The 144,179-nt window shown below is 39.1% G+C and overlaps 1 protein-coding gene across 2 annotated transcripts; it reads left to right on the forward strand.

Annotated features, from left to right (window-relative positions):
- Positions 1 to 28,990: 28,990 nt before the first annotated feature.
- On the forward strand, positions 28,991 to 116,393 carry cntnap3 (contactin associated protein family member 3). 2 transcript variants are annotated; one of them, XM_049018824.1, is made up of 24 exons: positions 28,991 to 29,317; positions 59,732 to 59,842; positions 72,264 to 72,457; positions 74,945 to 75,092; positions 75,431 to 75,634; positions 78,355 to 78,539; positions 80,451 to 80,591; positions 82,027 to 82,288; positions 82,612 to 82,761; positions 84,466 to 84,637; positions 90,903 to 91,009; positions 92,146 to 92,265; positions 96,495 to 96,692; positions 97,594 to 97,750; positions 98,046 to 98,173; positions 98,496 to 98,666; positions 99,333 to 99,551; positions 102,495 to 102,734; positions 108,152 to 108,376; positions 109,120 to 109,253; positions 109,647 to 109,734; positions 112,492 to 112,707; positions 113,632 to 113,703; positions 115,862 to 116,393. In XM_049018824.1, the coding sequence occupies exons 1-24, from the start codon at positions 29,233 to 29,235 to the stop codon at positions 116,056 to 116,058; spliced, it is 3,924 nt and encodes a 1,307-aa protein (XP_048874781.1). In that variant the 5' UTR covers positions 28,991 to 29,232; the 3' UTR covers positions 116,059 to 116,393. The 2 variants fall into 2 exon arrangements, with proteins under 2 accessions (XP_048874781.1, XP_048874782.1); XM_049018825.1 differs by lacking the exon at positions 113,632 to 113,703.
- The last annotated feature ends 27,786 nt before the right edge of the window (positions 116,394 to 144,179 follow it).

The following is a 144,179-nucleotide window of genomic DNA, read 5'->3' on the forward strand; positions in this document are numbered from 1 at the left end:
AAATCCTTGCTATTAGGCCTATTTTGCCTTCAATGGCAACTATTGGTTGTAATTTGGCTGTTTATTTTCAGCTACAATTGTTTAAAAAAATAGGCCTCACAAGACCATAAGGGATGCCAATCAAAATGCATCATGCTCTGAATCATTCATGAACGTCCTTTTCACAAGAACATTAGTTCACAATTAGCAGGTATTTACATGAGCTGTAGCCAAAGCCTACCTCTACGTGGATACGAACTAGCCTGGCAAGCCAGATCCATGCATGATGTTCCGAAAAATGCTCAATCAATGTTTCAAACACTATCCCTTTAGACATATATCTAGTCACGCAGTAATGAAAGCTTGAAAGTTTAGATCGCCAGGATTCAAGATAACTGAGCTGTAGTTCTCAGTTTGCTACTTAGCTTTAGCTTGCTAAAATGAACAGAGTGAATCACTGATGTGAAATGTCCAAGTTTGGTTATATTCTAACAACACCACTCACTGAACACCTCTTGTCCAATCAGATTTCTTGGTTGGAACTAATTAGAGTAAAATCCAGTAATAATGGACTTCAGGGGACCTGGCAAACCAATCCGTTATATCCAAAGTCCGTTATATTCAGATTCGCTGTATGCCCAGAACACAGAACTCCATTTACTCATGCCACATCCCAGCAGACACACTTGTGGTATAGATTATTATATTGTACATGTAGTAATCCAACTGTATCTGACTATTAATAATCCGAATCGGAAACTTGGTTTACGAATGTTTTGTAAGATAAGCAAAAATAATTAATAAATTTTAACTTGATAAATGAGCGTGGTCTTGCAATTCGAGTATTGTGTATATACACTTTGTCTGTCTAGCATCACATAATTACAACTGAGCTGATGGTTCTCGCTCTCTCTCTCGCTGTGGGATTGTGGGTAATCATCTCCCATGCTTGGTCTCAGTCGGCATGCCTCACTCGTATAGTCAAAATTAGTAGAAAAGCACCATCTGAATAAGGGCATAGCAGTGCGAGCAATGAATATGTCTAACGACAATGCAATGTCCACATTTCTGCTAAATTAAAAAGGAGGCAAAAGCGCCTGTCATTGGATACGTTCCTTGTTAAAGCTGTGCAAAAAGAAAAAGATTCCAGTGAGCCAACAGATACTGTAGCAGTGATTCCATTAGTTATAGTGAAAGTCGTCTTACAAAATAACCTTCCTGTTCTCCTCTGTAATGGCGAGAATGCAGGATACGAAGTTTTATTAAGGGAAAAACAGGGTAGACGGCAACGAACTAACATCATTGACAGACCTGGGGAAACAGACTTGAATGCGGACTAAATACAGGACATGACATCAGAACAAACGCAAGACAGCTGATATGATGGGAATTCACACGCAGGTAATGGGGTGGACATGGCACACATGAGGACCAGAGAAGCAGGTCATGACAGAAACCCCCCCTAACCAGGGCAACACCTGACAAAGAACGGGAAATGCAGACAGTCAGACGAGGAAGGGAGACACAGGAGAAACACCAACAGGTGGAACAAAAGGCCAGGTATGAACAAAGGAGACACAGAGGGTTGAGGAACAGAGACAGGAGGGACAAAGGAACGAGGAGCAGACAAAGACGGCCAGACAGGAAAAGTTCGGGGGTAAAGGGGAGTCCGAGGGAGCCACAACGGGCGATGGGTGGCAGTTACCAAATTGCCTGTAGGTGAATGTGTGAGTGAATAGTGTGTGAGTGTGCCCTGTGAGGGGTTGCCGCCCCATCCTGGGTTGTTCCCCAGATCCCAGTTTTATGCCCGTAGCCTCTGGGATAGGCTCCAGACTGTCGTGACTGACGCAGTGCGGAGTGGGGAAGCAGGCAATGGAAACAGGACTGGGGTAAATAAAAGGGTTTTAATAGGAAAATGGGCATGGAAGACATACAGACTTCAATGACGGAACTGAGGATACATACTCTGACGTGGACTTAAATACACAGGACTTAATGAAACAACAAGAAACAGCTGGTAACATCTGGATTTCACAATAGGTTAATGAGGGGGGCGTGGCACATGAGAGGATTGGACGAGCAGGTCATGACACAGAACTCCTGCAACTCTGAACAGAATGGGAGGTTTCAGAAAAAAGATGGATGGATGGATGGATGGATGGATGGATTTATATTGGCCTCAGCTGGGACCTCAAATAAGTTGGCCTGCCCTGGGCCCCACTGACTATGAGCATGAGTTCTTCCTCATCTTAGCAGTGTAAGCATGTGGAGCTCAGTGCCAGTGTTTAGCCTACTCCTGTGCTGGAGTGTAATATGTTGTAGCATAAATCACCACTGCTGTATTGCTCAGAATTGTACAATTGTCATGTTACAATTATACTGTATACTGCATGCCTAACAGTGTAAACCAGAAATTTTACAACCAAATGTTGTTAGTATTCATAAAAATTGTTTTGACTTTGAGATCCTCTTATTTGCATTTAAAACATCAAAAACTGATAAATGAATTAAAAAATAATCCATTGTTGTCCTAAGTCTATTTCCCACACCAGGTGTTGTACATGCCAATTTGACATGTGTTAGATTATAGTTGAGCCAGCCATTTGGACAGCACCACGACCAATGGAAATCCTCTAGGGGCTTCTTCAACAATGGCAACTGTCCTGATGAAACGAAGCTGGAAATAAAGCAGTTGAAATATTTATCTGTTTGACTCCTTGTGTAAACCAGGGGCCTGCGGGCTTTTTCCACAACCTAGGGGGGGCTACGCATCTGGTGAGGTATGACAGTGCAGGTTGTCAATTTAGTAACTAATCCGCTAATCTGAATTTCTCCAGGTTTTAATAAGGGTTATGTGAGCTACTTGTTGGCTCCTGTAGGCTACTAGTAACTCATAGTGAACACATTGGCAACCACTGGTGTAAATGTTTCTATGTTCTGATGTAGTTTGCTGTCATCTGACTTTCTTAAAGTATCTTTAACCCATATTAGCATTAAGCTAGTCTTTACCTTGTTATTGTGTCTCAGCTGCCTTTTTTAAACCTTTCTTTGATACTTTTGTATGCAAAGGGTGACTTAGTTGGTACATGTATGACCTCACACCTCCAGCTTTGTGGGATCCAATCTCACCCCCATTTTGTGTATGTGGGGTTTCGCCATTTTCCTTCTGTGTTGCACTCTGGCTTCTTGTTATGCTCCAGTGACATGCAGTTAGGTGAGCTGTTGTCTCCAATTTATTCATATTGTGTGACTGTGTGTATGTGCCCTAGGATGGACTGGCATACCGAACAGGGTGATAGATTTCTTCAGTGAAACTTCAGGTCCTTTTCGAGTTGAATGATGAGGCTGGTTCCTTAAGCTTAAGCGGTTTATTAAGACAGAATGAAGATGCTACAGAAATATGTTTCACACGGCTGGTTCAGTGTCTTTCTCCGTCTGTCTCTGTCTGTCTGTCCCCCCCCCCCCCCCCCCCCCACTGAGGGAAGTAGGCCCTTTATCTATGGTCTTCCTACAGACTCCTGGAGCCAGGGGGTCTGACAGTCTTGGTGGGTGTAAGTTGTATGAGAAGCAAAGAACATGATGATCAAGTAGTAAGGACAGAAAGAAATATAAAAGCTATAAATGAGTGAAGTAAATGAACATACTTAAATTTTAGTCCTCTTTTCGACTGTTTCTTCACAGTGCTGTGATCAGCAAACAAGTAATAGCAAAACAATTAATGCATCTTTAACATAGACAGGGCGAGCTTTATCTTTTTCATAATTACGATCTCTCTAATTGCAATCATGCCAAAAATGCAAAGCAAATTATATTACATATAAAAATGATAGTGATTGCTTAATTATATCACACATGGCTAAAAAATGACCAAGAAAACACCAACTGGACATCTTCCCTATTTGAAAGTAAGTCAACAAACCTGATGCAAGAATATTGACACCTGAGCTGACCATTTCATCTTTCTTTCGAGATACCGGGCACAGCGTAGAATGTGCTGCACTATTTATGAAAAAGCAGCTCAGGTCTGCAAGGTAGATGGACAACCTTAGGTTGCCTAAGGCAAACTGTCACATCCAACAAGGCCCATGTTGCAAAATAAAACCTCGCTACTGAAATTTTTATAATGAGGGTCACTGATTAAAGGATCTGGTCATTTGATGTTAATATTTAAAAAATAAATAAATAAGCAAGATGTGAATGTAAGTCGGTTAAAAGTCAATATTAAAAAGTTGAGGAGATAATATATTTCCAGAACGGAATAATCAGTCTGCTCAGTCACACATTCCCCTGATGTTTGCATATTGCGATTATAATGATGTTTCACTTAAGGAAAACATGGGCTTTACACATTAAACTTGTGTTTACATAGAAAGATTGCTGCTTAGAAGTTTTTGCTAAATCTCATACATTTCTAAAAAGAAATGCAAAGTTAACATAGATAGATAGATAGGGCATTGTAAGTCTTCAGAGGTCCCAGTGCAAAGGACACATTTAAAATATTATATTACAACCCAAGATGTTTATAGCCATTTCAAAATGGCTGTAATATAAATAACTTTGCAGAGCCCAAGGCAAAAACTAGGTCAGCAAATGAATTGGACTGTAAGCATGACTCATGAGGTACAGCCTTTTCTATTAATAATAGTGATATAATGAAAATGATTGTAGAAGGAAAACTAACCGCTCTTGATCAATTTCCATTCAATAAAAAATTTATGTTTTGTTTTTGGTTTTGTACTTTATATAGAGTCTCAGCATGTCTGTGCCTTACAGCCAATGATATGGACCTCAACCTTACATCTGCAGACACATCAGTAGAAAGCATACAGTCAGAGTGTCTTATAAGATAGACTTATAAATTCATAAATCAGTCCCTGCTCTGGTTCTTTGTGTGTAGCTGACTTGTTTGAACTGGTTTACTCTCTATTCCTATTTTCACATAAGGACATGAGGTTTGATGTAAACTGGTGTCTCCGAATTGCTCTGCATGTATCACTTTCTCAATGAAGATCAAGTACAAAACACCTGTGGAAGTAGCTCCCACTACAACGGCCTAACTAATGGCTTTAAAGATACATTTACCTATGACATTTAACCTTGAGCATTTTTAAATATGAGCATAATATGTATAAATTATTCATAATTTCAAGATTTTTGAAAATTAGAATGATTAGTTCAGTCTCTTGTTCTTGGCTGAATTTCATCACTGTATTCCGAATGTTTGTTCAGTTTAATTATGTGAATTCACCTTTTTAAATACGATGACAACACATTTTCCCTGCACCTTATAACATCATAGTATTACAGTAAGAGAAAATAGTGACAATTTAGTTTTCTTCTCACTGTTTATATCAACTTTATGCAAAATGTAATTAAATGTTTTATTTTAGAACAATTGAAGTAATCACCTAATTAAAACTGAAAAGCATTTTCAAGTATTCTGTACAGTATCTAAGATTATCAGAACATCAGCAACTCATAGCTTTTTTCTAGTTTTTAACTGAGGCAAAAAATTCTGTAGGTCAATTGTTGCCATTAAGATATTTTTAATGTGACTGTTTTGAGTGGGGGTGGGTGTGTGCACAGGTTTTTTTTATTTGCGAGAACAAATTTTAATTAAAACTTCTTCTTTGGCAAACTGTTTTGCTTGTCATTTGTTGAAATGAGGTAAGGAATCATTAAAGTCATCAAAGAGTCCTCGCAAAGATACAACTCATAATGTGTGAGAGATTATGGACTTGTTGAGCTATCTGGTGAGAATGAGATAAAGGTGGATTAGATATGAATGGAGAAATGATAAGTGGGGAACAAGATTTACCACGCTCTAAATTAGGTCATAAAAAAGCTGCTTGGAATTCTGCTCCTGGAGTAAAACTCACCATTTAAGGATAGCAACAACCGAACAAAGCTAATGGTACCAGATCCATGTAGCTGATAAATAAGTGGGTCACTGCTTTGTTTAACTCTTTTCAAGGCAGCTAAACATTGCTGGCAAAGCGCTAGCACCAATGTCAAAATGTTTTGAAATTTCTAGAACAGACAAAGTCTTCTCAACATCTGTAATGTGGGTTCAGCTGGGAATCGGTCTCACGGAGTGTTTACACTTTTACACGAAAACTGTGACAAAAACTAATAATATTTGGATTTTTTTTTTGTAGCAAAATGTACTCTTTGTACATATTATATTCACATTATCACAGAATAATAATAATAGATTTTATTTATAGGTGTCTTTCAGGTCACACAATGTCACTGTACAAAATGCTAATAAGCAAAAAAAATAACAATAGAAAATAGTAGACATAAATTAACAGCAACAAATACAATTGCCTGTATAATGTTATTATTGGATAAAAAGTTGTATTTGATTTGAATGCAGCCTGAAATCATGTGGAATTTTGCAGTTCTGAAAAAGTGAATCTTTAGGCGGGATTTGAATACAAGTAAAGAGTCAATATTATTGGTGTTTTCTGGTAGAGAGTTCCAGAGATGGGCAGCAGTTTGACTAAAATCTCCGGAGCCCATGATAGTAAAGCAGGTAGGTGGTATAAAGAAAAGCCCCAATGCAGAGGACCTAAGAGCAGAAGTGGGGATGCAGAATTGTTTGATATCTGAAAGGTAAGGTGGCTTTGAAAGTGAGAAGTGGCTTTGAGGAGAATTTTGAAATCAATTTAGAGTTTGATAGGGAGCTGGTGGAGTTGTTGAAGGGAAGGAGTGACGTTGCATTAATTTGTATCATGTTGTTTTCTGATTCAGTTGGAGTTTAGGGAGAAGGCTATTTGGGAAATGATTATAGTTACAATAATCAACGCAAGAGGTGACCAAAGCATGAATGAGAATGGCGGTGCATTGTGGGGTCAGGGATAGGCAGAGATGAGCAATGCAGACGGATGTTAGCTGTTTAACGTGGGATTCGAAAGATAGAGTACTGACAAAGGTAACCCTCAGGTTCCTCACCTGAGGAGTGAGAGCAATTGTGGAACCACTGATGGAAAGAGTGGATCTTATTGCTGTTTAGGTTGACAAAGATGGTAGATAATCAAGATTTTATTTCATGTAGGCAATGTACCACAACAGGATGGAAGGGCCGAGTGAGATTTGGTGGACATGTCGTCTAGACAACAGTGGAAATGGATTCCAAATTTCCTAAAAAAAATATGACCCAGGGGGAGAAGACTATGAACGGAATGGGAACAGAACCTTGTGGAACACCACTGGTGACAGGGAAGGACTGGGAATGAATATTTTCAGGTTGAAAAAATGAAGTACAGTCAGAGAGGTATGAGGTAAACCAGGAAAAGGGGGATACCAGTGATGGCAATTGTAGCTAAAGCAGTTCAGCGAGATATTGAATGAGACAGAATCAAAACCTAGACTCAAATCCATCAGAGCACAGATAATTAAAAAGTCAGCATCAGCTATCATTTACAGTATACTGTTGGTTGATTGGTGACCTTTACTGGAACTGTTTCCATGCTATGTGTTGGAAGAAACCCAGAATGAAATGACTTAAACAGATTGTACATAATATACACGTAGTATATGGCCAAAATTACAGTAAATGGACACCCCTATTAATTAAAGGATTTGTCTAATTAAGAAACATACTTTGCTGACACATGTGTGGTATTAAGTCACACAGTTTCTTACAAAAAACCCTTAGTAGCAGAATGGGTGCCTGTACAGAAGAGGTTACTGATTTTCCACTTGGCATCATCATAGGATGCCACCTTTGCAACAAGTAGCAGTTCATTAAATGTCTGCCCTGCTAGGGCTGCCAAATGCAAGTGAGCTGAGTGTGAAGCGGAAAAGTCTGGGAACAAGTTCAGGTCTGAAGTGATGGGTCATACCAGCTCACAGAAAGGGACCTACTGTAATAACCCAGCAGCAGTACCAAACGTGAGTGGCAGCAACTTCGACCAGCAATGTTTCAGCATCAAATGGAAAGCCTTCCCAGAAGAGTAGAGGCTATTACAGCAACAATCTCTGACCAGCTTCATATTAATACCCTTGGATTTTGAATGACATGTTTGACACACTAGTGTCCACATACTGACCATATTGTGTTTTTACTAAATTTTACTTTCCACTACTGCTGGAATTATAAACACAGTTATCAATTCACGCAACACAATTATTACCAATTTGTATACAATGGCTGCAGTAACACATTGGAATTTCAATGAGAAGAGGGGGACATTGCCATCTCTGTGTATGCTACTGTATAAGACAATACTCCAATCAGCCATAATATTAAAACTACTGAAAGGTGAAGTGAATAACATTGATTATCTCATGACAATGGCACTTATCACTGGTGCCTTTATATATTAGGCAAGTAAACAGTCAGATCTTAAAGATGATGTGTTGGAAACAGATGATTAGATGACTGAGTCAATGTATCTTAAAAACACCAGCTCTTGTGGATTGTTCCATGTATGCAGTGCGATCCATCCATCCACCTCCTACCACATTTCTTGGTCAGGTCGCGGGGGCAGCAGTCTAAGCAGGAAAGCCCGGACTTCCCACTCTCCAGCCACTTCATCCACCTCCTCTGGGGGAATCCCGAGGTGTTCCCAGGCCAACTGAGAGACATAGTCTCTCCAGTGTGTCCTGGGTCTTCCCCAGGGTCTCCTCCATCTGGGACATGCCCGAAATACCTCACCAGGGAGGCGTCCAGAAGGCATCCTGCCCAGATGCCCGAGCCACCTCACCTGGCTCCTTTCAATGCGGAGGAGCAGCGGCTCTACCGACTTGATTTGACTCTACCGTACAGCCCGAACGACCGAGCTCCTCACCCTATCTCTAAGGGAGAGACCAGTCACCCTGTGGAGGAAACCCATTTGCGTGTTCGTTCTTTCGGTCACTACCCACAGCTCATGACCACAGGTGAGGGTTGGAACGTAGATCGACTGGTAAATCGAGAGCTTCGCCTTTTGGCTCAGCTCTCTCTTCACCATGACAAACCAATGCAGTGCCCGCATCACTGCTGATGCCGCACCGATCCGCCTGTCGATCTCCTGCTCCATCCTTCCCTCACTCGTGAACAAGACCCCGAGATACTTAAACTCCTCCACTTGGGGAAGGACTCCCTCCCCGACCCGGAGAGAGCATTCCACTCTTTTCCAGCTGAGGACCATGGTCTTCGAGGTGCTGATTTTCATCCCAGCCGCTTCACACTCAGCAGCGAACTGCCCCAGTGAGACCCGAAGGTCACGGTCTGATAAGGCCAACAGAACCACATCATCTGCAAAAAGCAGAGACCCAATCCTGAGGTCACCAAACCGGACTCCCTCAACGCCCTGGCTGCACTGAGAAATTCTATCTATAAAAGTTATACGTATGCAGTGAACCTATCAAAAGTGATACAAGGAAGGCCAACTGGTAAACGAGTGATGGGGTCATGGGTACCCAGATGGTACATGTCAAAGTAACATCTACATGAACACCAGGATGCTGGCTTTGATAGAAAGCTGTCAGAAGACCACTGTCCACTTGCAAAAGCACCTACCATGGACAAAGGAGCATCAGAACTGGACCATGGAGCAATGGAAGGAGGCCATCTGATAAGTCACGTTTTCTGTTACATCATGTGGACGGCCAGAAGCGTGTAGGACATTTACATCGGGAAGAGATGACACCAGGATGCACTATTGGAAGGCAAGCAGGCAGAGTCATGCTCAGAGCGAATTCCACAGATCTTATTCCGATCAAGCGTCTGGGATGTGCAACAAGCTCTATCCATGGAGGCCCCACCTCACAACTTACAGGACTTAAAAGATTTCTTTCTAATTTCTTAGTGCCAGATACCACAGGACACTTTCAGAAGTCATGTGGTGTCCATGCCTCAATGGGTCAAACTGCTTAAGTGGCACAAGGGGGGCCTACACAATATTAGGCAAATGATTTTAATGTTACTGGCTGAGTGTTAAATTATTTGAGTACAACCTGTCCCCCAGTAAATGAATCCAGACTATGATACCTTTTCTGACTCGTATTACTATCTATTTTGTTTCATCAAATCTCTTATTATTGATTTATTTTTCCTATTTATATTGTGTTGGTCACATGAAACCCAGAAAAAGGAAGGAAGCCCCATCTCTAATAGCACAATTATTCTGGGCTCTGTACCACATGCTCCAGTTTATCATTCCAACCAGAATGACTTCAGTGATCTCAAATTTACATGTGATAAGAAACTGGTCAGAGCTATTATCTGCTGTGCTAGTAATAACCTCCTAATCACTGCAACCAAAACCTTAGGGATCATTGTTAACTTCAGAAATGCACAACCTCCCATCTACAGTATATCAGAGGCCAACAAATAGCCATTACGGGCTCCCTGAAATTCATGGAACACCGGCACGGACAGTATTTTCAGGGAAGCAAAGTAGAGGTTGTACTTCCTCAGATAGTTAAAGAATTTTATGGTTAGCCATCCTTGAAAGCATCTTAACCTCCTCCATTACAGTTTGGTATGATAGCTCTGACAACAAGACTAGTTGAAGACTTCAATGCATTAATTCCAAAGCCTTTAAACTACCTGGCACTCACTTCCCCTTCCTCAAGTTCTACACTGAACGAGCCACTAAATCTGTCAATAAGATTATCTTGGATTCTTCATACTCCACACATAGCCACTCAGACCCCCACTGACAAAAACCTCCCACTAAAGAATAGCGTCGTCCCAATCGCTATCAGGATACTGAGGCTTTAAGATGCTACTGCACCTCCATGCCTGCCTTTGCACACTTACCTTAATTGACTTGATAAGAGACTATTTCAATTATCACCCACTTGGTTCGGATTAAGCGAGAGATGATGGATGGATGGATGGATGGATGGATGGATGGTTGTGTGGCAGTTAAGTTCTCCTTTCTATTCTTGTATATTATAGTTCTAGCACTTGTAACCGGGGTTAAGTCATAGAGGTGGAGGAGATGTGGTATATTTATCGTCATCTTGTTTTACCACTTTAAAACAATACAAAATGAACAAAAAAAATTTAATCAAAATATTATTTAATTTGATATGGACATGGTACGTATCACATGGTTAAACAATGCTTGAATAAAAAAAAAACATAACATTTGAATTAAACTTAAAAATCCATCAAAATGGCTTATCCCTACAAATAAAATTCTTGCTTATTCATTCATAAACCCTGTGAAAATGCACTGAAATATTACTTATTAGATGTTATTATATGTTTCTTACACGTCTTACTGTACGTCTAGCAGTATCTAGCTAATTTGTTTTGGCAGTAGTACTAAAAAGTTAAATAAATCAAAACATAAATACATAGGACAGAACTCAACGTGTCATGCAGGAATTCCTCATCTACCCAAGAAATTGTCTGGTCAAAGTTACTAATGAAAATTTTGTTTAAAAATGAGATTTTTAGCACAAAGGTAAGATTTTATTAAAGTGTTCATTTTGAATCTTTTACTAAATTTTGGAAAGGTAACGTTGAAGGAGGTGGAATTGCACTCCAGCAAGGTGCGATTTGGATATAAGAAGGCGGAGCTGGGCTCTGTACACTCAGCTTATAGTATACAGTAGCTATATAAACGTCCATTGATGTTAGAACTTTTGATTGTGGACAGGCTTGAGGAGTAGCTAATTAAACATATCTGACATACTATTATTCTGCCAAGATATTTAATCCACAGTACTTTGGAGTAAATTGTAGTAAAATAGGTGTTTGTAGCTTTACTACCAAATATTTTGTTGCAAAGTTGAAGAGAATCGTTTAAAGTAGATTTTTGATGTAGATTATGAAGAGAGGGTCCACAGAAGGATGTGTATTGCACATTCATAATAACATTTTCATATATTTTTATATTTTCTCTGTTTTTGCACCGTTGGTAATATGATGTATAAAAGACTGTGTTCTCTGCATCAAATTTGACTATTCTTATTACTGAGATGCAGCTGAGGTAAGTCATCTTACCTTTCAAATGCAAATTACCCCCATAAATAAGCTCTGAACATTTTACATTCCTTTGGTTTTGCACCATGAATTGGGGACGATGAATAAATTTAAATCTAAAAGAGCAAATTTGTTTCCAACCAAATAATAACTGTGCATTGAGCGCCAAAAGCCTCTACTGTGATACTTTGCAGTGACCTTTTTGGTATAAGACATACAGTTAATTTATAGTACATTTCAAATGTCTCTTTTGATATGGATGACTTTCATGCTCTATGTGAAATGGGAGCCTTTATCTTTTTTATCTTTAGAAGAGAACAGGGAAGATATTTGTCAGGACAGCAAACAAAATGCCAAGTATCTACACAGATAGATGTATCGTAATGCAACTATTAAGAACTTTGTACCTAACAAGTAAGCAAAATGGTCAATATCTGTGGATATGCTTGTGAAGTATGAAATAACTGCAAAGGGGAGTTAGCTGAACAACCTATAAATATAGCATTTGGGCTAAAATAAAATGCTGCACAAGGCACAAGTAAAACAAATTTCCCAGAACAAATATTTCAAATTAAATGATCATGTTTTTATTGTAAAGGAGATATACCAATGGAAATGTGTTAAAGAAGCTTATTTCATAATGAAAAGAAATATAAAAGTAAATGAATGATGATCTCTGATGATGGTGGAAATTTTACAGTATGCAAGGGAAAACAGGAGAGACATTTTTCACCCAATCTATTTTGTTCCTTCAGAGATTGAATCTGTTGATGTGAAACGGATGATATCTACTCGCTATGAGAATATGAATGGAAATAGCAGATTGGTTGATTTGATGCACTGGGGTGTGTCTGGCTTAGGTTACTAAACTGAGCACAAGTTTTGAGTTTCTACTACAGGAACATGAAATAACACACAAAAAGTACATAATGGAAGCAAAACTGAAGGTTTCTGATATATAAAAATTTTGCTACCCAGTCTCTCAAACAAAGGCAGCCTTTTCAAGCAGCACTATACACATTTATTTCTAACTCAAACCCTAAAGCCTAGCAGGAATGTCTTTTAAAGTGTTGTCGATCTTGAATTGATTGATGGGCTTGCTTTCTATCTGGGATGTATCGCAGCCTTGTGCCCCGTGCTGTCTGGACCGTACTGCCCCATGAACCTGACTAGAATAGGCAGTTGGTTTGATAGATCTGACACTTACCACTGACCAGTTGAGCATCACTCCACTGGAAAATTTTCATATAAACAGCAAAACACCATGCTTCCACATGTCTTTTCCCATATATTTGCTTAGAGTTTACGGTAAATATGTTGCTTGAGGAAAAGCTGATACATAAAGTGTTGGTGGATTGCTGTGTAACCCTACTAATTAAGGCACTATAATGCTATGCTAGAAGCAGACTGTCTTAAATGTTTTGAGTTGTGTGCAAGCCGGTAAAATGCAAGCTGCATGCGGTATCTGTGCAGAAGAGGCATGTAAGGCAAACTGAACACAGCTGTGATAAAGAAAATATCGAATAAAAATAGCAAAATGAAAACTGAGAAGTACAAAGTTATCCTTCACAGAAATGAGCCTGTAGCGAGATGGTTCAAATTCTGAACCTTTAATAAAGAAAGTCTGACGAATAGTGAAGCCAAGTCGAAAACCTTAAGATGGGGAAGAGAGCCGAACAGAAATCAATACGCTGAAGACAAGGCAAAAGTTTGGAGAACTGAGCCACGGCACAAAGAAGAGCCTTTAAAGTGTAACAGAACTTATAAAACACAGCTATACAGAAAAGAAGAAATATGTGCAAAACATATACGGATTTAACTTATTGACAAATGGGACATACTTTAAAGTATGTGTGGGGGGGGGGGGGTATGGAACTGGAGACTGATTGACGGTCAATTGGAAAGGAGTCAGTTAGAAGGGAATACGATGTCTGCTGATTCTGTTTGGAAATATATGACGATGCCTGCAATTATAAGTGGTGCTGGGGCTGCTATGCATATTTGGACCAAAGTGGACAAAAGGACCAAAAGCAATCTGGGCCACAATAAAAGGAGATCAAGGGAAAAACAGGCAACAGATGGCAAAGTCAGCAGGATGCCTTCACAAGGTAACATCATGAGGCACTAACAATGGAAAATGGCCACACACATCTTTGGCAATACGGCTGTATTAGTAATTCACGTGTACATTTTAATTACCCCTTTTTTGATGTTCTGTAACAGCTGTTGATGCCTCTGTAACAAGAAGTTAAAGAAATCCTGTTTTCACTGATGGGCTGCTACGATTAAGACTATATAAGCACATAAAAGTTTTCAAAAATCACTTCTAGTAAATGACAAGCCAATTGAAGATTTTCATTTAACTGTTATAATCCATGAGCAAACATCATATTGGGGTTTGATTGCTTCACTTTATTCCATAATACAGAAACCAGTCCATCCATCCACCAATCATTCGTCCTCGTTAGGGTGGCAGGAGGCTCGCAGCCTATCCCATGCTGATACAAATGAGTTATTCGACAAGTTAAATGTTTTTCGCAGGTTAAAATATTAAACCTTTTTTAATGGAGAGAAGGTATCAAATGCTGAAATCAGACTCGAGTGTATAATCTGCTGATGGGGGGATTAATGATGTCTTCACAATCAAAGTGTTTGACTGTCAGAATGGCTAGAAACATCATATAAAATAATCAGACCTCAGATGCAAGACTGTCAATAGTGTTTGATTCCCAAGATAAACTAAACACTAAAGAGTGACGCGAGGATTGAAACAGAAACCCAATCTTCCTGGTTGTATTTCCGGTTGGCAAGAGAAATGTTGTTGTCATAGTACTTGAGTGGATGTCTGGTATGATAATGAACAACTAAGTATTCTTGCTCACATCCTACAATCATTTAACATAATCTTCAGAGGAAATAACTGGTTTACTACTTCTCAATAGTTACATTTACATCTTATAAATGATTTTGTGCAATGGATATATTGGACGAGATGAAGACAACATCTTCTGGGAATCCTTATCGTGTTTAAGCATGTCTTTGAAGTTTGTTGTTATATCACTTCAAGGCTTTTTCAGTTTTTGTGCTGATTTGAGTCTTCTGTCAGCTATTGTATAAAAATTGTTTTTCCATTCAAATATCCATCTTCCAATTCTTTAACCAGGACAGGGTCAAATGGGAGCCCATCCCAGGAAATACAGTGCAAATGGCCAGGGAACAGTCCCTCTCAGGTGACACAATCAGGGACAACACATATGTATAGCCAATGTCGAAGCACCAGGTGCGGAATATTAATTCTTTCTCGAACCAAATTTGAAAAAAATCAAAAGCAAAATTCTGGCTCAGTTGCACATCATTCATTCTTACAGAATCTCTATGTCCTTGTTAAACTGCTTTGGTAGTCTTGAGGAATTGACATTGTGTAGGTTTAATATTATAAAAATTCGATTGTAATATTCTTTTTTGTAAACTTCTTTTGAGATAACACTGAATCTCTTTTTGCTTTACGTATTTGATTTTTATGCAATAATAAACAGGGTCCATAGAAGTAACAAGAACTATTTCTCCACCTATTTCTCGTGTGACTATTACATAAAATATGTACAACTTACTGTGTGTGAGCAGTTTTTCTTGCATTTGGAAGTTTCCATTTACAACTCGTGACTTTAAGCTAAATTTAGTTAATAACATAATATACAACGCATAATATTTAATGGCTAATTTGAATGGCTTCTACCATATTTAAAATGTCAATGTTTGACATACTGTACTACTTAACACTTCCCAGAATTATGCTAAAGAAGCTCTATGTGGGGCAGAATTATTTCCTAGGCTGCTTTGTAGTGGGAAATAGCAGACGTACATACAGTGAAAATCTGTGCATGGTATCTTGCACTCTTGGAGAGATTGACAACTTCTGGCAAGCAAGTATGACAATGCATGATGCAACTTAGGTACAGGCTAAATGCCACTATAGTAGGAAACTATGTTTCTTCATGTAAAATGGCAGCTGATAGACTAGATATGTCTGAACATGTATGTATAAAATGTCACCATGCACACACCTAATGACTACTGATTTACCCAACCATGTTGACACAGGCTTCAGGTTATGAAAGTTCCACATTCCAAACCCAACAAAGCCTGAAATGCACCTGTAATTTGATAGATTTTTGTTGGGTAGGTAAAGCACGACTGTACTGCTCCAGGGCCACCTGTGCTGCATGATGTTTCCTGGGAAGCAGGTCTCTAGCCACTACTGAGCGGGAGTATGAGCTTAAGAAAGCATGGTTGTTATACCAGCACAGCTCCAAGATTCTGACCACTGGCAAGGGATGGATAAATTAGGCTCGGTGTTGTGGCTATAAAAGCATGTTACCAACATTAAACTGAGACTTCAGATTTGTCCCTGTGGTTCGGGATGGAAACCAAAAATCTGAACACATGACTTATCCAAAAATGAAGGACAGGTGACATAAACCAGTCAGCTGGTCCACCCTCCTGGGATGATCAGGGACTACGCTCCCCACCCCCCACACCCACTCAAAAATGCACATATTACATATGTAGATATTAGCAGAGGTGGACATTTCAGGTCCAGAAAGTAAAAATCCAGACCAGGATTTTGTTTCAACCAAGCATTTGAGCATAAAGAGTTATAGTCACATATTACTCAACTGGTTGGTTGAAACTAAATCTTTTTACTTTCTGGACCTGAAATGTCCGTTTCTGGCATACGTGATATGTAGAATTGACAGAAATATGTTTTTTTTTTTTGTTTTAATAATACAGTACTTTCCTTAAAATACAGACATTTTAGGCTTGACCCGTAGAACAAGTTGTCTGTCTGTATTTTATTTCTGCTGCATATTGGCCTTTCTTGAGCGTGACAATGCAAACATCAGGCTCACATCAGTCTGCGGCTCTGCGGCCAGAGGAATGCTGCCACTCTCAGGCCCCTGAGCACGACCCTTAACCCCAATTTCTCTAAGGGTGCAGGCCGACCCCGTGCGGTGACCTCTGAATCACAGTCACCTGTACGTCTCATACAAGGTAAGACGGGAAAGATGGAAACAGAATTCCTTCTAGGGGATGAATAAAGTGTCGCCATTCCATAGAGATCTCACAACAACACAAATACATCGTTTTACATTTGATTCCCCTCATAAGATCAGAGATATGTAAATGAACAATCTAACCAAGGAGGCCTTGTCTGGGGGGAACAGCTGTAAATCATTATGTGATATGCTTTGGGTTGTAAGCTGGAATCTTCTTACACTATCCTTCGGTACCTCCAGAAGGGAAAGATTAATTTTTTATTAAAACTTTTTCTTCTTCTTTTAGAAAAAAAGGAGAAATGATTATTTTAAGCAGTATCTTCAGTGTCAGCACTAGCAAAACTATGTTTTTTATAATGTCTTTGGAATTTTTGTAACGAAAAAGAAAATGATATACCCATCTTGAATAACCACTTACCTAGTACAGAGGGTCAGGGGTGGACTAACTTCTGTGGAGGCCCTTGGCTGACTTGGGTGGGGGCCCCCCCTAAGGGGGGCATTGCAGATGTAAAACATGCTATGAAACAGTGGAGCATCAATAACATTCAAAGTGTGGGATGCCAGTGATAAAACTTAGCGATTAGGGTGGGGGCAGGAATGCTGTCAGTGAAATTTTGTGATGGAGAGACAGGGGTTATCACGCCAGAGAACAGATCCGTTAAATTTAAGAGGTTTAATCATTCCCTCTTTCGCTAAAGTTAATCTTGAATTTTTGCATACATTCATTTCATTCAGTTCCCTCCACATCTGTTCACAAGTTGTCTATCACTCTAGCGAGACGGTATCAGACAATGGAGTAATGTTAGTCTTGCATCGCTGTGCCATTTTGGTTATTTGTTAGGTTATTTCGTGCCAGTTTGCTTAATGGTGAACAACCAATAGACTCCGGTGGTAAAAGAAAACTGGGTAGCATGAAGTCTCAGAGTAGGAATAATCTGTTATAGCCGGGCCAGGGGGCAACTGAAACTGTCGCTATAAATGCAAATAACAGACATGTTACTATCATTTAAATAATCATTTATGTTATATCCATAAACATAACTTCTGGAAATTCTGTCTTATTGGGGCCCTAGGTTGCTGCCTACAGTAGCCTTGCTTTATGGTAAATCTGCCCATGGTCACAGCGAACCTTAAGCACATCCAGGAAACATGGGGGGGTGCAGCAGGGGGCACTCTGGATGGGATGCTAGTCCATCACAGTGTAAGCATGCTAGAGACAGAGCTGAAGGCAGGATTCAAACACGAAACCTTGTACATATAAGGCTACTGTGTTTTCCACATTATCACATATACAGTATGTATATGGCAATTAATATGTAAAACATGAACGTGGACCTATGAACAGAAGAAATGAACACTGCACATATTTTCGTAATATAAGCCAGTGGTAATACGGCTTCCTGTTTCACTGATCCTAGGATGCCGCTGTTCATGCATCTCAGCAGGATAAGTCTCCCTGCCCGTGATCAGGAGGTTGCCAGTTAGAGCCTTGGCTGAATACTTACAGTACATGTCCGTGGGCCCTTGAGGAAAGGACCTTAACCATCAGCTCCCTGGGCACTGCAAGGTTGCTGCCTCCTCACTGTAACCCCCTAAGCTTGCTCTCGCCTGTATGGAGGGCAAAGAAATTTTCCCCACAGGGATAAAGGATCACTATTGTATCCCAGTAAGAGAGCTTCCAGATTGTCAGTGCTGTTATCCATACGGCGACATGTGGCTGTGAAGGGGCATAGGGATCAAGTGACTTGGGTATGGTGATCCTCACAAATGTCAGGTTATACAGCTGAGGACTGTGTGCAGGCACTGTATTGATGCTGGTTTTCACATCCTTAATGCCATGCTGAATGCATGCCATCCTAAGTGCCCTAACAGACCAGCCACTGACATTTTTGTAAAATACCAGACTAATCCTACTAAGACAATTAAAACTGAAACCTTCAAGAAATTCCTTTTGTGGTGGAGAAAGTGCTATATCCAGGGCCAGATTAAGAAGGGTGGGGGGGCTGTGAGCTAGAGGCATTTTTGGGGTCTTACATGAACAAAATATTTTGGAGAATACAAACTACTATGAGTGCTATGCAGTCATCCCTGCAAATTTGCTAATTTCACATTTGTGGTTTTGGTTATTGTGGGCTGGCCGTGAACATTTAAATCAAAAACTCACAATATGTAAGCCAAAAACAATACAAAAGATCATTAGGATCACAAACAAACATCATACAATATTTAAATATTAGTAATGCATGGGGGCGGCATGGTGATGCAGTGGTTAGCACTGTTGCCTCACACCTCTGGGACCCACGGTTAGAGTCTCCACCTGAGTCACGTGTGTTTGGAGTTTGCATGTTCTCCCCATGTCATCGTGGGGTTTCCTCTGGGTACTCCGGTTTCCCCCCACAGTCCAAAAACATGCTGAGGCTAATTAGAGTTGCTAAATAGCCTGTAGGTGTGCCTGTGTGAGTGACTGGTGTGTGAGTGTGCCCTGCGATGGGCTGGCCCCCCATCCTGGGTTGTTCCCTGCCTCGTGCCCATTGCTTCCGGGATGGGCTCCGGACCCCCCGCGACCCAATAGGATAAGCGGTTTGGAAAATGGATGGATGGATGTGCCTGTGTGAGTGAATGGTGTGTGAGTGTGCCCTGTGATGGGCTGGCCCCCCATCCTGGGTTGTTCCCTGCCTCGTGCCCTTTGCTTCCGGGATAGGCTCCGGTCCCCCGTGACTAAATAGGATAAGCGTTTTGGAAAATGGATGGATGAATAGTAATGCATGGTAATGGTTAGTGTAATGCACTTTAATATTAAAAGCACTAGTTTGGGTTCGCCGTGCCTCTTTGTCTCGCCTACCAGCCTCACTCTCGTGTTAGCTGTCTTTGTGATCCTCCAGTCTTGCGTTTCTCTGAGTAACTTTTAAACTTTACAGTGCCATTAATCTCGCATATTTAATAATAGGTTTAAAACATAGTGCTCCCAGTGCGTACAGTAGTAATTTGACATGCAATGTGTACAGTACAGTGCTGTTTGCTTAGAAACTGGTAATAAATAGACGTTTTATGTTATTCTTTAGGCTGGCAGACTGTTATGGGTTGAAAGGTACAGTAAGAGGTACCCAAGTTCTATTCACAAATTTTCAAATTCACTGGGATCTTCTGACCCTATGTGTTGCTAATATGCAGGGAGCACTATAGACATCAACTTCACGGTTTCAGAGTCAACCAGAGTGAAGTAAATGACTACTACTGAGTTCTTAAGAATTTATTTAGTGGTTAATTGTCATTGTTGACACAGTAGACAATGCACAACAACCCATATATGACATAGCGGGGAGCAGCTAATTCAGCGCCCGGGGAGCAGTACCTTGCTCAGGGTACCTCAGTGATGCCTTGCTGGTCGGGGAGCAGGACCTCACTCAGGGTACCTCAGTGATGCCTTGCTGGTCGGGGAGCAGTACCTCGCTCAGGGTACCTCAGTGATGCCTTGCTGGTCGGGGAGCAGTACCTCGCTCAGGGTACCTCAGTGATGCCTTGCTGGACGGGGAGCAGTACCTCGCTCAGGGTACCTCAGTGATGCCTTGCTGGTCGGGGAGCAGCACCTCGCTCAGGGTACCTCAGTGATGCCTTGCTGGTCGGGGAGCAGCACCTCACTCAGGGTACCTCAGTGATGCCTTGCTGGTCGGGGAGCAGTACCTCGCTCAGGGTACCTCAGTGATGCCTTGCTGGTCGGGGAGCAGTACCTCGCTCAGGGTACCTCAGTGATGCCTTGCTGGTCGGGGAGCAGCACCTCGCTCAGGGTACCTCAGTGATGCCTTGCTGGTCGGGGAGCAGCACCTCGCTCAGGGTACCTCAGTGATGCCTTGCTGGTCGGGGAGCAGCACCTCGCTCAGGGTACCTCAGTGATGCCTTGCTGGTCGGGGAGCAGCACCTCGCTCAGGGTACCTCAGTGATGCCTTGCTGGTCGGGGAGCAGCACCTCACTCAGGGTACCTCAGTGATGCCTTGCTGGTCGGGGAGCAGCACCTCGCTCAGGGTACCTCAGTGATGCCTTGCTGGTCGGGGAGCAGCACCTCGCTCAGGGTACCTCAGTGATGCCTTGCTGGTCGGGGAGCAGTACCTCGCTCAGGGTACCTCAGTGATGCCTTGCTGGTCGGGGAGCAGTACCTCGCTCAGGGTACCTCAGTGATGCCTTGCTGGTCGGGGAGCAGTACCTCGCTCAGGGTACCTCAGTGATGCCTTGCTGGACGGGGAGCAGTACCTCGCTCAGGGTACCTCAGTGATGCCTTGCTGGTCGGGGAGCAGCACCTCGCTCAGGGTACCTCAGTGATGCCTTGCTGGTCGGGGAGCAGCACCTCACTCAGGGTACCTCAGTGATGCCTTGCTGGTCGGGGAGCAGCACCTCGCTCAGGGTACCTCAGTGATGCCTTGCTGGTCGGGGAGCAGCACCTCGCTCAGGGTACCTCAGTGATGCCTTGCTGGTCGGGGAGCAGCACCTCGCTCAGGGTACCTCAGTGATGCCTTGCTGGTCGGGGAGCAGCACCTCGCTCAGGGTACCTCAGTGATGCCTTGCTGGTCGGGGAGCAGCACCTCGCTCAGGGTACCTCAGTGATGCCTTGCTGGTCGGGGAGCAGCACCTCGCTCAGGGTACCTCAGTGATGCCTTGCTGGTCGGGGAGCAGCACCTCACTCAGGGTACCTCAGTGATGCCTTGCTGGTCGGGGAGCAGCACCTCGCTCAGGGTACCTCAGTGATGCCTTGCTGGTCGGGGAGCAGCACCTCGCTCAGGGTACCTCAGTGATGCCTTGCTGGTCGGGGAGCAGTACCTCGCTCAGGGTACCTCAGTGATGCCTTGCTGGTCGGGGAGCAGTACCTCGCTCAGGGTACCTCAGTGATGCCTTGCTGGTCGGGGAGCAGCACCTCACTCAGGGTACCTCAGTGATGCCTTGCTGGTCGGGGAGCAGTACCTCGCTCAGGGTACCTCAGTGATGCCTTGCTGGTCGGGGAGCAGTACCTCGCTCAGGGTACCTCAGTGATGCCTTGCTGGTCGGGGAGCAGTACCTCGCTCAGGGTACCTCAGTGATGCCTTGCTGGTCGGGGAGCAGCACCTCGCTCAGGGTACCTCAGTGATGCCTTGCTGGTCGGGGAGCAGCACCTCACTCAGGGTACCTCAGTGATGCCTTGTTGGTCAGGGATTGGAATCTGCAATCTTTCAAATACAAGAGCACCTCCCTAACCATTAAGCCACCACTGCCCACCACGCTCAGCTTTAAAATTAATGCCTAAAAAGGCAAGTACAAGAAAATAATATAAGTATACTATCTGAAAATATGAGGGTCAAAGGATGCTGTATCAAAGCTTATATCTTTAATTAGCCATTGCTGCACAGATTACAGGTGGATCTGAGGATCTGAGCTTTATCATTAGCCATGTATCTTGGGAGTGAAATTATAATGAGAGACAAAGGTGAAAAGACAGCATAACTTCAAGCCAGGAGACAGCAACAGTCTTTTTAAATGCAGTATGAAAGATGCCATTCATCATACACCATTTCAGTTTCATGTGACTTACAGAAAGACCAAGTTCAAGTACCATCCTTAACCGAGTTTTGAAAACAATGAGCTATATTATCTTATTGTAAAAGTCTACAAAACAGAAATATCAAACACTGCATATGCCATCCTGTATATTGAAACAGACAGACACTTGGTTTTCAAAATTTTACTTTTCTGGATTTCATTGCAGCAAAGTCTATGATCACTAAACTGTCAGACCTGTGCATTCAGCTTTAGCTGTTAAACACACCTCAGTTTCAGGCTGGCGGGGATGATGCTCTTATACTAACGTTATAACCAGCAGTAATGCTAACTGCTAAATTTGCCTCAATTTTAATCAACTAAGCTGCTTGCAGTGCTGTGAAATGTACATAAAATTTAAATACAAAAACTTGCTGATTAAAATTATTTTGGGGGCCCCAGTACCATGCTAACATGCATGCATCCATCCATCCATCCATCCATCTTCTAAGCAATTATCCTCATACATTAATGCATAAATAAAAGCTACAGGAAAGCCTGTAGAATTCCCTCTTGCTGTCACATCCAATTAAAATTCCACTTCCCAGACTAACTGCTGCTGGCATGATTATTCTTTAAAGCCTGATCACTACAATGCATGTCCAGTATTGTTATAAAAACTCTATATTATAAAAAGCTATATTACAGTGAAATTATGTTTCCTGTGAATGTGAATGTATCAGATTTTTTTAAAAAGCTGTCCTAGCTCTAGCAGATAATCTAGCCATCTAGTATAATCTGCTCTAGTTCATCTATTAAACGCTACGATTACGCCAAAGCTGGCAAAAAGGAAAAGCCTGACCTAATGACCCAAAGCAGCTTGGCATGTATCTGTTTGTTGGTGCCTTGTTGTGCCTTTTGTTTACAAAAATTTATTAGTATCATTATTATTCCATCCCTTGGCAGGTGGTTTTAGTCATAATTCCATATGAAGTACACCTGACTTGAAAAGGAAAAATATTTTCCTGATATATTCCAGAAAGACCTTCTTCTCTGTATATGGCCCATTTGAAGCCCCTTGGTGATCAGGAACTGTCTGAAGAGAAAACGACGACAATTCAAACAAGCAGGAAATGTGCTGGGCAAGTGGCTTTGCTGGGATAGTAAGACTCTACGTGTGTATGGTGTATGGATGTATATTCTGCAGTTTATACTTTAATATATGAGAGGATTGGCTATGGCCTGTATTGTACATATTTACCTGGTCATTTCAAGGTGATGTTTGTTCTCTTCCTGGAACAGAGGACTTTCCCCAGCCTTTGGCTTTGTTGTCCACAGACATACTGTAAAAAGGCCCTTCTGTTATCACTGTATTGCCTCTTTTGATTTAAGGATCATTTTAGTTCTGGCTTGTCTTTATAAGGAATGTTTTGCTTTTTCAGCCCATTGTTATTTTTGGTTTTTTTACGGTTATGATTTTTGCAAGGATTCCAATCCATCACCTGGGACCTAGAAAGAGGCGATCTAGAGATACCTCTTAGTCTGACTGCATGTGTTTGGAATGAGGATGGACACCCATCCCAATATGGGAGACAACCCACAAAAAACAGAAGCAAGACTTCAAGCCTGCACATCTTACTAAATATATCTCATAGCGGTAGAAATTGTACTTATATTGCTCAGATCAGAAGAAAATGTAATTTTTCATATACTGTGCAAGCTGTATATAATGGGTAATGGGGCTTTGTTAAAGATTTTCACTTGAACTCTTCTTTCAAGTGGCACCATGCTCTGACAATATCAGATGTATTCTGTAATTGCCACTGGAATCGAATGGCCATCTCATGTTGAGGGGGTGTTGTGGTTGTAGTGGGAGTGGAGGCTCGCTCAGGGGCCTAATGGTAATGCAGGTATTCTGTTGACCAAGGGATTTGAAACGATGGCATTCCGATTAGCAGTACAGAGGCCTAACTCAACCAGGCATACCCCCTCACCTTGTCCCCATGACACTACTGTCACAAGCTTCTGCTAAACCTTAGATCTGATGAAATACAATAAAGTCAAAGAAAAATTAACGGACCTTGCAAGAAAAGCAAGGGAAAGGAAAAAAAATTCCAATTGTGGAATTTAATGGAACAAGCAAAGCGGCGATTAGCATGTAATAACACAATAAGAAACAAGTACAAAATAGCACCATATTAGCAGAGTTTGTTAGGGAGATGGGTATTATATTAGGTCAATGATTCCAAATTTAGGACATTATCGGTGTAGGTAAATCACCATGGATAATGCAGTGGCTTCATGGATCTGGGTGGCTCTAAGTTTGTTGTTCATAGAAGATATAGAAAGGTAAGTAACAGAAAAATGTTAGAATAGCTAGAAGTAATTCAAATACATCATCAGAAGCAAATGAGGAATGATAAGAAAGGATAGAAAATGACCTTGTTCCAGCTCGTTAAGCATAAAATTGGTTCCAAACAGAAAATAGTAGCAAAATGCTAGTTTTCTGCATTGAGGAATTTGCTAATTTCTTGGAGTTACAATATTTGTTCATCTCTTGATGCTTTTCTGTGTATTCAAAGGAAATTATGTTACAGATGATTAAACAGAAACTTACTATGTAGTTCTTCTTAAAAACAAAAAAATCAAAATAAAAACTGCCTTACATCACCAGGATTGGGAGTGCAACGCGAATAAAGTTAGGGTGCTTTGAAAAATGTCAAAATCTTTCCAATTTAAACGTCAAAATATTTTGTATTCCAAATTCTCGGCTATCAAACAATGAGTTGAACTTTCCAAAATATCATTATATGGATATTTACATCCATAAAATAACTACAAATGAAGTAATGGTTATCACAATGTAAATTGTACTAACTTCATTTGGTGGTCTCATTCTTCTTCTAGATCATCAGCAAACAATACTCATTAATAACTGATTATGCTGCTACATAAATACGCTTTTTTCAGTTTGTTTACTGATTGCATAGCTAATCCCTGTAAAATGAATAATGTATTTCGCTGCAGTGTGGAATGGAATATTAACATAATTAAAAATACAGGACATGTATAACTGCAGTAAACACTCTATTCTTGTTCTTCTTGAATGTATCATTATTATATTTTAATTCAGCATTCTGGAGGAGGCAATGGAAAAACCCAATAGGAACAGAGAGAGAGGGGGCAGATGAAGTCTTTTACAGTCGACCATTTTATTAACAGTAATGGACAAGAAACATCTTCTGGTCTAAATAAAGAAACAATATCCAGGCAGTAGGGAGATGAATGTTGCGCTAGTTCAGCACCCAGCACAGGCCATAGGTAGGTACCATCAAACAGAGATTAACAATCACAGCTGAGCTTGGAGCTGAAGTGCTCTTTGCAGAGCCTCCGCTGTCCGTCAGATCATCCGCTGCTGAGTGACTGCTCAATTTTCCATAGGCACAAAGGTATGATTGAAATGGGGTGCGGTCTGTGCTGCTGAATCTCTTGTTGCCACAAATGATCCGTAATGGGCAGTCACACCCCTTCCCACCACTATGTCAATGGTTAATGCTTTTCCCACACAACTGGAGAGGGGGGGGTTGTCTGTGTTCTGAGTGTGTGTGAATTAGGTTTATATTACTTTGTGGGGACCATTTTTCGAGTTACTTATGGTTAAGGTTAGGGCTGGGTAGGGGTTAAGGTCATCATGCTCGGGTTAGTGTTTCCCCATAGAAATGAATAGAGTGCCCACAAACATACAATTACAAACCTGTGTGTGTGTGTGTGTGTGTGTGTGTGTGTGTGTGTGTGCCTGTCGGCCTGCAGAGGGGTGGCGGGGGGTTAGTTTTCCTCTTCTTTTAAAGGAACCTAAAAATGTAATCCATTCTGTTAAAAATGAATCATAAAGGAGCAAGTTCTTCATTGTAAACCACTTTAATGGTATGACTGAAATATCTTAATTTAAGAAAATACATAGAAATATTACATAATAAACACTGACCAAAAGAAAGCCTTCTGATAAAATATTTGTAAATTTAAAAAAACAATGCTACTCTTACTTCATATATATATATATAACTCAAGCATATTTAGCTGATTAATGAGTATGATTATCACTCTGCTCCTGGAAATTGGCATGAAGGTAAATGTGTATGCGGTTCATACAGTGCTCTGAAAGAAAACATGCTCTCAGTCTCAGAACAGAAGGCGGCCTCCTGTGAATGTCAGATCACCAACAGGGGCAGTTTAGAATCTCAAATCAGTACCTGGGGAGTATGTGAGAATGAAAATGTGCATGCTAGTGGAACACTGAAATTAGAGGCGAGGAAGTCAGGACCCAGCCCAGGTTCCTGGCAGCAAACTGCGGCAGTGCTATATGTAAGACTGCTTTATTGTAGGCAGCATGAGCACAAACCCTTTTGGGAGAAAGTTTGTGAGACTGAGGAAGATGCTGTGCTTCAATTGCTTGTTCAGCAATTTTACCAGCAGCACAGCATGGGGCCATGAATACAATGAAGTCATACTTCAGGCCTAATATGTTAAGAGTGAGCATATGGTCACCATTGGCAGCGCTATGCAGAATAGCCCTTGCTTGAAATGGACTGGATAAAACTGACAGTGTAGAAACCAGAAGGTCTTACTGGTGCGGTTTCTTTTGCCATACCACACCATCTAGTGTGATCACTCTGTTACTTCTGATTTTGGTGCACTGGCATCCCATCCAGGGCGTGTCCCGTGGTACCTGGGGCAGACTCCAGGCCCCTTGTAATCCTGTCCAAGGTATAAGCATGGATGGATGGATAGATGGATGGGTGACGTTGATGTATTATATTTCCATTGTTCAAGATTCCTTTCACATTGACATGAAAAAATAATCCAGTGGAACACAACAGGATCCAATACCTCAGCGTGCAGACATTGTTATTGATAACCTAAATGAAACCCTTCCAAACGATGTCTGTCACAGAAAGTCAAGACTGACTGGTACTTTACAAAAAAAAAGTCTAGATTTCTTTATGTTTTTATGGGTATGTATCACACGGGTTCCCAAAACAGTATCCTCTTTCATCTGCAGGCTGATAGGGTCACATCGACTGCTTGTCACCCACAGATGCTTGCTTTAAAATCTCCCTGTGTGAGCCTACACCCTGTTGCCCTGTTTGCCTTGCCAGAGACAATCTGCTTTGATGCATCTCCTACTAATTTGCTCAGCTGTGATATGTTGTATGGCATAAGCAATACTTGCATCTGGTTTTGATCAATACAAAAAAACCCTCTTCTACAAATTATTAATGTATTTGTTAGCAAACTGGTTTACTTATCCATATCCACATCTGGTCTTAAGCCCAGAATGCATTGTGCTTTAGCACACAATAATTATTTTACAAATTACTAATGCAATCTAATACAACTTCCCCTGGAAGAATGAAAAAATATGTTAGACATTTAGGCTAAGTAAGGTGATAACAAACATCATGACATATGGACTTTGATTGCTTGTATTGTGATCTGCCATGGCCAACACAGTTGTTTAGTAGCTAGGACTGAGCGTTCATACCTCCAGGGTTGGAGTTCGATTTCCGGCTGTGTTTGTGTGTGTGTGTGCGACTGGAGTTTGCCTGTTCTTCCTGTTTGTGCGGCTTTCCTCTGGGTTTCTCAGTTTCCTTCCACATTCCAAAAACATACAGTTAGATGAATTGCTGTCTCTAAATTACTTTTTGTGTGTGTGCCCTGCGATAGATTGGCATTTCACCGAGAGCAGTGCCCCGCACTCCGTTTGCTGAGGGTTTAGATTGGTAGATTTGTTTCTAAAGGCTTGGAGCTTCACCAACCCGAAACGCACCGCTTACAGCAGAAATGAAATATTATGGGATGCAAATGGTTGTGAGAATATTGTGTTGTCTAGCAATAACTTTTCACACTAATAGAATAAGCAGCCTGTGAAGTAGGTTATAAAGAAAAAAAATGCATCAAACCATTATTGAATCAGCTCAACTTTTTACAGCTGAACTATTACATTGAGAATGTCGAATTCATTGGGCTGTCGGCAAACAACCACATAATCATTTGTTTCAGGTAATATTGTGGGATGATATCACACATTGTTCAGGAGTTCATTGCTTGTGCTCCTGGGACCAAGGAGCCCTTCAGTGGCATATGTGTCTTATTATCAGTATCTGAACAGTTATCTTCTGTCGGATTTTGGATAAATACATAAAATATAGTACCACATACGCAGCATTGTCTATGTACTTTTACTGGCTTAAAGAACTATGACACAAACCTAGTAAACATGAGGTGTGCATTCACCAAGTACTCCAAACAATTTTGACTGGATATCGTGGTTGGCATGGCATCAGCTACGCTGTGAACCCTATAGAAATGCCTTTCTGATAAACCAGCCTGGTTAAATACTGCGATTAATTTTACTTTGTCCCAAAAAAATTAAGAAAAAAATAGGTGACGAGCGAGCCGTGAGCACATTGAGGCTATAAGGAGAAAGGTCCCGCTTGCAGTGATGTTTCTTTCTGATATTTCCAGAGCGTCTCTTGCCGAATCGTGCTCTGGAAAAGCTGCTCCCGTTTTCCTGCACGGAGGCTGTTTATATTTGAGGCAGGACCGTAGGTGTGTCTGAGGATAACATGCAGAATATATTCAAATATGCTCGGCAGCCGGATGGCGTGAAAGAGCCGCACTGAGGAGAAGACAGAAGTGAGGCGCGCATGTTCCGTAAGGAAGAGTGAAAAGGCGAACGCACGCTTCTCACGGCATTTTCACAACATGGATTTCGCTTACAAAACCACCACAGGGATGTTTGCGCTATTGTTTATGCTTCTTTGCTGCTACCGCGGGATACTTTGTAAAGGTAAGTAAAAGGGATAAACGTGGGGGGAAAGATTTTTCCGCAAGTGTTACCCGCTTTTCGTGCAATATTTAAATTGTATTTCGATATGCGGAGTCAGTGGGATTCAGAAACAAGTTTGGGTTTTGGTAACTTTGTTTTACGTGTAATGCAAATAACCACTGCATTGACTATATACGCACGTTTAACTCTTCATATCTTACACGCTAGTGCTTTTCTTTTACTTTGACTTATTTTTCGACTATTATGGCAGGTTGTTTTTTACGTACTTTAAAATGTACGTAAAAGTCCAATCGTATCTTCTTGTAGCGAATTTGTATGTTTTTGCTTAATTTGCTTTCAACTTTAAATAAATTGTAATTTTTACGAGATTTTACCATAGGCTAGAGACTTGAACGGGGTATATTACAGAATGTGAAGTCTATTGTAGAGGTATTTTGCGTATTTTTGTAGACATCAGGAAGTGTTTATTGAGATAACTTTGTAAATGAGTTATTCTAATAAGCATCAGTGCCTGGTATATACGTAAGTTATATGTGCGTTTATGTATATATGTATACACATAATATAGAATTAAAGATTTAATGCGGAGCAAAATTGCATCATGCATAAAACAGAAATGTACAATCATGTTTTATTTTATGTTCTGATTATCGCAAGATCAATGCATACGCCGAGTAATGGTTACTTTTGTCACATAAATACATTTGCTTTATTTAAAATATAGTAATGACTCATTGTCCTGTTCGGAAGGTTGATTTACCTGCCAGTTTTGTATTTCACTGTCGCTAAAGATTATTGGTGAGACACTCGGGGGAAATTCAGCATTTAAATGTACACTCTTAATGTCGATTAAGTGGAGAAAATGTCCGATCCCAAGAAAATCAGTTAGTAAAAGATGAGCTGATATCGCTGTTTAGCATTTACAAAGCTAACAACGTTCAATTTTCCGTATTACAACAACAAAGTCCAAAGTACAAAATAAATGACAAAAACATCGTTCTCTTACGTTCACCTCTGCAATCCGAAAATAATTATTGCATTCTATAGTTTTCGCCATTTAGGTACGAGCGGGTTCATCTTAACAGTTTTGTTTAGTAGTTAGTCACTGTTGTTTCCGAGAATGCAGTTTATAATTATGTATGTATTTTTGCTTAATCCGTTATTGTCAACATGATCTTTGTGTAATCGGCAACATCACGCTAATTGCTGTGACTTATGTCCCTTGAGCAAGAGCGGCGTTTCAGAATGGCACTAAATCTTCACCCTAACAGCCTCTTTGCAGTAACACGTCGCCCCCGGTAACACGAGTAAACGCTTGTCCTTGTGTGCCGGGAAGGAGGGGTGTCGATTATGAGATGCGCCTGTGTCGTAATTGGAGCAGATGGTGCTGAACTTTGTAAGCCCCCTGTTTTCTTCAGCTCTCGCCGCGTTTCGAGCACAGTGGGCGCACTGCGGGACGGCTGTCAGATTCGTTTGCCTCAACCTTTGTGTCTTGCCACCACTGCCCCGTGCGTCTCTCTGGGTAATAGTGTGTTTTGCCTCATCCATGCATGCATCCAAGCATTAAAAAAAATAAATGTTTGTTTCAAAATAGAAGATTTCTTTGGCTCTTCCTCATTTCAGGATTATGCATAACTGATATTATTATTATTATTATTATTATTATTATTATTGTTATTATTATTAATGTGTTTAAAGTGGATTTCCGCTCAGAAATAGGGAAAATTGTGTCATTCGCCAGATGTGAAGATTTGCCGGATGTCCTAAGTTTTCCAGTGAAATTGTAGCGCGTGCGCCGTATGCCATGTATTGTTCGCATTGTTATTGTTTTTTTGTTTTGTTTTTTTTGTTAATGTTCTGCTTTTTTTCCTCACCCTTTGACATCACCTGGAGAATATCCTGTTCTGATGGAATTGTCAGGGGATAACGATATACGCAGTTTAATTACCCTATCAATGTTTTCAGTGACATATTTTTCATTGTCCTCTGTCAAAAGTGCTTTATTGAAATAAATTTTAATAAATTGTACTTACGTTTCTTTATGTTTGGATTTTTTTTCATAAGGAAATGTTAGTCTTTTTATGGTTTTTATTTTTCTATAAGTTCTTGATGCTGTAAAATATGAATTTTTGTCTGCAGCAGAGGATGGCATCTTGCGCTGCTCCCCCCACTTCTGATCCCAAATACTTATGACATATTCAGTGAAAACAGCTTTTCTGATTAGGGCATGAAAAACTGGCCTGCATTACAGTACTGTATTTAGACAGTCATTTGGTACAATGTCAACAGAAGCCTAACTGAATTTGGTCTTTACTGAAATGATGTCATGCCTTGAGCAGATCCAGAAACTCTACAGTTCCTTTTTGCCCCACATGCACAAAACAACACCATACCCTTTAATGAATGTCTACCATGTCCAGAGAAAAAAATAAAAGTATTCACCAAATCCATTAGAACACTCTAACAAGTAGATTTGGCGATACATTGCGGTTGGAACAGTATCAATGGAATCATGAAAACCATGAAAATACCTCGCTAGTGAACAATCCAAGCTTAACGCTTTAATAGATTTCACTATGCCACAAAGCATAATCTAAATGGACAAGTGAGTGGTGAGCATTCAGGTTCTGAGTACAAATGTTCTGTTTTCTGTGAAGTCTTTTTTTTTTCCCCACTTATTTCTCCTGACCTTCCATCCTGAAAAGCTTTTCCCATGATTCCAATGAACACGTTCAGCCAATCACTGAATGCAACGTCAACAGCAGCCTCATTGAGGTTGTTTTCTGCTGAAGTGGTTCCAGGTATTAAAGCAGAGCCAAAAAAGTTCATGGTTCATTCCGGCTCCACATGCAGAGGATGGTATCAGGAACGATCACTGCTTTTCAGTGTCAGCCTTGAAGTGGAAATGCGGCACTAACAAACGACATGGTGCACACATTTTGTGGATGATCTGTTTGTTTATTTTATTTAATTGAATTGAATTAATAATTGAACGTATTGTGAAATCAAAATCACAAGTTGAGTCTACTACTACTTCTCAGTTGTGTATCATATCCCTTTTAATAGTAATATTGTGGGGGTAATCTATAAGGCTAAATATACTATCAACATTAAACTTTTGGACACTTGTAGATGAAATCTAGAAATATATTAATTTATATTGTTAGTCTAATGTCTTATCCAAATATGCTTGGAATGGCTTACAGAAAAAGCACAGCTGCATGTAAAGTGGGTACATCACAGACCGTTTGCACATACACCAATTGCGCTTTTTCCCTGGTATACAAGGACCGACCCGTTCCCAAGCCAGACCATGAAGAGGGGCTAGTTTTAGCACGGTTCCAGCTTGCTTTAGTTTTGGTTTTCCATTGCAGAAATGCCGGTTCGGTAAAGGCGTTGCTGAGTTTGGTGAACAACGGTGGCAAAATCCGAAGAGATGCTTATTTACTGTTCATATGGTATACATCATGATTTACTATGTGCAGTTATTAAACTAGCACATCTGTGAGAATCACCATGTTATTCAAGTACCAAACGCTACTGCAATTAGCATTCACTTGTACAGTATTACAGTATTCTGTATATTCAAAAACCTTTATCTTAAGCTTTGTCATCTGAATGAATGTCTTCACTATATATTAAAAACATTTATCAATAGCTGGGCTACCATTTTGCATAAAATGTACACATCTGATGTGATTGTGCCTTAAGAGGTCATGACAGCAAGAATGAGTTTGTGCTGACTTATGAAATGAGTTTTGCTAGAAAAAATAGTGTCGAATTGTTTTTAAAGAGAGGTACAAATAGGTATGATTTTTAGTTAAGGTGCAGATCTATGTGTGCTTCACAGTATCTAGGGGGAATTTTGCCACACAGTTGGATTTTACAGTCCACTGCTCTTATTTGTTTCATGTGACCTGTTTTGTTTTTGTTGGCCAGCTGAGAGCTATCGGCGATGTATGATGTTTTTCCTCAAGTAAGTAGACGGAATGTGCAATAAAGGGGAAGGCTTTACACATTTTGGGCTTAAAACTACAAGATACTTCAGTTCATTAAATTAATTGCTGTTTTTTTTTTGTTGCAGAAACACAACACTACATCATGTTATGTTCTTTGACTACATGTTCTTATATGTGAGAATGTAATATAATAAATGGGCTATCAGTTATTACTAGAGTAAATTAGCATGCCCCCCTCAATACATTAAGGTGTATTATGTGGTAACTTGTTTCTTAGAACTAGAGAGTATGAACACTCTTTATTAAGGTAAAAGCACAGCATTAAGTATGTGGGCCTCTCAAGATATGTTTATTATAATATAATAATTATATTATTTTATATAATTTGGTTAAAAATCTTAATTTGAATTCTACCTCTGGAAAAACAACTGCTTTTGACAAAATATTTGTCAAATTTCCCTTTAGCTACATTCATTCCAGTGATAACAGCACACCTGTGAATATCGCATTTGTTTAACAGGTGGTTTATAATAGGCCCTTGTTTTTAGTCATGTCTTTGTTTGGTCTGCAGTGTTTTCACCGTACTGAGTGCTTGTTCCCGTATACAACCTCTTTGTCTTGTGTTTTAGATTTTGTCATTTTCTCTGCATCACACTGTTTTGGCCCAGCAATATTTTTCTTTGTGTACTAGTACTGGCTCTTCGATCTAAACCCTATACATCGGATAATGAATATTTGCTTGCAGTTTGGAAATAAACATGGTGCCACTGCATTTGGATCCTCTCACTTCTGATCCTTACAGTGTTAAATGCAATGCATGTTTGCTACAGTAAATGCATCTACAGTACATATGCAGATCTTGTACTTATATTTTTACTGTGACTTGGGAAGGGTATTTGAGTGCATCATAGTAAAATTCTGCTGAGAAAGTATAAGGTATAAACTGTTCTGGCAAACCCTATAGTTTGTATGTGGTAGACCTTTGTCCCATCCAAATTTATTACTTTTCCATGAGCTGGTTGTTTGTATTGCATAGAACATAAAACCACTGCATAAAATCAATTTGCCATAAATGCGCCATATATTTCCAGCACCCCCCCATCTATTATGATTCAGTAGAGTCTCAAAGAAGTGAAGTGAAGCAAGGGGAAAATGAGAAATAAATCTCTCTTATATTTCTTCTTTACTGTCATTTATACACTTTCGTGTCAGGAAAGTCAAGCTGTAAATGGGAGTCTTCCAAAGTCAAGGTTATACCAAGGAATGGTTTGAGATTTTCCTTGAACCCGAAGCAGGATATTGTGAATCAAGATTTATTGATACACAGCGTAGTATTTAAGCATATTTTTAAAGAAAATTAAACTCTGATAGCAAGTGACTCACACAACCTTGTGTTTCAGGGTCACATTCTTCATTAGACTTGAGCCCATTCAGTTGGACACATTTATCTTGCAGAAAGTCACATCACATAAGCCTCTGTCATTTAGTTTGAGACATTATTTTCAGGTAGCCATAGACTGCATGTAATCTCCTTTCCTAAATGGTCAGATTTTTGTAGTAAAGCGTTATACACAATTTTAAATGTGTTACAGTGGATGTTCTTAGTACAAAATACACTATTTATAGCCACAAATCATACAATTACTTACTGTTTAAAATCTAAAATGTATCACATTTTCAACCAAAACTAAATAAGGAAACAGGACTGAATAAATGTTGTGCACAACATCCAGTGCTCCATTGAGAAGAAAGTTATTCCCCATTCTAATATTGATTATAGCAACATCAGACAAATGCTTCCCTTAATTAGTGCCCACAGTACAGCTTTGGTGCACTTCTGGTGCATAGTTACTTTAATGATAACTTGGATTGTGTAAATTGGAGTGGAGTGATATGTTTTCTCCAGATGTAAAGGGATCTAAGGTAATAGGGAAAAAAAACATAATATTCCAAACACCCTACCTTTGTGTGGACTGCATTCTGTTCTTGTTAGTGCACAGTGGATTCATCCTTGACGTTCTGCTGTCTGTCCCGTTTTTGTCATTCTGATGGTGCAGATATGACCCATGACCTCGATAATTACAGAGATTTGTTGATCTCAGATTTTTGATCCAGGGGTCTGGGTGACTTTACTTGTTCTCCTTGGGAAATTTTGCCAGAGCAGCAGCTCCTGAGATCATTCATTACCATAAAACTTTCATTATTTGAACAACATGGAACTGACTGTGCTTCAATGGAGCACCAGAAAATTTGTAATAACCTTCTTCTTATGGTCTTCAGAAATTTCATGGCCTGATGTGCCTGTAGATGATGTGTGCTGATACAGTACGAGTGAAAGTTCATATTTATCACCGGACAGGACTGACCTATTTCAGCCCTTATTGTTTACCAAGGTGCTCACACAGCTGACCCTCATGATCCCTTTATGTCTCTTGGGATTGATTTCTCACACCTAAAGGTTGCTTGTTTCATTACCTTATACAACAAAGAAATTTAAAAAAGCACGGAACTCTGGTGCTATATATTTTTCATTAGGTCAAAAACCTCCCATTGGCCCTCTATATGTTTCAGATTTCAACCAAACTGGTTTCAATCGTATGTGCCACGTTTGTGCCGGATTGTGCCGTTAAAATTTTTTGCTTTATCACGGATCATGTAAAGGCGTAAACTAAGAGGTATAATTCTTAAAATAAAAGTACAAACAATTTTTAAACGGCACAAACTATCAACACTGGTACGGAGGCTAACTTAACGGCAGAGTCACATGACCACAAATAAGCAATATCTTTGCACTGAAGCAGCACAAAGGACAATTTTAACGGCACAAATGCCGGACAAATGATTGGTTTGGTTGAAATCAGACACAAATGGGGGTTTAACTACACACTGACCATGTAAACAAACATATCTCAAAAAGTAAAGTAGCACAAAGGATATAGTAGTTTTAACGGCACAAACCAGCACAAACACAGCACACACGATTACGATGGGTCTGGTGATAATCAGACGCAAATGGGGGGCCAACTTCACGCTGTACATCACCATGTAAACAAACATTTATATCTCAGAAACTAAAACGGCACAAACAAAGGTTTTAACGGCACAATCCGGCACAAACGCGGCACATACAATGGAGACCAGTTTGGTTGAAATCTGAAACATGGGGGGCCAACTTCACGCAGGTCAAACACAAGGCAAATGTTTTTTGATGCTGTTTACTTTCTGCACTCTTGATAGAATATATTTTATTTCCACAAAAAATGCTCCATTTTGAAAAGCAGCATCTAAAAGCAGCATCATATAATGGTATTGAAAATTTATCTGTGAATGCTGTGTGCATTTATCTGTGAATGATGTGTGCATTTATTTGCTTGCTCATTTGTTTGTTTATTATGTGCAACATGCATATTGCATGTATTGTCCCTTTTTTATGGGAATTGAATAATTCACTTGTCCATTGTCAGGTCATTCTAAATGAGGCCGAATAATATCCCCGAATAAGAGATACCGGCGTACTGATAGACATTGGTCTGCATGCTAATGTTTATTTGGAATTTATGGCACAGCCTCTGCATTTTAAGTCTGAGTTCATTGTTGCAGATTGAGTCCTCGGAAATCACAGGTATAGAATCAGCCAATACTGAAATCTCTCTGCTACCAAGAAAACTTGCATGCTGTAACTGTAATAAAACCTTGCAGTAAAGACTGCCAGTCCAAAAATCACATGTTCCATTAGCATCAGGGTAGCAGGTGGGGGAAGGTTAAAAGTAACTATTTTCTGGCCTTAAGCAAGATTTGCTAGAATTAAATTATAATAATTTTTGCTCTGTAAATTTATGTAATACTATAATTAATTGCCCATAAATTGCATATTGTCAAGTTGTTTTTACTGTTAGAAATAAATTAATGGCAATATAAATATCAATACACTAAATAGCACTCCAGGTCGGAGCAGTGAACCATTAGAAATTTGATTAATTTGATATGCTTCATTAAGCCTGCTCTGTTCTTAGGTCCTTTCGGTATCAGTTTGCTTGCAGGTATTATGTTAACAATTGCAGACCCTTGATCATCTACAGGTTTCTGTCAAGACATCAAAATTAGACCCAATGTTTGTCAGAATTATGCGAGCCAATATAAAAACAGAACTTTCTAAAGATATCAGTATCATGAACATACTGGCTGAGTGGTTAAGGGAGTGGAATATTGTATTGAGATTATGAAACAATATTGTTCTATAATATGGCTTTTACGCTAAATGTCCATTTTAGGTTTTCTTTAATCAATTTTTTTTTAATCGAAAAATTATCTTCCATGTTTTAAATCTCTATTTCAAACTGTTAGAAATTATTCTCTAAAAAGTGTGCTATGACGATGTTTAATGCTGTGCAAAATATATTTTGATGTCAGCCATGGCTTAGAAAAGTAATCTGAAAGCACGTATAAAAATGTCTTGTGTACCTCAAGCAGATATGCCTGTTATGTTACTTAGATTGGGTTTACAAATCATTGAGAAACTATTTCAAGAAAAATGCTCTGGTTATCTTTGAAATCACACAATAGACTGCCAATTACATGTCTAGATTACAGGTGGACTCTAGAGTTAAAACTAGCCATATATACTTTTAATAATAAATGAGCCAGGAATCAGGTTACTGAAATACAAATTCTAAAAGTGTGAAAACTGCTTGATAATCTTCCATGAGATACTACTTGTTTTTTCTGTATGTTTCTGTATGTTTATTTATGTGCCTGTGTTGCTCGTCTATGTTGCGTGTTGCTTTGCTGAGACATGCCCAGCACACAGTATTGCTATGCAAGCAGTGTTGGATGTTTAGTACTTTTGGTTTCCTGGAGATGGATGAATTGGGTTCCTGTCGCTGGAGACCTTTTAAAGCAGAGATTCATTTGAAGATTGTAAATGGTGTGGCATTTTGAAACAGAATGTTATTTATAGAAGTGTTATATGCTGTTCACATTTTTGAGCAAGAAAATGAGTCCGTATCGCAGTATATATCACCTTCCTTTATAACTGGTACTTTGTGGAAATTATTGTTCCTATGGCTCTTCTTTCTTGCAAGAAGTGATTGTGATAACAATGACCTACAGCTGACTTGTCAAGTGCTCTTAGCAGGTTCTTCTGGTCTTTCAGTATAAAACCGCAAAACAGCCATACAGTGTATAAGCAGTGGGAACTGAATATCACAGATATATAAAACATACTTGCATATAAAATATGCAATTTTGTAGTTGTTAATGAGTATTTGGAGAGATCATGCGTGTTGTGAGAAATTGTCCGAAGTGTGATAAATTATAAGTTGGGGAGAGTACAAAAACAATACTATGTAGAACCCATGGCAATACTAAATACCATATGTAAATCCAGATAGAGGCCCATTATTGGAATGGTGCAAAGAGGAACATACAGTACAACAGTGGGTTCTTACTCTATAGTATAAATTTGAATTTAATTGAAATTAATGTCCTTGGTAGTACAGGTTCCGAATTTACATGTTAGAAATGAAGATATTGTGCTGGCTCTGTGGGCAACTGATATCACACCTCTAGAGAAGTTTTATAATTATTACGTTGTGTGCACTGGATTTCCCCACAATGTGATAAAAACCTGTAACTTGTTACCTTGTGGTGACATTTATTCGGTCCCCACAAAGATAACCTCAGTTTTATAAAATAAAAAAAAATTAAAATGTGAATGCATTCAGTAAACCAAAAATGCCTTGTAAAGTCTTGTATTTTCTGTTATTTCTGTATATTTATGGTTAAGGGTCAGGTTGGGTTAGGGGTTAGGGTTGTCATAGTTGGGATTACAGTTATGCCATAGAATTGAATGGTGAATCCCCATAAAGATATGAATACTAGGATTGATTGTGTGTGTGTGTGTGCGTGCGTGCGTGTGTATGTGTGTGTGTGTTGGCTTTTTTAAAAAGACTGGGTGTTTGACTATCCAGTAATTAAACTTCTGTATGACTCTTTTTATACAGTATGTACAGTATGCTAACCACTGTTTGATGATCGAGGTTGAACCGCCTCTTACGTTCCCATTTTTGGTGAGAATTCTGGAGTTCCCAATCTTTGCCTGCTTATCAGAATTTTTGGTTTTATGAGTACTAGATCCCAGATTGTTTCTTGCCACTTCTCATGCTCCAGTGCTTTATGTTCACAGTGTGCGCTCAGGTCCTGCTCTGTTCTCTGACTTGCATTCCACTGGCCAGTCATGAATAAAATGTTGATGCTAGAGGCTAAGCTGAAAGTGACTATCTACTAACACAAGGCAGAAGACAAACACTTACGACCAGACAAGGTGTCTGAAGGACCACAGCCTTTACAGGCACGGCAGGACTGTTAGCAGTGTAACGTAGGTAAAACTGACTGGGATGTTTTATATGGAAAGTATACTTGTGCATATGTTTATGTATGTTTTAGATAAGAAAGCATGTGCTGCAATGTCATTTTCACTGCCCAGAAATGTGGTAGTTTGAAGGATAATAATTGGAGAACAATGCACAGTACTACAAATTCTGTGATAATGCCTATGAAAGGAAACCTGGGAAACCCACTGCAGTTATGAGGAAAGGGTGTTTGCCAGCGGCTGTTTTAGTTGTTAATCATAATTCAGAACCTGATTTGAACTGTTGTTGTATTTGGACAGCAGATGCATTGCAAAGTAAATGTGAGCAGGAACATCGTCTGTCAGCTTTATTCCGGATTGTAATTGGATTTCTACTGGTGTTAGTGAGGAACATTAAAAATTAAAGTGAAAAGAATTAAGGTTTTGATACCAGGTGGTTGCTAGCAGTGTCACCCAGAGCAAGTGAACTAAATTGGGTTCAAATAGGGCACAGTAGTAGGAAAAACCAGTACAGTAGATTGAGCAGTAAGAACTATAGAGAAACAATGTGGGTAAAAAAATAGTGAGGTTGAAGAGCTTCTCAGCTTAGAATGTACAGAATTTGGCCCTCTACAAGTGCTTAAATGATAAAAGAGAATTCTGCAATAGCATTGAAAGGTAAAGCCTGAGTGTTCCACACTATCAATTATCTTTTTTAAGTCTTCTACAGATTGCAAAATAGAAATGAATGGTTCACTAAGGATCAGTACATAAATATTGTGGAAAAATGTGTCATATCTGGTTGTGGTTATTTGAGAAGCCCCAGCTGACTCATGCGCATTCTTTCCCTTTGTTTCTTTGCTATTGTTTGATCTATGTCATGGAGGGAGCGTGCCGTCTTTCACCAGACCGACAGCTCATGTGAGGTCTGCTCTCAGCTGACCCAGTGCAGCTACAATGTGTTCAGAAATATCATCCAGGGTTGTGTCTGTCTGTAATATTAATTCAGGAAGTTGCTGTAAATATTGAATTATATCTAAAGAATATATACTGCCAGCTAAGTTACAACTGTAAAATGATTTGAAAAAAATTTTAAAAGCCCCAAAAACACAATGCAGTTAATTATTGACTGAATGTATCAGTAGATAGCTTACATGAATTACCAGCTTGCTTTAGCTTTGTATGTACTTACTAATTACGTAGACTGACGCTTACTGTTTGAATTACTTTCTCTCTCTCTTATAATATATTTCAATTTCAGAAACAGCTAAATGTTTCCAAAAGGGAAAAGGTAGTATTGATGCTCTATCAGGAAACATTTTTTAAGTTATTAAATTATCAGCTTATACTGTGCGACACATCTCGTTTAGATCATAAAATCAGCTGTACCAACAAGATGGCGTTTAGAAGTTTATGATTATTCACTTTTATGATGTTTTTTGTTTATTTGTTTGCTTTATTTCCTTAAACACTTTTTGTCTCTAGATTAGGTTATTTCCTTGAACTACCATTCTGTTTTCGGTATGCATTTTGTAAACAAACTTGAATATTAAGCCCTATTACAAGTACAGTAACTTAAAATTGATTTAATTAAGCCATCTTTCTAAAGATAGGGAGACTGCAGAACCGTTGTTTTCATGGACCTACCATCTTATCGGATTTCATTTTATTTAATCTGATTAAATAATGCAAAAATGTGTCTTTATTATTACCTGTATATTTTAGCTATAATTTATTTTGAGGTCAGAAAGCTTTTCAGCGCCATTAGTCATCAGCTGTTGACCATCAGCAGCACATGTACCAGATGACTTTACACCAGATGTACCAGGTGAAGTTGCAGATTGGATCATTTCCTTTGGATATGCCAGAAATGATGCTGATGACAGTACTAAACAACATCTAATACCCATGAGTATCATTATTACTGGCGTCTTGTTTTTAAGTGTTCAAATCTTTCTCTTTGGGGAATACTGTGATGAATTGTCTGATTTGATGAAATAATTATTTTTTACTAATTTGGTCACTAGAGTATTTGTTCATTTTATTTATATATTTTTTGTGTATTTTAAATTGGAATTCTGAGGTATGGTCTTTTTTATTACTTAACAGTAATACCCAAATGCAAAGACCTTTTATAAAAATATTGAAGAAATTAAAATGGAGAAATGCAAGTTATTTGATTAAAATTATTTATCTGGAAAAAAATTTGCTTTTTTGGAGAGGAAGATATGTACAAGATGAAACTGAGTATATAATATATTATAATATATATAATAAATATAATAATATAATATAATAATAAATTATCAATTGTTATTAATTGTCGCATCACATTTGAAATAGTTATTGACTAGCTCAATTCTAATTCACATTTCACAGTTGTAAGAATCTGTTACTTTTATAACTAACTTCACTTTAGTTTTGTTATATTTAGTTGAGCTGCATTACTAATAAAATTAACAGAAAATACTTTAGTGACATTACATTTAGTATTCAGCAAGTTTTCAGAAAATATTGGTATAGCTATTGTGTTCCTGTTTGCTGACTTGGGGTATAAGACGTTACACTACATGACGTAGAAATGGTATTCTGTTTTAGCGTAGTGAACCTGCGTACTTTACCTTTAAGACAAATGACACCTGCATGTGAGGCATGGGTATTTGGGGGGGGGGGGGAGGGTGGGGGTTACTGGATATGCAAGAGACCAAGCACATTTTTCACCTAATGTGGCTTTCTGTTTTTATTTATAAATCTTCGAAGAGCTCTTCTCTCCGGTAATTGAAAACCAGTGTCTGGTGATCGAAGTCTGTGCCCCACATGAAACGATGTAAATAAAGCCACACCTTGGCCGAGTGCTTTCTGCTTCAGCGAACCTCCCAAACAGCCTGACTGCAAGTGCTGAATGAGACCATGTAGGATGAGGACAAAGCCGGGTAAAGAATCCAGATGTGTAGAAGATGAAGCCCTATTAATGGATGTGACTAATGCCCTTGTCTTTCAGAAACAAGAAAACTGAGAACGCTGTTGTAATGAGAAATATTGTCCTGTTTCTACCAAAAAGGGTAGAAGTGTATTGCAGCTTCATATACAAATTTGAAATGTTATAGCAATTAGGGAGGAAATCTTCAGTGATCATATAGTATTCAGCTTACTAAATCTTCAGTCGATGTTAGGTTTAAGGTTATTGAAAATAGTACAGATAGTGCACAGTTATTGTTCCACGTAGGTTCATACATGGAATTAACGAGGCATCGTCATGTTGCTGGAATTGGTTTCCAAAGCAAGGGGCCAAAGGGCTTGAAATAACTTAAGTTTTATTTTGAAAGTGCGGGAAAACAGGGTGATCGGGGTCACTACCAGCAGATGTGACACACTGAAGTAATAATCGCAGTCATTTCTCAAGTTGAGGGTGAGTACAAAGAACACTACCAGTAAAATTTGAAATCGACACTGGTGCAGGTGCCGCTGTACTGAATGAAGTGAACAATCAGAATTCTGAAAATTGAAAATGATACCATAACAATCTACCCTTTCATTGTGTGTCCAGCTAACCAGTGAATACTGCATAGTATTACACGGCACAGGCAGGGAAAGGGGAGACAATGAGTGAAGAGGAGAGGATCCTCTGCCGATAAGATGGGACTGGCTACATGCATCAATATCATTTGGACGGCCTGACACACACTGAGAATAGTTCTCATTGGAGGAGCTTGACCATACGGCTGATACAGTACAATCCCAATACTGGCAAAAGCAAAAAAACGTCTTGAAACATTAAAAGGCAATGTACCCAAAACACTAAGAAGAATGGTGTCATGTTAACTGTGCACCCTGAAGAGACATAACAAGGTAATGAAGATTGAAAAGCACATTGTTACTACAACAGTTTTAAGCCTGAGACATGGAAATGTCTTTTCTTCTATATAATGGAGCCTGGATTCAAGCTATGCACTCTGATAGCAGTAGGAACTTTAAAAACTCTTTAGCAAACACTTCCTCTGCCACCTGTCCTTTGGAAGCTCCAGCTCTCCTGTGATCTTTTGCTGCAGGGCGGCTGCTGTGAAGCTTGGAAGAGGTAGCAGTGCATATGAAAGCTAAACACAATGAATGCTTAGACTGGCTTTTTAAAGTAAGGACTCAAACAACTAGGGGCTGGACAAAATTAAAAGTATGACTTCTTGGGCTATGCCAGAGAGTAAGTGCTAGGGCATGAGATCCGACTCATCCATAATAGAGACTAATACCCACCTGTATTCATTTGATTATATGCAGGGAATAAAGAGTTTTATGAATGGTGTGTGACTGTGCCCTGCAATGGGTTGGTGCCCCATCCTGGGTTGTTCCTTGCGGAGACTCATCAGCTTCAGCCAGTGTCAACAGCAATGAACTGTCGCTTCTTGCTGCTGTTCCGCAGCAATAGAATGGAATATGACAAACCTCAGTTCCATAAGACCAGGGGCTCCCAAAGTCCTGGTTCCTGAACTGGTACCAGTTGACAAGTGCACTGGGCCGCGGAATGCTGGGCATTAAGGGGAGGGGTTGGTGAATTTCCAAAAATCGATATGTTCTTAAGCTTTACCTTTTTTTAATGAAGTAGTTAAATATGGGGCGGCATGGTGGTGCAGTGGTTAGCACTGTTGCCTCACACCTCTGGGGCCCGGGTTCGAGACTCCACCTGGGTCACATGTGTGTGGAGTTTGCATGTTCTCCCCATGTCGTCGTGGGGTTTCCTCCGGGTACTCCGGTTTCCCCCCACAGTCCAAAAACATGCTGAGGCTAATTGGAGTTGCTAAATTGCCTGTAGGTATGCATGTGTGAGTGAATGGTGTGTGAGTGTGCCCTGCAATGGGCTGGCCCCCCATCCTGGGTTGTTCCCTGCCTTGTGCCCATTGCTTCTGGGATAGGCTCCGGACCCCCCGCGACCCAGTAGGATAAGTGGTTTGGAAAATGGATGGATAGTTAAACATATTAAATCTATCCCACTGATCAATCTCTCATTAGCACCCCTGGAGTTATCACCCATCCCATACATTACAGGTTCATCCAGTATATTATGGGTATTTTCCATAGTGAAAAATAAAACGTTTCCCCCTGACCCTCAGCAAACACTGTTGAGGTCAAAAAGTTTTACTGGTTCATGAAATTTTTGTTTAACATGCTATGTACAGAATGTCAAGGAGGCTAGTGGAATTACATTTTTTTGTGCAAATCATATTCAATTTAGCGACAACTACAAATCACAGGTCCCTCTGATCACCAGTAGGTCGGGCCATTTTTCCCAAATAAACAAAATATTTTTATTTGTACAGTAGCTATACACCAATCAGCCATAACATTAAACCACTGGCAGGTCAATAACATTGATTATCTTGTTACAATGGCAGCTGTAAAGGGTGCTATTATATATTAGGCAAATGAACAGTCAATTCTTTAAGCTTATGTGTTGGAAGCAGGAAAAATGGACAAGCATAAGAATCTGAGCGATTCTGACAAGGGCAAAATTGTGATGGGTAGACGACTGGGTTAGAACATCTCTAAAACGACAGGCCTTGTGGAGTGTTACCGGTATGTCATGCTCAGTACCTACCAAAAATGGTGCAAGGAAGGCCAAAAGGCAAACTAGCAACAGGATAATGGGCCCCCAAGGCTCACTGATGTGTGTGGGGAGTGAAGGTTAGCCCATCTGGTCTGATCCTTCATGAGAGCTACTGTAGCACAAATTGCTGAAAAAGTTTATGTTGGCTATAATAGAAAAATGTCAGAAGACACAGTGCATTACAGCTTGCTGCGTGTGGGGCTGCATAGCCACAAACTGGTCAGAGTGCCCATGCTGACCTCTGCCTACCATCAAAAGTGCCTACAATGGGCATGTGAGCTTCAGAATTGGACCATGGAGCAATGGAAGAAAGTGGCCTAGTCTGATTAGTCCCATTTTCTGTTTCATCATGTGGACAGCCGAGTGCGTGTGCACCATTTACTTGGGGAAGAGATGGAAGCAGGATGCACTATGGAAGAAGTGTGATGCTTTGGGCAATGTCCTGCTGGGAAGTCTTGAGTTCTGGCATTCACGTGGATGAGACTAAGTGCACCCCATATTGGTAACTGTACTGTATTCCCATGGTAATGGCCTCTTTCAGCAGAATAATGCACCCTGTCACACTGCAAAAATGGATCAGGAATGGTTTGAGGAACATGAAAAATAGTTCAAGGTGCTGACTTGCCTCCAATTTACAGTCCAGTTGAGCATCTATAAGATGTGTTGTACAAATAAGTTTGATCCATGGAAGCTTTACCTCCCACCTCCCAACTTACACTACCTACAGTAGCCAGAAAAAAAGTCTGCATTTAATTTGGACCACCTTTAGCTTTGATTACGGTGCACATTTGTCATGCCATTATTTCCACAGGTTTATGCAACATCTCGCCCTTTATTTTCATCCCGATTTGCCTTCATTTCTCGCCAAGATCCTGTATTGACAAGTGAGTTGAACCTCCATGAAGCCTCCTTTATCACGTCCCAAAGACCTTCAATGAGGTTAAGGTCGCAATTCTGTGGTGACCAAGTCATACGTGAAAATGATTCCTCATGCTCCCTGAACCACTCATTGACAATCCGAACCCACTGAATCTTACATTCTTGTCCTGGAATATGTCCATGCCAGCAGGGAAGAAAAAATCCATTGATGATGGATGAAGGCGGAACCTGGCCAGTAGGTTCAGGTACTCAGCTGACTTCACTTTATCGCTGCATAGCTGTAATAATGATCCAGTCATTGGCTCTTAAGTATTTGCTGATATAAATTCAAATGGCGACTTTTTTTTTTCGCCAGGCACTGTATGATTTGCTGATAACATCTTGGTACCAGATACCACACCTTCAGAGGTCTTGTGGAGTCCATGTATTGATGGGTCAGAGCTGTTTTGGTGGCTGTACATGCACCATGTTTCGGAACCTGCTACGGCCATCGGCCAACTGAGAAACACCCAAACAGGTGTGAAATTCCACAAGGTGATTAGCAGCAATCTTGTATCACAACAGCAAGATGGAGAGCATCTTCACAGCTTCTGATAGTGAGAAGAAGCTAGTGAGTCAGAACTAAGTGATATAGCAAAAAAAAATCTCAGACCAGTGCATGTGAGTAGTGGTCCAGAGAGGATCTAAAAGTTTGACCAGTGCGCAGACTCATTGTCAATGTTAAAAGGCCTATTCACAAGGTTCCATTGTATTGGTTTCCCAAGAGTAAGAGAAACAGATCCTGGACATTAACAGTAGTAGTGATATAACAATTCTCCAAATCCATGGTTCGGTTCAGACGTTGATTTTTGAGTTGTGGTTCGGTTTATACCTCTTTTTTTTAGGAGGAGGAGGTGAATGAAAAAAAGAAGGGGGACAAAATTCTAGGTTTTATTAACCACCAAAAATTGGCAACACAAAGAGGGTTATTATCCATCTTGAGCTAATGAAACTAGCCTAACCTTTACCACGAACATGATCACTTGATCACGATTGGACTGAAACAGTCACATGATCCATGCAAGTCAATGAAATAAGTGTTATGTGTAATATTTCCAAAATATACAGTTTGCCCTTACTTTGAACAGAATAATAACTATGTGATTTACATGTGTTATAGTGTTAACTGTGAAATCGAATAGGAGTTTTGTCACATTTGCAACGTAATGAGAGCTCAACAGGCTGCACTTGCACCTGCAGCAGCAGGTTGGGATTGGGGTTGGGGGGGCGGCTATTGCGGTTCTGTCTTTCGGAACCGCAACGCAAGATTGTGAACGTTTCTATCTTGGTTTGAGTGTCAGTTTCAAAATCATTACACCATTAGTCCTTAGGGATTGACCAGCTCAGCTAGGTCAGTTAAAATGTAGTCTGACATGCAGTTCTTTTGCTTGCCAGGCTAGTGCTCAGTTATTTGTATTCACCCTTTGTCTACGTGACTTGCTTCAGGCGAGTGGGCAAGCTTAATCTCCAGCCCCGCACATTATGCTTCAGGTATTGCATATTCAGGGTAGCCTGTAAATATTGCAATAAACATCATAGAATGAATGGGCCTAATCGTCTGACATCATAATATTGATGTATTATTGGTCCAGCAGGCTGAACTCGTAATAGGACAAAAACCAGGACAAACCATTTCCACTCATCCTCAAAAAAATCTTACCCAGATGGCCTGGCAGAAGGGAAGCCAAGATTAGAGCCAGACAACATGACTAAAAGCAGAACGTCTTGCAACACAAGACACGGGGTACATAACGACCCACCTCTGCAGCCAGGAGACATGCTTTGCAGAATGTAATACCAATACAAAATGATGGGCTCTGGTGATCATTCAGCTACAGTTCAAGCCATCCATCACTCACCCGCACATCCTGTCATTCAAACAGAAAGACTCCACACTCTAGCAGAAACACTGCATGCCAGGGAGCCGTGGGAGGGGCCTCCACCCACAACAATGTTTCTGATTTGATAGTTACCAATCATGTGATAATACACATGTGATCAGGTGGTATATGTGGAAGCAAAACATAAATGGTGGAGTCTGGGGGATGTGATAGCATAGCACTTCAATTATTCAACTGGCATTGAAGGAAATGTAAGTGTAATCCATACATTTTCCAACGTATACTAACCACTCCAAGGTCCTGGTGGGGCCTGTAACTTATTTCAGGCAGCATGGAATACAAGGCAAGGATAAATGCTGGATGGGATGCTAGTCCTTCACAGGATGCACATATAGATACAGTCAAACAATAGGAGTAATTCACAGACACTAAATCACATACAGTACTTCCATCTCTTTGAACAATGGGAGATAACCAGTGCACTTGGGGGAAACACTGGGAGAACAGGCAGATTCCTCACACACAGGGTAGGGAGGGGCAAGGATTGAACCCCCAATGCCAGAGTTATGAGTTCTACCCCCTGAGTTATGATGGAATTAAAATTTTAAGTCATTCAGTTTTAACTAAGGAATGTTTATACCTAATTCTATTGACCAGTACTGTTCAAAAGTCTTATGCAGTACAAAGAAATGTTTATAACTAGGGCAGTAAGTGCACTTTTGCTCAGAACAAAAAACACAATTTAGCATTAGAACATATGCAAATTAAGAGTTGCACAATAAAAACTAGCAAGAATTTCTTCAGAGGCACCTCAGCCATTCCATGTATTAATTAAATTTCACCACCAGCTCACTTAGTTAATAAATTTAATTGGTTAAAAAAAAGTCAATGAGATATTGACGAAGTGTGCCGACATGATTATCGCTTAAACATTATTTTCTCCGTCTGCTTAAGACCTTTGAACAGTACTGTAGGTAAACAATATTTTAAGTTATTAAAAAATGTGTTGCTTACTTTTTATGGAAATAATAAGTACCTGTGCTATTCAGTGAACTTTTAGTATTCCTCAAATGAAATGCACCTTTGCATACCAAGTATTGTTAAAATAGAATCCAATGGTTTTAATTCTCTGATTTATCCAGTCAGTGTATGTGTTTAATTACCTCTGCATGAGGTAATTGTGATGATGTGTTGGAACTAAAATAATATCTCATGGCACCTACTGTTCTTTACAACACACTCCAAATGCGAGTTGTCAGCTTGCCACAAAGACTTACCTCTAGGGAGGGTTTCAAACAGTCAACCTTGTAGTTAGTCAATGCAAAGCAACTTCAAGGGGAAAGCGAGAGCAGGAAATAAAAAACAATGAGCAATCAGACAATGTGTTGTCACTTCAAACTGTGCACCTAAGATGAAATGCTGCATGGAAATAAATGCTATCAATTTAATCTCCTATTCGCATTCATCAGCATCCATACTGCAGCATGAGGCTCAATGTAGAAAGTAACAAATTCATCCGTCAGATTTCAAAGCTCTCCATCTGTTCCTATATTTTTCTAGCCTGTGGGTGATGTCCTGTATAAGACAGGGTGTCCTCTAGATCTGCGTGTTTTCAAAGAGATTCCAGTAATTTATTTATTTTTTTGTCGTGTTTTTTAAGTGCATCAGCCTTGGAATCCTGAAAGCTATTTAGCACTTTAGGATTCAGGTAACTAGGCTGCACCTTGGTTTTTAGTGAGTTCAGAAAAAATGCATTAAATGGCTTGATAATAAGGAATAAATCCACTATCACATTTTGCTTAACACCATAAAGACATTGGTTATAGCAGAAAGTGTCAGGTCAATTCAGTCCTAAAACCAAAAATTCATATTCTGGTCCTAGACTTTTAATGTTGCTCTATCCTCATTTGAATTGTTTACCTCTATACAGTATGAAAATGACTGAATTATGAATTGGATAATTTTAGTGGATGGCAATCCAGTCAGAAGACACTTTCAAAAAGTGGTATAAATCATCTGTAATGCAAATGGTGCCTTTTTGTTGCAGTGAATGTAAAGGCTTTTTAAAAGATTTTTCATCTTGCCTTTGTAAAGACACTAAGACATTTCATCCAGCTTGTGTAAAAGTAATTTGATGTGAAGGAAAGGTTGTGACAATTTAATCACCTTACTTCAAAAATGGCAATGTAAACATTAAAATGACAAACGCCATTACTAATCCCCTAAGACCACAATGTGTCATGCTGTTCAGGCTGTTGGAATGGCAGATCGTGTAAATTCTCTCATCAAAGTAAACTACACTGCTTATCGGTGTCTTCCTTAAAATGCATCCTGGATGGCAAAATAAGGGTGCTGATATAAATGGGTCCATCTCTGTGATCTAATTTTAGACCAGATGAAATTCATTTAGTAATCATAATCTATTTTTATTAGTACTAAGAGGGAATTTTAAATAACAAATGACCTAGGGCTTGATTCTCTCATGTGCATAAGCTAAAAATAGCGAGTAGCTCAGCGTATACTCGCATTGACGTTTACGTGCTGATAAACGAGATATACTTTGGCCAAACAACCTCAGGGTTGAGAACCTGAATGCAGCCATGCAGTAGGTAATACCCCATCACCGCACTACTGCAAATGAACCAGCGTGAGTTTTATTTTCCACTGGCTGGAGTGCCAATCTTGCCATCAACCCCCAAATTTCCCCTGTAAGTAGGACAGTCTCGTAGGGCCGGATGTACATTAACATCATACCCAGGATGTAGCAATTACAGTTAAGGGCTTTGCTACAGGAACCTTCAAACTAGCTTTAAAAATGAGAAAAAAAATTTATGTTACGGAGGTGAGGTCCTGAGAATGACCTATATGGTGTTTAAAATCCAGTCCATATACTTTAGTTATTTTTCTCTTTATTCAAAACAATTCTGTATACAAGCAAATATGCCAAACCAATAGATGGTGTAAAAGTTTGTATTGTTAGCAGCATGGACTGATAGTTTAGAATGGGAGCAGAAATATAAAGTACAGGTATTTTATGGGTCCCACTGAAATAAAGGTAGCTGATCATGAAAAAGACCTTGGTGTGTATGTTGATGCTTCCATGTCCCATTCTCGCCAGTGTGGGGAAGCAATAAAAAAGGCCAATAGGATGCTGGGGTATATCTCCAGGTGTGTGGAGTATAAGTCAAGGGAGGTAATGCTAAGATTATACAATTCCTTGGTGAGACCTCACCTAGAATATCGTGTGCAGGTTTGGTCACCATATCTTAAAAAGGACATTGTGGCCTTAGAAAAGGTGCAGCATAGGGCCACAAAAATGATTCCTGGTCTTAGAGGAATGTCATACGAGGAAAGCTTACTTGAGCTAAATCTGTTCAGTCTCAAGCAAAGGAGACTGAGGGGGGACATGATCCAGGTATATAAGATTCAAACAGGTTTGGATGCTGTTCAACCAAATAGTTACTTCAGCATTAGTTGAAATACACGAACTCGTGGCCATAGGTGGAAATTAGCGGGAGAAGATTTCAAACTGGATTTAAGGAAGCACTTCTTTACACAGCGTGTAGTCAGAGTATGGAATAGTCTTCCTGATAACGTAGTGCAAGCTGAATCCTTGGGTTCCTTTAAATCAGAGCTAGATAAGATTTTAACAACTCTGAGCTATTAGTTAAGTTCTCCCCAAGCGAGCTTGATGGCCCGAATGGCTTCCTCTCGTTTGTATAATTCTTATGTTCTTATTACTAATTAAAAAAAAAAAAACAGTAATGCAATCAACTGCATAGTCCAAACAAGCTTATATGTTACAGCATAACCTATGATGTATTATTCCAAACCAATTGCTAGTCACTGTGACTAAAAACCAACACGCAACCCCATTAAAAGCATAGAATGGTTACCAATTAGGTGAGTGTCCTGGTCAAGTACTTCCATTGGGGATCACTGACCAAGACTGTGTATTGTGTGAAATAATGGGTGCTTCCAAAATTGTACATTTATGCAGTAGGCACTGAATTTCATTAGAAGGCTAATACTCGACTTAATTCAGAATGTATTGTATGTAAACAGAAGAACAGTATGTATACCACGGGACATACTACAGTCACCATCTTATATGTAGCCTTACCTGGATGTTTACCAGTGACATAACTTGACCCCCATAAAAATTAAAAACTTCTGAACACTATATATAGTAGTGTTGACAAGCTGCCTTCTGATATTGGAGGTGATTAGCAACCCCCAATATGCTCTCAGCGAGTTGTAAATAATCCTTGTCTGTTGCCATTGTACATACTGTAGCTGTGCTGTACACCAGATTATCGCGTGAGCCATACCTGTGTTTTTTTATGATCCTTGCCTTATTTTTGCATTTCTCTTTGCAATGCATAACACTTGACTTGTAGTTTGTAATGGATCCTCCCCACGTTTCTCTCTCCCGCAAGAATTGCGGGTGTTTGTGTGTAGTGCAGCGTAATTATTGTCATCGTGAGAGTCCTTCTAAGGTTGCTTGCCTCTCTGGAGCCTAGCATAGTATTTCAGGTTCACACCTATACTGTATTTGCACGGCCTGGTTGCCAGTCTTCATTGGTTGTACATAACATCAGAGTAGAGTGTGAAGGTTGAATCAGTAGAGCAATAGCTATAACTGTAATTTAAGAAGATGCAATTTGAGCAAGCAACGTTCTTTCATTTTTGGTTGCAGCTTCAATGGCCTTATGGCATAGTGTAGCTTCCATTGGTTGCATACTTCAGAATTTCAAAGAATGTAGTATGTCATCCAGGCACCATTTGCCTACTGTGTCATCCATACTGAGGATTCAGACATACTGCTCATGTCACATACTGTATTCTGCCCACTACACAGCAAAAGAAGTAAATAATTTTGGACACAGCCAATGTGTACGAAAATACAGGACAAATAGCATCTCAAATTGGATCGAAATGCAGTTGGCACAGAAAGAGTAGCGTTTCATAATCCATCCAGATACATGTGACGCATTCAGCGTCCATCATTCGAAGTACGTCAAGGTGAGAGGGTAATATTTTTAGGCATCTCTGTCTTTGCCCCCATCTCCACGTGTCCTGTTCTTGCAGGGGTGCAAGTGGACCTTCGTACACTGTGGCTTAGGACAAACGAATTCCTTTGAACCTCTATTCCTATATTGAACGTTTTTGAATATTTTTAATTCACAAGATTTTGTTGCTTAATTGATTCAATTACTAGGCGTGTTGACAAAGCAGATGTGACCTTAATCCAACCTAATATACCTCTATATGTTATAGTTATATAATTCCTAGGATTCTTAGGATTGCAAGGACACCTAGGATAGGATAACTAATCTATTTTCTCATTTTAATTAAAACAGCTATTTGGAAGTGTGGAATTGTAGTCCATCACAGGGAATGCACTCAGACACACACGCATACACAGCCATAACCCAGGGCAATTTAGAGATATCAGTTCGGCAAATCATGTCTTTGAAGTGCAGAAGGAAACTATAACTGGATGGAATATGCAAACTGCATTTTGTGTATTAATGTAACAATATATGTTCCGTAATTTATGTTCTAGAAAGTGCACAGGGTGTCAAATAATCTTTTATCTGTTTGCCGTTAAAATTTGTTAGATCACTGCTAAAATGATCAAGGTTTTATAATTATGGCAGAAAGTTAGTAAGCCAGAAATTCTGTTATTGAATACATTTAGTTTGGCTTATAATTGGGTTAAGGAAACTGATATTTAAAGTGCTATAATGTAGCATACTTTGGAAAAAGCAGTACAATTTTAGAAAATAATGAATACACTCCATGTAAGTGGTCTTGTAAATGGAGTATTACCATAATGCTTCTTGGCTGGGATGTTATTCTCAAACCTGTTCAGAGTTCTCATCCATCTGAAGCTATGTACATGCAAATGCAAAGCTTATTTATTTGCTTGGTGGTTTGCTTGTCTGTTTATTTATTTCTTTGTTTTTGCCATAGTCCAAAGTTTGTGACTCTGGAAATTAAGTGACTTAATGTGCATAAGTGTTGTGCAGTGGAAACTTTATAGAGGGAAACTGTACAGGGGTGTGCAGCCTATTCCCTTAGTGGACTAGTTCTGGCCCCAGGTGGAATGGTGGGAGGACAACATGTTGGACCTTTTGCCTCCAGAGTTTGAGACTCGGGAGATGACAAGGACTGCCATTCCTCTGCCCCCCTCTTCCCCCAGAGAAGGCTCATAACCAACACCATGGTAGAAGGAAGACTAAACCGCAGAGCTGTTTAGCTTTTGACCCGTCTGCCGCAAAGCCCACTGCTTTTCCCGCTGCCGTCTTGTAAGGTGAAGCCACTTACCCTGCCACTTCATCACAACAAAAAGCTACCCTTCACTCCTGCTTTCCATAGTTTGGGGTGGCACAGCAAGCCACTCCTGGCCAGCATGTCCTGCCGACAGCTTACTTCACCCTCCTCGAAGTGCATCGGGACCTTTTTGAGGATGCCGCTGTGCAGGCTTCTCCAGTTAGGGCATGAGATGGTGACTGTGATCCCAGGAGGTGGAGAGGATCCTGGAGAACCTCAAAATGGTGCTGGTGTCTGGGGAAGGGAACAATATTCCACAGTTGCCAATATCAGCCTCATTCTCCGCCATCCAGCCTTGCTCAAGCCTGCTTCTTGAACAAGCTCACTGCTCTTCCCACCAGCTATCCATAGCTCAAGCCTACTTCTCAAAAAGCCTGTTCCCTGCCACTCGAGGTCGCTGATCTTCCCGCCAACTTCCCTCAGCTTGTGTCCACTGCTCCGCCCGCCATCTTCCCGCAGCTTGTGTCCACTGTTCCGCCCACCATCTTCCCGCAGCTTGTGTCCACTGCTCCGCCCACGATCTTCCCACAGCTTGTGTCGACTGCTGTGCCCGCCATCTTCCCGCAGCTTGTGTCCACTGCTCCGCCCACGATCTTCCCACAGCTTGTGTCGACTGCTCCGCCCACCATCTTCCCGCAGCTTGTGTCGACTGCTCTGCCCACGATCTTCCCACAGCTTGTGTCGACTGCTGTGCCCGCCATCTTCCCGCAGCTTGTGTCCACTGTTCCGCCCACCATCTTCCCGCAGCTTGTGTCGACTGCTGTGCCCGCCATCTTCCCGCAGCTTGTGTCCACTGTTCCGCCCACCATCTTCCCGCAGCTTGTGTCGACTGCTCTGCCCGCCATCTTCCCGCAGCTTGTGTCCACTGCTCCGCCCACCATCTTCCCGCAGCTTGTGTCGACTGCTACACCCACCATTTTCCCACAGCTTGTGTCCACTGCTCCGCCCGCCATCTTCCCACAGCTTGTGTCGACTGCTCCGCCCACCATCTTCCCGCAGCTTGTGTCCACTGCTCCGCCCGCCATCTTCCCACAGCTTGTGTCGACTGCTCCGCCCACCATCTTCCCGCAGCTTGTGTCGACTGCTCCGCCCACCATCTTCCCGCAGCTTGTGTCCACTGCTCCGCCCGCCATCTTCCCACAGCTTGTGTCGACTGCTCTGCCCACGATCTTCCCACAGCTTGTGTCGACTGCTGTGCCCGCCATCTTCCCACAGCTTGTGTCGACTGCTGTGCCCGCCATCTTCCCACAGCTTGTGTCGACTGCTCCGCCCACCATCTTCCCGCAGCTTGTGTCGACTGCTCCGCCCACCATCTTCCCGCAGCTTGTGTCCACTGCTCCGCCCGCCATCTTCCCACAGCTTGTGTCGACTGCTCTGCCCACGATCTTCCCGCAGCTTGTGTCCACTGCTCCGCCCGCCATCTTCCCACAGCTTGTGTCGACTGCTCCGCCCACCATCTTCCCGCAGCTTGTGTCCACTGCTCCGCCCGCCATCTTCCCACAGCTTGTGTCGACTGCTCTGCCCACGATCTTCCCACAGCTTGTGTCGACTGCTGTGCCCGCCATCTTCCCGCAGCTTGTGTCCACTGTTCCGCCCACCATCTTCCCGCAGCTTGTGTCGACTGCTCTGCCCGCCATCTTCCCGCAGCTTGTGTCCACTGCTCCGCCCACCATCTTCCCGCAGCTTGTGTCGACTGCTACACCCACCATTTTCCCACAGCTTGTGTCCACTGCTCCGCCCGCCATCTTCCCACAGCTTGTGTCGACTGCTCCGCCCACCATCTTCCCGCAGCTTGTGTCCACTGCTCCGCCCGCCATCTTCCCACAGCTTGAGCATACCGTTACGTCTGCTGCCAGCCTGCAACACAGAGCTGTTCATCCCGCCAGCTCCCCAGAGCCTCCCAAGCCCTGCCTAGGGGAAGCCGCTGCTGCGGTTTCAGAACCTTGCCCAGAAGGAGCCACCACTCGTCCCGAGGCTCTAGGGTCTGGCCTGGAAGGGGCTGCTCATCTAGATTCCAGCCCAGCACTGGCAGTCCTCACCTCTGCAGCACCCCCAGAGACCTTCCATGCCTCTGAGGCGAATCCAGAAGCCATTCAGAGGTCCTACTCACCCGTGCTACACCTCCAGAGCCCATCCGAGAGGGCTGCTCCACCAGTGCTCTATACTCCCAGCCCATACAGAGCTGCTCCCCCCGAATCAGAACCTGTGGTAGCCATGCCACTGAACCTGTCCCAGGTGAGACCACACCTCCGTTCTGGACACTCTTTTGGGCTACTCGGCTTCATCTAGTGTCTCGCAGGGAACACCAGTGGTCACTCCAGGTGCCCCGGCTTCACCCCGCTCTCCTGCAGGTGTTGTCACACCTGTCGTCCCATCTGCTCCCGCTTTGTCTGCTGGACTCATTGGCTGTCCCACTGGTCCCTGAAGCCCTGGACCCCTCACCAGTCCCTTAAGTCTTGGACCCGTCGCTGGTCCCTGAAGCCCCGGACCCATCGGATGTCACACCGGCCTCTGCCCTCTTGTGGTCGTCCAGCCGGGGTCTGACCTTCCGTCTGTTCCTCCAGCCTTTGCACTCCTGACCACTTCAATGGCTGCTAAACTTTCTTCTCCTCAACACCTCCTGGTTCCCTGTTGCCGACCTCCTTGATACCTCCTGGTTACCCATTGGTAGCTTCCTTGATGCCTCCTGGTTCCTCGTTGGCAACTTCCTCTACGCCTCTTGGTTCCCCTGTAGATGTTGGCCCTCCAGAACAATCCGGAACCCTCTTAATTCTTCCTAGCTGTGTTTTTCTCCTTACCTCTGATCTTACCATACATACCAGCATTGTGTCATTCATTCGTTAGTCCTGTATTTAAGTGCTTACCAGTCCTGTGTTCCTCAGTCCAGTCATTGTTGCAGAATCTGACCTCCCATTGAAATAACCCCCTATGAGGGTTCTTCCTGAACTTGAGCTGCATCGGGGTCTTTCCCTATAGATCATCATTAAGCATTTAGATTAATAAATAATGTAATTAACTTAAATATCAATGTTTATTATTTTTGCAATTAGAAATCCTGTCCTTTTTGTGTTGCATGGAGAAAATATATTTTGGATGGCATTTGATTGATGCATTGAGATTCTTTAGTACATGGATAAATATACTTTGTGAATGGGTAATGCTGTAACAGTGACTATGGTTACTTCATTTTTGAACTCTTTTTACAGTCCTATTAACAATCCTCACATCAGATTTTATGAATAGTAATTCCTGTGGAAAAACCTTGATAAAAGGAGAAACGCTTTGGATTTAATTAAAACAACTTCCAACCAAATCTTACCCGAAGAAACATAAACAATAAAACATTAATGGCGTCTTGTTTCTATAAGCATGCATTTCATTGTATTTAGGTGCATTCAGCAAAAGCTTAGCTACATAAAATCTGTTACTGTTTGATTAACAAATGCCAATTAAATTCTGCAAATTACTTGTGTGATTCGCAGCTAATGTACCTGCATATGTTTTCATAAAAGGAACAAAACAAGTGGGATGGTATTACAAAGAAAACCATTTTATTGATTGTTAGAATTACTTGTAGTCCCAGCTATCTCGTTATACTCTTGTATTCATGGTATCTCTAAATACATATATGAATGCAATGCAGAATCAATTATTCAATAAATACATCTTTCTTCTCCTCAACACCTCCTGGTTCCCTGTTGCCGACCTCCTTGATGGATTAATCACTAAATATATAGATAAACCTTAATCATAATAACTTGAGTCTCTCATTATTTTTCTTGTTACGCTAATATGTTTTCTGAAAGACTAGCAAATTTTTCTTTTTACAAATTGTATGTATTTCGGTGGTATTCTGCGTGCATGACAGCATGACTTATGTTTCTTCATATTTAAATTTTGCATGAGAACGATATGCAGGGGCAAATGAAATGTGCCATCTGAGATGTTCATTCAGTAGGTATTTGTTTTAAAAGTGTGACTTTGTACAGAGTTTATCTTCTAGTAGGAGTGGCCGTGGAACTACAGTATACTGCAGCTACATATAGTATAATAAAATGTTTCTGAACATGTTCTGACATAGAAGGAGCTTTACTGAGCTAAATGAGAACAGTAGGTGGCATAAGTATGTAGGCTTGTAACCTGAATGCTGACAGTTCAAGTCACAAGAGTAGAGCCGGTGTAATTCTTCTGAGGAAGGTACTTAACCTGAACTGCACTAGTGGGATATCTAACTTCATAAATGCGTGGAAGCTGTCACTAGTCAAATAAAAAGCAAATTTAAATACAATACAAAAGGCTCAATTGTACAGACAGCCTTCTTTATATCAAAACCTTGGGGTGTGTGTGCGTGTGTGTCTGCATGTAAAATATTATATAAGTCCCAAGAATTAATTCATGGGGTAAATTTATTCCCTGCGTTCATTTCATTTGAATACTTGCGGCATTTGGTGTTCTGTCTGCTCCCAGCCTTCTGGTTTTCACATGGCTGATTTTGTGCAGAAACAAATGTGAAATTCCTCAAAGAAAATTACTTTTTTTTTTAAGCAACTGTTTTAGCTCGATAATTTGAAAAATTGTAGACATTCTCTCCAGGATTTTTTCCACTAAACATATTGTTCTCCTCTATTTTTTCTCAAAACCGTCTGGTTACTTCATCTGTTGTGCAGTTTTTTTAGATACATTCGTTTTTGGAGCCAGTCTTGTTTTCTTTTTCTTATTCTTATTCATGTTGTTAATGTACCTTGTATTGATGCATCTCGACATTAATAATGTCACAAAAATTTTATATTCACTATTTAAAAAAAAAAAAAAGATCTGATGGAGGTCAAACGTGGGTCAGGGAAATCAGAGGCATTAAAGAAAGCAATAAATGTCATGTGTAGGTTATTTTTTTTAAATGTATCGTGTTCCAGCCAGATTGTTGTAATGTCCTGCTGTAAAATGACGGTTGCCATGCATTTATATGTTTATTTCAAAGACTGTGTCTTAAATGGTGGACCAGCCTGTTAGAAAAAGAATGTTTATTGATGAAATTACACTTCATTCCTTTAAAAATTATATGCAATTTGCTGTTAATGGAAGTAAATTGTATCAATTTATCTGACATGTTTATCATTCTGAAGGCCTTATGGGATGTAACAGACCCGCGGGCCATGTTATTGTTGTCAATAACACAAGTGAAATTATGGGTTAGCTTAAGCTTGAAATGGGGTCAAAAAAGTTAAAAACCACAGAATTGCACAGTTATTTTGTAGCTCTCCCGAGTCCTTAAGACAATGCTGAAAGATAAGGTAATGATATTATTATTGTATTTTCTTACTCGGTCACATACGGAAGGACTTAATGAACATGTTGTAAAAGTCGCAGTGGCTGTACGGAAGGGCTAATGGTGCTGCTTGTTTTTCTCCACAGAAAACTGTGACAGCCCCCTTGTCGTTGCTCTGCCTCAGACGTCATTCTACAGCTCCTCCCACTTTTCCAGCACGCACAGTCCTGGTTTTGCAAAGCTCAACAGAAGAGATGGTGAGTATGACATTAACATCAGTAAATGCCTCAGGCTCCATAAACATCACATACAGTTTGTAAAAACCTGGGGCTCTGTTTTGATGATATAATGCAAAGCATAAAGCCCAAAGCAGAAATGACAGCAATGGGCGTGTCCAAATCCATTGTGCTATTTTGACGATGGAAAAAAATGACTTTGTACCAGCACAAGGTACAAAAAGATTGTCCTAACTCGTAATTATTCAGAGGCATGTTTTGGGAATAACATGCAATGAACCAATCGGAATGACACATCACCTTACCTTTAAAAGGCTGTGGCACATAATCTACTGTGGATTGAAATTACAACGGCTCGCTTGCCCGGTAAGCCAGTTTGCTTTTTGCCCGAGGAAGCGGATGTTCTCATGGGAAAAGTGAAAATGCGCAAGTATATCATCTATGGGAGCAGCAAGAGGCATCTGGGTGCAGGAGGGGTCTGCGAACACGTGCCTTCTGTCAGCCCCCAGGCCATTCTCAAGCCCCAAAACATCATTCTGTAAGATGCCATTTGACAGAATGTTGAAAGGGTCAAATTGTATCTCTTTATTCGCGATAACAAGCTGAACATTGTTCACAAGTACAAAATGTACATGTTAACACGTCCATTTTGAGCTCTTTTGATAAAGTACCGTGTTTCTGTATAAAAGAGACATTAGACTTCCTGAAGGTTGCGCCAGACCCTGTGTAACACTTATTTATTAGTCAGTTAATTCTGATTTTAGGCTTACTTTTAGTTGGTTAGTTTAGAAAAGTGTGCTCATTTCAACTTTGTGAAATAATAAATAAAAGGAGTATTCTGCAGATAGACAGTATTGTTTAATATGAGACCTCTTTATGTGACCTACAGCTACAGTACTCACACACATACTTTACGACAAAGATGTTTTGTCAGTAGTTAGGAAAGCTGTTCGACACATATACATTATGATGTAATACTTAATTTATAAATTATTAAGCCAGACCTCATATAAGAATGACTGGCACAATAGCGAAATGTAAACAGTGGATCATTACATCTTTGTGAACATGTTGGTGCTTGAGAGTGGAACACGTGCTCTCAGGTCCCTCCTGCATCCTGATACTCATGCACTGTTCCACCGAAGCCTTTAGAGGTGAAGCAGGTGTGGGTTGAGGTCTTGTATGTCCTTGTTTCTGGCATCACCAGACCATCCGCAGTGACGAAAGCAGTATAATGATGTCAGAAGACGGGAAAGCTCACTGCTAAATGAGCACAGCAGCTGGGAAGTTTGCAAAATACAACTGCAATGTTTGTTCAAACAAAACACAACCTACAGTTTTTAAGGTGCTATAAAATGTTCAAATAAAAGGCAGTAGGTTATTTTTCTAATCTCAGTTTAGATTCCTTACCAGGCTACAGACGATTCAGATCTTCTGCCGGCTGGTCCCTCCTTGCCCGTTCTGCTGCCAGCGTACACTCCTTTGTTGGCATCAGCACATGCAGTTCAGCATCATGCCTTCTAAGGTCCTCTAATGTGTCCAGCAGACGTCCATCATGCATAGCAATGTTACACAACATACAGCATGCCACACAGAATGCGGAGACCTTCTGAGGGCTGTATTGTAATGTTCTACCTGACTTATCTAAATCTCTGAAATGCATTTTCGGCAATCCAAATGTCCTTTCAGTTACAGTATGTGCGTAATTCTGATAATGAACTCAAAAGATTTTTTAATGATATATATATTGTTTTTGTCATGTCACGAACCGGGGAAACAGGATTGGGGAATAAAGGATTTAATAGGCAACCGCCGGAGCAGGAACAGCGGATGAGGTGCGATACTTCAGACAGGGATATCATCTCCAGGGTGTCCCTTGTCCATGATGCAAGGGCATGAGCCGTGGGGTCGCTCCGAACCTCAGGCTGCCCAGGTCAATAAATCACCTCATTGAGAAGACCGAGGTATTCAGTCTCGGTCAGACAAGGCATCTTCTCTTGGAGTTCTGTCATTCTGTCATGACATGGGGAGCATGAACCGGGGAAGCAGGAGAAGGAGACAAAGGATCGGGGAATGAGGGATTTAATAGGCAAACGAAGAGGCATACGGGGCAAAACAGGTAGCGATTTCACAGCAATTTTGGTTTCAGCACGATTGGGACGTGGCAGTTTTTCTTTTGGTGATTCATTCAACAGTATGTGAAAGGACCAGATGCACTCTATAATAAAATGCATATAAATGAAGTAAAATTAAGTAACAAAAAACCATTAGTGCACCTTTTACCGTTTAACAATGCACCACTCACTTTAGACATGGTTTTTGTTGGTCAGAAGTGCAATGACAAGGAGGGTGCAAATGAGCAATGCGCTGGTACGAAACTAGTAAAACCACTTTTACGTCGCAATTTGTGCAGATGGAAAACAGACATTACAGTCATCAACACCAACCTAAGATAACTTGAGTGATAAAATGAGTCAGGGGGCACGTCTCTCAGCGGAAACAAGGGGTAGCGCTTCAGTCTCAGCCTCGCACTCGCTGTGACAGCATCATTTGTTGGTGATAGTGCTTTTTTATTGAAAATATCAGGTAATACACTTTAGTAGCCATTGCTCACCAAAAATTTACGTAATAGTTGTACAAATGTTACAACCTAAAAGTTTGCGATTTACGAACAAATTAACGAATACAGAGTAATAATAAAAATGAACAATGGACCGCATGGCATAGTCTAGTGTTGGCACAGTGTTGGGGCATGGCTTGGGGTTGTCACGATCTGTCAAGCCAGGACTGGGGAAGCACTGGGCTTAATTGAGAACAGGCAGAACAACACAATAACGTTACAATGACCGGACTGGAGAAACAAACTGAAACGCGGACTAAATACAGAGCACTACTGACAACAACCAGAAACAGCTGATCACACGGGGACTCCACACGAGGTTAACGAGGGGGCGTGGAACACGGAAGGAGTGGACGATCGGGGCAGGACAGGGGTAGTGTTGAGGTACATTCTTTATCGTTTTAGAAGCCATTCAGAAAAAATACCCTTCTTGTTTTATCCTGTTCATTTTGTGTTTAAATGCTAAAAAACATATTTAGGTGTAATTTTTTGGGGCCGGGAACCAATTAATTGGTTTTCCATTATTTCTTATGGGGAAAATTCTATCAGAACTCAAACTTTTTAGGATGTGAACCCGAGTTCTGAATGGATTAAGTTCGAGTTCTGAGGTACCACTGTATAATGGAAAAAAGTATCAATGGCAAATATTTATATTTATAAGTGGGAAATATCATTCCGAGATTTCTGAGGCTTTTTATTTAGATATTTTAGTATAAAAGAACTCACGTATTCAATCGTTTTTTGCACTTTATTACAGAAGTTAAAGTACATACCTAGGGAAGGCCAGCCAATGTATGATTAAATGTTGTAAAACAGCTCTCCAATTACTGCAAGGTGCCCAGGAGGAAGTTACACATAGTAATTAAAACACTCATGATACAAATCTTGTCATGCAGGAGCTAAGTTTACAGAGTGTCATTTGAAGTGACTTTGTAAAGGAATCTATCATTTTAATTAATAGGACAGATCTGAAGCTTTTTAGTTAAGATAGGGTTTTAAATGTTAAAAAACACAAATGTGTATTAAAGGTTTGAACAAGATTTGCAGTATTAGCAGTAGAACATTGGTATATATAGTTTTCTCTGATGTCAGTTTTCTCTGGACTATTTGGCTACTGAATTTTTCATAGGTTCAAAGACAAAAGAAGGCGTTTCATGTGCCCATGGTTTCCGTCTCTCGTGCTTCCTCCCTCTCAGTTAAAGCTGCGCTCATGGGTACTGAGCCAGCAAACATGGGAAGTAGGGTGTCAGTCCCCTTTAACGAGGGCCAAGGCTCTCTGGCAGCCTCCTTTATCCTTAGCTTGCCAAATGTGACATATGCAAAAAATACCGCATGTGTCGAAAGTATTCTATGTGCACTGATTTTGGTATTATTGATCATACATCTTGCAGAGACTGAAATTATCATGCATTTCCATTTTGATGTGTAAGTGCAGTGGAGGCAATTATACTCAAAGGGCATGGCATTTATGCCAGTCTTGTTTTTCTTTCATTTTCAACTTTAAAAGATCATTCTTTAATAATAATAATAATAATTATAATTATTATTATTATGGTTATTGTTATTATTTTAAAGGAAACTCTGGATAGTAGGCAGACAATCATACCTTACCCACATTTTAGCACTCTGTCATTGGCTAGAGGGCTAGACGATTTTTGGCATGCTTCCTGTTGGCATACTGCTTCCAGTCACCTATTCATCCGTCTTCCAGCCTCGGGGTCGCCGGGGGATCACAAGGCCGGGGAAGACTGACGATGGAAGGCATTTTCATTCATAAAACCCTAAAGATGAAAATGCTACAATTCTACAGTCAGATGACTATTAATAGTCCTGACAGCGATACATAAATATGAAAATGTGAGGTCTTGATTTTATCACAGGATTACAGTATCATCAATTTCATATACAATGGCAATTTTTGTCAGATTACACAAACTTAGATTTCCCTAGAAGTTGTATGAAATATACAGATATTTCCCAAAAAATACGAACACATAAATATAGCTAGGTAACCAAAATTTTGACACTCCGTTGGAACAAAATAAGGGAAAGAAACGTCTCACATGAACACCTGCTCTGTTCTATCCTACATTCTAAATTTCCCTTATACTGTGTACTATACTCTCTAGAGAAGTGCGAATATAAAAAGTAGGAGGTTATGGAGTATGCGCTATATCTTTAGACTGTGATTGTTGTTTTAATACCTGGGTGTATTTAGCACCCCACTGAAATAATGTTGCAAAAATATGCTTTAATTTACATGTACAGTTTTGCTGCATGCACAGCACACCACCCACTGTCTTACCAGAGTGACATTATGAATGTCTATTAATGTCACATTAGTCAAATGTGCTTCCTTTCAAGTATTTTCCTTCCAAAGATGCACCTTAGTTCATATTTTTCTTATAACCTTGTGCCATTACCTAGTGCAGAAAGGCTGTCTTACATCACTTTGATGTCTGCGGTGTCACTACATTAATTGGCAGCTAAGGCAGGGGTAATATCATGGACCTCATAAAGTTTTCATACTCTAATTATGATCATTATGATATTTCAGGCTTTTTCTAGAGAACATCATATGTCATCTATATCTTTACTTGTGGCTCTTTTTGTCACTTGGATCATTTTGGCCTAAATATTTCTCTTCCTACAATCTGGCCTGTGGAAAAACTGTGAATTATTGATGAGGAATCACCAGTTCATTAGACATGCATCTGTTCTCTCCAGCAATTTAGTTATTATTGCCAAAGACACGTCAGAGGCAATTTCCCAGCCATTTAATAGAGGGGGAAGTTGCAGGCTGAAGTGGGGAAGTGGTTAAGGAATTACACACAAGACAACTGTCACTTTAAATCCCCAGCAGAAGCACCCTGCTTTTGTTACGAACATAAGCTGTTAGCTTTAATAGCCTCAGTAAACACACTGCCATGTAGGCCTATATGTGTCAAGACCTACACTTGCCTAGACCTCCAGATGAATGGACACATTCTGACCATGAAACGACATTCCAAAGGATTAATTAATATATGTAAACTCTATGTACGGAGGTCCTGTCTGCAGAAAAATTTTTGACATCAGAAATCCAAATAAAAAAAAAAAACATGCTGAAATAGAGAGATGTTTGCATTTGTACTGTAGCATCACATCTCCAGGACTGAAAGTTTCATTTCTGCCTTGGTTCTCTGTGCGGTTATTTGTGTAGGTTTAGGGAATTCAGAGAATTAGCGATTTGGCTTCTAAAAATTGCCCTTAGTGTGTGACTGTGCTTTGCAATGGACTGAGCTCCGATTCTGTATACCCTGAGATATATCCTGTATGTCCTCTGTAGTGGATAAAAGATTATGGGAGAAAGATGAATGGACACATGCAAATGTACTGGTATTCAATGTCAAAGTCATTAAAATATCACATAAAAAATATATATGTAAAAATGGGATAATGACACAGAAGAATAAAATGTGACAATGATGTGACAGTACACATGGGAAACTAATCGGTCGTTTTAATTTAATTAACCATACTATTTAGATCCAGTTTGGGACTGTTAGGTGCTATTTAGGTAGCAAGTCCCTTTGAAGATGAAGCCCCTAGGATGCCTAAAATCAGAAGCAATGATGGCACAGAAGCTACTTTGTAGAGCAAAACACCCCGAGGGGGTTCAGCGGGTTGCATGTCATACAAGCACAATGAGAAGGTACGAGTATTCGCTGCTGCCGGAAGAGGCTGACACCCGGACGCACAAAAACAAATGTGTTTGGAAACCTGTAAACAAAGGCATGATTGGTGGACAAACCATGGGAGGGTAATACGGTGGCCTTTCAAAAGGGAGACCATGAATAGTAAATTGCTGTGGACATTCATCGTAGACTCAGCAGCACATAAACTATAGCTACGCAATGTTTATAGACTGGTAAGAGGCTAAAGGAAACTGATGCAACTACTGAGAAACAACTTTTATGGTAGCAAGTGTGCTAACATATGAGTTTCCAGTAGACAGTAGAAGATCACTGGCCAGTAGGTATTTAATCGCAGGTTACTCTTGTTTGCGCATTCCTTTTATCTATCTTTGTCTGAGAAGTGCTGAAGAAGACACTCTACTGACTAGATTTTCAGCATTTACATTTCTATCTTTGCAGTGAAGTATGCAGCAAATATAGCATAAGATGCTTAAACAAAAATTGGTTAAAGACACTGTGACCATTATCAGTAAATCCTTAGACAAAGACTGAATAATTGGAATGACATCTCCCACCATATCTATTGACTATATGTGGAGGAGAGTAAATACCATTATAAAAGGAAAGGATTTTCCATAATTTAAAAATGTTGAAAACTACTGAAAATCAAAGTATTTCCTTACTTTCTGTCTGTCAGTATTCTTTTCTCGCTTTTTGAGTTTTCATGTGGCATCTCAAGGTGAGACTAAACTGTATTAATAGTGTTTTGTTGTGTTGTCAGTGGACTACATTTCCCTGTTTGGTTGAGGGGCTAACAAATGACTTTATTCCCCAGTTTCTAGATTGACCATACAGTATGAAAAAGGCAATGGTCATTTGACTGAAAACGTACATGCAGTGGAATTAGAGCAACATCTCTTGCATGTTAAATGTTTCAAATGGACAATTAATTGATCAGTGAGCTTCACACTCAATAAACATAGAACTAGTGAAAACCAGAGCATATTATCAAGTAGTATATAGGTAACATGGGTAGCTGCTCAGTTGAGAGTTAGCGCCAAGATCTTATTCGCCTGGTCGATTAAGTGAGCTGGCACATCTAAATGGCCCATAGAACAGGCGGTCCATGGGTTAAGAACATCGGACTTACAGACAACTCATACTTACGTCTGAAGCACAAAGCCTGTATTATGTACTATATTGCTATTGGTCCAACTTACATACATATTCGAGTTAAAGACAGACTTAGGGAACAGATCTTGTTCATAACATCATATTTTTTTAGTTTCAGAGATGCATCCCATTATATTATTTGTCCAGCTGCTTTTTTATTGCACGTGTATCAGTGAATGAAAGTATTTTTTTTATGGTTCATCCTAATATAATTTTGCATAGTAATTTACAACATGTAATTTACAACCATTTGCCAAGCCCAGAATCAGAAAAATATTAGTGATCCCCAGAGGGAAATTATCTTTGTAACAGTTGCTCAACAACCAGTTAAGGGACAAAAGGGAAAGCAAAGCAAAGTAAAAAGTAAGTACAAGTGGTACTACACAAATATTACAATAAACAATAAAAAACAGTAACAAAAAAAAAAAAACTAAACCAATCAGTGCAGTAAATTGCCCAATGTGCAGTAGTATAGCTAAAATGGATTAAAACTACAGATATGTGTATTATATATTATGCAAAGCATTCTATACACTATATTATACACAATAAGGTATTATACACCATACTATACTCAGTGCAGAGCATATTATACACTCAGATGTGCAAATGGAAAATTATGTACAGGTTGTGCAAAAACTAGGACTACACAATGTATATTATCCAACATATTATGCAAAGCGCAAGTGGTTTGGATATAAGTGATAGAAACAGAGACTGTACAAGGTACATTTTAGTGTTCAGCAGAAAGGAGAGGAGTTTAGTACAGTTTAGTACATCTCCGGCTAGTAGTACTTAATCGTTCTGAGTCTCTGGTTGGTGGTGCTCCTGTGTTCAGCCACCACTCTGTGCAAAGGGTGGCAGATGTTGGCCATGATGGAAAGGAATTTGGCCAATGTCCTCCTTTCTGCCACAATCTGGAGAGAGTCCAGCTCCACTCCCAGGACAGCTCTGGCTTTTCTAATCAGTTTATTGAGAATGTTGGTGTCACCCACCCCTTAGGCTCCCTCCCCAGGAGACCACTACGTGGTAAATGGTGCTGGCTACCACCGACTCATATAACATCTTCAGGAAAAAGTGTCTACACTGTGCCTTCTTGTAAATGGCAGCAGAGTTTTTAGTTCGGTCCAGTTTATCGTCCAGGCGGATAGTCAGATATTTATTGCTGCACTGTTTCCACACTTGTTCCTTGGATGGAGAGGGGAGTAGCAGGAGCACCAGACCTCCTAAAGTGCACCACCAGCTCCTTTGTTTTGCTGATGTTCAGCCGTAGGTGGTTCAACTCACACCAACGCACAAACTGTCCACCACCTCCTGCTACCCCCACCCCCCCAATACGCCCCTAATACTTCATGTTCCTTATCTAGCACCACAACACTAAGGACAGTGCTGATAATCATAAGTCTGTTTTGCCAATAAAATACTTTTTTTGTGATTTTGTGATTTTCCAGCTATAATCTTCACAAAAAAAGAAGGAAATTAATACAAGATGACCACCTTTAGATTAAGTTTGTAGTATGTATACAACATATGCAGAGGCCATCATCTGTCTAATTGGAAATAAAATGTTTGATTTATTAGGTCATCCATGAGACCACCTACGAAGATACTAATGAACACGTATTGTACTTCCAGCACTGGGAGTTGGACTGGATGGAATATTATTAGTATGAAAGAGAGAGAGAGAGAGTGAGCTATCGGTTACAAAGCAATTACATCATACAAAGGCATTTGTCAAAAAAAGGATGAAACTACCTTTTTTGCCTTTGAAATATTTAATGGAAAAACATACTTGAGTTGATACATGACAATAACATTTTACGTCAGCTTAACTAGACCACAGAAATATGTGAAACATACACATGGCAGTTGGTTTGAGGTCAACAGATCATCAGAACTATGTCTCATTTAAAGAAATGTTGTACATTACCACATCATGAAGTTGTGTCTCGGGGAAATAATGATGGCATCTGGTTCTCAAGATTTACACAAAAATGTTCAAACTAAAAAGAAACTTCCAAGAAAAACACAAGATGCATCATACATCTATACAGGAACACACCGTGACTTTTGTATTGTAAGTTATTAGGCTAGATGGATACATGGACACACAATATATACATCTATATATACATGAAAAGGCCAAGCCATAAACGACAAGTGTTGTTTCATTTCCTGGCTCAGAATTCTAGAAGACCCAGTTTTAAAATGAGATATATAAATAAATGAAATATACACACACAATAACATTATATATACTGTATAACATTATTATTATTACTATAATCATTGCATGTGCACAATATATTTTCTCTTCTCTTGCATATCTTTTATTTATATAAATTTTATTTTGTTAAATCTGCAAGCAAGACTGTCAACACAATTGACAGCACTATTAGAACTCCTTTCCTGACTATGATTCCAGCCAATATGAGACAAACAGTACTGGCCTAAAAAGCAGGAAAAGATAGCTATTACTCCATGTAATCAAATTAAAATGATGATTTTAACATTGTTAGTCACATTGATGGCTTAAATATACAGTTAATCAAGCAATCTAATTACAGACTTATTAGCTGTAGGAGTGCTGCACTTTCCGGACAGTTAAGGTCAGTACTTTCAAGGTTAGCACCTTAATGCTGATTAAATATGAAACTGCAAGAAAATCTGCATCAACCAAAAGCTTTAATCAGTCAAGTTACAAAGTCAAAGTGCACATAGATTTCTAGGGCGTCTACGTATCACGAGTCACAGAAGGCTATGGTCTAACCCAGCTCATTTGTTCCAATAATATGAACATTATTGTCGTTATTCATTGATGATTTATTTGTTTGTGTTTGTTTTTTTCCTAGCATTATCTGCATTCCAGACTAGCATATATCAGACCATATGCCCCATTAGACACCACAGTACCTCAGGGGATTGTTGTAGTATACTCATTTTTATGTACTTCAGCATCTGTTCCAAATATCATTTCTGCAGGTGCTTACTGGACCATCCTGTGGGTTTCGTTGTACTTCTGCCCTCCAACCTATTTGCATCTGGGAATGGATTTCAGATGGGAAAGAACATGGTTGACAAAGCAAATCAACTGGTTATTTCTTTACAATGTCAATGATTTGTCTGATGTGTGCTACAGTGAGGGCATGTATTTGTACTCCAGTTTAATTGAGATTGAACAGAGCAGTCCGTTGTTTGTTTCCGCATTAATGTACTGTTAGGAGCAGTTAGCAGATCAGTTATCAGAAACCACTGAACAGTGTAATGAATTAAAGGGTATATTAAGAAAATTTATTTAAGGTGAACTTTCGTTGTATTTGTCTTGTTTTGCCTATCAAAAAAAAAATGGATTTCCATGGTATCTAGTTAAATTATGGACTTAATGGCATTCATTTTAAGGTCAGAATGCCTAAAATATATTTTTTAAATTTAAATTTAGACTGACATGTCTAGCTGTAGAATTGTACATTGCAATCACTAGAAATACCTTGAATTTAATGGATCTAAGTGTCTTTTTATGACATTTTGGACATGTTTTGAGTTCTGGTACTATACACTAAAACATACTGAACAGGCTAAAGCCAATTGTCAGGAATCACTTAAATGACTCATTTAAATCTGGTGTTGTAAATAAATTTAATTCAATTACTTTTTTATATACAGTAGCATCTTTCCCAGAAAATTTGGCCCGAAGAGCTTAAGACAGAGTTGAGTAACAGTGGCACTTACTAACAGACCATCACTCATGGTAACAATGATCTAATTTGATAGTGAATATGACCCATAAGACAAGAGAAGACATGAAAGAAAACTCTAAGGTTTGATAGGAGGAAAAAACCTCTGGGACCCAAAAGTCAAATAGCTGTCCAAACCCCCCTGGGTATGCTAACAATAGACAAGCCAGAGAGTTGCGTATAATTTTTGTACTATATAGCGCTTTCTTCTGTCACTCAGTCTGGAGGTTATAACTCATGCTGATGAGTAACCAACAAAAGCAAAGATGAGCCGAGAAGGATAGAAAAACAGCAGCGTGTAGAGTAGCACCAGCAGCCTTATTTATGTTAGGCCAGGCTGAAGTAATAGATCCTCAGTCTGGATTTAAATCTGGTGACCGGGGGGAAATCCCTCACATTTGCTGACTATAGCTTTCTGTCTCCTTCACAGAAACCTATACAGAACTAGAAGTGAAAGATTACTTATGTTTACCTTAGGCACCCTTTAAGCAAAGCTATGGGTTGCATAAAATTACGTAAATCTTTGTTAATTATTTCTCATTCTGCTTTCTCTCTCTCTCTCTCTCTCTCTCTCTCTCTCTCTCTGCATTCCTGAAAATCAGCACAAAAGTGGCAGTTCTATTGATTTAAAATTCTTGTTTTGTAATTCTGTTAGGTGAGTGATGCAGAGCCTGAGTGCTATACTATGGATAGGGTTACCAATGTGGGGGGGGGACTGGATTATTTGTTGCCTGGACCTGGGTCATGATATTAGTGGAAACTTTATATTGTATTTGTGAATGACAAAATGGCTTGTTAGTTTTTATCTTCTGAGTTTTCCTTGACAGTCAGTGACCTGTGCACAGTCAGTAAATGTATGTGTGTGTGGGGAGGTGCCCCATGGAGATCATCTTGTCCCAGCGCATAAGCAAGATTCACAGCGGGCCTGACTATGGAGTTCTAACAATGTTAAACAAGTGGATCATTGTCTTATAAAGTATAAGAGAACTTATTTGATTATGCACTCATGATTCCTGAATTGGCATTTAAATTTTTTGTAATCATTTCACTTATGTTGTGTATTTTTGAGAACCACTTATTTAGGAATGTGTTGTTATTACCCAATCAGATTCCTTCATGTATATAAAATATTTTCTTGTCATTGTAACAACGTTAGCTATTGATCTGTGCATTCATCCTATTCTGGAAAACTGGAATCTTTCTCATAATACTCTATTTCTTTTCTTTTTACACAAAAGGTGCTGGTGGGTGGTCCCCATTGGAATCCAACAGATATCAATGGCTTGAAATTGATCTGGGAGAGAGAACTGAGATTACTGCCGTTGCCACACAAGGGAGATACGGCAGCTCAGACTGGGTAACCAGTTACTCCCTAATGTTCAGCGATACAGGCAGGAATTGGAAACAATATCGTCAGGAGGATAGTATTTGGGTAAGTGTGCAGTGAGTGTGCAATCTCAGGAAATAAGCAAGGTAGCAGCACACTGAAGAAATGATTGTACTGTGTCATGGTGTACATACATCAGGATGACAGAAATGATCTGCACAGAAAGCTGTTTTGCAGAATTACTGTGTCTCACCCCACTTGCTTACAAACCAAAGCCCCACGTGATGAAATCCTATCCCCCTCTGAATGTGATACAATGAAAAACCTCTCCTGAGTGTTTCACATGAACAAAGCCTTGATTAGTCCTCAAGATAAATGCAGAAAACATTTGCTTTGGTGGAGTAATGGAAAGTCGGCTTCTATCTAGATATTGACTCGAAGTAGGTCTGTAAAATAGCAATGATAATCACAAAACAATTGCAGTATACAAACATGCTTCCTCTACACCACATGCATTACACTCCCAGACAGCAAAGGGCAGAAGGCTAAGGTACATGCTGGACAGGTGTCTGTCCATTGCGGGATGTACAAGCATGTGCATATACTATGGTACATGTAAAGACAGTTTAACCACATCTCTTTGGAGTGCTGGGGGAAACTCATATGACATGGTTGAATATGCAAACATCACCCAATCAGCAATGGACGTGAAATTTGAATTTGAGCTCTAAACAAGGAGGAAACTGTGCTACTGAGCCGCAGTGCCGGCCAGATTTAGTTCGCTTTTTTACTCATTCGTCCACATCTGAAGATATAGATCTTCTATACCGAAGTACAGTATCAAAAAAAAAAACACACTGAGCAGTGGCAATACTTTACTGGATGAAAGAGAAGAAATAAAGAAGCTTAGGTAGCCTTTGGCTGAAATCACCTGCTTCTTGGCAGATAAACTGAGAAATACAGCACAGTTGTTGCAGATTCTAGTCAAATACTTTGTGTACAGTATGTCAGCTACAGAATTAGTGTATCGTTTTACATATAAATTGATTAACCTCAACTGATTGAATTGCAGTTGAAGAGCAGACTTCTCTACCTGTTTCGGCCATTGATTTGTCAGAATTCTACTGATAAATCAGAATCTGTAAAAGTGAGGTCTGATAAATCAAACATGTATAAAATATAATGGTGAATAATAGATAAACTAGTATCATAATCTTGCATTTGCAGATTTATTTGTGTATCTGTCTAATTATCTATCTATCTATCATTTATTTATTCATTTATTCAAGCATAGACAGCCATCTAAACACTCTCATTTTTACACCAGATTTAAAATACACAAAAACAGACATTAAGTGACAGTTTAATACATTTGCAAATAGCTTGTTGCTCCAAATAGTGAATTGCAAGGCTGCAATTCAATATATGCAGCACACAGTCAGGGTCAAGAGGCTCAGTCACTGTTCAACTGAGCATTAGAACATCTAAGATCTACGCTAAGATCTGTAAGATCTAAGTGATTTTGGACGTGGTGTGATTGATGCTGCTAGACGTGGTGAGTTCAGCCACCCGCCTGGGATTTTCATGTGTTTTGGGTTTATGGAGTATTTAGGGTTTATGGAAAATGGTGTAATGAACCAAGTCGTGCAGTTAATGTCATTTCTGTGCGTAAAAACACAATATTAATGTGAGAAACCAGAGGTGAATGGCCAGGGTAGGCAAAGCTAATGGTCAGACCACAATCACAATGGCAAACAACTGTTTCGTTCAGCCGTGCTGTGCAGAATGGCTCCACTAAATTTATGACTCATCTACCCTTGCAGTGATTCCGGAGGCAGTACTGGGTGCTGTCCCCCTATTGGATAGGTGTTCCTAATAAAGTGGCACACACATACTCATTTATTAATATATACAGACACAGATAATGTAACAAATTGTGTATAATTATATTCACAAAGTAATAGTAACTTACCACTCGTCTAAAAATACCAGTGTATTTTAAAGTTTGTACCCTCATTTATATTTTTTTATCACTGATTCTTTAGAAATACATAATATATGAATTTGTTCAAATTCATTAGATTTTTCCTTTAAACTGTATTAATTTCCGCCTTAAGGTTGCTGAGGTAGATTGTTGCTCACTGGGTCTTTTGCAAAGAAACGTGATGCGAAAAACAATTAAGAGCTTTAATGATAATGGTATTGTTGTAATGTTGTGTGCTAAAGAAAATGGGTGGTGTGATGCACAGATGGTGAGCTGCCCTAAGAGATTTACATAGATATTGCCAATTACTGGGTCACATGTCCTATTTATTGAATATTCAGAATTCCCATATTTTACACATACGTTTTCCTTAACATCTGTCTCATTTAGTGTTACCCAGGTACATATGCAATCTCCTGTTTAAGCTCAGGGTGTGGACAGATGTTAACATCAGTAATGGCTTTAGTGAACAGCAATCATCATAATTGTACACTCTGTTGATGGGTTTTGATAAACAGGTAGTGTAAATGTCTGCCATTGCCATTTTCCTATTTGATGCCAGACTGACTTCCATTTTGGATTTTTGTGTCAATTTTCCTGTTTTATAGGTGTTCCCTGGAAATACAAATGCTGACAGTGTTGTCCATTACAAATTGCTACAGCCTGTGTTAGCTCGCTTCCTACGAGTAGTTCCCTTGGATTGGAATCCCAATGGGAGAATAGGCTTGAGGCTGGAATTATATGGATGCACGTATAGTAAGTACAAAGGCGATACATATCTGTCAATAAAATCAAATCTCATCACAGATATTTCAATAACATAACTGTATGCTAAGATTTTATATAGCAGGGCTCAATATACAGCAGAGTTTGCAGGGTCACCGTCTGTATGTTTTATAATGAACTCATTTTGTTAATACTTTTTAACTGAATGCTTGCTCTGCATCTGATGGCCATTTTAAGTAAATGGGAATGTTTGTTGAAACAGGGCACCTTGAAAGTATAACTGATGTAAGGATTGTGAAGTTCAACTGACCTCTCTTTTTCAGAAAAGAACATCTAAAATCCTCTTCTACCTGTAACGTTGTTTTCAGAGTCTGATGTGGCCAGTTTTGATGGCAGCAGCTCATTACTCTACAGGTTCAGTCAGAATTCAAGTGAATTGACCAAATATGTGATTTCCATGAAGTTCAAAACGCTGCAGAAATCTGGAGTCATCATACATGGAGAGGGACATCATGAACATAAACTCACGCTGGAGTTATTTAAAGGACAGCTCTTTCTTCACATCAGAATCGGTACTGAATGTACATCCTTTTGCATATTTTATACAATGGGATTTCATTATACTACTATACTATTGCTAAAGATGGCAATTTAAAAAGTTTATTTGAACGGTAAAGTATGCATACAGTTCTATCGTTCCTTTGGCAGAAAGCCCATCTGTTCTCTGCCTATACATACAGTATGTCCCACCTATTAATCTCACCATCTGTTTGAATTTTAATTTTGCTTCAGGTAGAATGCTGTTAAAAGACATCAACATTTGTCTTGCATAGTTTACCTGTGCTGGGGATGGGTGTTTATTGGACTTGGCAAATTCAAAGCAACACTAATTTATTACAAGTTATTTAGTCCAAATATTTTTCAGGGTGTATTCAGGTATCCTTTGATAAAGTACTAGCTACTGAATAATGTATCTGCCGGCTCAGTTTGTTTTTGTTTATTGTATTCATTTACTCTATATTTAAAATGATGTATTTAAGATTGTTTGGCGTTTTATCATAGTTTTGTTGGGAACACTTACAGTTACCTTTGAATGTGTTGCTGAAAAGTAATGTATCAAAATAAGTTTGTTATTTTCATTACTATTGCACTACACACATCAGCAAGACTTACAGTTTGGTAAATACTATATGTAATCCAATTTATACAATCTCCTGGAGTTTCTGAACGATATCTTGCTTTGTCCACTGAAGCATAAAGTGATATAGCACATTGAGCTCAATATCTTAGCATGACAAGGTTTTCAATACCCTAAGTTCACAACCAAGCCATATTTTAAACATAGTTATCTCTACACTGTTTACCTTGAACAGTGTTTTCTGACTTCTTGCAGTTTCAGTAATAATCTATTTAAGCCATTATATGTGTGTTTGTGTGTGTGTGTGTGTGTGTGTTTGGGGGGGGGGGGGTTGGTCCTGCATTTCAGGACCAAATTGTCCCCAAAGTGTATTAAAACCTGAAATTTCCCTACTTATGGGGACATCTTTTGAGGTCCCCATTTGGATAACCTCAGTTTTATAAAAATCTGTGAATGCAATCAAAATAGTAACAATGCCAAAGTTTTGTATTTGGGTTGGTTACTTATGGTTAAGGGATGGTCCCCATTTAGATAGGTACACCAACGTGTCTGTGTGTGTGTGTGTGTGTGTGTGTGTGTGTTTGTGTGTGTGTGTGTGTGTGTGTGTGTGTGTGTGTGTGTGTGTGTGTGTGTGTGTCTTACAAATACCAGAATAAGCATGTACTTTATTCTAAGCCATTCTTCCATTTGCAGCTAGAATTATACTAATTATAAATGAAAACTGAAATGTAATTATCCTACAAGAATATGAATAATTCTCAGTTCAGTGTGACACTTTTTACCTTATGTAGTTCATTTTAAACATTTAACCAGTATTCTCCCATTGTGAAAGAATTTCTTAGATATTAGAATGGAAATGCCCTACTCTCCACGATATGGCAATTAACTAAAGAAGCCAAATCAAAATGTGTTCATTCTGACATTATTGCCTTTTTTAATTTGGTTTTACAAAGTGTGTAAAATATAACTATTTTTGTTTCAACTCAACTGATCGATTTAACTGTGTGCATGAAGCCTGTTTTATTTTTTGCTATTGCCTTTTGGTACCAATATAGAATCAGATTTTTTTTTTTTTGTATAGATATTTAGAATAGGGGCGGCATGGTGGTGCAGTGGTTAGCACTGTTGCTTCACACCTCTGCGACCCGGGTTCAAGTCTCTGCCTGGGTTACATGTGTGTGGAGTTCTCCCCATGTCATCCTGGGGTTTCCTCCGGGTACTCCGGTTTTCCCCCACAGTCCAAAAACATGCTGAAGCTAATTGGACTTGCTAAATTGCCCGTAGGTGTGCATGTGAGAGTGAATGGTGTGTGAGTGTGCCCTGCGATGGGCTGGCCCCCCATCCTGGGTTGTTCCCTGCCTAGTGCCTATTGCTTCCGGGATAGGCTCCGGACCCCCCGCGATGCAGTTTGGAAAATGGATGGATGGATATTTAGAATACTGTCTTTGATTCTATATTTGGCTTTGTCTTAAAGATTAAAATCCCATATGTTTAGAATGAATGTCTTGTTTTAAGACACAAATTCATAAAATCTTCATTCATTCATCCATTCATTTTTACTGCTTATCCATTGCTCTGGTCTTGATAAGACAGAGCCTGTCCCAGCATGCTTCCTGGCTGGCAGGGTACCCCAATCCATCACAGAGTGCTAAAGCTCACATACAAATTGACACTACAGGGAATCTGCAGTCCCTACTACAGATAAACGTGCTTTGGACTATGAGTGGGAGCTCACGCGAATGCAAGAAGAGGGTCATATATGCAGTGAAGAGTATGGAATCAAACCTGGAAATGTGACCCTGTATAATATCACTGTGCAGTAATGCAGTCTCTGCAACCTTCTGCAAAGTTTGAACCATCTGGTATTTTCATTTCTTTATTTTTTTTCAGAAAACACACCATGCTGCCAGTTCCCTCCCACAGTCTAAATAAATGTGGTTATCTGGCCCATACTGAACTGGCACACAGTGACCCTTAGTTGGATAAGAGGTTAGGGAGCAGGGGAAGGTGGATGGATGGATAGATAGATGGATGTGTGGATGAATGCTGTATATATAGTTGGCCATCTTGCTCTATGGTATAATTCATGTTTTCTAACATAAGCTGTGGCCAAAGACAAGTTGAATCCTGTTTTTTGTTCTCTTCTCTTCGCAGGCACGTCAAGGTTGATCTCCTCAAACAAAAACTCCCATGTGGTAAAGCTAGGGAGTCTCCTGGATGACCAGCACTGGCACTATGTGCTTATCGAGCGCATTAACAGGCACTTTAACTTCACCGTGGACAAAAGCACTCAACAATTTGAAATCAATGGCGATTTCATTCGGTTTAAAATCAGTGAGGTGTGCTGTCCTTTCATGTGTATGTGGACCTGAATCAGGGAGACTCTTGCCATTAAGGGATTTTGCAGGCAAAAATAAATTAAATGCTCTACATAAAGGGAATATATTTAAATATGTCAATCAAAATTTAACAATAAACTGTTGCATAAGTGTATTAGCTGTATTATAAAATCACTGCATTAATGAAAAGCTTTTATGTATATACTTGGAATTTGGAGAGAAACATCCAGCTAATAAATGGTATTGTAACCATGGTGACACTGTCCACTGTGGTACAGTTCCCAGTGTGGCTCCCTTAGTTTGAGGCAACTTCACAAAATATGGTTACTTATTTGAAAGAAAAAATAAGCTAAAAAATAAGCATACTAATAGGGCTGGGTGATACAGCAAAATATTTTATCACATTTTTTTTCATATTAGTCATAATCAATAATTCTCACAATATAACTGAAGTCATTATTTGTTCACAACGACGCTCCATTTTTGCGTAAATTTCCACTGGGATTCTCCTTAAACAGATTCAGGACATGAAAAAGATGAGAAATTGAATGCAAACTAAAATCTGATCTTAGTGAATAAATCATACGTGCGCGGTGTAGTGCTAGCAAAAGGCCGGTAGTACAGTTTGTTCCTGGGATTTTTCTTTAACTGCCTAGCTGCTTATTCCAGTAAGGTGAGTTTGACACTGCTGGTAAAGTTGCCACCCATCCAATTTTGAACCAGTACAGTATGTGATGCAGTTTGTCCCGTATTTCTTCAGATTTATAGAAGACACTAATTTCTGGTGTCTGTGACGCTAAGCACCCAGCCAAGTTTACTGTGGCAAAATCTCAGATCGTTTCTGGATGGCACTGTGCCAGAGGGGGTATGCAGCAAAAGGTTGAATTCATAGTAATTCCACTTTTAATTGGCATGAGTTTCTGGCAGAGTTTACAATACACAGCACCGGGCTCACGTGTGCAGTACTAGCCTACCAAAAGAGCAGCATGCGCCGCAATCCGCTTCCTAAACAAACCATCCATGTTGAGTCTTCTTGTCTATAGGTTGTCCGTTCTTTAAAGACTACTGTAGGAGCCTAAGCATACATCCAATGGATATTGAATTAAATTAATAGATTACAGCTGCATTAATTCACATGTTACTAATGCAATGTATTTGTAATTATTTTCAGTATTTACATATGTGGTATTTTCACAGTGAATATTTATAGCAATATGTTAACTGACGGAAGTTTAATGTTTTGTGCCTTTAAGAGCGTCGGAGTGAGAGCAGAGGTCATTATTATCGTAATTAGATGCAGTTAGTGGAGGATGGAGCCACATGGTCTTTTGACCTTTGTCTCTCTCTTATTCGTTGAAATTTTAAGTACCTCAAAACTTACGGCCGCACAGAAATCTTTGTACATATTGGAAGAATATTGTATTGATTGTATTGTCGTATTATGTACTTTAAGTAAATGGTTTAGGATTGTCAAGTGGTCTTCTGGGTTTTCTGTGATGGATTGGACAGGATTTAGTCAAGCATTAGACGAAGGCTTTATTCAGTAATGGAACCTACATCTACCATACGATTAGTTGGAATTGTGTTTCTGTGATGTGTTCTATCAGAAAATGTCCCTTATTGATAGCTTGCATAGTTTCTCATTTTCTTATTGGTTGAAATTTTTTGAGAAAATAAAATGATGTATCACCCAGCCCTAAATGTTGGTGAAATAATGATCACAATTGATCCCTGTAAATCTAGTGCAATTAAAGAAATCTATGATGTATATAATACTTTAATAATACTTTAATGAAAGTATTTATTTCAGAATAAATGAATGATAATGTGCATTGTATTAATTTTTGTTTTGCAATCTGTGGTTTTCATCATAACAATTAATTTAACATTGGTGTGATGCCCTTTTAAAAGCTCAGCTTTGGTGGTGCCTTGAGTCATGAGAAGTCCGGAACACTTTCAAAAAGGAATTTCCTTGGGTGTCTGGAAAACCTGTTCTGCAATGAGATCAATCTCATTGACCAGGCAAAGAAGAAACAGCAGATTACATCCATGGTATGTTGTGGTATCATAATCCTAAACCTGACATTAATTCATAAAATTTTTTATATATGCTTTGTTTGACAGTTGATGATGATGATGATGATGGTTGGTGTTATTTGCTTATAATACTTAATGGCCTATTACTTAGAATTTGGGGGGTGGGAGTTAATCATAAAAATGCATTTTTTTGGTGCAGCTTTCATTCTATTATGCTGTCATTCTGCTATAGTTAGTTGTAATTTTGTATTTTTATTTTAAAAGAAGTAGCTATTTTAAAGTAGTTCAATAAAATAAATAATCAAATGTTTAGTCATCATTTAAAATGGATTAGTTTAGAAAACACATTACGCCTAAATACTACTAAACATTTTTAATGTATTTTTACACTGGAACTCCAGTTGAAAAAAGGCCATAGAAAACTTACGTTTTCAAAAAGGATGAACATACTGACCAGTGGGGTGTGATGGTGTGGGGGTGCGGTGAGTGACGGACATGTTTCTCTAGAGTGACTGTTAAGCAGAGTCAGTAGAGTTGACAGGGTTGCTGTGAAGTTGTCTGTGTTTGTTTGGCTTTATGACTGTTTCGTTTGCAATTCTTCATAAATACGTTTTTTGCTTGTTAGACACAAAATATTTGGTCCTTCTGATCTTCTCATTCATCGTATTTCATGGTGAAGGTATTTCAGTTGAGATTTATTCCTGATTTTGTATAAAGGGGCCAGTAATGTTCGAATGCGGTGTGCTTCGCACATCAACTGTATATTGTCAGTTCCATTTTTCTTGCAATATAATTTCTGCAATCCTACAGTAGATTACCATTTACTAGATAATTTACTAGTAGGTAAGGTTTAAAATTGTAAGATATATCATAACTGTTTTTACTGGTGCATGTTTCCTGGGCAGCATGACATAGCATATTAGAGTTTATTTTAGTTTGGCAGTTCAGTTTACAATATAATCAATGTGTTTAACGCACATTGTGGTAAAAGGGTGTTAATGGTTCAGTATATGTGCTCCAAATGTGTGCATTCTGCTCATATTACCTTAAAAAATCAATGACAGATAATTACAGCGGAGTCAATTCCCAATGGTTTGTGCATCAAAAACCCCTAAAATTACTCCTCTGGGATCAATACGTTTTTGCTCTTAACATATAATTCACCCTGAATAAAGGTTACACAGTTATCAACAAATGGACATAGTCATTATTTAAATTTTATGTGATTTCATGCTAACAGTATTATATATAAATGAGGTCCAACCATGGGGATCTCATTCATACAAGGATGATTAATGTCAGTATTACAATATTAATTTCCACTTTAAGGATGTTTTCAGCTGGTGAGAACATTTAACCCCACCGCCACGGCCATGTTCACGGGATGTCAAGTCAGATTGCGCTCTTAATTCACCTGTTCAATGAAAGTAATTAATATGTATGTTTTCAGGGCGATGTAACCTTTGCTTGCTCTGAGCCAGCCAATGTTCCTGTGACATTTGTGGATACGGAGAGTTACCTCCAGTTGCCCGGAGCTGCCCAGAGAGACAGTATGTCAGTCAGCCTGCAGTTCCGAACATGGAACAAAGCAGGACTCCTGCTGACCACTGAATTATACCGAGAAGCCGGACGCTTGTGGATTTACCTCTATGAGGGGAAAGTCAACCTGCAGATATCTAAGTCAGGAAGGATTCAGGTGGATATTACAACAGGTAACAACAGTCCCAACGATGCAAGACAATTAATACTGCATTGACTCACTTCAGTTAATTTAAAAGGGTTCCGCTATGTGGTTTCCTTTAGAATAAGTGTTGGCTTTTATCGCATTTTGATTGCATACTAACACAAACGTCTGAGAGCAAAGATAATGCCCCTATTAAGGAGCATGAGAATGACAGGACCCCAAAACATATATGCTTCTTAACCATGTACACAGTCAATTCTGTTTTGATGAGATTTTGAATTTCTTGTTGCAACAATTTTGCATATTATGGGTACGGCACAAGTTAAAAGGTCAGAACTGTCTTGTTCACAGGGTCTGCATTAAATGACGGGATGTGGCATTCGGTGGACTTTAACGCAAGGAGAGGCCGACTAACACTCATGGTGGATAAGGAGGCGGGGTCTGCAGCCCACGCTAACGCTTTCTTCCATGCTGATGCTGGAACGTACTATTTTTTCGGTGGTATGAAGACACTCTTCTTTTTGTCATGTTTGCATTATCATGGCCTACACAAGTGCTTTGACTTACTACTGTCATTGATTTCTTTGCGCACACGTAATTTTAGCCCATTTCGGTTAAGTTTAAGTTTAAGAATACCTGGTATTTTTCACCATCCTTTTCACGTTAGTGAAATTTAATGGCTGTGGAAAGGTCAATTGTAATGTGTACAAGTGGTAAATTACCTCATTGCTATTCTGTGAGGATGTGATACCACTCTATTACTGATAGCACGGTGCCCTTCTCAGCATTTAAGGTGCATTCCATTAGATGCTTGTGCGTAAATAATTGTGCCAATTACTTGAAATGCAGAGAAGATAGCTTGCTTTGACTTAATTCCGAGAACATTTAACTGTATCAGATTGTGGTTCAGTATATGTATTACACTGACCTTGAGCAGGGAACAACTGCAGGTTCAGGATAGGTACAGAAACCAAGCAGCTGTTTAAAAATGTGAACTTTTATTTTATTATCTAAAAATTACCAAATGTAACTTTTGAGACAATTCAGGACCGATTATGTTTTTTTTTTAGAAAATATTTGTAAGCTGCATAATATAAATGAAAAGATACTGCACTACCATTGTGCTATTAATAATATCAAGTTCATATACATAAATATAACATTCCTATTGTGTACGACATGAATTCAATCAGTTGTAGTTATAAGTTACAACATAACCTACAATGTAATGTTTCTTTCATTGCTCACATTGTATAGTATTTCTTTTAAGGTGCACTAGAATGGGCAGCATTGCATTCGGGATTGTGATGGTAAAAATATTTGTTCAGCAACCAGACTAAAATTTATCTGATGTCTGCTTTATCCGGTAGGTATACTTTTGAGTAATCATGTAGTCAGTCCACATAAGGTCCAGTTAAAAAGGCATTCACTAATTCTATGTGCCCTCTGGGAACACCCAGGATCTACCAAGAGCTTGTGCAAAAGCTGAACCGTCTGCAGAAACATTTCTGTCATGCGCTACAGCTGACAATAAACAGGTTCAAAATTTGTGACTATTGTATAGAAGATTTTTTTTTTATGGTTGGTGGGTGGGACACGTACTGTAACAACGGAAATAGCCTGTCCTTAACTCAAAATGCCCTACAGTTTTTCAGGGACTGTGGTGTCCTTCACTCTTACCATCATACTAGTTGATCAAGAAGTGTCTGTAGTATATAATTAATATGAAGATCTCTTTCAAAGTAAAAACGAAAAACTGTTCATGTGTTCCCTGGTGAAAAAAGGGTAGCCTTAGACTATGTGGGAGGATATGCCTCTATGATTAACAAGTGGATTAAAACTACTTTAAAGTGCCACTTGATCAAAGCAAGGTTCATTAGTCAGGTCAGAACATCCTCAGTAAACTTGTCTGATTTAGACCGTTTTTACATCTAGATGATATTGATATTTATTTTCAGTATATTTTTATGCTGAATTAGTGTCTATTTCAAAATAAATAATTAAGTAAATTAATAAATAAACACAGCCAGACTACCACATGGGCATATAAATAATCGGTCATAACGATTATGTTCACTTTTATTATATTCATTTGTACAAGCCTCATTGAAGATTCTGAGCTTTATTTTTTAACAGACTGCATTTTAATGAGCAGATAGCAATATTCAAGTCATATTTATGGTTTGCTTGTCATTTCGTTTCCAGGGTGCCCCAACAAAGAAAATTCTCCGGAATGTAAAAATCCATTCCATGTTTTTCAAGGATGTATGAGGCTGATATATATTGATGGTAATGCTGTAGACTTAATAAAAGTGCAGCAATCACTCATCGGTAATTACAGTGATTTACAAATGGATCTCTGCGGTATTATTGATAGGTGAGTAGTGAGTATTTCATTTTATTGCTATTATTTCATGGCTTGAGCGAAATACTTTTTGTTCGTTTGTTTGCTAATATGTTCTAGATTTGCAGAAACATTGCTTCTTCTTTCAAATTAATTGTTACATTGTTTACTAAACAATGAATTGTTTTCAGTGTAATGAAACTTGACTTATATATAAAATGAATAAGCATATGTCAAAGCATGATGCACCTGTCAAAGCAATATGTGTCCTACAGTAGGGATCTGAGCTTAATGACTCTGAAAATGTGCTGTTATTACAAACCCTCGTGCCACAATAGCATAAAGCCAAGGGAATAAAACTGGCTTATGCTCCATCGGGTGGGTTTAGATGGCTGCTTCTATCTGTCTTGGATTGTTCTTGAGACAGTTACTGTTGGCTGAGGGCTATAAGTGAATAGCACAATGCGGCAAATACGTTACAGTACTTGATGAAGAAGTATATAGATGTAGATGCACAGAAGCGTGTGGCTGATCTTCACTCCCGTCAGGGTGGCCTGGTTGGTGCGGCCGGATGGAAAGTGTGCAGGAAATGGGATAATTGCTATTTGCGGTTTAGAGAAAATGGGTTAAGAAAACGGGTGGCTCAGCAGGGCACTGTGGGTTGGGGTTATGGGGGTCCTGGCTCAGCGTCCACGCACTCTGCACGTTTCCATTACGTACTACAGTTTCCTCCCATAGTCAATAATTACAGTTAAGTAACATGGTGTCTGTAAATTGTGCGTATGCCTCGAAATGGATTGGCATCATGCACAGTGTCCCATGCCTCAAGATCTCTATACTGCATGTATTTTATTTCATGCTATGACAGTGACAGTCATTTAAACAGTCTAACCAGTAATAAAAATAGTATAAACCCAACAGAAAGGGACCCTGTGATGGGTTGGCGCCCCATCTTGGGTTGTTCCCAACCTGGCGCCATTAGCCTCTAGGATAGGTTCCAGACCCCCATGACCCTGAACAGGACAAGTGGTTACAGAAACTGGATGGTTGGATGGATGGATGGACAGATGGATGGAAACAGACCATTCTAAAACATTTCTATTTCAAGTGAATTCATCCACAGGAAAGGTTGAACACAATGCGATGGTGGCAAGCTGTTAGTAATGCCTGTAGGAGTTGCCTGGGAAATTTACACTGTCTAGTTCCTCTGAAGCATTTAAAAGGGGCTTACATTAAACCAAGTTAAACATGTGAATTAGGAGCAAATTGCTGGGTAATGAGAGTTATTACAGTACACTTGAAGTCAAAAAACGTTGCAGTTTAGGGAATGTTTCAAATCATAGTTGAAGCATTTGGACAAGAAAAAAGGAAGACAGGAGAATATTGGGGCATTCGAGGCCGTGTGAGATTCAGGCTTCAAAACTGAACAAGTCATTCCTCCGGTAACTGAGTATTTCTTAAAACCTTCCTCTCTAGTCCCCCTACCCCCCCCCCCCCCCGCCCTCCCCCCCCCCTCCCTTCTTTTTACCTTATTTCTCTTAGAAGCGCCAGAAAGCCAAGCTCCTTCCTAGCAAAGCATTTTCTAAGGATATAAAGGGGATTATAAGGGACCTCTTAAATATTCAGATGCATGGCAGTTCATGACTTTAATTTATAAGTAGCACTTTATAATCTGTCTGGTTTGTTATTGGTGGTCAGTGGAGCGATTACTGAAGTGCGCCTTCACCAGCTGCATTGTCAATACACTAGAGAGGCTTTTTTTGGTAGTTCTGCATTCTAATAATTACACATGACAATAGTCTATTTTTAATTTCTCCCTATGCTGATGTAACACACAGCACAATGCATAATCGTCAGTTTGATTTTAGATTGATATCAATAAACACCTCAGTTTTGGACTAAGCTGGTTGCCTGTAAATCTGGATGCACTCTATTAAAATCTGAATGACTTTGACCATCTGCATTATGTCATGTAGGACACATGCTCTTCATGACATTAAATTCAGTGAAATTTTGGTTTTTAATATTTTCAGAGTATATAGAAATGGTTACTGAAATATATTATCACTTTGCAATACATGTACACATAATTCTAACTTCAGTACAGAGGAAATGATGGTATTCCAGGGAGGTATGATTAAACGAAGTAGTAATTGACTTAATAATGTCTTAATCATAGGTTGATTTAGGTAAAATTACTTATGCTAAATGTAAATGACTATAAACATGAATTATTGATTAATATTTTATAATTGTTTATATGCTGCATTCATGCCGCATATAATCTTCATATGATTTATGTTACAGTAATGAGCCTAAAGTGAAGACAACCAAGAAATAAAACAGCTTAAAAGCAGCCATTCTCATACTCCATTACCCAGCACACGCATTATTACAGCATGGCACATTAGCAGGCAACAAACTTAATTTTATAAAGAAAATGTACAAAGTTTGAAGTAAATTTACTCTTCATCCACAACTAGCACAGCGATTTAAACAGATATTTACAAGAATTCAGACTTAATTTAGCATATATTTCACCTCTTGCCCTCAATTCATGTTATCTGACATTCATTATGCACTGTATCTGTTTATTAGCACTATTCCAGTATAGATAAATGACATCAGTTTCATGAGCGTGCTTGCTGGCTGAGATGGGCAATGTAACAGAAAGAAACTACTGCAGAAACGTGACAACTTATGATGTGTACATTTCACGTGAACAGGAGGCAGAATCAGGAACTTGGCAACCAGTCTTCTACAAATTGTCATAAGGTAGTTCTGGTGTATTTGTCACTGACGTCCAGTAGTAAATGAAATTTTGCTGTCACTGCTGCTGCTGCTGCTGCTCTGTGGCACTGAAGCCTCACTGCTAGTTCAAATCCAGCCCCTGCCTTGGCATGGGGTCTTTACATGCTAGTCCTTTGTTTGAGAGCATGTCCAAAAACACGGATCAACAAACTGGCGTCTAAAAACTGCCTACCGTATACCCAGTGGACTGGCATCATGTCCATTGTGTATAACTAGAACCTGTTCTGAGAGTGTGGAGCTCACTCTTGCACTGCATTTTATATGCTTACGTTTTTAAATCCTAAGTTGATTGAGTCTCAGCACAAGTCCACGTTTAAGGTTAAGCTGGCCTACATCTGTCTTCCATGCGGCCTTTACTGTAAGACAGGCTACTCGACATATTCAGACATTAGAGAAAACAAGAGCTTTCACTGCCGCAGCATGACGCATCGGGGCATCAAACTGAGAAATATATCGTTTGCTAGTTCAAATATCTTTATTCTTCTTTTTGCATTTTCTTTCCCTCGTATGGATCTCTTCTACCTATCACTTATACAAGTCTGTACTTATACACACGTACAAGGTGACAGTAAACCTATCTCAGGCAGCACAGGGCACAGAGGAGCATAGAAAAACACGCATGCTGGGCTATGTAGAGTTGCCAATTTGCCTAACCACATGCTTTTGATGTGGAAGGAATTCAGAGTACCCAGAGGAAACCTGCAAATGTCAAATGACAACGCATCTCACAATACTACTCTGTTTGATCAAGCTTTTGTCATTTAACCGTCACAATAAAAACCTTAGATTGGATGGTTCCTTTTATTTTTTGGAGGTGTATATATCTTAAATGATTAAATACTCTATCCAAAATTGGAAGTCATGTTATAAAGAAGAAGAAAAAACTTGACAACATTGGTGGAGTTTTTAAGCCATCGCTGATGCTACAGTAATGAAAGAATCTGCGATTTACTTCTAATATCTATTTTTATGTATATTGCTATCTCAAAGCAATCAATTTAATGTGGAAGAAGGCTTTGATGGATTCTTTCTGACAGACACAGCACTTTTTAAGGATAACGCCAGGATGAGAGGCAAAAATTGATAGCAAAGTATGTCACTTCTTAGCCCCGAGTCCATGTCAGATATCTGATCATTACTTAAGTACAGCGGTAGCAGGGAGTAGACTGTCACAAGGTTGATGAGGAGAGTTAAGTTACCTTAATTTTGCGTTTTAACCATTGCTACCCTGATTGATTTCAGGCTACTCTGGACTTAAAAGTAATAATTCAGATTTATATTCAAATATGTTATTTATCCCCACAGGCTATTACACGCTTAGGAATCAAAATAATGCTGAGCCCCTATTCAATATACTGTATGCAAAACAATTTATAAGATAGCAAATCAATGATACTTGGCGCACAGATGTATCATATAATAAGTAATATACTGTAATTTGAAATATAACAACTAACAACCAAAGGCTATAATGATATGTCACCATTCAGCAGGACTCAAAAAAAGACAAGGAGAGCCAGACTGGTGCCTGGAAATATTTCAAAGAATTCTGCCGATGAACTGTGATCACTGGTGTCTTTACGTGTTAAACGCTCTGTTTGTAAGTTTATGATGGAAGACTGGCTCAGCAATATAACCAATTCATGCATGCCTCACAACCATTCCATCCACCTCCCTTAACCACTTACCCAATTCAGGGTCACCCTGGGTGGGAGGGCCCTTCATAGCAGGGAACACAGTCAAACATACAATTGCACACTCTATGGGCAGTTTAGTAAGACTAATTCACTACAAAGTTTTCTCACTGCAGGAAGAATCCCATGCGGGGGGGGGGAGGAATGTAAATTCCACACACGTGCATGGAGCTAAGGGCGAGATTAGGACCCCATTCTTGGAGCTCTGAGGGCAAATGCTGTCTACAGCATTGCCTGTTTTTTTTTTTTTCATTTTTTTGTATATATTTGTTATGGAATTCGGAAGTCTATGTATTGTTAAAAATATTGAAATTCAAGTTTTAATCAGTGACATTTCTAACAGCTCCGTAAATTGGCGCTTTTAGTTAAAGTGTTCAGGTAATTTATTCCACTTTTTCCCTCCCACTTTAATATGTTGACTGGGTCAGAGTGCTGTCCAGACTCCTGAATACCTGCTTTAAATGATGCAAAGCCCGTGACCCTTTACTACCAAAAATGGCCTGAAACTGCTCGACGCGGTTTAAGGAGCCTGCTGTGGCGGCCTCTCTGTTGTTGACACTGCCACTGTGACAAAGCTATATTCGTTACATCTCTCTGATTAGGGTCACGCGTCCCAGCCCTTTTCTGGTAAAGCAGGATGAATAGAAGTGCACCTATGACACCTTCCTGTCATCCTACCTTAAACCCTGGAGATGTAGCCTGTCTCACAGCACTCGCCTTTTTATTCCCTGCAACTGAAGGAAATAACATACTTTTTTTTTCCATCTAACAATGCCGTGACTCTTTATTGTGTACCGCTTTGATGTTCTTTCCAAGTGCCTGAGCACATGCTCTTCTCTTACTGAAGGGGGAAAAAACAAATCTTCAAATACTATAATGAGAGTCGCTGTCAACCTGTATCGTTGCAATTTCATTTCATTTCTTTCAGACCAGTTAAACAGCAATGCCTGACCTAAATTTATCCTCTATGGTGTCAGTCAATCAGAACCAATATTCTTATTTTTGGTTTGTTATAACTGGGTTATCAATCATTTTACTTATTCAAACAAATGTTTGCTTTTCTTTAAAGAAACGGTGTAACTTCTACCTGCTGAGTCACTTGGCGACTAAGGCTCACTAATAATCATGCTATAAATATCGCAGAGTGGTTGGGTGGCTCTCTAGTAATGTGCCACTTGGTAAGAGAATATAGTGTATTGATGTACAGCTTATTTAATGCTCACGTTTGCCTTTGCTGCTACATGGAAATTAGGAGAGAGAATAGAAGTCATGAAATACCTGTCTTGATGAAAACTGGACAGCACAAGCTCAGTTAATGAGAGTAGAACCTCTCCTTCAGAAGCTGAATGAGCAGAACAGTGCAATCATTTGTTAGAAATCATTTGATGGTAATTTATTCTGTAGCATATCAAGCACCGTGTTTGTCAATGTCATAAGAGTTTTTCGTAAACAGGGTATGTTTTTATTATTTGGTCCTTTGAAGCAGTTGCAGTATATTTTTAATAAAATAATCCCCACTGACTTCCAGTCAGTGTGCATACTCTTGTGAACATAACTACACTACAAACCTATATGCAGGGATTTTTTTCCTTATAAATATAAATATTTTCTTCTAAATATGCATAATTAGGCCTAATAAATATCAAGTTACCTGTCACATAATTTTGGTTTTCGTCCCTATGGTGTGTGAGTGCGACTAAATTGTGAATAGTGTTTATGGATCTCACATTCCTTCTATATAAAATGGTAGCAGTATGTGCTTTGAATTGTGAATGCTTTCTTGTTCATTTCAGATGTTCACCTAGTCACTGTGAGCATGGAGGAAGATGCACGCAGTCCTGGAATACATTCTACTGCAATTGCACTGGTACAGGGTATATGGGAGCAACATGCCACAGCTGTAAGTGGTCGTTTCACATGCAAAGCTGACAGACTGAGAAAGGCATACTTTGTTGCGATCAGATTCCACAAACCGCCCAAATGGTAGCTTTTCACTAATAGGAAGGATAGTGGAAGTTGCTCGCAAAATACAGTAAGTCATGCATGTTAGTATCTTGGTTTTTCTCTCTAGCTGGCTATAGTTCATAACAAAAAAAGCAGCTTAACTTGGTTTTTTGGTTTAATAAAACATTATGCAAATCAGTAATGAATTCAGCTATTCACAGGTGTACTGATAATGCAATTAAATTTGTGAGGGTTGGGTAATTAGTGAGATATCTTCTTTTTGGGCTAATTATATTTCTGAAGTCTATAGTAAAGTCTGTTACAGCTCCTGCCCTCTCCTTGCGTGTGAGTTTACATGCAGAGTTCTCCCTTACCAGACTGCTCTTCCTCACCCAGTCCAAAGACATACAGTTAAGCTAACTGGGGTCTCTAAATTCCACGTAGTGTTCAGATATGTGTGTCCGTACACCAGGCTTCAGGTGACCCAGGCCAATATCAGCATGCAGCAGCTGGATGGATAGATATCATAATCAATGCATTGACCTGTTATAGTATAACTATAGCATTTATAACCCAAAATAGATAACAGGAGTGTTTAATAGAAGTGCTGTACTACAGTAAAAATAATCTATTATTGTACAAACCAGACAGACATTACACAGGTAAACTAACCTACCTTTATATTAATTTTGAAGCCTCAATTGGATAAAATGGTTAAAAGCAATGCACACTATCAATACAGTTATACTGCATATGCAATGATGTTTCATGCTTTATTTTATCTTATAAACAGAAAATTCTACTTTACATGTATGGCATTAAATAGCATCCAACATAGGGGCTGTTAATCATTTCTTTCAAAAATATACACTGTTTTTCTCACATGGGCTTTCTACTTTTTGTGGTGCACATGATTAGCTTAATGGAGACTTTAATTTTTAATAAATAATAATAATAATAAACAGTTGTTTTGGTGTTTTTCTGATACTTGCAGTTTTGATAGTACAGTCTATCTGAATGCAGACCACTACTCCTCTTCCCCAAAGGGTGGGTGATTTCTGAATGCTGATTTTGTTATTGTTTCTCCTGCAGCTATTTATGAACAGTCATGTGAAGTCTACAAGCACAAAGGCAACACGTCTGGATTTTATTTTATAGATGTAGATGGAAGTGGTCCCCTCAGCCCACAGATAGTCTACTGTAATATGACAGGTATGCTCCAAATGATTCCCTATCTATCTATCTATCTATCTATCTATCTATCTATCTATCTATCTATCTATCTATCTATCTATCTATCTGTTTGTCTGTCTGTCTGTCTGTCTGTCTGTCTGTCTGTCTGTCTGTCTATCTGTCTGTCTGTCTGTCTGTCTGTCTGTCTGTCTGTCTATCTGTCTGTCTGTCTAAAATCAGAAATCATACTGGCTTTAAAGTAAAATTATTATAATCATGGAAATTTAATTGTGAACAATTATAAATGATGTATTTTTATTTACCTTTTTCTGAACTACCCCATAATGGTTCCGACAAAGATGACCATCTACTGCTTCTTTCCATTTCTCCACACATCTTCAGCATTGTAAAAGGTGCTATTCAGGGTGCCCAGGGTTTGGATAATGTCTTAGTTTCTGCCACAGTGTTGTTCTTGACACGTCCTCCTTGCCCCTCTATGATAATGGCCATTTCTCTGATGGCTAGCGACTCCCACACGCCCAGGCAAGTCCAGTCCAGGAGTAATCAGGCTTGAGAGGTTATTGGCTATTGTAATGGTTTATATTTCATTTTACCAGGAAAAAACATTTTCTCTCTCTCTGCAGTCACAGAAGAACTGTATAGTGTTAGTAGTTGGGCTTACAAACTTACGCTGAAGTGTGACTTCCGGGAGGTAATAGATGGGTTGAGCTTTGGTGGCAGCCTTCTGCAATACTAAGTTTCCGATACATATTTTACAAATAGTTACACTTATTTAAATAGTTTGGTTTTGTGTGTATTTATATATGTGTGCATAGAAAACAGAATTCCAGATAGTCACACTTAATCTGAGCATGCAACTGCTTAAATCAGGGTTGGCCAATCTTACCCATGAAAGGGCCGCTGTGTGTGCAGGTTTTCACTGCGACTCCCTAATTAGATTACTAATTAGAGGACTGATTGGATGAGGAGTCCTCACACCTGGGTGTGAACAGCTGACCTAAAGGTTACCCCAAAAAGCCGCATAAACACCGGCCCTGTGCGGATAAGATTGGCCCCCCTTGGCGTAAGTGGATGGATAGGATGAACATATAAAGCCCTAGTGTTCCTTTCATTCTGTTATTGTGGCATATGGGTAAGGATGTGAATATCATGCATTACATACTGAATTTAGGCACGTGCAAAATTAAATATGTGCTGGGCTGAATCAGCTGGGAGACCCCCCCCCCCCCCACTAATAGAACAATTAATTTGTATAAATAAAACTACTGAAGCTTAGTAAATATCCTTAGATGTTTTTCAAGGTTTCCAGTTGGCAACCAACAAACATTTTAGATTTCCACCCCAGAGCCATGTTAAAATGTATTTTCACTGCAAATGTTTTTCAGTTCGCAAAATAATTAAATTAAGGCTTTTATGGACTGTTTATTAGAGGCCAAACCAGATGCCACTGGGATGTATCACTTGATTTCTGAGCCAAACGTTTTTTTATTCCTTGGAGAAGCCATCTTGTTCCTATTTGTTTAGATAAGGAAAAGCTAATTATTCCGCAAATTCAGTCAATCCATTGATTGTTGCTGAACTCAGTATTTACTTTTCAACTAGCCAGTGTTTGGCCTGTAAAAAAGACAAGTCAAGTCAAGAGAGTAATGATTGAGCCAGGTGGAGTCCAATGTGATTAATGCATAATAATAATAATAATAATAATAATAATAATAATACACTAAGTACACAGCATGCTAATAAAAATTATAAGTTGTTTTCATTTGTGCACCACATTTCCTTTTTTAATCTCAGTGTGCCTTGCAGTTTTATAAGGATGGCTTCAGCGATAAGCACCTACGTGTATTTGCTAAACATAAATGGGCTACTGTGAACCAAATTTGCAAAAATTAATAAAAGACTCTAGATTATGTGAATCCCTGTAATACAGCTAATAAAAATAGGAACAGAATGTAGGCCTCCTTGTTTATTTGTTGATAAATATTACCGACTGAAAACTGCTAAAATAATGAAGCAAACAGCATAGTAGACAACATTATAAGATCATATTCTTCTTTTTGCTTCCAAACTATATTTCCATTATCTACTAAGATAATAATTACCTGAGAAGTATAAAGGAATCGTTCGTAAATAACCACATGGCACTGCTGAGAGGAGCATCTCCAACAGGGAAAAAAATTTATCAGATTCCCTCCAAATTATGCTGCAGTATTGTCTCCCTAAACATGCCTATAATCCTCATTCTTCCTCCCTGTGGCTCTTTCTGAAACTGTCCTTCAGCTGTCAAATTATTTGATTCATTCAGCATCCTAGCAAGCAAAGTGAATCAGGCATAGCTTTGTTTTCATAACAAATATAGCCTCTACCACACTAATACATGTTTATGTTAATCATAAAGATAAAAAACACATACAATAACCAGCTGACTACAGGAAATATAAAACCAACAACATCGGGACTGATTATTCAGAATTACTGGAAAGTATTTTGTTATGACAAAATAAAAAACAAATATTTGTTTGTTTGCTCATTTATGTATAGTTTTTAAAACGAATCTTTTACAGTTTGCTTTCTTTTACATAATGTCAAAAATCACAATTGTGGGCAGCACAAATTAACACTGAGCTTTTTTGAAGTTTGTTTGTTTTGTTTTGTATTTGGATACCCAGATGGAGGATTGATCCCATGTCCTGTGGTCAAGTGTAGTGCAGTATTATTTACATAACTTGCTGATTTATTTGTATTGTTGGCCCCCCCATCCTGGGCTGTTTCCTGCCTCCTGCCCATTGTTTCCGGGATAGGCTCCGGACCCCCCGCGACCCAGTAGGATAAGCGGTTTGGAAAATGGATGGATGGATGCTGAAATATTAGATGCCATAGAAGAGAAGTGAAGGTGTATGCATTTGTAATAAATAGATCAATAACATATTATCATCCAGCTTAATTTATTATCTATTTTGACTGATTATATTTACAAATGATATCACTATCAATAAATCATAAACCAAAACAAATAAATAAAAAAACTAGATCGTATTTAGTTTATATATTTATCTATATTTACTAAGTAAAGGCTATTAATATGAAGTTGGTCTGATCTTTGCTGCTGTAATAGCCTCTATTCTTCTGGGAAGCCTCCCCATTCGATGGCACATTGCTGATAGCATTTGCTGCCATTCAGGTTGGGTATTGATGTTGGGAGATTAGATTCCCAACTGAGCTCCCAGAAATTTCCACTTCACTTTCAGTTCACTTGTCGTTAACCAGGACAGCTCTATCAGTGCAGAAATATGGCAAACTGAAATATAGCATCCTGTTATGGTGCCAAGTTACTAACCTCCCCTGTATAGCCACCCATTCGGGTGCCAGTGTCTGTTTCTGGAGTGTGCATGTTTGTTTGCTTCATTATACACGTGTCAGCAGAGGGTGTCGCTGGATTAGCCAATTCCTCTAATAAACGGGGGTCCACCTACTTTGGGATATATTGTTTACCTGTCTCTTTTAAAACATCTGAGTAATGCCATGATTTTTAAGTAAAGGTTCAACCAGAAAATAAAATCAGAGATAAATTATTGACAATCATAGAAAAGGAAAAGAACACGAAAATGCCTGAAGTCTCAGAACATTTTCCTGAGACTACGGAGTCAACAAGAAATGTAAAGTGCATCCCATCAAGCAGAAAATGGTGTCATCATGGCTCCCAGCAAACTGGGGTTTCAGGCAAGCAGGGAGATGCTGAGGGATGCCACAGAAGCGCGATGTCAAATTCAGGGGGTCAAAACAATCCAGGACTTAAGATACGAGAAAACGTTCATCTATATTTACATCATGGAAGCAGACGAAAATTTCTGATCCAGAAGATGTGAAAATATGCGGAAATAATTTGAAACTGATGTTGTGAGTCATTCTCAGCCAAGTGCGGAAGGGAAATCTGTAAAGAATTATACGTGAAAAGGAACTCGCCCAGCTGATAAGCTAAAATGGCAGAGATTCATTCAAAGTGCTGAGGTTGTAATTTCTGCCAGTGGCTATTTCATAGGATGTATATGTAAGATTTTCTTATTGTTGCTTTTTAATATCTCGGTTGTTTCTGATTTAGCACATTATATGAAACCATTCTTGCCTTTCACTACAATTCCCCATACATAAGTCAATGTGTTATTATTGTCCGTAATATTCACTATGCTATCTGTATAATGCATGTTATACTGCAACAATTATAGTACTCTTTGTAACCTTCTTTCCAGATAAGATGTGGATGGTGGTACAACACAATAACACTGAGCTGACCAAATTAAAATATTCCGGAGGGACAAATCAGCACTTAGCCTACTTTAACTATTCTGCCAACATGGACCAACTTCGAGCTATAATTAACCAAGCTGAGTACTGCGAGCAGGAACTCTCCTACCACTGCAAGAAGTCCCGTCTCTTAAACACACCCGGTAATTTCTTTTTCTGTAATATTATTGGCCTTTCCACCACAATAACTGTATTAAACCTTATAATTTTTTGCATCTCCTCTTTTGACTGTTCATTTTCTGCTGAAATATCCACTTTTTAACTGGATTACTATGTGATTTTATTATACTAATATAATATAGTTTAAGAGGGATCACTTTTTGAAAATGCACCCCATTATACTTGGTGAATCCCATTAGTTACATTTTTTGGTATATGATGAAATTTTGCTAATTGCTGATGACTCATCTGTGAGGGATTAATTGTGACGATTAATGGAATCACTTTACAATAAGGCTCCGTTTTGCCACTTATAAATGGTAGTAACTCATTAGTAAAAAGAAAACTATAACGTGTTTATAATTGTCTAATAATGATTTACAAAGTGTTCCAACCTAATTAATAACCCCATTATAGACCATTCATAATCCCTTTATAAGGGTCGTCTTATTGTGAAGTGGTACCCAATTAACATAACAAAGTGGAGTAGGAAGGTCTGTGCAGTCAATGAATTGTCACATTCATGTCTGATGTCTGAAGAAAACAAACATTATGTCAAAGAAAATATATAAATTTTAAAAATGTCAAATTAACAATAATGAGACAGATGGTTCCTTCAAGTAAACAGAGAAGTTCGAATGGATAAAGGTTAATAGACTAGAATTTGGAGACTGAATCGATGGGATTCTCTTTAATATCAAACATACAAAGGTTACACAGTCCCACTTGTTTGAATGTGTGCATTGATTGTGCTGCCTAAGAATGTTCCAGCAAGAACTTCTGTCGCTGGGTCGCCACAGAAATATGGAAGACATGTCAATATTATTGCACGTTTGGTTATATTTGCAGTCCGGTTTAAATATGGATGATCTCTCTGTGTCTAAGATGGAGCTCCCTTCATGTGGTGGGTGGGAAGAACAGATGAGGTTCAGACTTACTGGGGTGGAGCAGGACCAGGGAGCCAAAAGTGTTCTTGTGGCCTCCTGGGAAACTGCATAAACTCCAGCCTGTACTGCAACTGCGATGCTGACAGAAACGAATGGTATGACACAGTTTTCATTTTGTTATTGACTGATGCTCAGAACTGCCACACGTTTTTCAAAAAGACAAACAGCCAGCTGACTTAATATTTAATCATATTGCAAAAGGTTATCATCAGAGTTCTGAATGTAGATTTTGAAACAAAGAAGTGCATTCAGTACATGGCAAGTGGATGTAATACTAAATTTCATATCACTTGCCTTGGTGAATCAGTAGAATAAATGATGGATAGCAGCATAATGTTATCACATGTCTTTGGCTTTTCATCAGTTTTTTCCTTTTCTTTTTTCATTCAGGACCAGTGACACAGGCATCCTCTCATTTAAAGAGCATTTACCCGTTACTACAGTATCTTTTGGAGACATAAACAAACCAGGCTCAGAAGCAGCTTATAAGGTTGGGCATCTGCAATGTTACGGTGACAGTAAGTGACTCATTACCTTTCTCTAGATATTCTTACACCAATGTGTCCTACAGAAACAGAACATAAATCAGAGAGCTACCGTTACAGTGACCAGCTACAGTACGATAGAACATGCTGAGTAGCATGATTTCATTTACGCCGGCAGAAGATACCTATACCAACAGATCGCAGATGCTGATAGCAGGGTGCTGCAACGTTTAGCTGGAAATCATTGACCACTTTGCTGTGCTTTTTATGTTACGTTTCAGTTCAGAGAAATTTAATTTCTGCAGTGTCGATAGTTTTTGTGGAAAAAACATGTCACTTTTTTTTTCAATTTCAGAGAACTTCTGGAATGCTGCCTTTTTCATTAAGGAGACATCATACCTTCACTTTCCCACTTTTCATGGGGAACTTAGCGCTGATATATCTTTTTTATTTAAGACCAGGGCCTCATCTGGTGTGTTCCTGGAAAATCTGGGAATTAAAGATTTCATTCGCATTGAACTCGACTGTAAGTAGATGCAGATTTGTATACATTTTTATTGACTTTATTGACATTTCACAATGCATTCAATATAAGTTCTTTAGTAAAATCTAACTATGGGTATGGTGGTTCTGTGAGTAATACTGTAGCCTCATGCTCCCAGGGTTGCTGGTTCCATTCATGCCCCCATCTCTGCATGTTCTTCCCCACCTCATATCCTGGTTTCCAGCAACAATTCAGAAACATGAAGTTTGGTGCATTGCTCTCTGAGTTTCCCATAATGTGCTTCCCTGGTCTATCTGAGATAAACTCCAAGCACACCATGACCTTGGATAACAGGAAAAGGAAAATTATGGATAAAGTAATTAATGTAACATTTTTTTGCTTGCATTTTAATTTGTAGATGAACTGTGATTTTGTTTTGCTTGATATTTTGCTTGACTGAACAAACCGCATGTGAAATCAACATGGAACCTCGTGATAAATATCACAGTATTTCAAAGCAGATAGGTTTAAGTGATGAATATTAAAAGAAATACATGTTTTAAGTTTGATTTATTCTATGTATTCTATGTAATTCTATCTACAGTATGTGATTATTATTATTATTTTGTCTGTTTGTTTGTCTGTTTGTTTGTTTGTCTGTTTGTTTGTTTGTCTGTTTGTCTGTCTGATTGTTTGTTTACTCTTCAGCCCCTTCTGAGGTTGTTTTCTCGTATGATGTGGGAAATGGTCCATTTGATGTGAGAGTTAAGACACAGACTCCATTAAATGACAACCGGTGGCACTATGTGAAAGCTGAGAGGAATGTGAAAGAAGCTTCCCTGCAAGTGGATCAGCTGCCAACTCGGACCCAGAAGGCTCCTGTCAATGGGCACATTCACCTACAACTCAACAGCCAATTATTTGTAGGTAGGAGATCATTTCTCCCATTAAACACTGTGTAGCTGTTTTTTCCATAACTGATCCATTATTAAACCACCAGCATATTTCATAGCTAAGTAGTCAAAATGCTTGCAATGATAGCATGTCACAATCAAAGTACATTTCCTGAAATACTGTATCTTACAATATTGTGCATATTTATGATGGTCTCAAGCTACTACATGTTGCATAAGGTTAGTTTATATTTGTTATATTATTATTGCTTTGTTGTTGCTCATTTTGCTAGATATTCTGCTATAAGCTCTGTCATTTCTACATGACAGTATATACTGAGACAAAGAATCATTAATCAGGTTAAAGATCAAAAAGCCCTGTTTCAAACATTCAGAATTGTTTTTCTCAGTTCAACACATTGGATCACATTGACAAGCTTTGTCTGTGCTTGCATGCCCTTGCTCTCAATTATTGAATACCGGCTACTTGGAAGTCATAAAGGATAAGCACCTACAGCACAAACCTTGTGCAATAGCTAATGCTGCAGTAGTTGCATGTAAATCAAAAGACAAATATATAAACATACAAGCTAATAAATTAGACCGAAGAAGGAAGAACACAGAGTGATGAGAGAAGTATCGATTTCATGGTCTTAGCAAGTAATCCCAAGGAATTACTGCAGGCAAGTGTTGACTGTCTCAACACTAGTCACAATTTAAACTGGATTTGTTGGTAATCCATCTGGAATCAATGGATGTACCCTGAGACTGCAAATTCCAATTACAAGAAAAAAAATTTATGAAATTCACATTAAAACCTTTTGCTCAAATAATGTTCCTTATTTAAAACTGCACAGACCCTAGACAGGAAGCTCTCTTTAGGTATAGTATAGTAATAAATCATTAATGTTTTTAAAACAAGCAAATATGATATTATAAATATGATATTAATAATTCTTATAGGATTCTGGTTCATGAGATACAATGAATTGTTCAAATACATGCTTATGTTTTGAAAATGAGCACCTTTCAAATTTCTCTTGTGCTTGCATAAGGCTATTAATTTCTCAACACGTGGACATTTGCAGGTTTGCCGGCTCTCACACATCCGGGGTGACATTCACGCTTTCAGACTCTCACACTCATGCAAGAAATCTTACGTTAGTTACATCAAAAGTGTTATGGTAGTTTGCAAACCATACAGACTATTTACAAGGTGATAAAACTGTTACATGCATGTAAATTAGTGTGCAGACTTGTATTGAACTGAAAATCTCACTCCAGCCAGCTGCCCAAATTTGGCTACCCCTGCATTTGCTGTCTTTATATCATGCTATTAGAGAAGTCAAACTGATCTGATTTACTTCTGCCTAACAGGTGGCTGTCATTTAAGAGGAGCTGAGGGGGGCTGTTTGTTTTGATGCTGGGATACATGTATTTCTAATAAGATGCTTTCAGTTAGAGGCCGTGTAACAAGGTGGCCATAGAGGTGCCAGAGTCCTGCTGGGCATCGCGCCCTCAGTCGCCTGTGGTCGGCGGCTGATAAAGTCACAGAGACGCAGCCCCTTTCAGGCCCTGGGCCTGCACTCAAAAGTGAGACCATGAGGAGGCAGAGGGAAGAAGGAATGGGAAGCACTTGTTGTACAGGCGCATGAACACGGACTCCACTAAGACAGCAGGGGTCCGTCCGGGAAGCAGGCGCCCCCACTTAATCTAGGCTACTTCCTGCATCTGGCACTTGAGCTTTACCCCCCTCCGCCGCCGCCGTCCCCCCACCCTCTTTCTCATCCTGCCACAGGCTGCATACTGAGTCCTACAGTAGCTACAGATAATGCACACAGAATGTGTAAGCAAAGCAAGGGTGGAAAAATGTTACCGGAAACTTCTCTCTGCCCGTGAGAGTAAGATGCCCTCCTAAGTGGCTCCGTCCGCCCAGCAGCAAGCAGACTGAGATACATCGTGCAGATTTCAGCTCAGATTCACATGGTGTCATTTGCCAGTCGTGATTGGGAGCCCCGAGCAGTGGGGTAAAATTGCCAGGGGATGGGGTGGGGGGGGGGGGGTTGTCGGCTCTGTGGAGTAGCCGGTTTTGGTGACTGATGGGCTGATTGCCAGCACCGAGGGCAGTGTCACTCTTTCGCTCTGTGCTTAGCTTCCCAACATGAAAACTGCAAAAAAAAAAGGATGTGAGTGGAGCTGTTATAGGACGAGGAACCACTGGAGCACTTGTCAGCACTGAGTTCAGCTTCCTGGTAGGAAGGAAGGTATTGTGGGAATGAGAGGCAGATATAAAATCGGTAATGACTGTCAATGGGGAAGTACCGTACTGTGTATACACACAGACACACACCTAAACATACACACATAATAACCAAAGATATTATATGTTTGTTTGTTGGTTAACTTATGGGAACTGGATGCTCAGTTCTGTAGTTCAGCTAATTAGTAAATATTTTCCAATTTTTTTTGATATATTGAAGTTTGGGTGTGTGTGTGTGTATGTGTGTGTAATAAACAAAATTACTATTGTGATTATCTGTACCATTGCACTGCATGTTGATGTTGTCACGGTCATTTCTATTATTTCCCAATAACCAAAAAAGAGGAAGCTGAAAACATCCCCATGTGCTTAAAAGAATCTTAAGAGTGTCCCAGGAAGTCAGAGTGTCCCAGGAAGTTGCTATGAGGGAACAGTGAGAGTGAATAGTGGCCTGACCTCAAGAATTAGGATGTGAAAATGTGAAAATGAAAATAGTTATCAAAAAACCAGGTAGAAAGTCATTTCATGGAAGTAACATTTGCATGAATTGCCACTCACGACTGTTTGTATTGTTGCCATCAAGTGGACAGTATGGGCTTTTTACAAAGCAGCTTTTGTAGTGCAGGGGAAATGGGCCTGGCACTGCGGTGCCGATGTCCGCCATGGAAATGGGGAAGAAAAAGGGGGAAGAACACATGCCTGTCTTTGTTTCTACAGGAGGCACAGCGTCAAGGCAGAAAGGCTTTCTGGGATGCATCCGTTCTTTACAGCTGAATGGAGTAAGACTGGACCTGGAGGAGCGGGCCAAGATCACGCCTGGAGTAAAAGCTGGTTGTCCTGGTCACTGTAGCAGCTATGGCAGCCTCTGTCAGAATGAAGGCAGATGTGTGGAGAGGTACAATGGATTTGAGTGTGACTGCAGTTTTTCTGCATTTTTGGGACCATTCTGCACAAAAGGTAAAAAAGAAACATAGATGAAATATTTCTTGGCCCATTAAAACTATACATTATAATTGTTATTTTAAAAAAAAGAAAACGGCATATGAGGTTATATTGAATATGAACTATGAACAATTTTATGAAAAAACGTGAGGGAGATATGTGACTGAGATGTGAAAACGTTTAAAGGTCTACATTATGTTATGTTTGTTTGTTTTTGCAGAAAGGTCGTCCCCTCTGTTACAGTATATTGTATTGGTTTGCTTATGATCAACGAAAACATCAAAAGCATTATTTATTGGTAGACTGATGTCACCAAGCAAGACATTGTACTGGAAATCAAGCCAAGAAACCGCTGCAAATTTTGTCTAGGTGCCTAGTTTTAAATGACGCAGCACTTTTAATGCTGCCATTGTTTCGTAGTCTTTGAGTCATGTGGCAGGTAGCTTGGAAAGCTTAAAGAAAATAATAATTACTTACAACATAACTTGCGACATAACCTAGTAGTGAAAAATATTGAAAAATATGTGTAAATCTCGGAAAGAATATTTGGTTGTGTTGCATAAGGTATATATGTCCCTTATATACTAAATTAATTAGGCTAGAGTGACTTTTTTGGCAATGAATTATAACTTCATATAATCCATCCATCTTCAAACTGCTTATCCAAAACAGGGCTTCAGTTATCTATAATTAAACATGTTTTAACATTGTATATTTAACTCTGAATGTGTTTAAAACAAAACAAGTCAATCTACTGCATTGTCAATTAACTTTTAGCTTTTCACCTTTTAATTGTTTCTAATTGTCCAATGTTAAGCATAATAACTAATGAATTCTAAGCAATAGTGATTAACAAAGTGTAAGTTGTGTCCATTATATAAAAAATTACCCGTAATGCCTATCCACAAAGCCAATAATGCATTCTTCTAGATGAAACCCATCCATCCATCCATTTTCCAAACCGCTTATCCTACTGGGTGGTGGGGGGTCCGGAGCCTATCCCGGAAGCAATGGGCACGAGGCAGGGAACAACCCAGGATGGGGGGCCAGCCCATCGCAGGGCACATTCACACACCATTCCTTACACACATACACTCCTATGGGCAATTTAGTAACTCCAATTAGCCTCAGCATGTTTTTAGACTGTGGGGGGAAACCGGTGTACCCGGAGGAAACCCCACGACGACATGGGGAGAACATGCAAACTCCACACACATGTGACCCAGGCAGAGACTTGAACCCGGGTCCCAGAGGTGTGAGGCAACAGTGCTAACCACTGCACCACCATGCCACCCCTATTCTAAATATCTATACTAAAACATTTTTTTAGATGAAACCAAATGTTTAATTAGTGGTTTTATAACATTTATTTTGAAGCAACATTTTCACAGTTTTTAACAGAATTTAAAATTAAGAAAAAAATAGGGCTTTTCACCCTGTGCACTTTATTTAGTGGGAAATTTATTTGCTCAACATCTCCATCATGGCTGATTAAATGGGAGCTCAGCTAAGGAACACCAGCCGCATGCTGACTTGTGATACGCCAGGTATTTGGTCTTGCTCCATTCATTTTTCATATCCTTTTTCACTGCTAATCCAATGCAGCACCACTGTGAGCCTGATCATTTGCCAGAAAGCATGGGGCTCCACACAGGGGGCGTCCATCCACAGGATGTGGGTCCATCGTAAGGCGCACACAGTCAAATCCCAACCCGATGTGTACATGATGTTAGAAAACTTACCGTCAGCAACCGGAATTATAATAAGATATAGAATTGCTCAGTTAGTAAAAGTGCATCGCTCTCTATTGTAAGCCAGTGCTGCAGTTAAAACGGTTTCCCAGATATTAGTTACCTGGACTTGAACAATAGGTTTTTAAGGAAGGTTTTGGCTTCCAAACTCACATCAAAACACATCAACTGAAAAATGAGAAGCAGGTTACCAGAAAGGAAAACTGAACCATAGATTTAACCCGCACCTTTTAGTTTATAACGCATATTTTTGGGTAAAAGGAAAAGATAAGCACTCGCTGCTTATCTTGCAAATTGCTCAATAGTTAGGATCTATTGTCCACTCAGAGGCTTTCGGTTCCGGACAGAATAAATTTTTTAGTTTTTAGTCTTGTCTTAAAGACAAAGTGTTTAAAAATCCTATGCCTGGTTCCATTTGTATGGTTAACAATACTTAAGGCTGAAAAATAAAAGATATCTTGATAAAGGAGCTGAGGAACAGTGCATATATCATCACAGAGAATAAGAGGTACTCTCAAGGGACATGAATGTCAGAAGAAATAGTTAATTATTTCTATTTAATACTGTTTTCCCAAGTACCACAGTGGGTAGCCCTTTTGCAGGGTGTCTGTATGGACTTTTGAATGTTCTTCCCATGTTTTGATATTTCCTCCCACAGTTCAAATGAGAAGTGGCATCTCTAATTTTTCTCTAGTTTATATGTGTGAATGTTTGTGGGTGGGGGGCCAGGATGGACTGGGGTCCTGTCCCGGGTACTTTGCTGCTTTGTGTCCTATACTGCATGGGATAGGTACCAAACCCTGTATTGGATAAGTGGTTAGAAGATGGATGGTGGCAGGAGTGAATAGTTCAGGTCCAGCTAGTAAAAATCCAGCCCAAGATTTTGTTTCAACCAACCAGTTGACTATTCTGTGACTCTTTATGCTCAACTGGTTGGTTGAACCAAAATCTCGGGCTGGACCTTTTTTCTGGACCTGAACCACCCAGCTCTGGATGGTGATGAGATGATTTTCTTAAGTGTATTACAGAAAGTTCCCTCCTAGAACTCGAATCGGAACCCCACAAGCTTTTAATCATGATATCTACCACTAGTTTTTGTAAATTAGTCTTTTCACCTGCAGTATCTAATGCAAATGAGATATAGCATTAATTATACATACTGTAACAGCAACATTCACAGCTGGAATGTTTCACATCTTCTGATTTTGAGTCTGGCAACATACTTCATATCACATCATTAACAAGTTATATTATAATGGGACTGTGAATCAGTCGTGCTTACAGCAGCATCGTGATTTGTTTTCTTAGCTTTTGTTTGACTAGATTGTTTGATAATCAAATAGATAGATTGATAGATAGTTGACACTTTACTGATGTGAAATGGATTACCTGTAAATTAACAGATTTACATCTGCATTATAATTAAGGTCTGCTTTAACACTACATTGTAATCATTATATTACCTATTTTTTTGTTTTGTTTTGGTTGTTGATTGTTTTGCTTAGGGTGTCAAGAATAGTGGCAAGTTACTTTGACAGTTTAAATTGCCTCTGTGCTTGATGGAGCATCATTCATTTTTCAGGGATTCATTTTTCCAGATGAAGCCATTACCGATTATACCCATTAAGTTTGTCATAGTGGTGTCTGTCAAAGTGCAGCCAAAAATAGTTTTACAAGGTAGGTCAGTTGCAGTTCCATTGTGAGAACTGACAGTGCAGTGTTGCTTAAGTATGAACTTCAATTCCATAGGATAGACAGGATCTTGAGTGTGATTAATAATAATAATAATGATAAGCAGGCACTGATAATATTTTGGACAAAAGCAACATTTACAAATGAATATCTGATGGTATCAGTTTAATGTGAATGTAAAAAATGTCTTGTAATCATAATCTTACTGATGCTGACAGGCAAGTTAGAGAGGAAGTCAGCAAATTCTCCAGTAAATCCAGGAAACGGGCCAAGAGCTAGCTGAGGTAGCAAGAAAAATAAAGTTGTGAGAGGCAGTAGAACTTTTATTACCATCAAGGGTGTTCACATTTAACAGTGTTTTAAAATGCCTGAAAACAACCATTTAAATCTAGGTGTTGGAGGTCAACAGAAACCAAATTTATAGGTAGGTGCAATCTTACTAGCATTGATGGTTTTTATTTCAACGGGAAGCTAATAAAACACACTCAGTTCCCGTGACCTAGATTCTCAGCCACATTTCCTGGAGTCCCCAAATATATCTGGTTGTGGAATCTGATTGGAAACTATAATTTTTAAAAACCAGCCTGATACACTTTACCCTTTTTCACATATGCATCATCATTGTGAGAGCTGTTTGTAAATCTTATAGATTAGAAACCTTGTGATCATACTTTTCCATTAAACTTCTTAGTCACACATGTAATGACTACACATTCTCATTAATAAAACTCAGATTCAAATAACCTGCTGTTGCTGTGACACGCATGTTAAAATATTAATTCTTTAGTCATTTATTAGGATGATGCCTCTAAATCATAGGCATATTATTTTGATATGGGTGTTCCCTTTAAAACTAGTATCCCTATTATAATGAATTTACTATTTATATCTCTATTTCACAAGTTATGTTATAGTAAACTACTATAAGAGAAAAATGGTATCTATGACATATAATAACTTGTGACTATTAATTAAACCTATAAATGTGTCTGTCTCTAGGATTTAACAAGACAGTTGTATTTCAGGATTGATTGCTGTCCATGCGATAGTAGTGTATAACAACCCATACATTTTTTATTTATTTATGTACTTTAAAACAGGTAAATACCCTAGTGGCTTTAGTAAAATGAGATTAGAAAATAAGACCTCTCAGGTGTATAGAATCATGACTATACCGTACAAAAATAGATAATATGGTAAATATATTAAGTAGACAATGGTGTTGAACAGCAGAATTGTGCAATACTTTTGCAAAGGGACAGGATTCTGCTAATCTGAACAATTAGTGTACACAGGACACAGCTGTTTGTCAGAATATAAAACATGACTAAAATATTCTTATCCATGTCCCACACCTGCTAATCTAGGACAGGGTGATAGTGAAGCTGGAGCCCATCCCAAGAAGTACAGGGTACAAGGAGGGGGCCACCCTGGGGGGTATGGCTGGGAGAGCGTAAAAATATATAAACAGTTTAATAATAGAGCTAAGACTCCCTGTCAAAGTGATTAACCACATACAGTAAGCAGTGCAGCTTCCCCTGCATAGGACCCTGCATAGGAAAAGCAGGTACAGAGGATGGATGGATGGATGGATGGATGGATGGATGGATGGATGGATAAAAAATGGGTTACATAGCCAGTATAAAGTATAGCTTATAGCTTATATAGCTTAACTGTAATGAGGTTTGGCCAATTTGTAGCTTATAAATAAAATAAATATTTGTGTTTGCTCACTGAACTACCCAGTTTTCTTTTGTAACATTAGAAACAAAGTTAGTGAGTTCATACAAAAAAAACCCAGTCTACACTCCCTCCGTATGTCATGCTTTCCAACATGTCCTTTGAAGTCTCGACAGGCTGACAGGTTCTCTGCTATTATGACAAACTTTGTATACATATACAGCAATATGACGACTCTTCTAACCCAGTTGTTAACTATCTGAATATATTTGTTTGAACGCACTCTTTTCTCTTTTTAATTTATTTCAGAGGTCTCTGCTTACTTTAAACCTGGAACATCTGTAGCGTACACCTTTAAGGAACCGTATGAATTGAACAGAAATGCAAGTTCCCAATCATCTTCTATTTACTCAGATTTGACCCTTAGAGGTGAAAGCATTGCATTCAGTTTCCGCACCACTCAGGCCCCTACGCTGCTCCTGTACGTTAGCTCGTACTATCGGGAGTACCTTGCAGTCATGCTCAACAGAATCGGTGAGTTGAACATTCATTCATTTTATGTGCTGCTTCTTCGTAAATTATTTTGGAAATGCTCAGTTTCTAAGTAGATATTCAGTGTTATTCCTTTCAGGATAAGTCAATTCTGTCATGATTACTAGCTAAAAAAATATTATTAACGAACTAAGCAGAAGCAAATATATAAATTGCAAAACTTTAAATTGTGACTTTTGTTTTAAAAATTTCCTATAAATACTCCCATTCTATACTCCCACTTTCCCCTACAAATGCTCCCATTTTATGCTCCGAATTTCTCCTATAAATACTCCCATTCTATACTCCCCATTTCCCCTACAAATTCTCCCGTAGCATCTCTATTGAACTGAATTTGTTTGACGATCAGTCGCAGTTGTTTATGAATATTACATTATTTCAGAGGGCAAACTGATCATTTTATGGTTTTTAGCTCTTATAATGTAGGTATTGAATTAATTAAAATGATAATAATCAGGTGAAACTTTGTAGTCACAAGGAGATTATATTACAAAGAAAGTAGCACTTACTAATTGCATTAAACCACTCCCGCTAGATGATTATGTATCTTTAAAACATCTAAATTTGTTGGTCTGCTGAGAATTTTTTGGGAGTAAGTATTTTGGAAGAAATCTTTATGAATTTAGCAATATAAGCCAGAATCTACTTCACATTATATTTAATTTAAGGTATATGTTCTTCTTGTGTGCCTTTAAAATGCATGACAAATGGCTTATTGTTTAAAGGTTACTTGGATATTAAATACAAATTGCAAAATACCAAAGATGCAGAAGTTTTCAGGATAAGTACAAGAAATATTGCAAATGGACTAATACATAAAGTGCTCATAAAACGGCAAGCAGATGCTCTTAGTGTTCAGGTAATGTATTTGTGTTGCTTTCTGATATTTTTTCTTTAAATAGATTTTTTTTTTAAGTGTGCATCTAAAATTTGTGAATATTTTCTTGTTGATGGACAGTCTAATTTCCTAAACACTGCTGTGCATGAAATAACTTTATCAATTAGGCCAAGCTTTCATAATAATCATATTTTGAACATGTAAGCCCACCTAGAAAATTGGTTCAGAAGCAGTTCGTATAACTGAATGAAATGGGCTCAACATCAATTCAATGATGCGTTTAAAGTACTTTGAAAAGTGGCTTTAATTAAAAAGCTCTCTATGGAAGAATACACATTCGATCATTTGAAACATGGGTGTGTCAATTTCCATTCTAAACAATTCACTGTATTTACTGAATCCTTTATTTCCCAGATTGACCAGAACACCAGAGAGGAATTCAATGTAACATCTGACAATGAATTCAATGCCATCAAGTCAATTGTTATTGGAAAAATATATGGTAAGAAAAGCTATACTTGGTTGTTATTGTGGATAAATCATTGGTGCATTAAGGAGGATCTCGTTTGTTTGTAGCTACATTATCTCCATATTTTGTTGGCTCAGAATCAAACAAAAAAATCTGTCTTTCATGTGGTACTTACAGTAAAATTAAATACCATACTAAATGTTTTGCTTTGGAGCAAAGAACAATGTGTACAGTTTTACTTCATCAAAAGTCATGTTTTCTTTAAAGCTGAAGAACAAAATACGTGATTTTGGGATTTTGTTTTGGACAGCACGGTTTTCGACTATGTTATTTATATGTCATATAAGTATTTTTTAAACTCAGATATATTAAATGCTTCAAATATATATTTCTATTAAATGTCCAGCCTATCAAATCTGTAAATCTTTAGAAAATACGTGTCAAACAAATGAAAACTTTAAATATCTTAGGGACACGGGTAGCAGGAGGACTCAAAAAGGATCGTAACGTTGATATCTTCACTCATGAATGCAAAATATGTTGGTTCAGGAATGAATGTGATTAATAGCTCATTAGTGCAATTGCACATTGTCACAGCTTTGTTTAATTGAGTGTTTTTTCATATGAAGGTGAAAAAATCTGCATCATACACTAAACACACATAAAGAGTTACTGAAAGGGTTTTATATGTCAACAGACACACAAAATGAACTCAAAAAGGACTTCACCCCTAGAAAAACATTTGTAAATTCACAATTACAAACACAGCTACAAAGGTGAGGCATAATGATGATTAGCAGTGTTAATCAGAGGTCTGACCGCAAAGACTCAGTGCAAAAATTGCAGGTGCATCAATCACAAAAAACCTGCTTAATTATTTAATCTTTCAAGGAGAAAAGTCGCAAAAAACACAACAGACTGTGCATCAAGAAAGGGAAACATATTCTCTACACACAACAGCACTAAGCACCTCACCACCTTGCTGATCCAGAGAAGAAGCTTGAGTTTTTAAATATTTTACGGTTATGTGTACTATAGAAACTTTTTTCCTTACTTCTAAAAATATGCTTTACAAAGCTAAATATAGTTGAGTGATTGATAGTTACATCTCAGGTTCAGTTTTCCATCCATCCATCCATTTTCCAAACCGCTTATCCTACTGGGTCGCGGGGGGTCCGGAGCCTATCCCAGAATCAATAGGCACGAGGCAGGGAACAACCCAGGATGGGGGGCCAGCCCATCGCAGGGCACACTCACACACCAGTCACTCACACATGCACACCTACGGGCAATTTTAGCAAGTCCAATTAGCCTCAGCATGTTTTTGGACTGTGGGGGGAAACCAGAGTACCCGGAGGAAACCCCACGACTACATGGGGAGAACATGCAAACTCCACACACATGTGACCCAGGCGGAGACTCAGGTTCAGTTTTCCTTTCTGGTAAACTAGATTTTACCTTTTGGTTGTTGTTTTGATGTGAATTTGTAAGCCAAAACCTCTTGCAGTACCATTTCACTAGTTAATCAGCAGAGGGTTACAATGTGGACACGTATATATGCATATATGTGTATCTACATATTTACATATAGATTAATAAGAAGTTTTAGTTTCAGCAGCACTATAAATGTATTACATGCATTATATAGGATGGATTCATATAAAGAGCCATTGGCTATAATTGTTGCTGCACAGGTTTGGTATTGTGTCTATGTAAATTACAATGGACCTTATTTCAGTTTTCTGCTGAATGTCTGCAAAGAGTAGAAGTTTATTAGAATCCTTAAAAAACTCAGGATAAATAAATATGCTGGATAGATGTGGACATTCTCCCAAGGAATACGTTAATTAGTAAAAGTTAAAGCTCCTTCAAACTGCCAGAGGATCTCCTGACCTACTCGCAGCCTTTTTTACAGTATTCCACAATTTTTTTTTCTCTGTGGCGCCGAGGTCTGGACGCTGACTTGGCCGTTCCAAGGCTTTGATCATGATTTTTAGAAGCCATTTTTAGTTGACTTTGAAGTGTGCATTTGGTCGTTATCATATTGGAAGGTGAAATTCCTCTTCATCTTCAGATTTTGGATAGAGGTCATCTGTTTTTTTTTCCAGAATATCTTAATATATGTAGCTGGTCAGTACCCACATATATCCTGACTAGAACCCCTGTCTGAGATGAATTGACACAGCCCTGTGTCATGATGTCATGCTTCATATGGATGGTCTTCATTGTATGATGAGTTGCTTTGTCTTTACACTAAATATATTTTTTTAAATTAAGGCCAAAAATTCAACATTTGTATCATCAGATCATTAAGGCATTTGGTCACATGGTTTGCCGTGACTGAATGTATTTATGTGTATTTATATTTTTGGGATGCTACTGCTTCTCCTTTACTATTTAATATTAAGATTTATACTTCTCTTGATTTAAAGCAGATTCTCAAAATTTCAAGCAGAATAACATTGTAAATAAATGCAACATGTAATTCTCGTGCAAAAAATATAGCAAATATAGGATAATATACGGAGTACTATACCCATGAGGAAGTATTTGTGTCAAACAATGCAAGCATAACGAAATAAATATAAATACTGGGTAAATAGTCTGCGTTAGGCTTCCAATTAGCCTTTTCTGAGAATAGAATGCTCCATCGTCCCATAATAGGGTAACGTAATAAGTGGGTATATTTTAAGTAATGACAGACTGTAGATGGAGAATATTGCATTTAAAACTTACAGGTTGGAATGCACTTTTCAACCTCTTTTTGTCTTCATCCTGTTGCTCTTACAGACAATAGTGACTTGGACCCTGATATTTCCCGCCTGAATTTTCTGGGCTTCACTGGCTGCCTCTCTGGGGTGCAGTTCAACAGCCTTGCTCCACTTAAGGCGGCCCTGCTCCACCCGAATAGCAGCCCCGTCACTGTGAAGGGGTATCTCTACGAGTCACAGTGCGGAGCCTCACTGACGAATCCCTTTGCTGTGGAAACCACTCATTCATTGTCAGGTAAAGTGTCTTGAGTAACATGACATAAGGTCAATAAGAATAAGCTAAGCCTAATTAATAGTTATCAATAATGGAACCTTGGTAGGAAATCTATATGGTAACACTTTACTTACAGTAAAACAATCATCATAATGCATTATAATACATTCATAAAGTATTCTATACACAGCTATAACTATAAAAAGCCATAACACATTAAACAGTGTGAAGCTGTCATCTTTAATGCATTGTAGATACCTTATTACCTTATACCTTATAGGTAGCTTATTATATAGATACTATAATGCATTATAATGCATTATGAAGGTATTTATAGTGCATTATTGATGACTGATTCATTGAGCATTCATAATACATAATATACATGGCTATACTTATGCCTTTTAATAAATAGTTATAGCCTGGTCTATAATACTTTATGAATGCATTATATGAAGGTATCTGTAATTCATTATGCATGAATGCTTTAAGTAAATTGTTAAAATCTAGATTTATCATTTGTAAATTTACATATTAAATAAAAATCAGAAGTTACACAGATTTCTCCTTCCCAAAACATATCCTCTTTATCTATGTCTATCTCCAGTATCTTGTACACATCTTTTTACATGAATTTTAACATATGTTTCTTAAGGCTAGAATTTATCTTCAAATTTTTCTAATGTTTGTATAATTATTCTACGGGTTGCATTATTACTATGTGATTGATCGTGTATCAACTATAGTTTATTAAGTATTATTTATTTGGTGTGATTTATTTTAACATTGAAAACAGTTCTCTGTGCATAACTGCAATGATTGAAAAGAGGAAAAATGGTGCATAATATGCTAGGAAGCACATGTTATGACTGATTACATCTAAACAATAGCAATCTTTTCTGTCCTTCTGTCTTTTCTGTCTCCTTTATCTTTTTCTGCTTTTAGATCATTCGGGTACAATAGATACCACTGAGCCAATAGTCAATGCAATAAGGAGCGACTCTGCTCTAATTGGAGGTAACAGGGACTGTAGTTTACCAGTAATACTGCTGTAATTTTGACCATCGCTATACAATTTCATTAAAAAAATACACAATCAGTATTCAATTCATATTCAGCATGACCTAGTTTCACAATTATATATTTCAAATTTCTGTCATTGTTCTCATCAGTAATGTGAGACAACTGTCATTTATGTATTTACTTAATTTCGTAATTTGAGGGATTTTGAAACTGACAGTACACAAACACACACCCACACACACACACACACACACACACACACACACACACACACGCACACACACACACACACACATATATATATATATATATATATATATATATATATATATATATATATATATATATATATAAATGACTGGTACGCAAGTGCACATTCACCTTTAAAAGCAATATGTGCGATTAATCGATATGTTATCGATAAATATAATAGCGTAAATACATACATATTTTATGTACATTTATGTACAAAATATTACTGTGCATTTTAACCTCTATACTGCAAATGAAGTACAAATTAGCATATAAAAGTTAAAATGCATGGTAAGTTCTTGTTATATCAGCGCAAATGCACGTAAAATACATACACATTCACGCTCCTACAACAATCGATCGCCGCACGTATTGCTTTTAAAGGTGAATGCGTACTTGCATACAAGTTATGTCTATATATATATATATATATATATATATATATATGTGTGTCTGTGTGTGTGCATGTGAGCGGGTATTCAGTACCTTATGGGAACACAATGCTTGATAAATATCTGTTTTTTTTTCCCTTATGGGGACCAGTTTCCTGGTCCCACAAAGGGAAACCTCAATTTTATAAAAATTGGTAACTGCTATGAAAAAAACTAAAAATGCTAAACTCTTGTATTTTGCTTCGTTACTTATGGTTATGGTTAGGGCAGGGTGGGGGTTAAGGTTGTCATAGTTAGCATTAGCATTTTTGCCATAGAAGTGAATGAGTGGGCCCCATAAGCCGACGTGTATGTGTGTGTGTGTGTGTGTGTGTGTGTCTGTGTGTATGAAGTAAATCTACTACGTTCCTCTAATTGCAAAATTTGTTCCTCAAACTACAAAATTCACTTCAGATGCATGCCTTTTGTGTCTTATTTTTCTGGTCTAAATTTCTCTTCAAGTACTTTCTTGTTTTGGCATGGAACTCTCCAATCAGCATTGACATTGAATTTAGTGCACTGCATTGTCCTTATAAAATCCCCTGCACTACATTGTTCTTATCCATTCCCATCCACTAGATTCTCTTCATTCATTCCCATGCATTGCATTGTTCTTATCCATTCACATCCACCCGATTGTCCTTTTCCTTTCCCATGCACTACATTGTTCTAATCCATTTCCCTCAAGAATTTATACACTTGAGTCATGCCATCCTCAGGAACTTTCAATGACACTTTGGTCTGAATATTTTTTATTAATTATAAACCAGCAATTATGTTGTTGATTAATAATTATAAAGTAGCAAATAAAATTGACTCAAATATGCATTTTTAATGATAGATTCTAATAGTTTTCCTGGGGGTTAAGCTACATCATTGGTAAAGACCTGGGTCAGGCAATATGGAAGATGGCGACTGAAATGTGTCCAGTGGTATGCATACTGTTCTCATGCATGCATACAGTATACTGCATTAATGGTCGAGTAGTAAGCTTCTGATGAAATTCAATATCTACAGTGTAACTATGCAATTTCAGTTGCATCCTTAGATGTTATTTTCCAGTCACAATAGCACTCACAATACAGTATCACTCAGTACCTATGGTCACCTCAGTTGCCAGTTGCCATTACTTTATTTAAAACAATACCTCTGCCCTGCCAAGGAAGGCACCTTCTACAGTTGGAGTACCAAAAAAAGATGCTTAAATTATTTCTTTGTTCTTAAATTCCGTTTTGCAATGGGATTTTAATTTTCACACTGTCGCCTATGGCTTACTCACTGGGGGCTTTGGGTGGGGATGCTGTTTAAGACGATGTAATGTTGTGATAATGCGCTATACAAAAATAAATGTGTTTGTTGTTGCTGTTGGTTGAAGAAACTTTGAAGGAAAGATTCCACTAAGATCAGAATTTCTCAGAAACTGACTAAACACAGCTGCATATAAGTAACATGGTATCTCTTATTTGCAGGTGTCATTGCTGTTGTTATATTTATCATTCTCTGTGCATTGGCAATAATGGCAAAGTTTCTGTATCGACGAAAAGAAACCTTCCAAGGCAGAGAAACCAAGGGGCCCGAACTGGATGACAGCCCTGATTTTCCTTTCACCAATGATCCAAACTCACAGAACATACTGAGTGAGAACCAAAAGGAATACTTGATGTGATAGAATTCTCAATGCTGAAGTGAATCAAGATAATCTGGGGACAAAAATGCCTTGCCAAGTCTAAAGACACTAACAATTAATGTGCAGTATGCATAAATCCCTAAGTAACAGTAAACACTGGTTAATTGAGTTTAAACTAAAAACAATTTTCCACATATTTTCTATTATTTTTGTATATATGCTACTACTTAATATATGTTAAAGGTGTTGGTCCTGGCTTGTAAATATTCTTTACAATGTACATGTTCAATTTACGCATTAATTATAATATCTCATAATTGCATTCTTTTTTCAGTTTCACAAAACATGATTAAAGAAATTAATTAAGATGCACACTACCTACAGTTTAATGCTGTTTCATGAAACATAGTGAAGCATATTGTCAGATAAAAAAAAATATTTGAAGTGTTTAGTAGAATGAATTTTGATGTTATAATACTTCTGACGGTACTTTTTGACAGAATTATTTGACACATTTTTATACTTTTTTCTGGATTTTTGTTTTTTGCCAAATTTCATCTCTGCCCATCGGAACTGCCTGTCAGCAACACTTTCTTGTCTCATAAGAAGCAGAGGGCAGGAGATCCATGCTCCTCTGAGTCATTTGCACAGCAAATCACTATATAGTCTAAAAACACTAAAATTTATAAGAAGGGGCCATGCACTCCCCACTGATGACATCAAACAATTATAAGGTACTTGACAGACCAGTGGAGTCCTTTCATCTTTAAAGAGGCTAGTTAATGAAAACATTGTGGTGGACAGCTCTAGCACCAAAGAGGAGATGAGCGCATGCTGTCACAGAACATAACATGCCTTGTATTTTTGGTGAATGTCTGAGTGCTTTGACGGAGCAAGATTGAAGCAGATAACATCACTGTTTGGAATGAGGTAACATGTACGCTTCGAATGAGCTCACTTCACAGTAAAAATGTATCATCTGTGTAACAGCGGAAACTGTTTATATTTATTTATTGTCTTCTATAAATATATATGAAGTCATTGGTTTTGTAATGGTTAAGAAACCAGTATTAATTGAATTTACATAATGAAATTACTTCTTGATCTTGAACCATCAAATGTAGAAAAATTCAAATACTATGATGCATAATGTTTACACAGTAAGACAGGTGATGTGTCTAAAATGTGATTTTTTTTTTCATTACATTATCCTGTAAATTAGTGGGATGGACTTTGATTCATGTAAATGAAACAACTGAATTGTTAAACCATTTTGAAATTTTATTTTCATCCATTAATTATAACAGAAAACATAAACTTGCATACCTGCAAAAAAAGGCGATCCCTCAATTATTTGAAAGACAGGTGTATTGTTTTACCGCAATGTAGCCTTGGTGGTCTCATAAACCAGTATTTATTTATTTGGGAGAAATATCCTTATAAATTACTTTTGGCCATTTGATTAATTTTCTTTCATTCAGAAAACTTAAAACCCTTTGTAAGTATATTTTGTAAAGCTTGTATTGAGCTGTTATATTGAAACAAAGTTATTGTATCTATTATCACATTCTTCTTATCTGTATCATTATATTTGTGCAAAAGTTTCAGGGAACAAACAAAGCAATTCCAATTGGATATTACTATCGCCAAAAGTGAAGACGTTAATTTTTGGATAATTCATGTGACCAGGATCATTTCTCCCAAGACAACCTGATCATAGGAGCAGCTACAAAAACTCTTGCTTATATTTCAGCATCTGATGCTTTTTGATAACAACAGCTGACATACAAAGAACCCAAGTCATGTTGCTATACTGTTTCATCAGAGAAGCTTTATTAGTTCTGTAAATCAGATATACAGATTAGGGGGTTTTACATTCACATAAACTGATGTGCAGATTTTATGGGAGGAGAATATTAAAGAATGATGTACACAATATTCTGCCCATCTATCTTCTAACTGCTTATCCTGGTCAGGTTTGTGGCTAAGAGTAATATTCTATCTGACAAATCTAACAGCTACGTTCATAGGTTCAGTCAAGTTTTCACTAGAAACAGTACCACTCCTAGCCAAAGTGTGGCACCAGGTGAGCATCTGCGTTGGTGCCGCCCATTGGAGGCAAAGTGAGAGTGGCTGCCCCTCCACAGTCACCAGCCTAGGTGAGCTATGTCACCTGTAGGATTGACCAGCCCTGAATGGAAAATAAGTAGTTTTTTTTGTTCTGTGTCTTAAATTATCAATTTCTGTACTTAGTTTTCCAAGACTCTGACTTGCACTTGTGTGCAACTGTTTGAGACCCTAGACAATGGCAGGCTGTGACAGGCTGCCGGTACGTCTATGGTCTAACCTAGAACAGGTGTACAGGACTCCCAAGTATCCCCAACACCTAATGCAGACGACTGAAACTACAGATAATATTCAACCATCTGTGGACCCCATATACAATGTGATTTTCCATGTACATACATACAGTGTACATTATGAAATTATACAGTACGGTACTGTATACTCTCACGAATGAAAGGGATTTGGACACTTTAGTGAAAGAGATGCTATTGCAACAAAATACTGTCCTTTATCGAGGAATGACAGAGTAATGAAAGTTGTGATTTTTATACCCCTTCAAAGGAAATAGGAACAATGGAAAAAACAGGCTGCTGCTACATATTTTACAATGCAAAACATTGTTTCATATACCTGTACATAACTTATAATGAGAAAAAATATATATGTTTAAAAATAGCCTATTGTGAGTATTCCCCAGATTAATGCTTGTACTTGCTTGGCGCGTGGTTTGAAACTTACGAACCATTTCTGGATTTTTTTTTGGACCACTGTAAATCAAGGATATCCGAAACCCCTGATACAGGGGTCCTACTGTATTATAATCCTACATGGATAAGTAGTGGCTATAAAAGTATATATTTATACAAAAGAATATATATGTATAGATATCCCAACATGGCACATTTTTGTCATACTGTAGGTCTGCCAGTTTTTATCAATGATGTATGTTCAACCTGGAACACAGTGACAGATGATTTAGACCGATTGATGCTTGTACATTTTTGAAAAGGCTGGTCTTATGGAGTCCCTTATCACAACATTTTGACCTTTCTCTTTGTATCATGTTATTGGCAGACATTTAGAAGGGAAAATGACATGGAGAAGTACACCACATTTTTGATTAATGATAATATTAAACAGCTGGAAGAATGCCTGTTTGGAGAAAACTGCAGGCACTTCAGAAAAGGTCAGAATATTAAAATGAGTGTTACTAGTTGTTATTATTTCTACAATTGAATATCATTTCCATCTCACATTTGTATCAAACAATGCATGAGAAAAGAAGCACATCAAATATTAAGCAAACACCAAAACATCTTACTCATTGGAATACTTGTTAGAGTAAGGAGACATAGGAGTGGTGCTAAAGCAGCTGCAGGCAAGCCAGGTGCTGTGCCATTCAATTAGCGTTTCACACAAAAGGAGAGTGTTTCCCAAAGGTATTGGACATAAATTTGTGGAGCGGAGTCTTGGGTTAATTTGGCTTACAAATTAATTGGGTAGCTTTTTCACACAAAAGGAGAGCAGTGATATTACTTAAATACTAGAATCGGCTCAAGCGTGAAAATATCAATATGAATAGTGTTTTATTATTAAATGGTGCTTTATTTGTTTCTAAGATATCCTGCATATATACGTGAAAATGTCAGTAAAACTATAAAGAACATGAGGTACACTTGTTTCTATTGACCAGGTCCTCTAGCGCATATCCTTCATTAATTAGAACCTTTTGATCATTCTGTAAGCACAATGTGATAGTTTTAGGCAAACATATTGCAGCCACAAAGATGCTGTTAGGTGATTTCTTAAAACCTGGTGGCATTATGCAATGGCCAATTCTTTCTTATTACTGAAGATAAAATCCATCTGTTCGTGTACTGGGCAGAGTACCCTATGTATTGGGTAGATCATTATCTTTGTCTTTGCCCTTTTTAAGCATTATCACATACAGTAAGTTAGCACTCTTCATTACATCTCTGTTTAGTAATAATCGCAATATGGGCGATTAAGTCATTTTGACATTTTCATACATGTTGTTCAAATTCGTGCAGGAAGAAAAACAGAGAAACCCTTCCTCCACTTTTCAGAAACAATCTACCGCACCAGTGCCTGTGCACTTGGCCGTGACACATATCAGAACCTTAAATAAAAATCTGTTATTATAGGTTTTGTTTTGCTGTTCGTCCGTGATGGACAACCTTCTTCTAAAAGAATTTTTTTTGTGATCACAGTGATTGAATATAATCTATTTGGGGAAAAAAAAAAACAATCTTAGTGACGTGTAATGAAATAAGACAACCCAGCCTGTTTTCCAGCTGTTGATGGTCGCTTCTTATTTGATTAATTGCAGAGAAGAGCGGTATTTCTTTTTAACACATTAAGTCTGTGACTTTGTATTTCATGTGCTTTTGTAACAAAATATGATGCTGTAAATATATTACATGCACATAACTATTCTAAGCATGTTAGAAAATAACAGAAAGAGAAATAGCAGTAATCTTAACATAACTGCATTTAAATAATAAAGTGATTTGCAATACTAGTTAAAAGAAGCAGTATATAGCAATATGAAATAGGGTCAAGATTGTAGCAGGAAATATTTCAGCTAAGAAGCCGATGGCACAAAACTAGAGGAAAAAATGTAGAACAGGAGATCAGAAAGCTCTTCAGCTAAAGCATGTCTTTATTTTAAACCAACCTGACAATAACTAATAAACTTTCCTTTCTGTTCACCAATCAAGAAACCTCAGTCGCTTTAAATAGTAACAATACCCCAGAATTATGGTCAGTTCAGTAAGTATCTTTGCTGTCTCTGCTTGATATCTGATCATCAAACCTCACTTGTGCCCGGACATTAATACATCGGAATCCTTCCAAAGGTCCTTTATTTCGTCTGCTGGTCAGGATGAGGTGAGGGGGCATCACTCCTAGTTTCAAATAATGGACAGCACAGTTTCTGTAGGGATTATGGTGGTACAGTAACTCCTCCTCAAACACTTCCAAGATGTCTTCATAACATTTTGGCAAATATGCTTAATAATTGTAGCAAGGAATTAGACATTTTGTATTAATAATATTAAAAAGACTAAAGAACATGAAAATTGAGGAAATGAGGACAGCGGAGTAGAAGAGACAAAAATCAGGAAGTCCAGATCAAAAAAAAAAAAAAAAAGAAAACTATGATGTCCAACTGTCTCTCCAAAACCCAATAAGCAGGGTAATATTGTAGTAGACGGGTGCTGGTTCTGAGGTCACACACTGGTGAGTGAGAATAGGGGGCAATTAGACAAAGAAGAAAATACACAGGCATAAATAATATGCATGTTAATGATGGACAGCCACACAAAAGGGTTTGATTAAAACATTCTGAAATTACCATAAAAGCATAGCACGAGAAATGCACTGAAGTACAGCTTGACAGCTATAACCCTCTTCAATAGCCAATTAATTATGTGCATTTTAATGCACTGATAAACATTCTACATTCTGACCCTAATATTAAAAATATCAAGTAAACCCAATTCAAGTGTGCTATTTTCTTTTTGAAATACCCATAATTTAATGTGTGGTTTCATTATTTCATAAAGAATGTGTAAGGTGTACTGTATAAGAAGGGTACATTGTGTGTTGTATTTAAAAAAATGAAACATTGCAACTATCACAGATAGTGAAAAACATTTGGTACTTGAGCATAATCTCAAATGCCAAGTGCTGCTTAAAAGGATTTAAACATTTTACAAGGACAAGCCGACCTTCCCCGTTCACCTAATCATTTAAATGGAAGTTCACTGGGACTAATTTAAAATTCAACTGAATATATACAACAATTGAATGTCTTACAGATATTATACTTCACTATTTATGAATACACATAAAAACACACACATGCATGCATTCATATGCACATCAAAATGCTCCAGTGTTCTTCGATGCTTAGCGCTTTGACTCTGACAAAACATATGCACAAAAGACAACATTACTGTACATCAAGTCTGGGCGCCTGTCCCCACAAACTTACATCTCCGACTCAGTGTCCTTTGGAAGTCTCCCTTAAAGGAATGACATTTCAAAAAGGATGTAACATTTTGTCACAAAATGTCTTCACGATTCTGGTTTAAAATAAAAATTTTAAAGGTCTGTCTGCAGCATATGTTCACTGAAACGTGTGGAGGTGGCACGGTGGAGCATGGTGGAGCACAGAAGCCGCACATCACCAGCCTTGGTGCGTGAATTCACATTCCCAGTTCTGTGCATGTGGAATATGCATATTATTCCCATATTTGCAGGTATGTGCCGATACTGCAGTTGCAATTACACAATCTATAACATATGGTTAGATGGACTGGTGTCTGTATTAATTGGCTGCATTGTGTGAATGTGACTAGCAACCCCAAACAGAATATCCCCCTGTCTCATCCCCTGTGATTCCTGTGCAGGATAACACCTGTATTTAATCAGTTATGGAAGACATATGGAGAGATGAAACCTTTTTAATGGAAAATTGGATTGAATCTGCACTATATCTATATGTACGCATCTCACAGGCATTACTGTATTAACTGCAGTTTTAACCCCTGAAAAGTGACATTCCAAGCATTTTTTTGCAATTTCTTCTATATAAAGTCCAGTTTAGTTTCTTTGTCCATGTAGCAGACAGTTATAAGCAGCCTCACACACAGAGTCAGCACCGTAGACAAAGGTTAACTGTAGGGTATCAACAGCATGACTATAACTGTTTTCTTTGAAAGACCTGCACTGGGGTGTTGACTTACGGCACAGACGACACAACATTGCCTTCTTCCTAAGAGGTACATTGTTGTGTTCTTTTGTGTTTCTTGACTTTTATGTAGTTTTTTTCCACTCTGCATGAATCAAGACACATCTTCAGTTGTTCCCTGACTAATAAGATGGTTTAATATTTATGTAGAATTTCATATATCCATTCATTCATTGATTTTCATTCTGATTGGTATGGTTTTGCATTGCTGCTTTTGGTAATACATTGTTTTAAAGACGCTTCAGTCTCAAGCTGTTATACACTTAGACAATTATTACAGCGTTTCCCCTACCATTATATGAAGGGGGCGCCCCGCCCTCCAAACGACACCTCCCACCCCCCCTTGAAGGTCAAATAAAATTTTATTTTCTATATAGCGCCAGATCACAACAGAAGTCATTTAAGGTTACCTTTCTTATAGAACAGGTCTATACATTGTAATTTTTTTAAACAAACTAAATAGCTTTAAGTTATTTATCTTATTTACACAACAGCTTGTCATTTTTGGCTCTACATGGTCGCGCGTTTACAATTCTCCTCTGCTCTCTGTATTACTCATGGCGGTACAGACACATGAACGCATACACAGGTGAGCACACACCCACCAGTGGACAGAGAGCGCGTGTCGGAAAATATATTGCATCAACCAATGAACAGGGTAATAAATATGTTTCACAAAGGGATTTTCTGTTTTAAACTATCACCATTTTAAGCTATCAGCTATCACTTTTAAAGCCTAACAGTTAATGTATTTGCAAGTCAAGGCAAACATCCACAATAGGCTGCAAGGAGACCATTGTCACGGCTGTTGGGTGAGCAGGGATCGGGGAATAAGGATGCAGGATACGGAGAGTCTGGAACGAGGGGTTTATTCAGGGAAAAACAACAAAGCGAGGTACACGGATGGCAGAGTTCAGTAACATCAATGACGAAACTGGGGATACATACTCTGACGTGGACTTAACCCTCTGGGGTCTAGGGTAGGGGTAGGGGTAGGGAACACACTTTCACTGACTGGGGCATGGTCACACATTTCATTCAATATCATGAACTTAATTCATGGCAAATAAACCGGGGACACGGGACCTGAAAAACAAAAGCGAAACCATTAACGAGGAACCGGGAGCAGAACAGGCACGAAGGTAACACCCAAGATAACAACTGACAAATCATGGGCAAGACAGACCGGCACAGGAGCACCAAAAAGGGAGACAGAGGAGGAACACAACCGGAGGAATAAAGGGACCAGGAGTGAACACAGGAGAAACAGAGGAACGAGGGGCAGACACTGGGGGCAGGACGGAAAGGCAAAAGACAGGGGGAAACGGGGAGCCTGAGGGAACCCCAGTGGGCAAAAGGTGGAAGCCACAAGGGTAGCAGGCGACCGCAAGGTCAGAGGCAGAGGGTCCCTCGGCGAGTGCAAGATAGGAGCAGGAGGGGACCTTGTAGAGGGCGAGGAGGCAGACAGAGGGACAGGCAGAGGAGGTGAGGAGGAAGTAGAAGGGGGTAGCAGAAGAGACGAGGAGGAAGGGGACCTCAGCGAAAGCGAGGAGGGAGGCAATGTTACGGCAGGCGATAGCACAGCCACAGCCGGCGAAGGCGCCGTCGATTGACAAGTTAAAGCAGGGGAACCCGCAAGCAACCGACGAGGTGTTGGAGGCTGGGTCGAAGGTGACTGACGAGGCATCGGAGGGCTCCTGCAGGTCACCAACAAGCAGGAGCCTGGGGAACAGCAGGCGAACCCCGAGCAGGAGATGGAGGACCCGCAGGTGCTCCTCGAGCCATTGCCAAAGAGACCGACAGTGAGCCAGGGGGCAGGGTGGGCGGTACCCGACCCTGGCGCAGGTGTCCCCTCCCTTTCCGGGTGACCGAGAGGTGGGGACCTGGCCGGGATCTGTCCTGCTGTGGTGACAGAGGAGTCACTTCCTCGAAGGCAAGGAAATCCCTGAGGGATCCCATTTGAACTCCTCCTCCCCCAAAGAGGAAGGAGCGGTGGTCAGGCAGTCCAGGACCTCCTCAGGGAAAGAACTGGGGTCCTGGGAGCTGATGGTGTGGGAACTGGGGGGACTGGAGCCAGAAGGACAGGAACTGAGGGGGACTGGAGTCGGATGGACAGGAACTGGGGGAGACTGGAGCAGGAACCACGGGCACCGGAGCAGGAACCACAGGGACTGGAGCCAGGGTTTGCGCCTCGGAAGCTGGCGTAGCCCGTATAAGTACCTTAGGGACATGCGGGATGGCATCCCATACCAACCTGACCCCTTTAAGAACCAGGCACGTCCCAAAAAAAGGGTGTGCTGCTGGTGCTAGCAGCGAAGCCGCAAACATTCCGGGGTAGCAATAGGGTTCAAAATTGGGAGGGGCTCCTCCCGATATCCGGCAGGGGAAGAAGTGGGGATTGAGACAGCCCCCAGGAAGATCGCCAACTCGTCCTCCGGTCCCCGATCTCTTCACTTCTTCCTCCGGCAAGCAGTTGTCGGCGGAGGTCGTGGTGTTTCGGGGAAGTCTGACGGCGGATCGGTAAGCAGCCCGCTTTTGAGAGCTGCCAGCTGGGTCCTTACCTTCGCTACCCTCCAAAACAGCTGTCGGAGATTGTTGCGCACCTCTCCTGCGAAATGTGCATGTTTGTCCAGGGATGTCCTCTCTAGGATGTTCTGGCTCTGGCTGGTCAAAGCCCAAGCCGCTGGATCTATTCGGGGAAAAACAACAAAGTGAGAAAAAGAAATGTTCTGATGTTTAGTTCAGTTGTTATATTGACTGCTGTCATTAAAAGAAGCACATGAACACCATGAATCCTGTCTGTGTCCTTCTGCCCCCCCCCCCAAAAAAAGCTATAACCCTAGGAGAAACACTGTATTAGATCTACAGATCTATCCATCCATCCATTTCCCAAACCGCTTATCCTACTGAGTCGCGGGGGGTCCGGAGCCTATCCCGGAAGCAATGGGCACAAGGATGGGAACAACCCAGGATGGGGGGCCAGCCCATCGCAGGGCACACTCACACACCATTCACTCACACATGCACACCTACGGGCAATTTAGTGACTCCAATTAGCCTCAGCATGTTTTTGGACTGTGGGGGGAAACCGGAGTACCCGGAGGAAACCCCACAACGACACGGGGAGAACATGCAAACTCCACACACATGTGACCCAGGCGGAGATTTGAACCCAGGTCCCAGAGGTGTGAGGCAACAGTGCTAACCACTGCACCACCATGCCGCCCCTTACCCAAGCCATACCAGGAAATTATTTACAGTTTCTTATGAGACCTTTGGGTGAATATTAAAAATAATCTGTAGATTGGCAAATTCAAAAGTTTTAAGAATAGATAAACTTGTGTTTTTGCTTGACAATTGCAATTCATAGGCTAATGTATGTTTAACAAAAGATTTAGATAACTAAACAAAATCATATCTATCCATTATTCAGTCCATCCACTGCCAATGAAATCTTATTCAATGCATTGTGTCACATTGCGACATTTTTTTCATTGCAGGTGTCACGACTTCAAAGCACCCAGAGCGCAGACAAAAGCGCAGGATGCCAGAAGTTGAGGAAACAGAGTTTTTAATGAAAAGCTGAAGTTAACGCAGACCTACAATACAATGACCGGACTGGGGAAACAAACGGGAAAGTAGCAGGGCTCTTAGGTCAGCTGACCAACTCCGTCTAGTCATTCCTCCCTCTAGACTAAAAAGCAGAGGTGATCGGGCCTTTGCAGTGATTGCAGCTAAGCTGTGGAACGCACTGCCACTGCACATACACCTGGCTCCTTCGTTGGCTGTTTTTAAATCTCGTCTTAAAACTAATTTTTATGCCCTGGCATTCAATCCAGCGCGAATGTGTTATTTATTTATTTATTTTTTATTTTTTTGTATGTTCTGTTTGTCTATCAGGTCATATTTCCTTGCTTATCCAGCACTTCGGTCAGCTGTTATTGCTGTTCTTAAAGTGCTTTATAAATAAACATGACTTGACTTGACTAAATACATTAGACTAATGACAACGATCAGAAACATCTGGTAAACACGGGGAATCCACACGGGGTTAATGAGGGGGCGTGGCACATGGAAGGAGCGGACGATCGGGGCAGGACAGCAGGCATACTAGATAATAGTATCCAGTGTCGAGTAAAAGAATAAGTCTCCATGTCCAGTGTCTTTGACAAAATCAAACCAGTGCATGTACACAGCTAAAGAAAAAAACCTACCTTAAAACATACATTTCAAGCTCTGTTGGTGTCAGAAACGATCTGTCCTACCACACAATTCATGATGTTTCTTATAATGCCAGAAAGTTCTGAGCCTTAAGTTTAATTTCATAACAGTCCCAACTATGAACAGTAAGGGCTTTTGATTGGGAACTGGCCCACAAGAATGTTTATCACCAGAAAAATCAAACCATAAAGGACATTTCAGCTTTCTTACACACTACCTGTTCTGGCAATTACTTACCTGATCAGGCTTTTCCAAGATGAAGAAAATTGGCCACTGTTGTTATATATCAGTGGGTGCTCTTCTCATCATCCATCCATCCATTTTCTAAAACCACTTAATCCTATTCAGGGTCACTGTTTTTCAAAGCGACCACTGACATTTAATTGTTTATGCTTGCTTTGCAATTATCTTCACTAAAGTTACAATGACAATATATTGACATCCAGTATTATGTCTGTCAGAAAAGAGTAGTCAGGGTACTTGAATAATTCTCCTGAAAAATGTGTTATATGGATAGTTTGCTGCCGTGACAGGACAGTATGTGCAGTGACGGTAGCTGAGTGACCATGACCACAAATGAATGTAACCAAACTGAAAAGTAGAAGACTGATGGGGCTGTAATACTTTGCTTACAAATACATCAGTTTTATAGCAAGAACATTTAAAAATAAAACTTCCTTAAAATGTGGCATTTAAAAAGTTGAATAATGCTGTGCTTCCTTGGGCAAAACTCTATGGTTTGTGCACTTGTTTTGCAATCCATCTGACATCCACTGTCAGCAGTAAAAATCCCATATTTAGTGGTTTAGCCCCAGTAATTGGACAATTCCGGTCTCAGTGAGTGAGCACAGCAAATGTAGCATCCAGGTTCTATTTATTTTTACTCAAACAGTGCCAGGTAGGACCCTGTGAAGGGTGTTTCAATGGCAAGTGATGTTGGAGAGACAATTACTGTAGTCCATTAGTCAGGAGTGTCAGGTCAATACTCCACATAATTATCTCATATTCCTTTTTATTTTTTGCCCTTTTTCACATAGAAAAATGTGAATATGCATGCAGGCTAAATTAAATTAAGCATTATATGCAGCATTATTGCCGCTTTGCCGAGAATATGTGGAACCACTCCATTTACGCTACATTGACCGAAATATGCATATCATTATTTGTGCTTGCAGAAATACATGCTTAGAATACAAAACCTTTTTGCATCTTGTTTATTTTAAAAAGCAGTCAAGTCAATGAAAATCAACAAGATGGGTGATAAGTAATAGCAAAAATGTCACTAGAAATATAACCGTATTACAGTATGCTGGGTTTGCACTTTGAATGGATTCCCTTTTTGTATTGAATCACTGAAGTACGCTAAACAGTTTAGTGCTTATAAACGTTTAATAGCAATTAACTGGGTGCAAAAATATGACTTTGTCGGGCTGTGGCCATCAGGTATAATTCCTTCTTATAAAAAATGGACTTTTTCAGACAATCCTGGTTAATGTAAAGAGGCACAGTACAATAAAGCTGTCCCTGCTGATGTCAGTATTCATTTTTACAAATGAAGTCAATATGAAGATACGTATTACTACTTTTATTACTTTCAGTCACATTTTACACCATAAGTTCACCACAAAAAAAGTGGATGTTCAGAATCGTACAAATGTTATATAGCAAAATATTTTTGCCATGCAGAAAACTAACGTCAGGAACTATGATGTTCAGCTGTTAATGATCCAGGTCCTCAAACAAGAAATCCGTGTTCAATGGACGATGTTAATTGACAGTTTTATGTAAATTAGGATCTGTAACAGATGGGGTTGATAATGAGTGTAATAGGTAAAAAAAATAGTTGCAAAAGCATTATTAAGTGCTATAATTTCATTGTTCCTGTATATAAACATGAGGCTACAAGAGCATTGTAAAACCATTCCTGTAATTTTCTAATCATACATGTTTATAACACACAATATACACAGACACAACCAACTGTATTAAAACTTCATAGGGTAGAATAAATATTGCAAGTTAAAGTGGCTGAATCAGACATTTAACCAAAAATGCCCAAGTTGTTTCCTGACTGGAACATTAGCAGAATAAATTATGTGGAAAGGCCTGGATAGTTGAGTGAACAGAAGCAGGCTATGAACTAGAGCTGTAGTCTCCATTTCTCCCTTCCGGACGATTAAACGGGAATGGAGAGAAAAAAAAAATAATAAGCCTCTAGGGGACAAACACATTGCTATTTTGGCAGGAATTAAGAAATAACCCAGGGTCACATAATCACAGTGATGTTCCCATTCGGGTGACACACAAGCAGGCTTTCAGTGTAAAAGTACACTCATTTATACAGAGATGGACATGAAAGACGGATGGATTAAGCCAGTGCACATAATTATGACCACCCGATTCTCTTTCCCAAGCTGGGTGGAGGTCTTTCCTCTCTGTTATCACATTGAGATTTTTTTTGTGATTTTATTTCTCCATAAAGGTACTATGTTTACCTATCGAACATGGAGCCTCGCATACCGAGTTTTCAAAGGAGCAAAGTAAATGCAAATTAAAATACGGCGCTGGCCTTTCACGGGAACATTCTGTGCAGAGCCGCATAATCACGCGTGGACCACAGTTAGAATGATGTATCAAATCCGGGTGTAGATATGTCAGAACACAAGCTTGGAGTGTGTAATCAAGCAGATTACAGCGTGTCATCAGTGGCAGGAGCATGCCCAATTTCTTTAACGCTGCTCTTGATTGAGGGCTATGCGGGGAGACTCACAAATGCTTCAATGTGAGACATCAGGCCCAGAGCTGCCTGGGAGCCTAGCAAAGCTGCATGAACAAAAAGCACAAACGGTTCACCAAACATCTAAACATACTGCAGATCACTGAATTCAATTATCATTTATTTTTTTAATCACTAATGAGTGCATTAATAGATAATGAATGCATGGATGCATCATTACTATATACAGTAACATACTGTGTATCATTCTAATATACTGATTTGCTTATAAATGTGGATGATTAGTGCCTTATTATTAATTAAGCAATAACAGGATACTTAAAACTTGCCATTTCCACATTATGTAGAAAGGAATCATATATTTTTTTGGCAATTACCTTCCAGAACTAAGAATATCGAGGAAAAGATGTTTTGACTATTACTTGCAAAGGTATGTGTAGTACATATTATAATGATTGGAATATTAATATTAATGATTGGAAATTACACACACACACACACATGCACAGGTTTGTAAATATATCTTTGTGGGGGTCTCCATTCATTTCTATGGGGAGAACTCTAATCCCATCATGACAACCTTAACTCCTACCCGCCCTAACCTTAACCATAAGTAACCAAACAAAACAGGAGGCTTTTGACATGTTTAGTTTTTGATTGCATTCACAGGTCAAAATGAGATTTTTATTACATTGTGGTGAACATTTAGTCCTCACAATGTAATATAAACATCCATCCATATACACTCACACACACACACACACACACATAGATTCTGGTGGTGGCCATTGCAAACTGTCGTACAGTTCTAACTGTACAAGCTGCGTCAAACCAACAGCAGTCAAATTGTCACCTAGGTGGCATGTTGTCAAGGTTCTGGCTGGTTCTGGCACAACTCTAGCTAAAAGTGTGTGAAAACCATTTCCTGCATGTGGCAGGTAAACAGAATAGGATACAAAGCAGCAGGTGGGTAGTGTGACATGCTGGAGCACAACGAGCGCAAGTAGGGCCTGAGGATGACGATTGGCGTCTGAAGGAGCCTGACACAACCAAGGGTGCAGCTGTTTGCTGTGTGCTCCGTATCCAGTTTGAAAGATTTTATTTAAAAAGTAAATAGCCTTTCGTTTCCTGTTTTGTGTTTGTGTGAATATATGCAAATTCCTGGTAACCAGTAATGAATATTTATTTTCAGGAATGCAAACTGTTCTTCAAGCCGTGCCTAATGAATTTCTTGTGCACAGCTACCTTAGAATGATACCTTTTCTCCCAGCATCGACCGACCTCACTTCCCACAGCCAGTGTCCGGTGACACTGAAAGAAATTTAATCCCTCAGAAAAACACACAACCCGCAAACATGGAAGGTCAGACTCTGGGGGGAAAAAAATTATTCAATGTTTGACTGTGTTGGCAGTTTTTAAATGTAACTGAAGCAAAACATTTAACACATTTTAAGCTTTAAACTGTACCCATATTTCAGAAATTTCACACATTAAAAACTGAAAACGCACATATTTGAGAGATTAGGTTCATGCAGTAGAACAAATCTCTCTTGCTTTGGTCTAGTTGACAGTAAGAACATTCTTTGAAATTTGTGTTTTCTAATGTTCAAAATTAATCCAGGGTATTTTTGATGTTTTCTTTTTTTCATGTTTGAAAGACATTGTGCGCACGTGGTGTCATGTCTCAGGGAGACACAGAGCGAAGAAGCATGAACTGAAGTCCAAAATTAGGGAAAGCGGGGTTTATTAGGAAACAATACTAGACATTAAAGCACATGCAACATCAATGACCGAACTGGGAAAACAAACTGAAACGCGGACTAAGTACATTTAACTAATGACAGCAACAGGAAACAGCTGGTGAACACGAGGATTCCACATGGGGTAGAAGAGGGGGCGTGGCACACAGGAGGATCGGACAAGCGAGGCAGGACACATGGTAACAGATGAGATTTATTTAGCTTTTCTTTTTTAAAGCAAGAATTACTGAAGACTGTACATGTCGTGTTAAGGGCATATTAAAGGTCATAGTTTAATTTTAAGAAAAAGAGCACTTAACCTTAGTTGGGACATAATATACAGTATCTATTAGCCCACTTACCCCGATTTTTCTGGGATAGGCTTTGGACCCCTCAAAAACCCCGTACAGAACAGGTGGTTCAGAAGAAGACGATATCAGATAGTCTAGGTAATGTTTGCCATTATGATGATCCAATCAATGATCCAATCAAATAAACATACGCGTAAATGATTTGCGAAACAAATTGCCACCACTAAATTGCAGTAGTCTTTGTGAATGTACCCTGTGATGCATACAAGTACACTAATACAGTATGTGGACCAAATTAAAAATCATCAACACAACCACATAAGAAGGGATTGTCATAAATTTCATCCAATAATTGCTTCACCCATTCAGTGCTAAAATAGTTACATGTACCTGTGCGAGTACACAGCAGAAATATAATCAGTTTACAGGAAGGCACTAAGGGGCAACAGGCATTCCCACCCAGAGCTGAAAGATATGATTATACAAGATTCCAGTAGTGTAAACTTGATTAGAATTGCTTTAGAAAGTCCCATTGCATAGGACTGGAAATTCACAATAAATAACTGATGATAACAATGAAATCTCAGTCTCAACAGTTATGAAATGAAATGTAATGAAATAAAATGATCCTTTATTTGCCATTTGCACAAGTACAGGTACAACTCCATTGGAATGTGTCTTTCCACATATCCCACCTTGCTCTCCTTTGAGATGGGTATGTGTGTGCATGTGTGTGTGTGTGTATATGTATACAGTATATTGGGGTCCGAACGTGGAGTCAGGCCAGGCCATAATATTATACTTACAAAATTCTCCAGGACATCACTTCTTCTGCTTTACTCTTTTATTATGCATCCTTTTGTGACTAGATATTCAAATGATGTATTTTTGTTATATAACGCTTATCCAAAGAATGACACAAAAATGTTACCCAAGAAACAGCTGGATATTTTGCCAGAGCAGCTCGGGTTAAACACTTAGCTCTGTGCAGTTACAGCAGAGCCCCTCCTGAGAACATAAAACCTATACAGGGTACAAGCCTGAAGCCCTAAGCATTAGCATTATGGTACGCACAGCCCCCTCGGTCTGAACTCTGTGCATAGCCTAACAATACACAAGGCCATATACTGTCCATAATGCAGAAGGCCATATACTGTCCATAATGCAGAAGGCCATATACTGCCCACATTATCCATAATACACATGAAAACATATTGTGGGCTGTGTATTGTCAACAATGTGGCACTGTGCATTACGGACAATGCGAGATTTTGTATTATGGAAAATATGGGATTGAATGTGGGCTTGTATGTTATAGACAATGTACACTTGTATATTATGAACAATATACGGTCTTCCGTAATATGAACAATGTGAGCATGTATATTATGCACAATGTGGAATTTTGTATTGTGGACAATGTGGGCTTGTGTACCCAGGGGCGCTGTAAAGGGGGGTAAACGATGACGATTCTCGGGGCCCATGACTGAGAGGGGGCCCAGGAAGCCCCCAATAAATGTGTTGGGGGCCCTGTCAAGATTCTTTTCATGGGGCCCAAAATCCTTAGCAGCGCCCCTGTGTGTACCATACATAATACACATAATATACAAGCCCACATTGCTCATCATACATAATAAGCCTCAGTTACAGCACCAGTCATTTTTTATTTTTAATATTAATATTAAATTTAATTTTTTCTCTGACTTTATTAAATGTTATTAAAAGCCAGAAAGCATGCAATGCGGCTGAAATCCTCCCAAAACGGTTTATGTAGCCATTAATGTGCAATATAAAGAATGTGTAATATTTGGTTAGATTTGCACAGAGGATCTACACTGGTGGCCAAAATCGTGGAAACACTTCCAGTTTTTAGAGACTGCAGAGCTTTATACTTAATATTATACTTATTTATACTTATCCAGTGTATTTTTGTAAACATTCTTTGTTTATAAACATCGCCGCCAATGTTCATGTAGTACTTCTTTAAAGCATAATGCCAAAACTGCTGCATGTTTCAAGTGTTACATGTTACAATTTTGGCCATTAGTGTATAGGGGGAAACACGAATGGGGCCACTGGATAAAATTTAGTAAATCACTTTACCAAAACATTTGCTATGCGATTGGCATACAAGCATTAATTTTTCATAAAAGGTCCTTTCCAGAGAAATGAAAACTGCGTGTCACTTAACATTCCAGACCACGAACACACTTGCATGTTTGGTGAACACCTAGAATGTTATATTGAGCAGATAACTAGTCCCATTTATTTCTGTGCACAAAAGTAAATCCAGAATGTAAAACATACATTGGTGAGAGGTGTTTATTGTATTTAAATAATGGATATTGTCCATTCGCTACCTTCGGATAATATTATGATAGTCCATCTCTATTCTGAGCAGCCTGATGGATCGATTGGTGGAAGTTAAACAGTTATATTTTTAAGTCCTATATTCATGATTATACAACATAGTTTGATATTGGTATTGTTTAAATATTGAGGCCAATAGAACATCAGTCTTCTCTAAAACTTCTAAAACATAAGAAGTTTACAAACAAGATGAGGTCATTTAGCATCACTTCTTCATCTTAATAAAAATCAATGCCCTGAGAACCTCTTTAGAAATGTCTTATTATTAAATCTAATGAGCATTGTAACATGCCATGTAATAACTTAATGTGTCTAATTACATTTGTCTCCTTGTGACTTTCTGACTTGTAAATATCCATCTGCTACACTAATAATTCATTCATACCTGTCAGGCCGGCCATAGGAGCCAACTGCTTCCGTGGACATTACCGGAGTTTCTGTTCCAGCTTTTAAGGGATCACTTTTGTGCCACAGCTAAAATGAAAAAGCATTGACATGGAGGTAATTGTTTTGGGAAGGCTTTGAATATTCTGAGAGATTGCACAGGGTGCTCTGAATCTAGATAAACCACATTTAGAACACACTGAAGTAGACATTCATCTTTTCCGCTCACTAAGGTTGGTGGTCGGCAGGCCCTTTGGTTTTTCGGAAAGGTCACCGGGAGATTTTCAGCACTCTTAAAAAGAGCGCAATTTCCTTATAATTTGTTCACATGAATGAAAGCAATTTGCTCACCTTGAAGTCATACCTTTCATTGCTTGGATTTCACATGCTTTTCACCTTCACAGCAGTTATGAATGTGAATATCAGTCGTGCCGTGGTCAGAATAATGGTGAGCAAGCATAATTACCGGATAAAAATGTTGATTTTCTGGTGTGATCTGCTGTCTGCCAGGGCCATGCAGAAATGCTGAAAGTCGACATGTTATAGAGGGACAGTATAATATGGAGGTATTTAAATGAAGTTGAACGAGTGGTGTTTCCAGAATGCTGCCTGAGAGTGTATTATTAAAACTATACTGAGGCTATCCTTGACTTATAGTTGCAAAGCCACTATTCCTATCTCACCCTCTCACACATACGACTTGAATATCGGCTCATAATACTACAACCCAGCTCCTCTGATTCCTGAATGCTACAGTTTTCCAGGTTAATTTTTTATTAAAGTGAATGGCTATTATTCAGTGAAGTGAACGGCTATTATTCATCTTGCTGCAGTGTAGAATTACTGTAGATGTTTTATGAGTCTCAAACAGCAAGCTCTCAACATCACACTGACACACTGCAATGCAAGGTGAGAGTACTCACTGCTTGATCCCTGGAAATCTGGTTTTCTCTGTTTACAGACTGCTGGTGTACCAATCATCTAGTCCAGCGAGACAGAATCATGCACTGGGGCAATCATGCGTCAATCCCTGACATATGTTGTTTCAACTCCTGATGGATCTGCTGATGCTCTTTTGTGTGTCCATATATGAATGTGCATATGGTGAAACTACCTGAAAGTGCCAATGCTTCTTTTATAGAAGATTATGATGATGATGATTATTATTATTACTATTATTATTATACAGGCGATATATAGCAGATACGTTTAACACTGGGGGAAATCATTGTTCGTCTTTGTTCCTCTTGATTAAGGAAATTAATATACAGCTAAAGGCTACAAGAGATTTATTTGTAAAGATATTTCATATTGGTCCATTCAGCTGAAAACTCATCCTGCATATTAATGATGGACATTAATATAAATTTCAAAAGACACCGAAAAAGAAGTCATTTAAAAAAATTTATTCATATTTCCCATATTAACCTTTTAAGATGAACTGGGGACAAAATGGATAAAAAGCCTGGAACTCTGGCAAAAATTCAGAATGTTCATAATAATACTACCGTGGCTGCAATATGAATGAAGCCCCCAAGTGAGAACAGCCTTTGTTCATAGAAAACTCATAGAAATCAAAGCCTGCCAGTGATATAATGCTGTGACATTCCGCAGGCAAATTCATGTTGCAGAGGCAGGTAAACTTGATGGATTGATGACCTCAGCTTGTCACTGGAACAAGAGCATTAAGAAAATGAAAAAACCAAAGCCATGATTAACGAACAAGGATGATTAATTACTAGTGTACACACACACACACACACACACACACACACACACATATATATATATATATATATATATATATATATATATATATAAAAGTCTAATTTTTGTTTGCTTACTTATGGGTAAGACTAGGGCTGGGTGGGGGCTGCAAACCTGCCTGTGTGTGCGTGTGTGACAATATTTAAAAAGTCCTTAGCTGTCTCTACACATGCCACAGGATATATTTAGTCATTTTCTTTCTCATCTTTTACAGAACAGCTTAATACAAGATTGATATGTAATAAGCGTAGCTTGTTTAAAAACCAGACAAACTGTGAATGCCTGTCAAAACAATGATAGAAAACAGGGGCTTATAAAGAGTAGAGTTTTAATTTTTTTTATCGTAATAGTTTTTTACATCACAGTTGTACTTACATAGTTTGATAAACATGTTCAGTTAGCCCAATATCTCACAATACACAGATGCCATCCCAGCCACACGATCTGTGAGATGGACACGTACGGGAAACTGCATCAGATTAAGGCCATTTTTCACCAAGCTGGTTGGTTCTGTCTGATCAATAAAAATTGCATCAGAATGCCTTGGAGGGTTAGATTAAAATGGCACAGTCAGAAATGGGGTTTTAGGGATACCATTTAGATTCCGGCAAGCAATAAGTTGTTTTCCTGAAATGCAGAAGTGCAAAAATAGTACTTATAGGGGGGAAAAATAAGTGGTTATTAAACAGAGATCTGAGGTTGTAATATTGGAGGAGCCTGGTGTGCAAGGGGAAGTAAAGTTATAGGTTTCTGCAGTGCTATTGTCTGCTGTCCAAGTGTCATCTCTCAGCTTTTAACAGCTGCGTCGCATAACCATGTTTCATTTCTGATTTCCATAAAAGCTGTTAGTCAGCTGCACTGTAAGCGCATGGTAATGATCAGCCCAACTGTTTGTGGTCACACTTCCTGCACATGGTCACATATATTTTGGGCGAAATCAAACAGAAACAACCATTTATATATTTGTGGTGGCCTCTTGCAGCCTAGAGTTGCTCCTCTAAGGGCAAGTTTGGTGACTTTCTCAACACAAGATTGTACAGTAGCGTGTTCTTTTGCAGACATTTTTGTGACTGGAAAAAAGCTTAATTTTCCCATTCCTTTCATTATTTAAAACTTCGCAAAAACATGGCACATTTCAATATAACTTCCAGCAAAATGTTATCATTCATATAGATATAACATGAAACCTTTTCTAACATACAGTAACCTCCATTGGATACTAATGTGGATTTTAAGGTTGCATTGTCATATAAACTAACAGTTCATGTTAACATTTCACTTCAGTTGTATACAGACCATATATTTGTTTTTCTGTTGAAAAGCTAATAAAACAAGCTAAATGCTTGCGAAGTGGCTGTCAATGTACAACAAGAAAAACTGGAAATAGAATTAGCGGGCATGTAATTGAATGGCTTGTATTTAGTGGCAAATGCATCACAGTTAGTGTGATTTAGAGGCTGATGTGGTGTCAAAAGCTCTGCAGTCCTCTAGTGAAGCATTCTTACAATCAGTGGCCAGCAGTTTAGCATTTTCTTATTGCATTTTGCTTTTTGCACACCTAAGAGCCATTTCATCCATTCATTTTTTTTTCCCTTAACTGCTTATACAATTCAGCATAAGGTTAGAATGTGGGCCAGGAACCAGGAGACATATATTATAGACATATACTGTATTATGTGTGTTGCTCTAGGAAATGACAGCCTTAGTAAACCACACAGAAGTGGAACTGATTAGCCTTAAGAAGCATTACTTTTCCCCAAGGTGCATCGATAGATCTTTAAACCTATACAGATGTAGTTTAGTGAGCACCATCAGTGTGCTCTCTTCAGTTTGTCTCAATACAGAATATCAGATACTCATTTTGTCTATAAAGCTTGAAATGTCCTTTTGACTTGATATTCGCGCAATATTACCGCATTGCCAAAAACAGCCACCATCCATCCATTCATTCATTTTCCAGTCAATGGCCACCGGCCCTTGAGCGGTATTGCTTCCGGCCCGAGCGGCTGGCCAACAAAGGGGCCAGCGCAGTGCGGGACGCTATCCCGCGTGTGCCCCGGATGCTTAAAGGGGCCGCGCCCGTCACGCCCGCACGGGACTTGCCAGTCCCTCCGTCTCCGCCTCTACCTCCTGTGCATCCCGAGCAGCCGCCTCCGCTGCCACCTGCGCATCCCGAGCAGCCGCCCCTCTATATAAATTTGAGTAGGAAGGTAAACTATGAAACACACAGGATTTATGTCCATAATATCTGTGTTGACCACTCTGCTACAAAACACTCCATTTACTCACTTGCGAGACATGAAACAGGGCAGGCCATCGGCCTTGATATCTTGGATGCTTATCTGTAAGTTGGTGCCATGTCTTCTACAGTATGTGCAAAAGTTCTGCACATTAAGTCCCTGTTGGTTGTGCTGTCTTTTTTCTTTAATTCAGTAATTAGTTGGAAACGATAATACAAATCCAGCTTCAGTCAATTGCACAACAGTGCAGTAACTTAGATTGATCAGACAAGTTATTTCAAAGTTTTACTGTATAGTAAACGGCTCTGCTGCATCTGAACATTTCAGAAAAATAGGCAATGCTAGTTACAGCTGCCAAACTGCGGATACAGGCAGGCGTTAGTATTGGCAACCGCACTATGGCAAGCCGTTTTTACATTGAGCTAGACTAGCTGTTTATTGCGGATATCTGTAATGCCATTCTGATTCTGTTGGAAAACTTGATGGCTATGTGGTTTAATTAAATGTTAAAACAGCTTGCTTTAACACTTCATCCGTGCATTCTATCAAGTGCAAAGTAAATGGCTGACACTTTATACACACCTTGGACGCAGAGAAATCTGAAGTGTGCAAACAATTTCACATATTCATCAAATTTTGGCAAGCTGTATTAACAGTGGGCTAGCTGGGCAGTTTGCTTATCGACAAAGTAACGTTGAATCTAACATCAAGTATTTCCAACTATAGAAGGTAGTTAAGTTAACGCGCTAACATTCGATAACACGGCTGTTACAGTATTCAGAAAATTACACACAATAAAGTTGTGTATGCATGAGGACATGGTCATTAATATTAACTTTTCCTACTAATAAAAATTTGCAAGTATTCTTCAAAGTGTGTCCGTCGCTGCGCTTCTCTGGCCACCCGTTGGCAAATAAAAAGGCGGACTTCTATTTGCGCGCTAATGGTCGTTAATGGCGTTCAGTTCATGAGGTTTATTAAAACTTACTCAATTTCTTACGTTGTAGAGGAAGATGAAAAATAATAATTTGGAATAACTAATATTAGTATTTTATAAAATCGTTCAGTATAATGAATCATTTCTCAAATATTTAGATTTAAATTTACCAAAAACATTAATGATAACTTAAAAACATAATTTGTTAGTTAAATTTTTATTTATTCCTGTCATGTTAACTTAAAAGAATATGTAGATTTGAGACAAAATTAACTGTTGGATCTTTAGTCATTTATTATGGTATGTCCAACTCAAACAATCACTTAAGTGATATTTAGAAATTTTACTAAGGTAGTATAACTTTTTATTATTGTGATATTTACAAAGCCACTGAATTATTTTTATCATCATTATTTTTTAGAGTGCGTGCCCCCAAAATCAATCATCAAAATTGCTGAATATGGACTTATATTAACCTAACACAGAAGTTATTTTTTTTCCAGAAACAGTCATAAGAGAATATAGTTTTGTCTTGAAATTGTGTCATTACACATTAGTCAAAATAAAACATAAATTGTGCATCTACATACACTTCTGTATAGTACATTCTTAACCTGACTGACACGCTTAATGTTTTTGGACAATTTATTTTGAAATGTATGAGGTCATTATGACAAATTCATAAATTAGTATATGGGTATATCAGAAATGTATATTTCATAAATATGCAGGCTTAAAATATTATTTTCTGCCTCTTGTCCCAATGCGGCCTTCAGGACCCGGGATGCATTGGCAGTCAGTACCATGGATAGTGGCCAAAAATTTCAGCACTTCTGCTGTAGACTGATAATCAAGCACCGTAGACTAAGTCATGCCCTTAATGGCAGCAGCATGGAGAACAATAATCACCTTAAAAAGGGAGCTCTGAGAGCACAATACAGGGAAGTGCAAGGCTACCACATCAACCTTAAAATAAAATAAGGCCGGAATAGGCCACATAACCATTGGCTGCCATAAATAATTGGCTCCCCACAGGCCTTCCTGATGTGTTTCTCTGCCTGATGAAACTCGGAGCATCCTCTACTCCCATTTGGAACCCATCACTGGCGTAGGACCTCCCAAACCCACTTCATAATCCCCTCCTTCCTCAGTGGCCTAATACCTCCCAAATCCACTTCATAATCCCCCACTTCCTCAGCAGCCTAGACCCTCTCAAACTCACTTCATAATCCCCCACTTCCTCAGTGGGCTAGGACCTCCCAAACCCACTTCATAATCCCCTCCTTTCTCAATGGCCTAAAACCTCCCAAATCCACTTCATAATCCCCCACTTCCTCAGCAGCCTAGGACCTACCGCACCCACTTCATAATCCCCCACTTCCTCAATGGTTAAGGACCTACCACACCCACTTCATAATCCCCCACTTCCTCAGTGGCCTACGACCTCCAAAATCCACTTCATAATCCCCCACTTCCTCAGCGGCCTACGACCTCCAAAATCCACTTCAGAATCCCCCACTTCCTCAGCAGCCTAGGACCTACCGCACCCACTTCATAATCCCCCACTTCCTCAATGGTTAAGGACCTACCACACCCACTTCATAATCCCCCACTTCCTCAGTGGCCTACGACCTCCAAAATCCACTTCATAATCCCCCACTTCCTCAGCGGCCTACGACCTCCAAAATCCACTTCAGAATCCCCCCACTTCTTCAGTGACCTAGGACCTCCCAAACCCACTTCATAACTCCCCACTTTCTCAGTGGCCTAGGACATCCCAAATCCACTTCATAATCCCCTACTTCCTCAGAGGTTTAGGACCTACCACACCCACTTCATAATCCCCCACTTCCTCAGTGTCCTAGGACCTCCCAAACCCACTTCATTATCCCCTCACTTCTTCAGCGGCCTAGGACTGCCAAAACCCATTTTCTAACCCTCTATTTTCTCACTGTTTGTTTGAATTGTCTGATCGATGCCCTCTAAGTACTTCTGTGCTCATGAGCACAACACTGTATAGATATTTAAAATATATCAGAATTAGTGTTATTGTAAAGGGGATAGACATGAAATATTCAGCCTCCAGCTGAAAGCAATCAATCTGTAACTTTTTTCATGCTTTTACAACTAAGAAAATTAGGACATGATATTGACATAATTTTTTGACTGCTGTCTGCATCCCAATTTAAGATTTTAATATGCCATTGAAGTGGTAAATACTGTTTCGATATAGCATGCTTTTGCTAATACTCAGTTAAACTCATTGGCTTCAAGCAATAACACAGAAAATAGCAATGTTTTTGCTGTTCTACGGAAGATCTACTAGTCACACCAATTCAAATGACCAGAGCGTATATACTTCTGTAAACTTATAAATTTGATGAATGGACTGGATGAACAATGCATATAGCTTTTAGTAGTGATACAATTTTTCTGTGTTTTTCTATACTTAATTAATTAACCTAACCAATTAATAAAATATTCAACATGGAATTTTTGAAGATTGCTCTTGATAAGCTATGACACTGTCTTTAATTGACGGTGTTGGTATTGTGTTTATATCTTGTTGAAACCTAAAGCTGAAACATTTTTACATGTTTATGTTCCTATAGCTGGCATTATTAGACTACGAAAAGGTGTTGATGAGGGTGCTTTTTCTTGTAGGAAGAGGGCACTCAAGGACACTCTTGAACAAATAATGACAGAGCATTAGTAGCTCATTAAAGTAAAACAGCAGTCAAATTGTGTCTTGTCATTTATAATCTCAACATACACAGTTCAATAATTACTACAATAATTTATATCTTTGCAGATTCTATATTACCAGCAACAATTGGGCAGTTATATCTTACGAGCATACCAAAAATTGATGTACATTAATAAAAATAAAATTATTTTACTTCAACTGATTGGCGTTCAACAGCTGAAAAATTATTTCTTTGTAGTCCATCTCGGTGTTCTTGTCTCCTGATTTTTAGAGCCAATTACCAACATAACTATTACAGATATTCATAAACATTCTGTGGTGTCCAGCCTAGCATAAATGAAGGTTCTCCTTTAATATGGTGTTAACGTTCATTCATTGAACTATCTTTGTATGGTTTTCCAACTCGATTTTACACCCTCTGCATAAGTAGACACACTTGTCCACTTTGATTTTAACATCAAAGAAATGATACACAGTGAACCTGTGCTCTCTAACAAGACTCCGCTGAAGCTAATCTCCTTGATATGTGGTAGAATGTGACAGGCATATGCTTTAGCAAAACTATATAAGGAAATGTGACAAGATGAAATTTGCCATGGAGTTACATGTCAAAATGTCAAAAAAAGGCCAAAAGAACGTGAAGGCAAACAATATTAGAAATAAGTATTCCTGCACTGATACAATTATATTGAGATTTCTTAAAGACTAACAATTTCAAAAACTGTGAAGGTACATTTGTTTATCACATACAATGGTACTCCAAAAGGGATACAGGTCATTTTTATTTTTAAATCATCCCAAAACTGAGAGCTGGGAGAAATATTGCAGAGATATTGTCATATAAATTACATCTACAAGTCTTTTAGAACAAGGCTCTACCAATGTGACACATTTGAATCTAGCAATATTGGAACACGCTTCATGACACTGCTCGATTTCTGCCAAGATGAATGAGTCCATACCACAGTACAGTATTTCCATCCATCCTTGAATCCATCCATCCATCTTCTGTGCCCCCTTATCCTGAGCAGGGCTGTGAGAATCCAGAGCTTATCTCGGAATCTATGGGTGCGAGGTAGTGAATAAGCTAGGATGGGTCATCCCATGGCAGGGTACACTCACACACCATTCACAGATACATTCACACCTATAAATTGTATTAAATATTCTATGTATTCTTTGTATTCAATTAAATAGTGCAACAATTTAAACAATGCCTTTATATTACTTGTATGCATAAAATATACATAATACAAGTCTATAATAAACAATGTTATGAACCAGGGATGCCTACATAATTTGTACTGAGTAAAAGAGCCTTTGGTGACCCAGTACAGGGAAGATGAGAAATGATTCTTTAATACCGTTTCTAGCGAGCCAATATTGTTACAACAATAAAAGTAGAAAAGTAGAACAGAAATAAATAATGGGTATAATTAGCTTTGTTAATCCTGTCTCAAAAGTTTGTTACACACAAACACATTTGTATTCATATCATTGTGAGGACCATCCATTTTCCTATGGTAAAACCCTAATCCCAACAATGACAACCCTAACCCTAACCATAAGTAACTAAACAAAATGCACAATTCAGCATTTTTAGTTTTTTTTTATGCATTCACAGATTTTTATAAAACTGAGCTTCCCCTTATGGGGACCGAAAAATGGACCCCACAAAATCAAAATGGCAGGTTTTTTAGTCACATTTTGGGGATGTTTGGCCCCCTCAATGTTATATACAGCTCTAGAAGAAAATTGGAGACCACAGAAAAATGTTCAGTTTCACTCATTTCCCATTTTATGGGAATGCACCTGTGTAAAATATATTGTTGCAAACTGCAGCCTGGCTCTTAATTGCTTCTCATTAATGAAGGGCTTCTTCCTTGCTTTATGGGTCTTCAGT

The sequence above is a fragment of the Brienomyrus brachyistius genome, chromosome 7 (genome assembly GCF_023856365.1).
Source record: "Brienomyrus brachyistius isolate T26 chromosome 7, BBRACH_0.4, whole genome shotgun sequence".
NCBI lineage: Eukaryota > Metazoa > Chordata > Actinopteri > Osteoglossiformes > Mormyridae > Brienomyrus > Brienomyrus brachyistius.

Excerpts from the sequence above, each read along its gene's own strand:
- cntnap3 (XM_049018824.1), top strand. The coding sequence starts at position 29,233 with ATGGATTTCGCTTACAAAACCACCACAGGGATGTTTGCGCTATTGTTT. Across the intron at positions 78,540-80,450 it reads TTCGGTTTAAAATCAGTGAG|CTCAGCTTTGGTGGTGCCTT; the intron begins GTGTGCTGTCCT and ends CCCTTTTAAAAG. Across the intron at positions 109,735-112,491 it reads TGTTATTGGAAAAATATATG|ACAATAGTGACTTGGACCCT; the intron begins GTAAGAAAAGCT and ends TTGCTCTTACAG.